The following is a 144,179-nucleotide window of genomic DNA, read 5'->3' as shown; positions in this document are numbered from 1 at the left end:
AATGTAGAGAGAGCTTAGCGCAGATGAAGATAGGGAAGGTGACTTGGCTATGGTGACTTGATGGTTCGGTTGATACCGGTTGTGAGTGTACCATTTGTTCGTGGGCAATAGCTGACCCTTTGGTCTTCATCATGCCTTGTCAACTCAGAAACTCGTATATAATTCTGATAGTCGTATGATAGCTGTAATGAGAGCGGTAATGATAGCGGTGATAGCCATGATCAGAGTGGTATGATAGCGGTGATAGTCATGATAGAGCGGTAATAATAGCGGTGATAGCTGTGATCAGAGCGGTAATAATAGCGGTGAGCAGTGGCAAGCCTCTTTAGCAGTCCTAGCCTTGAGAAGAAAAGGGTATACCCTCACCTTTCAAGGTGGGTAGGCCTTGACCCTGATAATTTTCCACATATTGAAATAGGAGTACCACCTCTATAAAAATGAGGAGATGGCCACAATATTTTCTCTCAATATTGGTATCTTTTCCCTTGAAAAGAAAAAAGATCAACATTTTTTGTGGCCATACTAGGGAAAGATTTATTTTCAATAGATTTAACTTTCTTGAGAAATTGGAAGTTGTCTAGTTCAAGTTCTAACAATTGAAGATGAAGCAGGTTTTTCTATCAGATAGCCTTCAAGATTTTGTATTTGGAATTTTGGGTAGAGGTCAGTAATTGTGATTCGAGACTCTTAAGAATGGTTAGAGAAAGAAGATGAGTTTGAAATACCACCTAGAGTCTCAGGGTCCTAAGGGAAGGAAGGTGTCAAAATTTTAAGCCCTAACGGATTGGGGAAGAATCACTTTGAGAATCTTTTTGGTGCATTAGTCGAAGCCACAATTGTAGAAGCAATCCAAACAACACAATTCTTCAATTTCTGCAAATCTATAGGCCACGATGAGTGCCACTGTCGAAGCTATGAGTTGATGATGGAAAGAACCCCTACTTACCATATGTAAGAAGAGACTCGACCTAGAGATCAAGGCACCGAAGGAGCACACAAAGATTTTCAGGGCTGAGGACGGGGCCAAGGAGGAGGACCTCATGTACATTAATTTCAAAGTAATTAGATTATTAGTGTTCATTGATTTCAGTGTAAGCATGAATATTGATGTTGTGCGTTGATTTTTGTGTTACAATAAGTAAGCAATAAATAAAATACTTGATTTTTCATCTTAAATAACATGTTCACTTACTTGAAATGTTTGCTTCTTGAAACCATATACAATTTATAATTGAATACATTCTTATTATTCCCATTTTCCATCATTCAACATTGTTAGTCACTTTGCATTTAAATGACGTATTAGAAAACAAATACCATTAAAAGTAATTTGGGGTTTAACACCATAAGTCATAATGATTAAATTTCAAGAAAGCTACTGTTAATATTGGAGAGCAAGAGAGACAAGGTATGGCATTTACTACAATAGTTCAAGTTAAAGATTTGAATAGTCTACAATTTCAAATTCCCTTTTCATATGATCGATATGAAAAGATGGAAAAACTAGTAGATGTGACAATAAGAACAATAGAGGACAATAGTTTGAGATTGATCACATTAAATACTATTTGTAATTGGCTACATTCTTATTATTCATATTTTCAATCATTCAAGACTAGTAAATTGTCACTTTACATTCAAAAATTTTATTTCAACATTTTTCGTCATTTAAGTTATTAACAATCTCTATTATCTTGCCAGGACAAGCTATGGAGAAAACAATGTTGTTAGGGTTTGTTATGACTGGTTAGGGTCATAGGTAGTGCCAAAGATGCAAACTATTTTTCCCTTCTAGAAGTCACAAGAAATAGGTTCTTAGTAGAATCATTTGTCATCTCTAATAAGGAGGTTTTCCAAGGCTTTAGTATTTCTGCATTTAGAATTAATTTTATCCTCTAGTTGGAAGGTGGTCGGAACATGCTAGGTCTGAGGAAGGAAGTTTTCAATTGTCAGTCACTAGCCAAGGGAACAACATGGAGTATGAGGATTTAGTTGATTATGAACTAGAAGAAGGTGGTTTTTTCCAAATTTGGGCAAACCCCCTAAGCCATCTCTCTGAGAAAGAGGGTGATAGATATTATGTGAGGATAGTTGTGGAACCCCCGAATGAACCTATACTATCATGAAATATAGACACTCAACAAGCATCTAAAGGTTTGGTGGGAATAAAGTCTTTGACATTTGCATCGGTGGAGGTTTTTCAGAGTTTGACTCAGTGTGGGTTCAAAGAATCAAAGCCAAGGCTCTCCAGGAGTCCGATGCGAATCACTAAAATTTATGCCCCCAATGTTGTTAGAGCTCTTCCTAGCAACCTAAAGGCTAGTTTCTAAGATGTTACAACCATATACAAAGTTTTTTAAAGGGTTTGGAACAAGAAAAGGTTTTTTCTGCACATATGCTTTTCCAATCAATTTTCCTCCCTAGGCCTTCTTTACTCATCTTTGCCTGAGTGACTTTTCAAAGGATCTACTAGTGCCAATGGAAGGAGGAGGTAAAACTGCCATTGGAATTGAAGAAAGGGTTTTATGGAAGGAGCCAACCTTAGTTGTTGGGGGTAATCTAATCCAAAAGATAAAATAGGAAAATGTTGACAACAAAATAAAATATGGTTTAGAAAGATGGAAAAGAAAGAATAACTATATATGGTGTTGGGGGCAGATTTTGCATTATAAAAAACACAAGAAATGGTGTGTAACACCCTCCTACCACATTTAACCAAGTTAAATGGTCTGTTGGGGTAAACATGTGACGAGAGGCTACTACAATTTGATTCAACCTCCTAGGTCACCTTAAGGAAATGGAACTGACACAACACAACTAATTTGACATTCTGCACATACCAGAAAACCTACAGGAGTGAATCAACCCTTCCAAGTGATAAACCCTTGCAAAAACTTGAAACTTCATTGCCCTAGAGCCTCAATTTCTCCCATGGCATGGGCATGCATGTGACTGGTGCCCTCTAGGCGCTCTCACAACATGGGCATGCAAGCAATTGGGGCCTTTTTCAGTTAGTTCTGAACCTATGACCCTAGATTCTGTGCTACTTTTTTAGGGCCATGTCTTAGGCCACTGCCCAGAACTCCATGAAACTTTCAAGAATGAAAAGTAACATCGAAAAAATGATATAAATGCAAATACTTGAACAAAGACTTGACTGGACCCCTACTAGCCATGATAAGCATTTTGACAAACATGTCACAAATATGCATTCTATAGGTCATAACAACATATATGAGCATAAAGGTCTCATACTTATTTAAGAATCGTTACGAAGCATTGATGCCTCACATTAGATGCATTATCATCTACTAGGTCATATATTCATTGTACATTCATTCACAAATCAAAACATGATGAGAGCCATACATCATCACTTCCATAAATAATACACATAACCAACATATAACTAACAAAAATATCAAGGATACATCATCCATAAATGTCTCATATAAACTAGTACATGTGCTCATAAAATATCAAGGAGAAATAGTTCTTATTAATGAATGCAAAATCCAACCCGGTATGGGACCTTTTTGTTGCCCACAATACATCATCCTAAGTCACCAGCAGATTACAAAAAGACAGATTATGAGATTCATGCCAAAGATGTTTATCCTATAGACCAAATATAATTTCATAAGCAAGCTGGAGAAATGCTATACTCAACTATGACTGACAAAGCTATGAGTGTACAAAAACTACAGAATTCTCTAGAGAATATCAAAGCACAGTTAAAACTAGAGAAGGCATCCTCACAAGCAAAGGATAACAGAATTAATTCCCTTGAATATTTGGTTATTGAAGTGGGATATCATCCAAAGAATGTCAAAGGTGCAGAAGAACTCATTAAGAAAAAGAGTGCATACATTGTTGCATTGAAGAAGCAACTAAAATTTCCTCCTACTAAACATCCACAGACCAAGGATGTGAGCTTTAAGTTTTGTTCCATTGGAGTGGTTAGAGGATTGCACTCAGCCATGCCAATCTATTCAACAAATCTCCAATGTACTTGTTTTGAGAAAGGAATATAGACTTCGGATATTGAGTTACTTCAATACCAAGATTGTAATGAACATAGCCCAAATCAGTCATTTCAAAACCTTTCCTCAATTCCCTCTTTATGGATGCAATGTAGCTTTCATTGTTCCCTATCATCAAAAGATCATCTACATATACCACAAGATATACAATTGTTTTGCCAAATTTCTTGACAAACAAAGTTGCATCATCAAGATTGTAATGTTTGAAATTGAGTTTCAGAAGGTGCTCAGTTAACTTCCCATACCAGGCTTAGGGTGCTTGCTTGAGGCCATACAAGGATTTCACAAGTTTTCATATTTTATGTTCCTATCCTTTCACAACAAATCCTTCACGCTGAGACAGAAAAACATTCTCTTTTAGATCTCCATTCAAGAAAGCAGATTTTACATCCATTTGATGGACTTTCCAAGCATTCTGAGCTGCTAGGGCAAAGTGTATCTGGTTGGTAGCCCATTTTGTTGTGGGAGAAAAAGTTTCCTCATATGTCATTTGCTTTGGTTTATTAATTCCTCGTCCAAAATTTGTGCACTCATTTAATATTTCTATCAGCCAGTGTAAAAAAGGAAACCATGTCCAAGTAAAGGTACATTTTTTATACCAACCTATTGGATTTTTGATGCTTCAAATTGTTCATAGCGAGAATGGAAACAATCAAATAGGATTTGAAATCAACATCTACACTAGAATCAATGAATCTAGTGAAATAATTCAAATAGGATTAGAAATCAACATCTACACTGAAAGCAGTGCATCTAGTGCAAGCAATCAAATAGGAATAGGAATCAACATCTACACTGAAATCAATGCATCTAGTGCAAACAATCATATAATATAAGAAATCAATAACTACATTGAAATTGACGTGTATGGTGGAATCAATCAAATAGGATTAGGAATCAACATCTACACTGAAATCAATGCATCTATTTCAGTGAAAACCCAAAATATTCATGGCTTTCTAAATCCACACTTGTCAGTTGCTCATGTTGCTTCTAGTTGACACCATCCACCTTATATGTTGTAGTTCTCTGAGTGTCAGTCTTTCCAGCCTTCCTCCAATGATCAAACATTCTCTTACAAAGTGATTTTAAGGTGTTAAGGTCAAATTTTGTCATTTCAGTAAGTCTTCAAGCAAAATTTGGTCACTAGGTATTAGGTCTAGGGTTTGATTTTACTCCTTCCAAAGATGTCCAAATGTCAGTCCATGTCACTATTCAGCTAAGTGTACCATCATTCAGAGGATTGGCCTCATCGTGTCAAGTTCCAATGGGTCATTTTACACCTTGTTCATGCTTTAGTTGTGCCTAGTTAAAGTTCATTTCCCACTCCTAGGGTTTTGAAGGCAATTTCTCTTGGATGGTAAAATCATTAACAAAACTTGTGTCTTGATGTTCATACACCTTCCCCTATCCTTAATGTACCTTTTTAAACACTTCCCATCACTGAGATCCCCCAAATTCCTCATTTTCGCAAAAACCCTAGTTTCTTGCTACAACTTGGCAATTTTCTAGACTAGGCATGTGTTTTTCCCTTCTGGACCCCTTCCCCTCACTCAATCTTTGAAATTCCACATTCCCCTGCTTCCTAACAACCCTCCCCACTTCCAAAAATTTTCTCAAGAATTTAGAAGCCCCTTATCACCTTCATTTCGCTTCATTTCGAAAAATCCCCTATTCCACACATCGGGATAGGTTTTATTCCAATGATGTTTATGAGCAAGGAAAGATGAATTTGGGAAAAATGAGAGAGGTTTTTGTCCATAATATGCCAAGGAAGAAAAAAATCTTTCACTTTTTACACAGGTGTCATGGTTTTAGAGAAAATTCAAAAATACAATCGCCTCGGGAGAATTGGTGCACCTCTGGAGTGACCTTGGGGAAATCAAGTTTTCTCCTAGCTTGGTTGGCCAAATGACTTGCTTGATGAGTCAAATGATAACTAGACACAAATTTATTTCCAATGAGCTATCATGAGCTCAATTTGGATTTGAGGAACACCTTCAAAAGTTGACTGCAATAGAACTATGCCTTTAGGCAGCCTCATTTGGCACATTTTGAACAGTCTTGGGAGATTTAAATTTTGACAACGAAAATGAACTCCAAATTAAAAAATTACAATTGAGTTGGAAAGTAGACTCAAATAACTTTCCAAATAGCTATCTTGTGCATAATTTGAACACCGATAAGTCCTCCAAAAGTCTCATGAAAGATGCGCTACACATAGGGGTTGGTGGCGCGACGCATTGTGCTGGTGCACAACGCACATAGGCCGCACGACGCATTGGGCAATTTTCGGTAGTGTAAAAATATACTGGTGCGACGCACATGGTGTGCGCGGAACGTTGGTTTGGTGCATCGCACACAGGGCTGGAACGTTAAAATTTTTTCTACCTAACTCAAACATCAAATGGAACGGTCTCCTCTGCTCCAAGTAAGGCCAAGTCGTCTTGCAATCGCCTTTGATCAGTGTTTGGTGTGGTTTTCTGACTAATTATGAGAATTTGAATATCAAACTTTAAGCCATAATATATTATTAAAGATTGCTATTTGACGTTTTGTGTTGAAGTTTTGAAACATTTTTGGTGCCACTCCCCGCCTTGTTTTCACATCTCATGATCCCATTACTACAGTTTATTTCCTTATATCCCCTTATACACTTATTCCTAAGTTACATTTTCCTATCCCTAAGTAACTTTATCCCTTATAATTCCTATTTCTTATTTCATTTGTATAAAAATTCCCAAAATCCCAAGTTACTCCAATATTCAGTGGTTGTCCCCTCCTCCAAAGTTTTTCAAATCCTCAAAGGGCAAACTACCACTTGGCAAGACTTCATTGTTCCCACTGCCCCATTTTTACCACAGTCCCTCATTTCCCTTTGGCACACATTTGGCATTTAAAAAAGAAACCAAGTTCTCATTTCTCATTCTCAACAAACCAAACATACACTTGGCATAGGCTTTCAACACCATGGAGGTGGACGCCGATACATTATATGACCAAGACAGTGACTTTACAACTGAAACTACATGCACCAGGAGGGCATTGAAACGTCAAAAATGTAGAAATTTCATGAATAATATGACACATATTCACAAAGATTATCTCGATTATACACTATTTTGGAATACATGGATAATACATAACCTCCTCTACGTTGATCATCAATTTACAGAATCAGAAACAATAACATGCGCACATAGAAGCATCAATCACACATATCAACACAATGTTTTCCCGGGGAAAGCATCTCGCTAAAAACCCCAACTATCTGTATATTATATTGATTGAGAACATGTAAAAAACATAGTACAATACTCCTCACAAGTACTCAGTACTATCTCCACCTGTTACACACAATACAACTCAGATCTGATCTCCAAATCTCCCCCGCTGCTTTGCCTGCCTCCACTGCACAATCTTGCAAGAGAATTGAATAAGAATGGCTGATCCAAACTCCTATTTACCTTGTGAAAATCATCCACACTATAAATGACGTGACAAAAAGCTATATTTCACTTGGTATTGGCCCACACTACGCAGAGATCATTGGCATAACTCAATCCCATCCATGTGCACAATCTCATGCACAACTGATAGCAATCTCAACCTCTAACACCTGTCTCCACTGAAATGTACATGCACTAAGTTAACTGATGTATTCTTCAGTTGTATTATGAGTTAATAATTAGTGAATTAATTAATAACTAATTCACACAACTCATCACTTAGTCTATTGATCAGTTAGACTAAATACAACTAGTTCAACTAAGTCAAACTGAACACAACTCCATTAACTGCTCATCTAACTCCACATAACTCAACCACATGAATTCTAACTGATGTCCTGCATGAAATAGCTCAACTAACACAGAAGAAAAGCGTATTTCCTTCTGTCAGCTGCATGTGCCACATCTGTAACTCAAACTGAAGTGCTCCAAGAGAATAAGATAAAGTTTATAGACCAAATATTATTATGAGACAATAATATTTGACTTTTCTATTTTTGACTAGCAGTCTAAAAATAGACTCTGATCACTCATGCTGTGATCACTCTTGCTGTGATCTAAAAATAGACTTTGCGCCATAATTTTCCTATGGGCCCACTTAGTGAAGGCGACTCCTTTCCACTAATCTCCATCATCTTGTTGCATTCTCAACAAGCATTTCTTGTTGCACACTTTTCAACACTCCCTCTCAACAAGAAAGGCTTCCTCTCAAACCCGATCCTGTAACTCTGGAATGTTCTACATGCAACACATCTGCCCGGTCCACTTTGCTCCAACAACACTTGGAACAAAAACACTCCCAACTGACCACTCTGTTGGGCTAGGAACATACTATGATGCTGAAGCTCTACCTGCTACTGACAAGTGCTCCCTCTCTGACATCTACGCTACTGCAACATCTCCATGCATCTCGCACCATTGCACACCTCTCTGTGCCACCTAGCACCGTGAAAAGCACTTGTGCCTCTCGCATTGTTGCAGCCTGCATGTTATGCGCTATCTTAGGATTCCCTACACTGTCGCTCTCTCTGCCGCTCCATCCGCATATGTCTCTACCGAATCAGTCAGTTCCTACTACTACACATCGAGGCTCCCGTAGCAAGGTCTCATCCAAGAGGTTGGGTACCTCAAGGATCTTGCCTCTTCTCCTTGGGATGATCAATCCACATCACCCCACCTCCTACCTGGAGGTGTCACATGGAATAAGTCGATCTTGCGGACAAGATAAACCTTCCTAGAATCTAAAGAAGACCTAATGACAAGCAAACCAACCAGACACTATCTTTCTCTAGATATGCTTTAATAAACAATGGCAAACAAGTGTTTTTAGGGCCTACCTTAGGTCCAACGAAAGTTTGTGGATGCCCTCGCTCCTTTGATCCAAATGAGCTCCTTTGTCACGAATCTGCAAACACAAACAAGGCAAACAAATTAAATAGCACCTGAAAATCCAATTGCATAAAACATATTTAACATGAAAGTCAAGGAGTCCATGAAACAAATAACATGAGATACTTGTTGAGAAAAATGAGTTTGATTGTATTAATTCAAAAGAAGAAGAACTTTACAACCTTTGCCTTGACGCTGTACAAGCTCCTCCCAGGGTCCAGCAAGAAGTATCCTCTACTTTGACAAGTTTCACTCACTCCCCAATGAAGCCAAAAAGGTATGTGATCTCTCCTCTTAAGCTCAACTAGGAAGTCTTGATTTCACCAGCATTTACCCTAAAAAATGTTCAGCTTCTAACCTCCCCAGCAACCAGCCCAATGCCTGTAACAATGTAAACTTTGAAACGGGAACTGATACTGTTACCCGTTTTGTAGAGGTGGCAAAAAAATGACCCGATTTTCAAAAGTGTTGATGCAGAATACACATGTTTTTTTAAGAACATGTTTTTTGGAACTTTATTTTTTTTCATGTGCATTAAGTGGGTGAGGCTCGGTGAATGGTAGTGATTTTCATCCTGATTTTAAAAAGTGTGTATTCTGCATCACACCCTTTTTTTAAAAGACCTATTTTTTGACTTTAAATTTTCTAGTGTGTGAAATGTAAAAAATTATTTTCTAAATTTGATAGTTTTTGAAGTCGTCATTGTATTCATATTTTCTTGTTCTCTATCTTAATTTTTTTTTTTTTTAGTGGGCTTTTTATTGTTTTGCGTTTTTAAATTATAAAGTCGATAGTTTGAATTTTAGATAATCTACATATTTAGACATCTTTTCAACCCCCTTAATTAATTTTTCAATCGACATGAAATAATTGTTTCTAAAAAACAACATTTTTTAACAATGGACATAAAAAATAACCATTTTTAACATAAATATAACAAAAAAACTAAACGTTTTGATAATTTTTTGCTAGAATTAACATGTCAAAATCACAAATTTTATACAAAAATATTAACTAAAAATGGTCAAATAATAGTTTTTTTTATGAATTTCATGTCAAAAGGATAATAATAACTACTTTTAAAAAAAAAAAAATGATTAACTTAAAAATCAATGCAAAAATCACATATTACCAATATTGAACGTATAACAACCCTAATTGAGTGTTTATTCTTCTCATAAAATGTCAAAGTCAAAACATTGCAAAGCTTGAGTTACAAGCACAACTTAAATTTAATCAAGAATGTCACGTAATCCAAACTCTTCGTCCTCTAGAGTTTCATCATTGTCCTCTTCCACAATATTTTCTGTTTCATTTTGCTCATTTTGCTCATTTTCCTCTTCTAATGGGTCTTTCATGTCTGCAAATCCCCCAATATGTGTCTTTCCATACATTCCATGTAATGGTGGTTGGGGTTCCTTTGCCTTTTTTGCCACACGTGATTCACTAAAGTCCCCTTTCTTCAACCCAATTTCTTGCATTGCATCTGGAAGAAATTGGAGAGCATTAATTCTTTGCTGAATGAAATTGCATTGTAATGGATCTTTCTCAATTGCAATGCAATTTCTTCCTTTTTGAAGGCAGCATGCTAGTGTTGTACCTAATTATCAAGCACAAAAAAATAATGAAGTAAATTAGTACAATGACATATTAATTAAAAAAAAGAACATATTGAAATTCAATTCCATGTGGCAAAACGTACCTGAGCCAGAAAATAAATCCAGAACCCAATCTCCTTCATTTGAACATATGTCTATAAGATAGTTAATCAATAATTGTGGTTTCTGATAAATGTTAACTATCTCTCCTTTCATTTCTTTGTCTTCATATGTTAGTTTTCTCACAACAGCATCATAAGACAGTATTTGGCTATGACTCTTTTTGTCCACCCGATTAAAAATCATAGACATATGGCTATCATCTTTTGCCCAACTATCAATATGAATGAACTCACAGTCATTTATAAATTGTTGATCTTCATTGTCAAGAAGATTTGACTTTTGCCTGTAACATAAAATAGTAAAATTTCAATTAACTTGTACATAAATTAATTTTTCAACATTAATCAAATATACCTTTAAACATCTTACCATGTAAGCTGCATCCTTGAATTTGTTTTCCCCTTGAAGCTTGACAATAACATTGCCAACTGTGTGTCTGAATGAAATGTCACAAATCTCCATAATGGTGATGACGTCACTTCCTTAAATCCCGCCACCACTTTATTAAAAGCTTGATAAGTATAAGGGTCATTATCATAGCAAATGTTTGGAATATTGAAACCATGGGGAATATCTGCAATAACGAGGGCATAATCCCTTTTTGGTATGAGTTTCGCAATGTCTTCACAGTCGCTTTGTATTACTTGATATTGAATAGTGTCTAGCCCATTCCAAATGAAATGATTAAGAGTTGGATCAAGTTCAACATTCTTAATACGTTGCTTTCTCAGTCTTTCAATCTTTATTTTTTCAATAAAAGTCTTGAAACTGTCTGGTGCTCCATTATCTTCTTTCTTCATCTTTTACCAAACAAACAAATGTATGTGTAAGTTTTAATTTAAATTAAAAATAGTACACAGATGATTAAAACTGAATGTATAAATCAAGTTACCTTTTTAAATGCAAGATAAAAAGCTTTCAATGTTGATGTAGAACTTGAATCTGGATAGTTGCGTACAACATCATCCCAACTATCTTCATTCAACAATTTAACCATTTGTTCCTGAATTTTCATGTAAACTTTGTGACTGCATAGATAAAGAAAAAGTTAATATACTGATATGTATAACAAATACTACCAATAACAACATGTTTTAGTTAAAAGATAACTATAATCCTGGAAATAAGTAAAAATAATTCAGCAAACTTACTTTTGAAATTCTTCAGACATTTCTTCCAATGATAATTCCCCCGACTTCACACGAGATAATATTGTTTTGACAATTTTTTCATCTTTCACTCCTTGCATCGCCCTCCAAGGCGTGATGGTCATATCGTCTGGAAGTTGCTTCAGTTCAGGCGCTGATTTATTGTTGCTACATATCAATGGCTTAGACTTTCTGACCTTCTGGTTTTTAATGCCAATGTCTTCCCACATGCTAAAAATGTCATCAATCAAATTCCAAATATCTCCAGTTCTAAATGCCAATTGGAAAATGTTATCAACACCTCTGAATAAATCGCTAGATCTGTTGTCTTTTCCATTTTTTGAATTGCCTTTATCTTCAATTTGATAGCCTATTTCCATACAACATTCCTTTCGGAAATCTGTAGTAATATTGATCTTATCCCCACCACATTTTTCTAGGAATTCACTATGAATAAATCTAACCTTTTGGACCAAAGTCATAGACATCCTATATTCATTATCTGAATTATGATCCCATGCCACTAGCTTTGCTTCTGTTTCATTTAAACCAGCATAAATGATACATTTCATCGTTTCAAAACGTGGGTTATTAGGATATTCCTCCATCAATTGTCTTTGAGCTTCAACAGAATGGTTCTCCCCAAGCACATAATAATTGTATTAAAAACATTTTGACTTATCAAATGCTTCTTTGTTGGGAACTTGAAGTGGATCAACAAGAAGCACATAACTAACCACATGAGCATATGGATTGTACCTCATCAATGTCTTCAAGTTGTGAACATGCAGATGGTGCGGCTTTCTGACTTGATATTGGCATTGTCCTTCACTTGCCTTATAGGTTTGTGTCACATTTAACTGAAATGTACGACCACCATCAACTAGGTTTCTCTTTGTCAAATTCTGTCGAATGGCATTTTGTTTTGTTTTGATAATGCCATCACCTAAATCAGCTCCTGGTGTAATGATTTCTCTGCTTTCTTTTGAAGTTTCACTAGGTTCTTGACTGCTGGTAATGACTACTTCAAGATCTTCAACTCTACTTTTTTTCGTCTTAACATTCTGAAGAGATCTATTCTTGGCCATTGTTACTTTTGGTCTTTTACGACCTTCCACAATTTCAATGTCATCTTCAGTAATGGCAACATATGCTTCATTGTCAACTTCATCGTCTTCAAAAGTAACTTGTTTACCCTTGCTAGATTTATCCACCAGAGGCCTTTTTTTCTGATTCTTTGGATGTAGTTTTGTAGCATCATCAATTACTACATTTTCCATGTTTTGCATATCTTCCTCTGACACTGAGTAAAAATGGCTGACAACGTTCATGATATCATTCTCTATGTAATGAATGCCTCCCACCATAATTGAACAGCTTTCAACAAAATTCTACCAAACAAAATATCATATGTTAATATAATCAAAGTTAAAAAATATAGCGAGACATTTTCAAAACGCAAAATAAAAATACAAATAACAATACTTACCGTGTTTTGTGTCATATCATTTACGATTTGTTTACACAACTTTGTAGATACCTCTCTCCTATCATATAATGAATATGATAGTCGGTATTTAATCCTTTCATGTGACTTGGCAGTTTTTGTAAGTACGTAAACAACTTCAGTGTTTGGTACCGAACACATATCCATGACTTTTCCCATCACCTCCAAATTTTCAGTATTATTGCGTGTATCAATGTATAGATATATATTCACAGTTGTGCACTCTCTTTCTTTCACATACCAGGCTCTTGATGGAAATTTCACCTCTTTTGAACTTTTCCAATCTGATATTAGCTTCTTATCACTTAAAACAGTTGTCATATTTGTAGGTATGAGCTCAGGTGGAGTTCGTTCACCAACGTTTTTTGTAGGTATGAGCTCAGGTGGAGTTCGTTCACCAACGCTTTTTGAAGATACACCTTTAAGACTCCTTGCTCCAGAAAGATTCACATAAATTTTTCTTGATGCCATTTTCCTGAAAAAAAAACACATAAATCAGTAAAAAAAAAAATTGCTAGGCGGGGCTGGGCGGCGTGGGCTGGGCGGGGTGGGCCGGGTGGGCGGCCCGGGGGTGGCCCTGTGCGGCCGGGTGGGCCGGGTGGGCGGGCCGGGCAGGCCGGGTGGGCGGGCCGGGTGGGCGGGCCGGGTGGGCTGGCGGGCCGGGTGGGCCGGTCGGGTGAGCCGGGTGGGCCGGGTGGGCGGGCTGGGTGGGCCGGGTGGGCGGGCCGGGTGGGCTGGGTGGGTGGGCCGGGTGAGCCGGGTGGGCGGGCCGGGCGGGCCGGGTGGGCCGGGTGGGGGGGGCCGGGTGGGTGGGCCGGGTGGGCGGGCCGGGCGGGCCGGGTGGGCCGGGTGGGCGGGCCGGGTGGGGGGGCCGGGCGGGCCGGGTGGGGGGGCCGGGTGGGCCGGGTGGGCGGGGCGGGCTGGGCCGGGGGGGTGGGCGGGCGGGTGGGATGGGCGGGCGGGCCGGGCGGGGGGGATGGGCGGGCGGGGCGGGGTGGGATGGGCGGGGGGGATGGGCGGGGTGGGCGGGTGGGGCGGGCGGGGTGGTCGAGACCACCCCGCCCGCCCCGCCCAGCCCACCCGCCCAGCCCGCCCATCCCCCCCGCCCGCACATCCCCCCCCGCCCGCCCCGCCCGCCCATCCCCCCCCCGCCCATCCCACCCGGCCCGCCCGCCCATCCCACCCCCCCCGCCCGCCCATCCCCCCCCCGCCCATCCCACCCGGCCCGCCCGCCCATCCCACCCGCCCGCCCGCCCCGCCCCGCCCACCCGGCCCGCCCGGCCCCCCCACCCGGCCCACCTGGCCCACCCCCCCCACCCGGCCCGCCCGGCCCGCCCACCCGGCCCACCCACCCGGCCCACCCGGCCCGCCCACCCGGCTCACCCGGCCCACCCGGCCCGCCCACCCGGCCCACCCGGCCCCCCCACCCGGCCCACCCGCCCGGCCCGCCCACCCGGCCCACCCGGCCCGCCCGGCCCACCCACCCGGCCCGCCCGCCGGCCCACCCGGCCCGCCCGGCCCGCCCACCCGGCCCACCCGGCCCGCCCGGCCCACCCACCCGGCCCGCCCACCCGGCCCACCCGGCCCGCCCGGCCCGCCCACCCGGCCCACCCGGCCCGCCCGGCCCACCCGGCCCACCCACCCGGCCCGCCCACCTGGCCCGCCCGGCCCGCCCGCCCGCACAGGGCCACCCCCGGGCCGCCCCGCCCCGCCTGAGGGTGGAGCGTCGATTCCCGGAATCGACGCTCCGCCCTCGGGCGGGGCGGGGCGGCCCGGGGGTGGCGCTGCGCCGGCGGGGCGGGGCGGCCCGGGGGTGGTGCTGCGCGGGCGGCGCCGCCCGCATAGCGCCACCCCCGGGCCGCCCCGCCCTGCCCGAGGGCGGAGCGTCGATTCCCGGAATCGACGCTCCGCCCTCGGGCGGGGCGGGGTGGCCCGGGGGTGGCCCTGTGCGGGCGGGCCGGGCGGGCGGGCGGGGCGGGTGGGCGGGGCGGGTGGGCCGGGTGGGCGGGCCGGGCGGGCCGGGTGGGCGGGCCGGGTGTGCCGGGTGGGCAGGCCGGGTGGGCCGGGCGGGCCGGGTGTGGGCCGGGTGGGCGGGCCGGGTGTGCCGGGTGGGCCGGGTGGGCGGGCCGGGTGGGCGGGCCGGGTGGGTGGGCCGGGCGGGCCGGGTGGGTGGGTCGGGTGGGCGGGCCGGGTGGGCCGGGTGGGCGGGCCGGGCGTGCCGGGTGGGCGGGCCGGGCGGGTGGGCCGGGTGGGGGGCCGGGTGGGCCGGGCGGGTGGGCCGGGTGGGCCGGGCGGGCCGGGTGGGCGGGCCGGGTGGGTGGGCCGGGTGGCCGGGCCGGGCGGGCCGGGCGGGCGGGCCGGGCGTGCCGGGTGGCCGGGCCGGGTGGGCCGGGCGGGCGGGCCGGGTGGGCCGGGTGGGCGGGCCGGGCGGGCCGGGTGTGCCGGGTGGGCGAGCCGGGTGGGCGGGCCGGGTGGGCGGGGCCGGGTGGGCCGGGCGGGCCGGGGTGGGCGGGCGGGCCGGGTGGGGAGGGCGGGCGGGGGGATGGGCGGGGTGGGCGGGGCGGGGCGGGCGGGTGGGATGGGCGGGGTGGGCGGGTGGGCTGGGCGGGGCGGGCGGGGTGGTCACACCCCGCCCGCCCCGCCCAGCCCACCCGCCCACCCCGCCCATCCCACCCGCCCGCCCCGCCCCGCCCACCCCGCCCATCCCCCCCGCCCGCCCGCCCACCCCGGCCCGCCCTCCCCACCCGGCCCCGCCCACCCACCCCGCCCGGCCCGCCCACCCGGCCCACCCACCCCACCCGGCCCGCCCACCCGCCCCGCCCGGCCCGCCCACCCGGCCCGCCCGGCTCACCCGGCCCGCCCACCCGGGCCCACCCGGCCCGCCCGCCCGGCCCGCCCGGCCCGCCCGCCCGGCCCACCCACCCCACCCGGCCCGCCCACCCGGCCCGCCCGGCCCGCCTACCCGGCCCGCCCGGCCCGCCCACCCGGGCCCACCCGGCACACCCGGCCCGCCCGGCCCGCCCGCCCGGCCCGCCCACCCGGCCCACCCACCCCACCCGGCCCGCCCACCCGGCCCGCCCACCCGCCCGCCCGGCTCACCCGGCTCGCCCACCCGGGCCCACCCGGCACACCCGGCCCGCCCACCCGGCCCGCCCGCCCACCCGGCCCACCCGGCCCGCCCACCCGGCCCGCCCGGCTCACCCGGCCCGCCCACCCGGCCCGCCCGGCCCGCCCACCCGCCCGCCCGGCTCACCCGGCCCGCCCACTCGGGCCCACCCGGCACACCCGGCCCGCCCACCCGGCCCACCCGGCCCGCCCATCCCAGCCCAGCCCACCTGGCCCGCCCGCCCGCCCCACCCAGCCCGATTCACAGTTACCGATTCACCATGTGGTATAAAAAAAAAAATTGGCTTGAAATTTTTTTTAATTTAAACAAAAAATATTTTTCATTAGCGTAATTTAATATGAAAATTTCAAAAAAATAATTGTACTTGCCTTTCAATTGCGACAATTCTTCGTTGTATATATTGTTGATAGCAATATCGCTGCTCCACAAATTCACGAGTCTTTCAAGGAATTTCAGAAAACCTAGATGTGAGGCGAGTAATAGTGATAGCGAAATTTATTATATAAGTGAAATTACGAAGATGTTTTTCCATACGATTAATGTGGGATAATTTGTTTTACATTAGTATAGAGAGAATATTGTAGAGTTGTTTTACAACAAATTGAATGTGGGATTAATATGTTTGAGAATATATTATAAAAATTAGAAAAAAAAGAAATTGTTAAGTAAATATGATATACTTTAACTATTACAATAATTAATGTATAACTGATTGTGATTTACAATTTGAATTTTAGTGATTTATTTCATAAAAATAAATTAGTTTATGTTTTTCAATCAATTGTAGAATAAAATAATAAAGGTAAATAAATCTAACAAACTTTTGGAGGGAAATATTTTCGCGAAAATTTTTGGAGGGAAATATTTTCGCGAAAATTTTTGGAGGGAATAATTTTGGAGGGAATATTTCATTCTTTAAGCTATATAATACGCTCAGGAGACTCCATTTGTGTCATTCAACATTTTCTATTTGAAAGTGATGGATTGCTCTGATGGTGAAGTTTCGGTTTATACACCATCAACATCTTCATCGCGTAACAACTCTATTCATATTGATGAATATAGTGGGAATCCTTCCACTATGAATAGAAAGTCAATTCTTCCACTTAGTCCCGATTCTAAGGACTACGAGAGCAACACTGATGAAAGAGGGGATGGAGAATTTAAAGAGTCACAGATTCCACTTAGTCCAAATTCTAAGGACTATGAAAGCAGCGGTGATGAGGAGCATGATGGTGAAGTTCAAAAGAATGGGGTGTCACAATGTCCACTTAGTCCTAATTCTGAGGACTATGAGAGTAGCAGTTTTGAAGAATGTGATGGTGAAGTTCAAAATAATGGAGGGTCACGATGTCCACTTAGTCCTAATTCTGAAGACTATGAGAGCAGCAGTTTTGAGGTGCATGATGGAAAATTTCAAAATAATGGAGTGTCAAAGTGTCCACTTAGTCCTAATTCTAAGGACTATGAGAGCAGCAGTGATGATGAGCATGATGATGAATTTCAAAAGTATGGATTGTCACAGTGTCCAGTTAGTCCTGATTCTAAGGACTATGAGAGCAGCGGTGATGAAGCACGGGATGATAATTTTCAAAAGATTGGAGTATCACAATGTCCTCTTAGTCCTAATTCTATGGACTATGAGAGCAGCGGTGATGAAGCGCGGGATGATGATTTTCAAAAGATTGGAGTATCACAATGTCCTCTTACTCCTAATTCTAAGGACTATGAGAGCAGCGGTGATGAAGCGCGGGATGATGATTTTCAAAAGATTGGAGTATCACAATGTCCTCTTAGTCCTAATTCTAAGGACTATGAGAGCAGCGGTGATGAAGCACGGGATGATGATTTTCAAAAGATTGGATTATCACAATGTCCTCTTAGTCCTAATTCTAAGGACTATGAGAGCAGCGGTGATGAAGCGCAGGATGATGATTCTCAAAACATTGGAGTATCACAATGTCCTCTTAGTCCTGATTCTAAGGACTATGAGAGCAGCGGTGATGAAGCGCATGATGATGATTCTCAAAACATTGGAGTATCACAATGTCCTCTTAGTCCTGATTCTAAGGACTATGAGAGAAACAGTGATGAAGAACAGGATGATGCAGTTTGTCCTAATTCTAATCAGTATAAAGGTAGCAGTGACAAAGGACAGGATGTAGCATCTTCAATAAGTAAACAGCCACATTTTCAACATAGTCCTAATTCTATGGACTATGAGAGCAGCACTGATAATGTACATGAGGAAGAATATCCATTAAACATCGAGTCAGATTTTCCATTTAGTCTGAATTCTAAGGACTATGATAGTAGCACTGAAGAAGGGGAAGATGAAGGGTATCCTCTCAGTCAAAATTTGAAAATCAGAGCAGATCATAGTGTGGATAACGTTCCTCTTAATGATGAAAGTCCTTATAAAAGTGAAGATCCAATGATGGAGATGTTGCCAAGAAATATTGTATCAAGGAGTAGGAGTAGACCTTTTCGTATCAATGCAAGGTATTCTAGTTATACAAGGGGTAGAGCAGAATATCTGACGAGAAGAAGTTCTATCAGCGCTCTCATTTCAAGTGAATGTTGCCAAAAAAATTGCTTGAAACGTATGGATTTCACATTTGCATTAGAAAGCAGGAAGAGATATTTGTCAATGAATAAAAGCATGCAAAACTCATATTTAGTTGGCTGCATGCAATCTACATTGTCAGGTTATGATTATCATATTAGGAATTTTTTATTGTGTAGAAAAGCTTTCAAAATGTTTCATTCACTTGGGAATTTTCGTCTCTCGAGAATTCAAGAAAATTTGGAAAAGGATCCCACATTTTATTCAGAAGTACGTTATAAAAGACAGTTTGGGCCATTATCAAATACTGCAATGTCATGGATGAAAGATTTCTTTTCAAAGCATGGAGAGTGTATGCCAAATAGAGAGACAATACATATTCCAGATAATTTTTCAAGACGAGAAATCTACAACTTATACAAAGAATATGCAGAAAGTGCTGAGGGACAGGGCCACTTTATTACATATCAATATTTTGTGAAGCTATGGAAGAAAGAATTCAATAATGTTCGTATTCCTAAGAAGACAAGGATGGGGATTTGCAGTACATGTGCTTCTCTTAAATCAAAAAGGGACAAATGTGAAGGCTCAGAAAGAGGTAAGTGTTCATAACTTTTACTTTTAAAATTGTATAGTCATCAACTATGAAAACATATTTCTTAATGAATTTCTTTTATGTTGTGTAGATTTAATTGTCAAAGAACTTCAGGAGCATCGCGAACAACAAACAAATGAAAGGAAGAAGTTGTACAAGCATCGAAAGAAGTGTTATGATAATCCAAATAAATATTTGGGTTTGATAATTGATGGTATGGACCAGAAGAAAACACTTTTACCACATTTTGTTCGCACACCCAAAAATCTACAAGAGGAAAATTTTATTCAGTTTCACTTGGTCGGTTGTATGGTCTTCAATGGGAAAATGTTGCCAAGGGTGTACTTCACAGCTCCAAATATTCATAATGATGCAAATCTGACCATAACCATAATTCATGATGTCATTTCTCATTGGTCTGGTAATCTTCCTGAAGTTTTGTATCTACAATTGGACAACACTTGCCGTGAAAACAAAAATCAGATTGTTTTTGGGTATCTGAACATGCTTGTTGAATTGAGAATTTTTCAAAAGGTAAAGGTTGGTTTCCTTCTTGTTGGGCACACTCATGACCATATTGATCAGATGTTCAGTCGTTTTTCAGTCACATTGAGGAGGAAGGAAGTTGGGAGCTTGCCATCACTAATTCAATGTATTAAGAAATCATACATGCCAGAGCCTGCTTTTAAAGTGTTGGAAGAAACTGTTGACATGCGAAGGTTTATTCTGGGATCATATGGTGAGGGGAAATGCATTGAACAACTTAATGACATTAGCTTCCAACATCAATTTCGTATCAAAAAAATTGATGGGAAAACACTAATATGGGGCAAGAAGTATTCAACTACTACAGAGTGGGCACCGTCATCAGGATTGCAATTTTTGAAGTTCATTCCAGATCATCCAATATTTGCATCAAAAATATTGTCATTACAATCAGTTGGTGAAGTTCAGAATGCACGTAGACAGAACAGGGCTATAAATTATTCTGATTGCCTGGAAGAAATTAAAAAATGTATTAGATATACATATGAGTACTTTGACATTGCTGATTCAGTTTGGTGGGAGTCGTTTTTCAATAATCAAAGTGATCTCATTTCGACAACAATAAATGAAGATATACCTTTGAAAAATCCATTTATTTGGCCACAAAATGTGTCGAATGAACATGAGGAAGTAAACATTGTTGAACAACAACAATCTCAGGGTATTATTAATTCTTCACAGGCAGAGGAAAGAGAGATGTATATAGGTTCCAGAAGATCTCGTGCACAACGTGAAGCCATGGAAGACCTTTATAGGGGTTCAGTACAGGATATTAAGGAGGGTTGCATGATTGCAGTGCTAGCAGATGGAGATCCTAATGGCTATCCATTTTGGGTTGCTAAAGTTTTAAAGGTCTTTACAGAAAATGAGGATGTTACAGGTGTTGAAGTACATTGGTATGCCACAAATACACACCCATTCAATGGTGTGTATAAGCCAGAGATGGTAGTTGACAAAAAAAATGGTGGAAAAAGAAAAAGAAAGGGTACAAATATAAATCGCCGCCGCACAGACATATTACAATTGAAGGATGTTGACATACTTGTTTATGACTTCAATTTAACAAAGAGAGGAACTCTTCGCTTCAAGACGACAGAGATTCTGAAAAGGTTGTTACCAGAAGGAACAGTGTTGACATGGGACTCTGCTGAAACCAGTCGTAGATCTAGAAGACTTTTGAAACCTGGAATCTTGGGCATGCATGTGGACTCAGATGGGGCACTAGTTGATGACAGAGAAGAATATGGAACATCTTCGTCAGCATCCAGTCACTCATCTGAAGATGTGAATTCTGATGGTGTGCAAGAAAATATGAGTGATTTTGAATAATTGTTTAAGACAGTTTATATAACTGATGTATGCATCGTATCTTCAAATAAAATGGATGTTTTCCATATTTTGTTAAATGAGAAGTTATGAAGCATTTTTATGTTGTTGGATTATGTCTTAAGTATGATAAATATTATTGTTTAAATATCTACAATGCAATATCAAATTAGAGATATAATGTCTCTTTTATTCAGTGTACAAATAAAGACTTTTGAATTCATTCAGTGAAATAATTTGTTCATAATGTCATGTTTTTTTAGTTTTGTGGTTGAAAACATGTTAAATTTATACTTAAGAAAGAAAAATGATATTCTACCAGAAACATTAATGTGTTTTTCCTTAAAAGTTAACTTTGTTTGAGACATAAAAAATTGGTTTTATTAGCATTGTTTAAAAAGTATGAAAATTGACCCCTAAAAAAAAAATCATTATTCCAGTATCAACACTTTTTTTCTGAAGCTATATTTTGCAGGAAAATTTCGTAGAAAATTTCGTAGTCGCTGCCATTTTTAAAACAACCGCAAAATTGACACCTAAAAAAAAAAAACATCGTTCCAGAATACACACTTTTCGTTTTGAGCACTGTTTTTGTGGTTTTTTTGGGGTTTTTGGGCCAGAGTTCTCGTTTTGAGTTTATAGTTCCCGTTTCAAAGTTTACATTGTTCTGTATTTATAGTGCAATGGAGGAAGGTTACTAGGTCCTCCTTCAAAGGGATAAAGCCCACCTTCACAGGGATACCTCCTCTCATCAAGGGATTAGCTCCTTCTCTTTTGGGATGCATGAACCACCTCAGAGTGAACAATCCACGTCAAAATTCCTTCTAGAAACCTCTAGAATTAACCTAAAGTGAGTCTTTTAAGATAAAACTTGCGCCTTTTGACTTTCAAAGGGGTCCGCACCTACACCGTTAGGGACAGAGCGGGCAGGTCCACAGTTTTTGTAAACAGAAGGTGCGGGACCGCAGGTGATAGTGAGAGAAAGTGCGGAACCAGAGTTACATTGATTTTTAATGTCTTTCTCTCATTTCCAAAGCTTGACTTGAAGACCTGAGGTCTGAGACTTGGTTAGGAGGATAGTACAAGTGATGATAGACCCATACTGACTGCAAATAATCATGGTGACGATATTTTTGTGCAACAGATTGCCCCCTAAAGTGCAAAGTCTGTAGTAGATGAGGATTTCATTGATCGTTTAGGAAGAGTGAAGTACTTTATCATTTCAAGGATCATCTTGTGGAGAGCCCAGTTGGAACCTGTAAAAACATTCAATGCAAGATATATATATATGATCATATCATCGTTGAGGTAGGCATTCCCATACTCAGATCAAAACTGACTAGAAAAACTAACTACTGCTCTGATATAGGAATGATCTTGTAAAACATCACAAGTATAGACTCAGGTGGACACAGTATGGGCGCAACCATCTGTTTATGAATAGTCCATTATATAATGAATACAAAATTCCTCACAGCCTGGATTGTGGAAACTAGATCCAGGGTCTTCATTTCTACTTCCCGAAACATTACGATTCTATCCATGCGAATGAATTTTTTGATGTCGAACATGGTAGAAACCACTTGATTACCAGTCAATGATGTAAACTGTTAACAAGTGTGAGAGAAACCACCAGTGATGTCAATGGCTCTCAAAGTACCCAGTACAATCCATGAGATGTGAATAAATGTGTTGATGTCAAACATGTCACGGAATCCTTTGATCGAAAGTCAATGATGCAAACTATCGTCAAAGGCGAGAAACCTACCATTGAGGCATGCAGATCTCAAGGTACTAACGATTTCTAGATCGTCTTTCTAGATAATGAGCTGATGTCGATAGAAAGCAATCTGTCGTAGGCAAGACCACAACACGAAATCATAGATCAAGTTGAGGAAATTTAGTTGCAAGGACTGACTCAGGGATGGTCAAGATGGATGACAAATATTTTGCAGATGAATGGCTTATTGGCAGTGACCTCTTGAATACATAACGACACGACAGATGGTTTGGTGACAATTGACCCAAAGTTAATACCTAGAAATCGGCTGAAGACTTTCAATGTGGTTTGATCAACTGTTAGGCAAAGGATTTCCCAACGCAGGTGACTAAAAGTGTCGTGTTCAAGAGTGGTTACAAAGTATGACAAATAGACTCATTTTTCTCTCTTTTCCCCCACCATTTCTGGCAAGTACCTCTTTATTTTTGACAAGCTTGAGGAGGATAACATTTGCTTGATTATAAGCTCATCCTTTGGATGAGTCCAACTTAGTTTAAATTTTAACCCTAAGAAGGAGTGGTTCGTTCCTGTTTGTAATTGAACAGGTCCTTTAATGTGAAATTTTAACGAGTCCAGTATAGGAGAAACTCAGCGCTTTTCAATTTTAGAGAGTTTGAAAAAACTTAAGAAGACTCCAGGGTTGACCTTTTTCGTAAATTTGTGTCTCCCAAGCCCGAAAAGGTATAAAATAATACTTGAGAGAACCGCTTGATCTTTTACGACCAAGGAGTACTTTTCGTCATTAGTGCCTTTGACACGAAAAAGTAAAAAAGCGATCAACGACACGTCGTTTTATAACCAATATCGAATTTGAAATGACAAAAATCCGGCAATCTTTTCATGTTTTTACGGTCGGAAAAGAGCTATAAGTGGACCGTCTTTTAATTCTGTTTTAACGAGCTTAAAAGAAGAACTCGAAAATCTTTTCATGTTTTAGGAGTCAGAAAAGAGCTTAAAGGTGACTCTAAATGTTTTTTCGTCAAAAATGATAGATTTCGCCTGAATAATCCGTTATCCTGCACAAAAGCACAAACACTACTCATACCTGTTTGAAATGGATAAAAATGTCGCAAAAATACCTTTTCAAAGTGAAACATAAACAAATTTGCAATTTATTTACTCAAAAAACTTATAAAAAGGGCCTTCGTCAATTCATTTTTATCGTTTGAGTTTGGGTGAGAAAATAGTGCTTTTGCTCAGAAAACTTCCCGTGAAGATTGCGGAAAATCCAACTGGCGGAATCAAACTCCGTCTTCTCCAGGTAATCCACATCATCCTACTCTTCATTTTTAACCGTTTCATTTTTTGTTTTAGTCATTTATTTTCATTTTTGGGAGGGTTTTTAGGCATAAAACCCGCGCGCGGGGGCCCGCAGGTTTACCACTGCTAGCCTGCGGATCCCGTACCATTGCTAGCTTGCAGATCCCGACTTTTTATCCATTGGGAAAAAACTCGGGGTCCACACCATCCATGTAGACAAAGTGCGGTCCCACGCACTGTGTCTAACCCGGAGGGTACGGTCCCCGTCGCAAGGGTTTTTGACCCAAAAATTCTCAAAAATGGACCAATCAAAATAATTTCTAGCAATTTAATTTATCCTTATACTTGATGCAGAGAGTACATCATGCTAGATTGGTGTGAACGAGAGCATGAGGACGTGGATTACGCCGCATGGAATCATCAGCCTTCACTTGATGCTTTGAGGGCATGCAACTTGTACAAATTCTGGGCCATTCCTGGCATGAGGGCTCAGGTGGATTTCTTATAGTGGTTGGTTGACAAATGGAGCGTACAGGACCAGTGCTTCTTCATTGGCGGCCACTAGCTCGAAATCGAGCTGGCGGACATATATTTCTTGACTGGTTTGCCTAAGAGAGGCAAAGACTTGACTCTGTTTGGGGCTAGGGTAGGTGGCCAGTCAGTTTTGAGAACTATCATTTTTGACCATTTTACGACACTTGGTCCTAAGCTCCTGATCACACCTCCCAAATGAGAAGGCTTTTGGTCCCCAAAAGCTTACTGAATTTCTGAACTGAACTATACAGCACATGAGGAACAACAATATCCTCTTCCGTTCAGCCAAAAGAGCATACTGATGCCAAAATGTCCTGCCTTATCAACTGTCGTCATGGCGAATGTTGTTGCATAAACCAAGTACTCGTCGAATCCCAACCAAGCTTGTTCGCCAGACAAACTGAAAGTTTGCAGAAACCAGCAATGAGACTTTCTGATATATGAGTTGAAATATTCCCCTGAACATGTGGGCTTGCCAGCTGTCACGATGACCATCCATGGCACCTCCGCTCCAGAAGAAGAGCTACCTCCCAAATGAGAAGGCTCTTATAAAGATGAAACACTTCATCCTTTCTCCTCTTTACAATCTTGGAGATCAAATTAACTTTTTCCAAGTCAATATTACATTACATGCATGGTTAAAAACAAAGTAATCAACCCTTCAAGTTAATCACACATACATGTTTAAAATACAAGGAAATCATCATGATCCATGTGCTCATGCATATCATTCTCATGCATGCATTTTATCCTTCAACTTTGTCTTAAGTACAATCATAAGTACAAGATCCTCGATCACATGTACATGTACTTTCAAAGCTGAAATGAATATAACTTTCGCTACAATAGAGTGAATCTCATACTCAACTTTTCCATCCTGCAACTTGCATTCCCTTAACCAAGAAATGCATTCAATCAAAAGACATGAAACTTTAATTGGATAAGAATTCTAACAATTTCTTACCAATCCATTTCAAAGGTGCTTCCTTTAACTGCACATCGATATCAACATGCATATCATCCTGACACATATCAATGATGGAAACTTCCTTCCCATTCTTTCCATACTCTTTCTCCCATTTCTTCAATTTTCGTGGAAGCATTGTTGGATTCAGAGTCCAACACCTTTCAGCAGTATGTCCATGCTTATGGCAATAAGTGCAACACATGTTCATCTTCTTGACAGCATGATTTGCATTGTTCAATGGAACTTTGGCTTCTTGCCTCCTTTCCTTCAAAAGTTTCCTGTATGTTGCCATTCTTTTCCAACATCTATAAACACTATGGTTAAACAAACCACAAAAAGAACATGCAATTCTTTTCCAATGCTTGTGTGGAAATTGTCCATGCTTTACATGATCAAAGGAAATATGATTGAAATCATATTTATACCTTTCCCTTTCACCTTCATTACCTTCATGAGGAGATGAATCAAATGAAGAAGAAGCTCCTTTTGGAACACCATCAATCCCTTCAATGGTTTTAGAGCTTTCATAATTCTCTTGTTCAAGTGCATGCTTATGCACACCTTCTTTTTGCAAGGTATGTTTCAAACTATTGCATTCCCCAAGAATACAATCTTTACAACCTTGAGATAGAGAACCTGAAATGAAACTCTTTCTAGGAACTGTTTCAATTGCCTTCATGGTTGCTTTAGAACTTTCTCCACAAGATTGTCCATAGCCAAGACCCAAATTCTTAGGCCTTACCTCAACCATTATTGGCTCAACTATACCCTGTGCATGTTTGCCCAATCCTTTTCCTTCATATCCCATTTTGGACATCAACTTGGACCCTATACCTCTGGTATGTTTCTTAAAAGAACCAACATAAACATTCTTATCAGAATTTGAAGACAAACTAGAATTGTTTACCTCTTCTTCAAGCTGATACTTGGCTAAGGTTTCTTTGGCAACAAAGAGTTGTGTCTCCAACTCATACATCCTTTCCAGCTTCATGTTTGCAATATGAAGTTGGCCTTCCATTTCCTGCAATTGGTCAGAAAGCAACTGATTCTCTTCCCTCATGGAATTCAACTGCTCTTGAAGTCTAGAGCTCTTTCTTTCATCCTCATACATTTCTCTCACCATATTCATCATGATGAAAAATTCTTGCTTCAAGCCTTCATCAAAGAATCTTGTAAAGGAGGATGATTTTGAGAACTCACTTATGGAAGTTGTCATTATAAAAATGAACAAAAGAGCTTCAACAACTCAAACCACAAGTAGTTTGCAGAATAATAAAGCAGTCAATCTTCAACACTGCTTAAGACACCTTTCAAGCTACACAATCAAGCTAGTGATGTCAGTCAAGAAAATCTAGTGCTCTGATACCATCTGATCTGAAAATGGAATGTACTTGTTTAAGGGTGCAAGGTATCCATTTCCAATAATTTCAACTGTGAGCTAGACACTCCAAATGACCTCTAAAAATGTATAAACTTCTTATTTCTTATACAGAGATAGACTGTAGGGGTATTCACCGGACATGTCACCTCTAAAAAGAGGATGAGTTCCAGAGGCTACCTGGACCTCTACTGGCTCTGCCTAAAGAAATAACAAAGTAAACACTTAGAAGTCTTTGACATACACATACTTGAAGTTTAAGGTCTTGCGAAATAAGACAAGTAACTTTTTGCAGCTAAACAGGTGATTATGTGTGTATGCAAGTTATATTTATTTGCTGTTTAAAACTTTATATCAGTTTTGTTTAGCATCTCATCTTCAGCAAATAAAGACATCAAAATGATAAAGCAATTCACCCCTTCTGGGCTACATCTGCTGGACCAACCCTCTCCAACTAGGCTTGTCCTCTTGTATTAAAATTGCTACAAAGGATAATACAAGAATACGGGTGTCTCAAAGGATAGATCTAACTGTAAATACAGAATCAAAAGATAGGAATTAGCCAAACATGCTCTTTCCCAAACACTAAACAGTGAATTTTGTACCTTATACAGTACTTTCCCCAATTGGCCCTGGTGGTCCTTTAAACTTGCATGGAGAATTTCGAGGTGAAGATGACCTCAATTGGTTCTAAAAACTCTACCATTAGACTTAGAAGGTCGAAAATAGTAGACATAGGCTTTTGAATCACCAAAAATGGATGAATATAGCCCCCAAACAGCTCCAACACTGAAATGGCCCTGGTGGCCCTGAAAGCTTCCATGAAGTTAAATAGTGAGAATAATGCCTCAGAAGGAAAAACGAGCTGTAGAAATGGATTCAAAATGCTGAAAATCTTAAGAAATGACCTTCGTTCCACATTCATTGGCTGCAAAATTCCCAATGCAGTTCCCAAACTGATTTGGCCCTGGTGGCTCCTGGAACTTCCATGAAGCAAAAAACACCTGAAAATGACCTCAAAGGTTGTGAAACCTATGCCAATGGCTTCAGAAGGTCGAAGAGACCCAAAATCAAAAACAAATTCGTCCAAAACCGCCTTTCCTAGCCAAAGTTATGGCCATTTACTCCCAACTGCCAGCTGCCCCTATAAAAACTCCAGCTAACTTTAGTTAAGTCCAGATAGGCCTGCCAATTTTTGGGCTCCTGCCAGAATCTCCACCAACTTAACTGCAGTTTTAATAAATGCATGTGACCAAAAATTCGCGCTAGCTGTTTGCATAGGATTCCCCGCCGGGCGGTTAAGGTTTTAGCCCATGGTTCAAGGCATAAGGTCGTATGGAATGGGGGCTGGCGCTTAGGGGCTGGCCCCCTTCATTTTGCTGCCAAAACAATTTTAACATTTAAATAATATTTTTTCTGCATTCCATTCAAGTTGTGTTGTTGTGGCCCAATGGTAAGGCGCTTGGGTGTTAGGCGAGAGGTCTTGGGATCAAACCTCACCGCCTCCAACAAATTTTAATATGCGCCCAAACAAACCTTTGATGACGTCATCCCTGGGCCACGTGGCACCCTCCGGGCCTGCCACGTGGTAGTTTCTGATTGGTTGTTCAAAAGGAATATTCCCCAGAATATTCCAAGGAATATTCTTTTTTAAATTTTTTTTAAAAATTCAAAAACTAAGGGTTATTGGGCGATTTTGTTTTTGGCATAACTTTTCATACAACGACCGTTTTTCAAACCGTTTTCGGCGACGGAATCCGAAAGACGAGCTCTATCTAGTCATTTAGGTTCCAATCAATTCTGAGCACTTTTAGTTTTGACCATTTTATGACACTTGGTCCTGAGCTCCTGATCATACAGTCCGATGAATAGCCCTGTTTTTTACTATCACTGGAATCTGGAAAGCCATTTGATGAGGCAAAAGCGGTGTACTATTTTCTAGATCGAAAATTATTAGATTCGAGTCCTGAACATCAACAACTCCTATAGCCGACAAAAGTAATTTATGTTGTGATGGACATGATTGCAGCACTTCCAAAACCGACATTGCTGAGGGTGAAACAGCTAAATCCTCAACAATGTTATAATTCTGAGCCACTCTCGCATGTGGATTGAAAGCAGACTTTCAAAGTATACCCTTGGTGGGCGGTTTGATTACCAAGTCTGGATTAGGTTTCTCGATCTGTAGTGGATCGGAACCGAGAGCTGAGGTTGATGGATTAGAATGAGAAGATTCTGCTTCTTTACCATCAACAGGACTTTTACTACCATAATCTTGCGATCGAGTCGCAATCCTAACTTGGGACATCATCAGTATGGGTTCTTCATTGGCACTCGAGGATGAACCTATCATCTTACTGTCTTGAACCGGAAAAGGGTCCTTCAAAACAGCAGGAGTTTGGGAACCCTTGACAATCTTCGCAACCTCTGCACGATGAGGGCAGTCTCTTGTAAAATGTTCATCGTCACAAATGAGACAAGGATAACGAGGTTTGCGCTTTTCATCATTAGATTCCGCCTTTTTAGGTTTCTCCTTTGAACTTTTATCCATTTTATTCTTCTTCTTTCCTTTCTTCTTTCCACCAGATTTTGATTTGGCTGTAGATGACTCTACAACGTGGATATCGGCGGAAATCTCTGTAGAAGAATCTCCTGTTGGGGAATCAGACAAGGTTATGATAGGAGAAGAATTCTTGGAAGATTTCTTCTTACTTTTAGTGTTAATCATGCCAATCATACCATCGGCGGCATGAGATCCCGAAGGAGCTGCAACAATTTGATTTTGCTTGGGAAGATCGGGGATTTTCTCGTGTAACGTACCTAACTAAGTATAGACCAAGTCAAGGTACTATGCTTGAGCAATTACTTGCTCCTTAGTAACCACTCTGATTTTAGCAACATCTTCAGTGATCTTAGGAAACAAAGATTTTACAAATCACTCGGCCAAAATCTGATCCGGAATAAATACCTTCACTAAACGACGTCGACGTCTCCACTCATGAATATGATCTAAAATGTAAGTGGATGTTGATTGTTTTAGCGAAGTTAGCAATTCCGTGCCATTTTCATATCGGACTGGCAACTGAAAATGAGTTAAAAACGAGGTAGCTAACTGACTAAAATTATAAAAAGTGCCTCGCGGTAACTCAATGTACTACTTGGCCACGAGACCAATTAGAGTGCGCTGGAAAAGTCTAAGACGGATTGAATCATCTGAAATGGAGTTAGACGCACACCAGAGGTGGCAAGTCATCACATGGTTCGACAGGTCCTCTCTTGATTTACCTTCGAACTTGGGAATGTCACTGGGCAACTTATTCGGCATTGGCGGCCAAAACGGAAGATAATTAATGGGATCGTTCGTTAGTCGCGACAAGTCAGGCAAGTCCAAAGTTGCGATAAATGGTAACTGCCGATTAGGATCCCTAAAACTCTGGGTCATGAGACCAACCCCAAGAGGAGGATATCCAGGATAACTAGGAATAGGAATTGCGTTTGGGATATTGTATCCTCCCAGAAAACCAGGATTAACCGGACCGTACTGGGGTTGTTGAGGTTGTTGATAAGTGTACCCAGGATACAGTTGATACTGATAGACTGGTTGCTGCACAGCGGGATTGGTACTGTCCCTAGTACAGTTGATAAGTAAATTGTGTTTGACTTGTGACAACCGTACTTGAACCAAGTTGTCCTACAGGCATCTGAACCGAAGTTTGAATCGTAGATCTAGACGGTGGTAAAGATGTCTGAGGAGTAGATACAGGAACAGTAGAAACCGGAGTTGTTGATACTCCAGAAGTAGGTGGGGTAGATTGAACAGATGTTGCGGCAGTTGTAGCAGTCGTTTGAGGTGGAGTACGAGGTGTACTAGGCCCAGGCTGAGAAACTACCGAAGATACAGAAGTTTGAATGTTAGACTAGACTGGTTGCTGGGGTGAACCAGAAACTAAGGGTTGTCCAGTTTGAGATGACATCTGTACACTTGGCTACAACACCTGTTGAGTTTGCGATGGATCCCACACTATATTCATTCCGGGGTACTGACACATTAATTGGTTGAGAATACTAAGGACCATAACCGGGTTGAGGGTAGGATTGATAATTGAAAGGTACATTTCCGTTCCTTGAACATACGTTTGACCGGAGGGTGGTTGGAGACCTTGGTTCGAGTACTGAACTTGGGGTTGATACCCTTGAGGCACATATTGATACTGGGGTTGACCTTGAGGTATAAATTGATACTGAGGTTGACCTTGGGGTACATATTGAGTTTGGGGTTGACCTTGAGGAACGTACTGTCCCGTAGGTATGTACTGTCCATGAGGTTGCCCCCCAGATGCAAATTGTGTACCTTGAGGTTGCCCCCCAAGCATTAATTGAGGCTGCCCCCCAGGCGGTAACTGGCCACCTTGAGGTTGAGTATTGGGAATAGAACCTGACATCATAAGAATGTCTTCTACGCTCAATGGCTTAGTACCATTGCTTCTAGTTAATAACCCTTGCTCAATGGGTTGAGGAGATGCTCCCAAAAAAGTACCAGAAAGTGACTGATACCCAGAGGGAACAGAAGGACCGCCGTACAAAAAGGATTCAGGCGATTGAGTAAACATGGAAAACTGATTCGACATATTTACGGGAGTCTAATAACTTCTAGGTGTTGGGTGATAAGGAGCACGAGGTGGTGAAAAACTTAACCTTGAGTTTTCTAAGAAATTAGTCAAAGAAAGATACCAAGAACTGCTCCTAGGTGGACTGCAAAAAATTGATTCACGCTCCCTTAGCTCAATAATAGGTTGATTTTCAGGGATAGGGATGCCTACTTCTTATTCCAGAGCAAGTTCTTCAATAGCAATAAGTCCAAAAGGAAGATCTTGGGTGATTACTCTTTCTACCCTAGGTGAACCACGACCACTAGAAGTTGGAGAAACAAACCCCGATGTTGGAGTAGCAGAAAATTCACTTTCAGGCTCGGATATTTCGGGTTCTTCACCTATATCACTAGTAGATGAAAAGCTACCAGTAACTTCGGAAATAGACACTGACTATGGATTATAATCTGCCACTAACGGTTGAAAATCAGGATGTACTATCAAAGAAGATTCTCCTTCTTCAGGTGACCCAACTCTACTGTCTCTAGGAGTTACCAGGACTTTCAAGCCTTCAAGCTGGCTCGGTACTTCCTCAGGAGGTTGGCCCCGAAGTCTACGGGACTTCCTCAGTAACTCAGCCACGTTTACAAACTCAAGAGATTGGCCCCGAAGTCTACAGGACTGCCTTGGTAATTCAGCCACAGTTAAAGACTTTTAACTACTTCACACGCAAACAAAGTAAAATCTCAATGAAAACCACCTAAAGTCTCTAAAGAACCAAACAAATTTGAATCACATGCCTAAAGAATCTAGGAGATCAAACACACACAAACAGTAACTTTCTGTACTGAAAACACTAGTTGGTGATGAAATCCAACGTCGCAGAGTTCAATACAGAAATGGCGGTTGGAACAGTTACCCCGGAAACCTGCTTAATGAATAGATTGGCACAAGTTCCTCTACTTAACCGTCTTGAGTGAAGACAACCCCCCAGAAAATCCAAGTGAGTCTAGCCGACGTCTGCTCCAGGTACAGTGGGATCTTCCCACCACTGTCACCTTAGGAAGAGTCCTAAAGAATATGGCCACTAAGGTTACCAACTGAAACAAATATACCTGGGGGAACAGTCTACGATCCAATATGCACGCAAGGGCAGAGTAGCAAGCTCAATCCCCTTGAAGGCTCCTTGACATAATCCAAGGTTTACCAACAAGTGACCCCAGGCTCCTTGACAATGGTTAATCCGAGGTTTACTGTTTTTAATACGTGAATATCTGGCGGCGTTCCCAATGAGGAAGGATTGATTCCCACACTGGTTCGGACACGATCTCGTGCTTCTCCTTTAAGTGGAGCTTTCCCAGAGCATAAATGCAACAATTGGATTTCTTCCCTACCACAAGATACAGCTACTTGTTTGTTTTTACTGTCTTGGAGAGTTAATTACTCTCCTACTCCAAGACACTAGCCTAAGCTAAGTTGGTGTATCAGAGCCCTAGAAATAAAAATGTTACTAGATGAATTTTACTTTAAGCGTTATTTTTTATTGGTTTTTGTTTAAGTCAAAAAGTGCGGAGATGAAACTCGTGGTATGAAGACTCGACTCAAAATCACTAAAAATGCACCAAAGATGATCTAAACAATCTTTTTCTCTTCTATGAACTTCTAAACTAAGAAAGAGTTTGAGAATGCAAATACTTTGTAAACACAAATCTTTCTCAATCAACAAATTAAAAGAAGAGCTTTTGTCCTTTCCAATGCACTCAAAACAAGACAACTAGTTATTTCACAAAAATTTCCCTTTTTCGTTTCAAAGCACTCAACCACTACAAAAAACAAACTTTTTTTCAAAAGAGATTTTTATATTTTTTATAAAACACTCAAAACTATGAAAATGGCTAACTTTGAGATCTATAAATTATAAAAACCTATTTGAAGTCAAAGCCTACTAAATGTCTTTTTTAAGGATGTTTTACTTAGCTAGATGTAAGCTAAGGACTAATTTATGCAGAATCACAAATCAGTCAAGAACAACCAATTTTGTTTTCTTTTTGAAAATGAAAATCCAAACTTTCAAACACAAGCTTTTCGAAGTTTTGTAAAGAGAAAACTCAAAGCGGATTCCTCAATAAGGGGAGATTTCATAAATGGTCAGACTCATAAGAAGGCTGGTAGACACTAAGGTGATCTGAAGTCCCTACAGCTTCTAAGCTCAGAGCCACTACACGACCAAAATGAAAAACAAGCCCAACAAGCTTAACTCCTAGGAAATTCACCTAAAACCCTAACACTAACGAAATCAACCTAAGGAAAGCTTCTGACAAGTTATATGCAGGTCTGGGCAGTGGATAAAAATTTCTAAACAAAAACTAAGCTGACTAACAGAGGAAATCTTAGGTTTTTCAAAATTTTGACAGGGTCCACAGGCCCATAGTTGACACAGGTGCGGTCTCGCTCTGTGCTAAAATCCAAGCTGCGGGTAGGTACGCACTGTGTTAAACGGCTAGGGTGCGGTCCTCTCCAAAGGCTATGAAAAACAAAGAATAACCCTGGATCTACAAACTCTACCCAATTTTACACACAACAAGCCAAAAACAGAAACAAAAACACAGTTTCTCAGGTCAAAGTAAAAACAAGGAAAACAATCAAGTCCCCAGCGGAGTTGCCATTTTGTCACACGGAATAAGTCGATCTTGCAGACAAGATAGACCTTCCTAGAATCTAAAGAAGACCTAATGACAAGCAAACCAACCAGACACTATCTTTCTCTAGATATGCTTTAATAAACAATGGCAAACAAGTGTTTTTAGGGCCTACCTTAGGTCCAACGCAAGTTTGTGGATGCCCTCGCTCCTTTAATCCAAATGAGCTCCTTTATCACAAATTTGAAAACACAAACAAGGCAAACAAATTAAATAGCACCTGAAAAGCCAATTGCATAAAACATATTTAACATGAAAGTCAAGGAGTCCATGAAACAAATAACATGAGATACTTGTTGAGAAAAATGAGTTTGATTGTATTAATTCAAAAGAAGAAGAACTTTACAACCTTTGCCTTGACGTTGTACAAGCTCCTCCCAGGGTCCAGCAAGAAGTCTCCTCTACTTTGACATGTTTCACTCACTCCCCAATGAATCCAAAGAGGTATGTGATCTCTCCTATTAAGCTCAACTAGGAAGTCTTGATTTCACCAGCATTTACCCTCAAAAATGTTCAGCTTCTAACCTCCCCAACAACCAGCCCAATGCCTGTATTTATAGTGCAATGGAGGGAGGTTACTAGGTCCTCCTTCAAAGGGATAAAGCCCTCCTTCAAAGGGATAGCTCCTCTCATCAAGGGATTAGCTCCTTCTCTTTTGGGATGCATGAACCACCTCAGAGCAAACAATCCACGTCAAAATTCCTTCTAGAAACCTCTAGAATTAAACCAAAGTGAGTTTTTTAAGATAAAACTTGCGCCTTTTGACTTTCACAGGGGTCCGCACCTACACCATTAGGGACAGAGCGGGCAGGTCCGCAGTTTTTGTAAACAGAAGGTGCGGGACCGCAGGTGATAGTGAGAGAAAGTGCGGAACCAGAGTTACATTTATTTTTAATGTCTTTCTCTCATTTCCAAAGCTTGACTTGAAGAGCTGAGGTCTGAGACTTGATTAGGAGGACAGTACAAGTGATGATAGACCCATACTAACTGCAAATAATCATGGTGATGATATTTTTGCGTAACAGGAGGTATGGCTGCATGCGATCCTTCAGCCCACTTGGCTCGAAGTTTCCCCCTACTGGAGGTCTCTGCATGAGTAGATGTCTCTACTCGATCTCCTCTCAGCTTCCCTTATTGTGGTTGCTCCACAACCTCTTGAAGCTGCTGCACCAATCATGGCTCCTCCACAATCGTCTGAGACTTCTTCTGGCTCTGCATGTTGAGAGGTAATATACACTCCCTCTCAACCACTAAGTCTCCATCAGTTGCCTTACTGATCAAGGCTTTGCATGCATCTTGATCCTCAAGATCATACAGGTTCTTGACCCGTGAACCAATCTGCTTCACCTGTCTAGTGATGATGTGTCTAAGGAAAACCTTTCCCTTACTGAAGACTACATCATAGCCTCTGTCTTCCAGCATCGCGATCGACACCAAGTTTCTCTTCAGTCCTGGTACATACTTGACATCGGTCAACGTAAGGCGAGCTCCATGCTCCCTCTAAAAAATAACTGTGCCTACACCTGAGACACTATACTTCTCATCATTACCCATCCCTATGAGTATCTGGAGATCTTTCTACTCCAAAGTACTGAACAAACTTTTGTCACCGGTCATGTGGAAAGAAGCTCCAATGTCAAGAAACCAACCACTTCCCACCATGGATGAAACCATGCATGCGAAGAGTGTGAAATCCAACTCAAACTGTGGAGCAAGTGCCTCACCTTCAGATCCTTCCCCGAATCCCTTCTTGGACTTCTTCTTTGGGCAATTAGTAGCATAATGGCCCAACTCATGACAATGAAAGCATCTCACCTTCGACTTGTCAACCTTCTTCCCATCATTGGAAGAACTAGATTCGGAAAGAAAAACCTTCTCCTTCCCCTTCTTCACCTTACTCGCTAAGGCACAGTTCTCCTAATCATGCATAAATGAAGAACTGTCTCTGGTGCTCCGTCTAATCTCCTCCTGCACAAGATCCGACCAAAGTCTCTCCCATCCTGACAGTTTCTCCCTTCCATTCACCGAGTCCTGGTAGCTATGCCAACTCTTAGGAAGGTCAAAGAGTGCTAGACTCACCATCCTCATCCTACAATCACTCCCACACTTCCCAGCTCATCCCTGCATTGGGTGAACTTCGTGAGATACTAGGGCATACTGTCACCATTCTCACACTTAATGTTTGTGAGTTTTATCTCTTTCTTTGGAATTAAATTCGAATTCCACTAGCTCAAAACTCAACCGCCTCTAATCTAGAATTCGTGAGAACAAATTATTTCTCGTACAGAGATTGACTGTATGGGCATTAACCAGATATCTCAGCTTCCAAAAGAAGGATGAATCCAGAGGCTACCTGGCCCGATTACAGACTCTGCCTGAAGAAATAAAATGTAAACACTTTCTGAATAATAGATCTGATGATCAATATAGCACTGATATCATGTAGAACTTCTTCTACAAATCAGCTAGCTTTGATACCATGTAGAAATTCATGAATAATATGACACATATTCACAAAGATTATCCCGATTATACACTATTGTGGAATACATGCATAATACATAACCTCCTCTACATTGATCATCAGTTTACAGAAGCAGAAATAATAACATGCGCACATAGAAGCATCAATCACACATATCAACACAGTATTTTCCCGGGGAAAGCATCTCGCTAAAAACCCCAACTATCTGTATATTATATTGATTGAGAACATGTAAAAAACATAGTACAATAATCCTCACAAGTACTCAGTACTATCTCCACCTATTACACACAATACAGCTCAAATCTGATCTCCAAATCTCCCTCGCTGCTTTGCCTGCCTCCATTGCACAATCCTGCAAGAGAATTGAATAAGAATGGCTGATCCAAACTCCTATTTACCTTGTGAAAATCACCAACACTGTAAATCACGTGAGCACAAGCTATATTTCACTTGGTATTGGCCCACACTACGCAGAGATCATTAGCATAACTCAATCCCATGCATGTGCACAATCTCATGCACAACTGATAGCAATCTCAACCTCTAACACCTGTCTCCACTGAACTGTACATGCACTGAGTTAAATGATGTATTCTTCAGTTGTATTATGAGTTAATAATTAGTGAATTAATTAATAACTAATTCACATGACTCATCACTTAGTCTATTGATCAGTTAGACTAAATACAACTAGTTCAACTAAGTCAAACTGAACACAACTCCATTAACTTCTCATCTAACTCCACAGAACTCAACCACATGAGTTCTAACTGATGTCCTGCATGCAATAGCTCAACTAACACATAAGAAAAGCGTATTTCCTTCTGTCAGCTACATGTGCCACATTTGTAACTCAAACTAAAGTGCTCCAAGAGAATAAGATAAAGTTTATAGTCCAAATATTATTATGAGACAATAATATTTGACTTTTCTATTTTTGACTAGCAAACTAAAAATAGACTCTGATCACTCCTACTGTGATCACTCCTGTTGTGATCCAAAAATAGACTTTGCACCATAATTTTCCTACGGGCCCACTTAGTGAAGGCAACTCCTTTCCACTAAGCTCCATCATCTTGTTGCATTCTCAACAAGCATTTCTTGTTGAACACTTTTCAACAAAAAAAGGGAGGATAGACTCCAAATCTTGACCAAAGTTTCTTTGGCTAAGCATGATACTCAATGATAGACCTTCAGTCCAATTTCAGCGAATTTGGAGAAAATTTTGTCAATTTTGAATTTTTTGGCTTTAAAACAGGCTTTTCTGCCCAACGTGTAGCGCCACTTGGCGCGCGCTTATAATTGGGAGATCTTCTAGAGGAAAACTTTTCATTTACGGATTTGTTATGAAAATTTATGCATGCTCATGGATTACCTAAGGATTTCATCAAGTTCTGGGTTGCCTAAAGGGTCAAAAACACCCTAAAAATGACCTCTCTGCCACCTTTTGCACCCACAGGAAGCAATCTTGGGAGATTGAATCTTTGGAGGGGAAAATGACATCCAAATCTAGAAATTACACTTGGGTTGGAAATTAGACAGGTAGGTATTTCGAATGAGCTATCTTGGGCTCAATTTGGACTTCGGGAAGTGCCTCAAAATTAGCTCCAAAGTGGCATGACTCATAGATAATTTGGGTGCAGTGCATAAAGAATTTTGGCCTGTTTTTCACTATACAGCTCAGAAATTCACCTAGTTTTGCTTTTTGATGTAACTATTGATCCACCATGATGTAATTTCATAACTATGATGTAATTTTGGCACATATTTACTTGTTCTAGAAGATTCATTCACTAAAAAGTGAAAATTTAATGAATGAATCAGTTTCCTAGCATATAGGGGTAAGTTGTTTGACTACCTAGATTTCAGTTCCTTGTTTAGAATTGGTTCAAACAGCTTCTAGAATGATGAGCTCGACACCTATAGGCAAGGGAATGGGTTGGGATAGTCTATATCATGTATTTTCCGAGTGATTTTCAGGGTTGGACACTTGGGATTGCTTGGCACTCTATTGTACATTTTATTTCTGCAATTTTGGCAAAGGAAAGACTAGGGTTTTGCAGCACTTGTTGGGATCCATGTGGCCCTATGTTTTGATGGTGTGTTTCTCTATGCATTTGTAAGTTCACTGATGTTTATGTGTATCATTTTCCATTCTCTTGTCTTCTGCAATTAAATAAATCAGTGATTAAGGTAGAATTCATTGGACTTCTATGCTTTGCCTTGATATTTTGTTTAATTCTACATGTTTTCATCTGTTTGAGGAGGAATCTTGAGACCTTCTTTCCCTCCTTGGCTCCTCACCAGTCTGAACCATCCATTCATTCAAATCCAAAGCATCAAAATTACTGCCTATCTTGCCCCCACCTGAACTCTGCAAAAATCTGGCCTCATCCCCGGACCCAAAATTTGCCTGTCCCTTTTTTTCCAACAAAACCACCAAAACTCAAATCAAAACTTTGCACTTTCATACCTAGCCTAATATCAGTTGTTAAATCAGTCATCTCAAGCCCCATCGATGATCTTTCGCTGAGATTGACCCAAATAGAGCCCTCTCCTATCCTTGTAGGGCTAGCTACGAGGCTGAGCGTGGTTTGATGTGGACTTAGAACCTTGTCTTTTCAGCCTGAGGAAAATCTAGGCTCTAACATAGTGGCGACCATACTAGGGAAGAAAATGGTTTGCTTGTTGATGTCATTTGTTTTATAAGCTACAGACAGAGCCTGAATTTATGCCAGGTAGCCTCAAATTAGTTTATATTTTAGTCATCTCAAGCCCCATAGATCATCTTTCATTGAGATTGACCTGGAGAGAGCCTTCTCCTGTCCTCATAGGGATAGCTATGAGGCTGAGCGTGGTTTGATGTGGACCTAGAACCTTGTCTTTTCAGCCTGAGGCAAATCTAGGCTCTAAGTGGATAATTATCCTCCAATGAAACTTTGTTGAGATTCCTAAAATCAATGCACAAACGAATCTCACCTGTCTTCTTTCGTACGGGCACCAAATTAGATATCCAATCAGAAAATCTGATGGGAACGATGATTCCTGATTTTTACAACCTTTTTACCTCCTTCTCAATTGATGACAACAATTTTGAATTAAGCCTTCTTAACTTCTGTCTGAAAGGTTTCCGATTTGGCTTAATAGGAATTTTGTGTTGAATTATATTGGTATCATATGTCTTCAAGTCAGAATAGTCCCAAGCGAACACATCTGCAAAGGATGACAAAAAACTAATATATTTGGCCTTTACCTTTTGTGGCAATGTTTTGGACAGCTTTACCATCTTCGGATGTTCAGCGGTTCCAATATTCACCTCTTCGACTCCTTTCTCTGTTGGCTGCAATGTTGGTTTGCGGGCTACGTCATCATGATCAAAGAGTTCTTCTAAAGGTATCAAGCCTTTAGGAATCACATTATCCTTGAGCTACAACACTTCCATTTGATTGATCTGCACGTCATCTTTACCATAATCATGTTCTACATCAATTGAGGTATCTTTGAACTTACCTTTGTTTTGCAGAAAATCATCAATCTCCTTATCATCTTGAAAAACTTGCCAATATCTCTGATTGTCTGGGACAGTCGGCCAATGTTTCACATGGATTTCAAATTTATTACTTGAGTTCATAGGAATCTTCGAATTACTCACTGCCTTAGCAAGTGCATCATCGATACTATTTTGAATACGAGGCACACATGTCAAGGTATAATCTAAAAACAACTTCAAAATGTCTAGAATAGCATTTCGGTATGCCCGCATCTGAGGATGATTTGCTTGATATTCGCCTTTAACTTGCTTAATCACCAATTCGGAGTCGCCATATACAACAATCCTCTTAGCATTAAGCTTTCTTAGAATTTTTAGGCCAACAATCAAAGTTTCGTACTCAACCTCATTGTTTGAGCAATCAAAAGCAAGCTTGTAAGAACATACCCGCACATTACTAGGAACTTTGTTCAGAGTAGAAAAAGGACTGCGTACCCAAATACCAATTCCAGCACCATCATTTCCCACTGCTCCATCGAAATCCATGGTCCACAAGCCATCTTCCTCTTCTTCCAAGTGCTGAAACTCTGTTTGCTGTATTTTTTCTACTTGCTGTCCATTATCTTTTCCTGATCACTGAATGGTATTGTCCTGTTCTTGACTTTCTTTTCAAACTTCTCTGAAATTCTCTACTATTTCTGGAATATCATCTGGTGCAACTAACTGACTATCAATCTCATTGAAACTATCTGCATACAAAACAAAAGACTATAAATCTGTATGTACATAATTAATCGGATGATTAATTGGTTTCTCCTTGCTTGTAATCATGTATTTCATTTTTTTCTCCTGATAAAGTTTTCTCATTTGGCCAAACACATGAATCGTTGCATAGGAGAAATCAAGTTGCATTGTTTCTTTAATCTTTGCTCCCCAAGATCTGGAAAGAAGCATGCCAAATCTAGGAGGTATATCCGCCACCACCACATCCATCAACACATTTTTAGCCGGAATTTGATCCAAACTGACCACCAAGTCTTTAATGAGCCCAATACATCTCACCCTATTAGAATCAAATGAATAAAGATCATGGTATTTCCTAGTGATGTCCACACCCAACTTCCCCAGGATAGCCTTCGGCATAAGATTGTGGGAAGCGCTGGAATCAAACATAACATTATGCAACACAAACTCATGCACTCTCAAACTGATATAAAAAGGAGGCACATCACTTTCTGGAGACTCACCATTCAATGCTGGTCCAAAAATCAGTTCAAGTTGATCATCTTCCACACTCACCATATTAGACATTGGATCAAAATTCAAGATTTTGGAGACCTGACCTCTATAATTGTTGTTCCTCATTAGTTCAGTCAAGGGAATGGATACCTTTAATTTAGAAATTTCATTTTCTAAACTAAAAGTAGAATTCTTTTCTACTTCTTTGGCTGGAACATCTTTCTTTTCAGCTTTATCTTTTGATACAATTGGCTGATTGACTCTTTCATTTGCTGGTGGAGATTTGCTAGGAGTAGGATTAGAAACTTCTTTTCCTTTATTTGGTACAACAGGCAGCTCATTCTTAGATGCTGGAACTTCCTTCTTCTTCTGGATTGGATTGATGGGGACATTTCTGTTTCTTAGTGAATACTGATGTTGCTGGGCGGACAAGGCATGCATATAACTCCTCTGATACTCATCCGACTCCTCTTCAAGAGCTATGTCATTTGCCAAGATAAAATCTGCATCCTGCTGTACAGCTGAACTTTTTGCATACTCATCATCTTCGGTGATAAAGGTGGGCATATCATCAGGAGTAAAGAAATGATTTTCTTCTCCTATTACATTGTCTTCATCATCAGATTTGAGACCAACAAAATTCCGTTGAAGAGGCGTCTTTACTTGTTGCTGTTGTGATGCCGGTTCTTGTGCTCGCTGCCCACGCTGTTTGATCCTCAATTGAGGTTGCTGTTATCCACGGAAATTAGGATTTCGGATCTGCGGTTCAGGCTTATCAAGTGTTAACCTTTCAATCATCCTCTCTACCTTGCGGAGCACTTGATCTGAGGTAGAAGCTTCTTCCTTTATTGAGACTCTCTTCTCAGCTTTCAATCTAGCTCTCTTGTCATTCAAATTTGCCTCAACAATAATGGCAATTTTCTCTATTTATTCTAAGGTAGCTGGATCTCTCTCTTAATTGATAAGCCATGTTCGAGTCAAAACCATCCGGGAACTTAAGCAAAGCTGACTTTCTATATGGCCTCAAATCATCAGGAATTACATTATAAACTGCATTAAATCTAATACAATAGTCTTGCACAGACTCACCAGCATTCTGCTTGATCTTTGTATATTCAGAAGTGATTTGAAGAGGATCTTTCTTAACTTCCCAACGATCCAAGAAATGTCTTTGAAGCTCTTCTAATGTGGGAATACTTCTAGCTGTCAAAGCTTTGAACCATTTTCTTACCTCACCTACGAAATTCTGCACGAATAATCTCATAGTCACGTTTTTTGCATCAATCTCATGAAGCTCGAAGAAATTCGTCATTTTGTCCACATGTTGCTGAGCCGTGGTACCTTGAGGAGTGCCATCAAATAAAGGAATTTTACTCTGATAATCTGCGGGCATGTCACCTAAAACTTGAGGCAGTGCGAGAGGTGCAAACCGAGCAGCCATTGCTCTTGGTAGATTTGCAATCGGTCTTGGTGAAGTTGGAGGAGTGGGTGCAACTGATGTGTGAGGTGTGTGAGGAGGTGTATGCGGAGGTGAAGCGATTTTGGATGTAGAGGGAGTAGATGGAGGTGAATTTACAGCAGACTTTTGATCAGGGATAATAGGCTGCACAGGGATGGTGGGAATGAAGGGCGGTTTGGTAGGAATTTTTGAGGTGGATGCTATTACAGAAGATCTGAGGGATGCAAATGCAGCTTCTAGGAAATCTAGGTGCCACATTTTAGCAAGAAATGTATATGGCTTTCGCAAATGTGAAGGATGTCTTCTTGGTTGTGTACCTTGATGATTTGACGGTGTTTTCTAATTCAGATGAAGAACACATGTATCATTTGAAAAATGTCTTTCAAAAGTGCGGAAAATATGGTGTGTCACTGAATCCGAAGAAGAGCTTGTTTTCCATGGATGAAGGCACTTGTCTGCTCTCCCAAAGATCTGTTGTTCTTGGCACCTCTAAGGAGCTACCATCCCCATTGGAGCCAATGTTAGTTTCAGCCTTTCCAGCCTTCCTCTAGTGATCAAACATGCTCTTACAAAGTGATTTTAAGGTGTTAAGATCAAATTTTGTCATTTCAGTGAGTCTTCAAGCAAAATTTGGTCACTAGGTATTACGTCTAGGGTTTGCTTTTACTCCTTCCAAAGTTTTCCAAATCTCAGTCCATGTCACCATTCAGCTGAGTGTACCATCATTTAGAGGATTTGCCTCATCATGTCAAGTTCCAATGGGTCATTTTACACCTTGTTCATGGTTCAGTTGTGCCTAGATAAAGTTCATTTCCCTCTCCTAGGGTTTTGAAGGAAATTTCTCTTGGCTGGTCAAATCATTAGCAAAACTTCTGTCCTAATGTTCATAAACCTTCCCCTATCCTTAATGTACCTTTTTAAACACTTCACATCACTGAGACCCCCCAAATTCCTCATTTTCGCACAAACCCTAGTTTCTTGCTACAACTTGGCAATTTTCTAGACTAGGCCTGTGTTTTGCCCTTTTGGACCCCTTCCCCTCACTCAATCTTTGAAATTCTACTTTCCCCTACTTCCTAACATCCCTACCCACTTCTAATAATTTTCTCAAGAATATAGAATCCCCTTATCACCTTCATTTCGCTTCATTTCGACAAATTCCCTGTTCCACACATCGAGATAGGTTTTATTCCAATGATGTTTCTGAGCAAGGAAAGACGAATTTGGGAAACCTGAGAGAGGTGTTTGTCTACAATAGGCCAAGAAAGAAAAACCTCCTTCACATTTTACATAGGTGTCATGGTTTTAGAGAAAATTCAAAAATACAGTCGCCTCGGGAGAATTGATGCACCTCTGGAGTGACCTTGGGGAAATCAAGTTTTCTCCTAGCTTGGTTGGCCAAATGAATTGCTTGATGAGTCAAATGATAACTAGACACAAATATATTTCCAATGAGCTATCATGATCTCAATATGGAGTTGAGGAACACCTTCAAAAGTTGATTGCAACATCACTCTGCCTTTAGGCAGCCTCATTTGGCACATTTTGACCAGTCTTGGGAGATTTGATTTTTGACAGGGAAAATGAACTCCAAATTGAAAAATTCTAGTTGGGCTGGAAAGTAAACTCAAAGAAATTTCTAATGAGCTATCCTGAACCTAATTTGAACACTGGGAAGGCCTCCAAAAATCTCTTGAAAGATGCGCTACACATAGGGTTTGGTGGCGTGGCGCATTGGGCTGGTGCGCGGCGCACATAGGCCGCACAGCGCATTGGGCAATTTTCAGTAGTGTAAAAATACACTGGCGCGACACACATGGCATGTGTGGCTCGTTGGGCTATTGCATGGTACACAGGGCTGGAATTTTAAAAAATTTTCTACCTAACTCAAACATCAAATGGAACGGTCTCCTCTGCTCCAAGTAAGGTCAAGTCGTCTTGCAATCGCCTTTGATCAGTGTTTGGTGTGGTTTTATGAATAATTATGAGAATTTGAATATCAAAATTTAAGCCATAATCTCTTATTAAAGATTACTATTTGAAGTTTTGTGTTGAATTTTTGAAACATTTTTGGTGCCACTCCTCGCCTTGTTTTCACATCTCATGATCTCATTACTACAGTTTATTTCCTTATATCCCCTTATACACTTATTCCTAAGTTCCATTTTCCTATCCCTAAGTAACTTTATCCCTTATCATTCCTATTTCTTATTTCATTTGTATAAAAATTCACAAAATCCCAAGTTACTCCAATATTCAGTGGTTGTCCCCTCCTCCAAAGTTTGTCAAATCCTCAAAGGGTAAACTACCACTCGGCAAGACTTCGTTGTTCCCACTGCCCCATTTTTACCACAGTCCCTCATTTCCCTTTGGCACACATTTGGCATTGAAACAAGACACCAAGTTCTCATTTATCATTCTCAACAAACCAAACATGCACTTGGCATAGACTTTCAACACCATGGAGGTGGACGCCGATGCATTATATGACCAAGACAGTGACTTTACAACTGAAACTGCATGCACCAGGAGGGCACTGAAACGTCAAAAAAGGGAGGATAGACTCCAAATATTGGCTGAAGCTTCTTTGGATGAGCATGATGCTCAATGATAAACCTTTAGTCTAAATTTCAGTGGATTTGGAGAAAATTTTGTCAATTTTGAATTTTTTGGCTTTAAAACAGGTTTTTCTGCCCAACGCGTAGCGCCACTTGGCACGCGCTTATAATTGGGAGATTCTATGGAGGAAAAATTTGCATTTCTGGATTTTTTATGAAAATTTATGCATGCTCATGGATTACCTAAGGATTTCATCAAGTTATGGGTTGCCTAAAGGTTCAAAAACACCCTAAAAATGACCTTTTTGCCACCTTTTGCACCCACAGGAAGCAGTCTTGGGAGATTGAAGTTTTGGATGGGCAAATGACACCCAAATCCAGAAATTCCACTTGGGTTAGAAATTAGACAGGAAGGGATTTCCAACGAGCTATCTTGGGCTAAGTGCCTCAAAATTAGCTCCAAAGTGGCGTAACGCATAGAGAATTTGGGCGCGGCGCATAGAGAATTTTGGCCTGTTTTTCACTATACAGCTCACAAATTCACTCAGTTTTGCTTTTTGATGTAAATCTTGCTCCACCATGATGTAATTTCATAACTATGATGTAATTTTGGCACATATTTACTTGTTCTAGAAGATTCATTCACTAAAAAGTGAAAATTTAATGAATGAATCAGTTTCCTAGCATATAGGGGTAAGTTGTTTGACTACCTAGATTTTAGTTCCTTGTTTAGAATTGGTTCAAACAGCTCCTAGAATGATGAGCTCAACCCCTAGAGACAAGGGAATGGGTTGGGCTAGTCTATATCATGTATTTTCTAAGTCATTTTCAGGGTTGGACACTTGGGATTGCTTGGCACTCTATTGTACATTTTATTTCTGCAATTTTGGCAAAGGAAAGACCAGGGTTTTGCAGCACTTGTTGGGATCTATGTGGCTCTATGTTTTGATGGTTTGTTTCTCTATGTATTTGTGAGTTCACTGATGTTTATGTGTATCATTTTCCATTCTCTTGTCTTCTTCAATTAAACAAATGAGTGATTGAGGTAGACTTCATTGGACTGCTATGCTCTACCTTGATATTTTGTTTAATTCTACATGTTTTCATCTGTTTGAGGAGGAATCTTGAGACCTTCTTGCCCTCCTTGGCTCCTCACCAGTTTGATCCACCCATTCATTCAAATCCAAAGCATCAAAACTACTTCTTATCTTTCCCCTACCTGAACTCTGCAAAAATCTGGCCTCATCCCCGTACCCAAAATTTGTCTGTCCCTTTTTTTCCAACAAAACCCCCAAAAACTCAAATCAAAACTTTGCACTTTCATACCTAGCCTAATATCAGTTTTTAAATCAGTCATCTCAAGCCCCATCGATTATCTTTCGTTGAGATTGACCCGGAGAGAGCCCTCTCTTGTCCTCGTAGGGCTAGCTACGAGGCTGAGCGTGGTTTGATGTGGACCTAGAACCTTGTCTTTTCAGCCTGAGGCAAATCTAGGCTCTAACAAGTTCTTCACAGTGACATCTTATATGCTAGCATCCGAGTTGTGATGTAGTATCATTTTATTCCATCATGTTCATTTGGTACTACTGGGATCAATTTTTGATATCAGTGATCAGCTTCATCCTTCAACATCATTGATCGTCTTCTTATATGTGATATTCAGACATGTACTTTTTCGATCACGATCAGATGATCCATGATGTAATTTTATTTCCTCTATACTAGTATACATATTGGATCCGCATGTACTTGATATGCAAATATGCTTTACTTTCTCTGAGCATGGGTATGCCCACCTTAGGCAACAATTTCTTTCTGATCTCTTTTGATGGCTTGGCAGGCTGAATCCGGTGAATTCCTTATCAGTCTCGGCATGATTCTTTCCATACACTTAATACATTTTGGCCATCATGTACCCCTTATGACCTCATATATTAGGGGGCATCTATTATAGAACCATTTACCACTCTTGGTATCTTTTATTCTTTGTTTATGCACAAACTTATAACATTGTGTTGATTAAGTGAATATAAGATAAAGTATCTGTTTACGCGAAGTCAATTAACAGTTATAAGAAGATAAGTAAGATTCGCGGTGTAACTTAGGGAAATAGCGCAAATCGCTGCCATAGCACTGTGAAAGCACCTCAGCCCCTGGTGAGGGCTACGCGAAGGCAATTATAACAAATTGAGAAGGCCTCACAGGTTAGGACAGTGCGCGAAGTGACCTTCGCGAAGGTATTCACAGTTGGACTAAATCAACCCCTCATAAATCTCAAGGGTGCGAATACTTGGTTCCAGCATCCCCCCATACTGCTTCGGGTGAGACTTTAGCCCGCACTCCGCGGGTTGATGCCGAAAGGGCCAGTAGTGTAGGGATTTGTTTGGCTAATTAACTCCGAGCCTGGGTCAGGCATCCTCAAGCCAAAAAATGGTTCCATTGCTGGGACCAGAATATGCATAGAGATGTTTGATTTCGTAACATTAGAATCCAACTAAGAAGGAAATTGAAGGTTGGTTGGACAGGAGAATTCACGAGTTCACAGCGCAGGAGAACAGGAATCCATAACTGACAAAATGAGAGTGGTTAGATTGCTACCTATACACAAATATCCATGAATATTTTTCGCATATTTCCCTACTGATTTGTACGAGTGGATCGCAAAGTTAGCATATAGCCAAGGAAGGTGGAAGCTCGATGGTCCTATTGTGTCAACCCTAGAGTTGGTGCACAGATTGGAAGAATCAGAAGATAATATCGTGTGCATTGTTGGTCACTGGCTCGATCGGATTATATGAGGATTCATCACTGAGTTCGCTGTAGATTATTCAGTTAGCTACAGCGAGGCAAAGCGACACTTTCTCAAAGGACTGCAAGGTAAGTACGTAAAGTCCCTAAATACTTAGATTAAAATGCTATTGTGTGAAAAGAGGGTTATGCAATTACCTTAATGTTTAGAGCTACGCGAAGCGGAAAAACCTACAGAAACGAAGGAAGTAAGGGGCCAGAGAATAGCCCTTTTATTTCACCTTTGTGAGGGGACGAGGAAGAGCTCACGAAGGTCTCGTCACGAATTGCGATCCATTTGATAAGGCAGAGGATTCCGCACATACCACCCCCACCCACACTGCCACTAGCTTCATCGCCTTCACCTCCATCTTCACCCATACCACCTTCGCCACCACCATGAGTCAATATGGCAAGCACGATAAAGTTGCATGTGTTCAAGGGAGTAGGAAATGAAGATCTAGACTAGTATTGGTTCATGATATGAGCTGTATGGGAAACACAGGGAGTTACAGATGAAAATATAAAGAAAGCGACATTGGTTAGCGCCCTATGGGACTGTGCATTGACCTGGTATATTAAACATTCTAATGAAAATCCGAATACAGGAATCACGGATATCCAAATTGCACTAAATAAGGAGTTTAGTAGGCCGAAATCTAAAGCACAGTTGATCATTGGGTTAAAATAAATCACGATTCTACATGGTGAAACTCCTTGGGAGTTGGATAAGAGGTTGAAGTGTACAATTCATGATCTAATTGTGCATTCCATACTTCAATGTCTATGAGCACAATTTTACTAGCCAATTGTACTGGAAGACATTGGTATAGGCCTACGGGAACATAAGGGCACCCGTCATACACTATAAGAGTGATGTCATATAGTTTGAGTTTGGGAGATCCAATTTTTTTCCAAACTGTTTTGGACATAATACATGTGGATTCCCCCTCATCGACTATGCAAAGGTGGATGGTGATATTCTAGACTGAGATTGGAATTTGAAAAGCGACGATTAATGAAAGACGTGGGGTGGCTTTGTCCAAGTCAAAGATCATTAATCAAGAATTGGTAGGATTAATTTATCCTAATTCAGAAAGTAAGGTTTTTTTTGGGTTAGGCTTGATTGAAAAACTTCCAATGCTGACATTGTTAAAGGAGTTTAGGAAAAGTTAGTGTTTTATTCCCTGTATGCTACTTTTCCCTGAGCTAAAAGCATGTACACGCGGGTCAACCAATACCCAACTCGCGTATATGTATTAAAACACTTAAAAAAAATAAATTTCCTTAATTATGGGCGGATTTCACAGGTTTTACTTGTTTATTACCTCCTATTGCCCATGGCCTAACTATTTCCCAACTAAAAAACTAATTGGGAGAGGTATAAATAAACCTCTATGGGAAGGCCTTAAGGAGGAGAAGAGATAGAGTTATTATACTGAGATTATCCCTGACTGAGTCCAATGAATCCCTTTGCCTCATGCAATTCCCCAAGCTTCAGGAAACCCTTGTTTCCTTTATTATAGATATCCTTCCTTTTGCTTGAGATATCACGGTGTTGGTGATGGAAGAAGATTGTGAAGGCTAGGATAGGATGAATCTGGAGGACGGTTCCGCTTGGAGCTAGAGAAAGACTCGAGTGAATTCTCTCCATGTTATTTTTAGCTTACTGCAATAAAAGAAATGTTGTCTTGTTTCCAAAATTAACTACGTTTATGCATCAAATTATGTTTTAATTTATATATGAATGTCGTTTTGATGTATGCTCAATCATTTGTCTATATGATATAAAGTCAATTTCATGAATATGCTTTACTTCTATACTGCTATGTATGTTCAAATTGAATGATTTTTCAGGTTTGAAGAACATTGGGAGTTGCAGAGGGTCTGAACCCTGCGGGACCTACTCGAATGAAGGAAATCCGGGTACGATCACTCTTACGTAGTTTGATAATATAAGAATCTTGCCTGAGTTGTATGAGTATTTCTTGTTGTAGTTTGCTTCTGCTCTATTGGGGTTCTAACCCAAAGACCTACGGTGCTTTCACCTGAAACAGGGAAAAACTGAGATTTTTCTCGGTTTCAATTCATCTTCAAGTATGATGATGAAGATGAGAAACAACTAGCTCCAAAGTGGAGTCATTGTCTAGCAAATGAAGCAGCAGTGGAGTGGCTATAATTAGTCTCCAAGTGGGAGATTGTTGGATGTGGAGCCTGATTATCTTCTTTATTCAAAGGTATCGCCACATTGGACCCCAATTCGTAATGGAACAACAACATCAACCGTTATTTGCGCTGCAAGGGGGGTCCAGGGGGGGTGGCGTAAAATTTCCTTGTAAAATGTGGTAATTTCATAGTTAATATGGGTAATTCATTAGGCGGAAATCTGACGGTAGAAGTTATGTTTAATTTAGGTTTTTTTCCCTAGAAGGAAACCCCTCGCTATATATGAGGGAATTGTTTTGCGGCTATGTAGGTGTGTATTCTGAGCAATGAAGAGAGAGGAGATTGTGTGAGAGCGAAGAGGTAATTGCAGCGGATCTGTTGTAGGTTGTATCCCTTCATTTTGTTGGATAATATAAAAGGAAGCACTGGTTGTTTCTCTGTGGACGTAGCCCAAATTGGCTGAACCACGTATATCTGTGTCTCTCTTGTTTTATACATTTTCTGTGTTTATATTTCTACAATATTTTTATGTGTTCCATTGCTCTATAATATATAATTTTCTAACAACAACCTTAATGCTATTCGCACACCACCAATTTCTTCATTTACATCGAACAAATCCCAGATTTTTTTTTTTTGTTTATTTAAAAAAATATTTCTTGCTCAAAATTAAATGCTAAAAATGATACCTCAAAATCAATAAATATAGTAATACAAAATGTTTGTGTTTTCTTTGGTTTTGTTGGTGCTCATTTATAGTAATGTGTGTGTGCAACACCATTCTCTATTCACAAATCAATGCTTGGTTTCTATTATTCGATCAACAAATCCAGCCCGACACCACTTACAAAATAAATGATATTATTGCTATAATAAGTATGCTCGAACAACCATACACCATAGGTTGACTATTTGAATTCTGAATGTGAGAAAATATGTGAGACCAGATTTAAAAAAAATAGATAACTGCATCTATGTTCAAAGTAGTGATCCTTGATGAGAGGTTGTCCTTCTCCATTTAAATTTTCTTTTTTTATCACAATCATAAATTTATATTGCATTTAAATAGATTCACTAGAAATTAAAAATGGCCCTCCAACAATAATATCCCACACAATCTGAATATTGTGCCTTATGAAATTAGGAATCACTTAAATTGAATATAAAAGATAAGAGAAATTATTATTCTTATGAAAGCATTGAAAACCTCATAACACAACGATCAACTCAAAAAATTTACATTTGATAGATTCTTTCATCAATTTGTGGTTCATTCACCAACCTAATTCAGCCTTGTCATTAGAATTGAATCACCAAAATGAGGGTCCCATAGTTAAATACTATGAAAAACGATTCATAACTGTTCAAGATATTTGGCTCCCACTCTCACAACGATTTCTTCGCAACTTCACTTGGAACCTCTCCATACTCCTCAAACTAATGCTCTAGATACTAGTGGGACAATTCAATCAACAGGGTGGATAAATAACCCGCTCTGATACCACTGTAAAACACACGATATTGGAAACCAAACTCAAACTTATATTATTTGATCTCAATAAATGATGTACAATGTGTACATATTAATACATACATGAAACCATTGAATTAGTTTCTGGGTATTCTTGGACTCCAATAACTATTCAAACTAACCCAATCTTTAACCCGTAGCATTAGTTATCTAACATCTATTCCTACTGATCGATTTAAATATCAGATTTTGTGCGATAAATACTATGTTTAATAACTTGATCCACTTCAATGTGAATTGCATATTATTCATTATTTTCCAGAGAAGAAATTTCATAGCTATTGAACCAGTGGTTTGGAGAGCAGTCAGGGGGCATCAAGTATGGAACAGAGAGATGAGAGATCAACATAGAAGAGGCAAACACAGAGCCAGAGGAAGCCACACAAAGGTAGCAGAGACTACATAGAGCTAGAAGGACCTGTGTCATCCATGCAAAGGCTCCAGGAGTGACGCAGAAGCCCAGAGAGGTTGCACAGAGCCTCAGTAGGCTGAAACAAAGGGTTTTGGGCTGAGACAGAGGGTTTCAGGTTGTAGCATAGGTCAGTAGGGCCTACGCTGGGTTTAGAAAAGTGCTGGAAGTTTGTCTATCTATCAATAATCTAGTTTGGCACCCCGTTGTACAAGAACATTGATAAGAAAATCCTCCCTTGCTACACCGGTTTTCCCACATTGGGTTTTCCGGGGATAGAATTTTCACATGGTATTAGAGGAAGTAATCAGAGACAGAAAGGGAAACTTAGTTGTGGGTCGAGACCATGATGTAGAGGCATCCACCTCAGGGGACTCACGCATATTTTTAGAAGATTACAAAAGAGAGAGAGAGATTTCGATTTCTCTATGTTGGCTTCCAGGTTGGAAGAAAAAGTGGCGTGCATGACTAGTGCTGCATCATCAAAAGTAAATAATAGAAAAATCTCCTAATTTTATGAAATTGATAGCTATATAAGGGAATTAGATCCACAGAAATTTCAGTCCCATTTCCTCCTTCATCAAAATTTTGTATCTTTTCACCTCAAATTCACGAGACAAAATGACAGGGGGGTTTAATAGAAGAGAGCACATTAACACTGTAAGGATTCACCAACACCCTCATATGCTAGAAATATTCACAAGGCATAATTGGATGGGGTACTTTGAGAAATTGAGGGGGGTATGATGATGAAGTAGCCATATATTTTTCTCTTTCCCTCATTCCACTGACCATGACCCATGCAACTGTTGTGGTGAGAGGCCTCTCCATAGAGCTCACCCCTGAACTCATAAGAAAAATTACCATACTTCCCTTAGGAGTGTCTTGGAGAAAGGAAGACAAGGGACTTAGCCAAACTGCAAAGAAGAGATTCTTTCTAGAGGGAGAAGAGCCCATTGAAGACAAAAATGGAGTGAGGAGAGAAAGCCTACCATACCCCTGGAATGAGGTAAGCTACCATCTTATAAAATACATATCATACAAAGGTAGGTATAGTGTGGTATATGGATATCACTTTAGGCTTCTTGAAGAATTGAGGTTTGGAGCAGAAACACCTCCTCAACACACGCTCAACATATCATACTTCTTTTTGAAATCACTGATAGATACAAACATGAAGGTGAAGGAAGGAAATTACCAACAAATAGCCCACCATGGGTTAATTAGAATCATCATAGAAGAGGCCCTCTAAAACCTTAGAATTCCTATCACTTGGGAAATTTTCAAAGACATGCCAACATAGGTGGATATCAAGGCACTCACATATAATAGAAGCCCTACAGTTAGTGAAAAGGATGAAGAAGAGACTGAAACAGATGAAGAAGAAGTAGAGAGGGATGAAGAGGAAATAGATGAGGAGGAAGAGTAAGAGAAAGAGAAGGGGAGTGATGAAGAAACAAAGGAAGATGTGAAGGAGGAAAATGATAAACAAGATAGGGATCTAGAGAGAGAAGAAGAGGAGAAGGAAAAAGGTGAAAAGGGTGATGGAAAAGAGGATGCAAAGGACAAGGAGGAGTCACCTAGGGTGTCTCAAAAACCCACCGAGAAAGAGGTAGCAGCTTCCCTCACTGCTCTTAGCACCCCTATCAAACAAAAATGAAAGAGACAGGGGCAAACCCCCTTATACTCCTGAAGAAGCAAAAGTACAAAGATAAGGCAGGGAAAACCTCAAACTCCAACCAAGGTTCCCATTATTATTGAGGACTCACCTAAACAGTAGGAGAATATGGCTCCTCTTACAAAAACTTAAGGAGAAGGATCCTCAGCACAAACCTCCCCTAAGTAGAATGGGTTTTTTTGAGAGAAAGAATAAGAACATAATGGAGGAAGCAAAGGAAATGATAAGAAATTGCCATATGTTTTTGTGGGTGGAGACCTGCAATAGAACTATATATGTGCAAAAAAGGAGTCCTCACAGGATATTGGAGAACGTGACTTGATAGGGTCCACTAGTGAGGATAGTCAAATATGTATAAACCGTTGATGAAGACAAGTGGAAAACAAGGAGCTAAACAATGATGATAATATGCTACTAATAGGTGCTCCAATTGACATATTTTCAACACCCTTCCAATATAGTTTTTCATACCTTTCAACCCATTTCCATCTCTTCTTAATACAATTTTCATCCACAATGATGCATTCTTAGGAGATTACCAAGTGATGTACAGGAAACAAGGTTGCATAGGTACCTTATAAGCGCAAGTGTTGCAACTCTCTCAATAGTTGATGCAACTCTCTATCAGGACACAAGTGCTACAACTCTAAGCTACTACCACTCATGTTGCAACTTTGGGTTATTTTCATTGTCTCTACAACTCCCTATTGATGCAATTCTCAACTCTCCATTGCTACAAATCTCACCTCACCATTGATGTGACTTGCACCACATGGATATTGTTACATGTTACTCCATACAATTGTTACACTCTAGGGAAGGGTGTTGTACCACACCAATTGTAACAATATATTGGTTAACTGAATAATTGTCTTTAGTACATCAACTAGGCAGTTAAACAACCAATCTCCTCATGTAGGAAAATTACAAAGGAGAGTGCGCACTCAGAAAATAATGAATGGCTAAGCCGCCACTCTTCATATAGATGTGTTGACAGTGCTGGATACCACCAACATATAGGGGATCTCCCTAATATAAGGTCCCAACTAGAACTCATATTGTTTGGTGTAGGAGTCCCATTTGGAGTATGAATCAAATTCTATTTACTTAAAGATATGCCTTGGCTTTAGCTTTCAGCATGAGAGAGAAGCACAATGGTCCTTTTGAATGAGCAAGATAGTATGCCTTGTGTGTTGAAGAAAAGTGTAACTAGGTTCGGTATTTGTCAATATAGTTTTGATCTTTGTACTTGTCAAGAAAAAATTATTATTTTTATAAATTATATAAATGAGTTTCTTTTTCATTCCATAGATCTAGGAAATTCAAAGAGTCAAAATTATGTTGAAGATCTCTTCTTGAGCATTTATGTAATGTATATGGGTCAACCTAGTGTCAAGTAGCCCTCCAAGACAAGCACCATCCTTCAAAGAAGAAGACTATAAGAAAAACAATGAAGAGAACATCATATCGGCCTCAAAATATGTATATTAATGTAATGTCATCTCATATAAAAGACACAACTATTCACCTGGACATCGACTAATTATGGAGGATGAACTACTAAAATACCCAGCTAGGGTATCTAAAAAAATACACAACATAATTTTTGACATCTATGAATTTCGTATGGGGTGAATATTTGTAATTTCGGAAGGGTGCAAGACTAAATTTCGGATGGGTACAATGGTGCAGGAAGAACATAATTTCATATGGGTACAATGGTGCAAGAAGAAAATAATTTTGGATGGGTACAGTGGTGCCGGAAGAACAAAATTTCAGACAAGGTACAATGGCGTAGGAAGAAAAAAAAATTGGACAAGTTACAGTGGTGTAGAAAATTCGGATCACTGTGATTTTCAAATAGGCATTAAAGTGTTACACTTTCTTAGCATAACTGTGATCTCAGTGAAAGGATAATACAATTACAGTCTCAATGGAGCATGCTACTAAATGTTGTCACAAGTCTTGATGGAGTGCAACAGTAGAAAGAACTCGTTGACATGGTGAAGCAAGAAATGGTGCAACAAGTAAGGACCTCTATGGTACTATGATAATGATCTCAATGAAGGTGCAGAGATGATCTCAGTAAAGGCACAGTGGTGATCTCAAGTAGTAGTCATGGTGCAACAATGATGATCTCGGTGAAGCAGTAATGATGATCTCAATAGTTAGAAGAGGATTGGTGTCTTGGTCTTGGAGTGGCTTGATAGGTCAAGGGTCATGGTCTTGGTGTTCGTCAATTGGAATCTATATAAGAAGAATTATGTGTGGGTTTTCCTCTCCAAGAAGGAGAGGTTTTGGCCCTGGAAAAATGCCAACATCTTGTGTTCTCATCTCTTTATTTTTGGTAGACGTTTGATGAAGTAAACACACACACTAATAATAAGAAGAAGATCAAGCTAAGATAAATTGTAAAATCACTTCACAATTTTTATCAAGTCTAGAAGAATCTTACTGATGCTAACTACCCTAGATTCTTCAACATCGTGAATGTTCAATTGCCGATGTATTAAGGTTCTTCTACTTGCGAGGGAAAACTTAAGTGAGCTTCTAAGAGAGAAGTAATAATACTACCCTAATGGAGACACACGTGAAAGAGAAAGGTTCATCTAACATCAAGCGAAATAGTTCACAAGGATGCGATGATCATTATAAACATAACAACACATTTCCAACAAGGAGCACTGAAGTAACCAAAATAGTTCAACTAATCCAGTACTAATGAAAGAAAACATGAACCATAAACATTCAAAGAATAGTCTTAGAAACATTCAAAATCCATGTGTGAAAACGTGTTGGTATGCAAGGCTTCAATATTAAGAAAAGGCCCCAAGATACATAAATGTAATGGACACCACTAGCTCTAATAGTCGAGTGTTAAAGCCGCTACTTGCACCCCAAAAATACTAACACTTTCTCCCTAATTCCTTGTGGGAGAAGCCAAGGTTAAAATCCATTTACATGAGAAATGAGGATCTATTTATAACTTGAAGAATGACCTTTCACATCCTCATGACTCTTGACTTTCTAACTTCTTGAGAACTTTGGATTTCTACAACCTTTGGAATTCCAAATGACTTTTGGAATTACATATAACTTTTGATATTACATCTCTTTTGGAATTCAATGATTCTTTTATTCATACATGACCCCTGTATTTCCATTTATTTGTATTTTACAGTGATTACAATAATACATCATAACTTCCACATCATCATGCGTGAGACTTGACATGTCACTATTTTGATGACTAAGACTAATAGTGACAAATGACATGGAATTTCTTCAGTGGTGACATGGCTGCTAGTTGTGTCTTCATTCTTTATTGTTCTTCTGATAATGGGACTTTCACACTCTAAAGGGTATTTAATCTTGGAGTATTTAGAGTGCTTCGATCTTTAATATTTAAGTGTGTTCTTAATTATTTCCATGCTTCCTTTGCTTTTTCTCCTTGCCCAATCATCCTTGTGTGTGCTTGCTAGGGTGTTTTTGGAATACCTATTTCTGCAACCACTCATGACGAGCAAATATTAGCCTGAAAATATCCTTTTCTACCATGATCCATTCATATTTTCTATTCAATCCTTTTGGGTGCACTCAAAGAGGGTCAAAGGGGATACAAGGCACAAGGGCACACTTTTAAATGCTAAAGGGCTAAAGAGGATAGGCTCTGGGGCTTCGACATGCTCATTCGCCAAAAAGAAGAAAATAGTTAAGGCAGGGTGCAAGGCACAAGTCTGAAGGACGAAGGGGAAGGCTTCAAGCTTCCTAAGTGTGTTTTACACTCAAAGGGGAGAGGGAGGGCATAGGGTGCACTCCCAAAGGCTGAAGTCTAAGATTTTGTGCTTTTGAGGTGCACTTATGCACTCAAGAGGCGTTAGGAAGGGTGCATGTAACATTCTTGAAGGCTGAAGGCTGGAGCTTCGTGCCTTCAAAGTGCTAGTGTGCTCAAGAAGCTCAAGAGGGCACATGGAACAATTGGGAAGGTTGAAGGATTGAGTTTTGGGTCTTTAGGGTGTGCTAGTACACTCAAGGATGGTGCACTTATTTGAGTTGAATGAGTACTCTCAAGGAATACTTAATCATTTTTATAGGGCGTAGTTTGAAACAAGGAAGGGGAATTAGGCTTGAGGAGTGCATAGGATGCACTTACGAACAACAAAGGATCCCCCATCAAGGCTTCAGAGTGCACTCATGTGCTTTTGGCCTTAATGGGTTCACTTTGAAACCAAAATTTTTCTATGTTTGGATGATAGGGAAAGGGGTGAACAAGATGAGTTTTAGACATAAAACTATGTGCAACACATACCAAATCATCGAGTAAAATTAGAAAATCTTGATCAACAATGATTATATATATCAAAATTCCACTTTATACACATCCCCTAGGTATTATGAGTGAAGTGTGTGCAATTGTGACCTAAAAGTGTTGTTTTATGACAACAAAGATGTTACGACCATGAGATGCACCAAAATATGTTCTAGTCAATATGACGACACTTGAGACCATTCAAGAACACTTAAACAGATAGAGAAACATGAAAGGACACTTGAAGATCAAGGTAACACTTGATACTATAACAAAGTAGGATCTAAATTCGAATGTAGTGAAAATTTGGAGGGTTTTGTAGAAACAACAACACTTGGTGACACACTGGGCGGATTTAAGCTTCTTTGAACAAGAATAGTTTTCGAATGAGGGTCAGACCTTTAGGAAGTATTTATTCCCCAAGTCTCCCCTTTTGAATCATCTTTATACATAGCATATTATGTTTCTCTAATTGGTTGAAACACATACAAAAGATACTCTATATCACAATTGTTTTGATATAGGAAAGATAATGTGCATGACGAGATTATGATTTTTAGAGTATTCAATTTTCATCTCTGGTGTTGCTCCACTGCTAGCAAGTCTTAATAATACCTCGATAGATTCACTTCAGAAGCATAAACATTTCTTAGTTTCCATCGGGCGTCAACAGTATTTTGGCGAAGTCACTTGCTTCAGCTCCTTGCGCAGGAAGCCTTTCTCTTCTTTCATCCTTTATTTATTTATTTTAGTAGAACTGTGCATTGACACTTATTATTTTCAACAGGTGGAAGAGTGATACTGACTTATTGAGAGAAGAAGGGGGTTCCCCTTAAAATAAGTATTTTTAGACCTTTAATATTGGTTTTCTCGCTTTAGATTTTCCCCTTATCCCTTCTCTATTAATTGGACAAGCATTAACACACAAGAAGGTTAGCACCAAGTTGAGAAATTTAAATACTATAATAGGCATAGATCTTATAGGTTCCCTCAAGGTTCTCCTATTGGATGAATTGTATTTTCCATCTGGACTTATCTCAACCTATGAAATTTTCCAAAACAAAGAAGGGGAACAATAGAAAGCCACGCTGTTATTGTCACACTCCTATGTAATTACACCACAGAACCTTTTGAGCCATGCATTTTTACACAAGGGTATTATTTATGTACATTGATCAACTAACAATACATAACAAGACATGACTACATAACAGACAAACCATTGACGCAAATGAAAGAAAATCAAAGAAAAGAAAAGACTCAAAACAATATGTACAGGAAGTGCAACTTGTAATTGCTACTAAAAATAATGCTTCAAATCTCGACAATTTACAAGAAGGGGGTTAATCCTCCCGTCTAAATATTTTAACTTAAAGGAATTATGGTCAATATTATCTTCAATAATTGATGGTACAATCCACAAATGCTGGAACTTTGAGTGTTTACATTTGTCTTCATGTGGGTTATCCCATTTTAGAACTAGGTCACCCACATCATAGCTCTTTGCCCCTACAGATTTTTTGTCAAACCAACACTTTATATAGTTTTTATGTACAATAAAACATTCTTTGGCCTTGATTATTTCTTCCTCAAGTTTAAGTAATGTGTCTATCCTACTCTGAACTAGGAGGAAAGGTCCACCTTGTGACTCTTGAGAGAGTTACAAGGCTGGTAGGTACAAGTTCAGAGGCAAGATAGCTTATTTATTGTAAACTAGGAAATAGAGCAAGGTTTTCAAGGAAGGTTTCAGGGTAACAGGGTCAACCCAAGGAGAATTGGTCAAAGCCCTATGCCAGTTCCTTCATTAAGAGAAAATGGTCTTCTTGATTAGATAGATAAGATTGTTATTTTTTGACTCAGCGAGACCATTTCCCTAGAGATAATAATTAGATGCATGCTTAGTAAGAGTCTAATTATCTTGGGTCGTAGTAGTAGGAAGAGGCTCTGCAGCTAAGTACATAGAGGCCGAGTAGAGTCCGCAACTGAGTGTGCGGACCCCTGCAGCTGAGTGCACAAGGTAGGGTTGAATCTATAACAGAAGGTGATATGTTTATTTGTTATCCAATGCTGCATAAATACAAGGACTGATTTGACCAACACCCCCAACAATTTGTGCCTCCTGCACACTGAGGCCTACCACCTTGATTCTATGGAAAATATCTCTTAAGATGCTCCTTACCGTTTGTTCAACACTCCAACAGACTAATACCCTCACCTCTATGTTGTTGTTCTTGTGACCCATGTCTTTGTCTAGCTGCATTGAACCTATTTTACGGTGCCACATTTTCTTTCTCATCTGCATTATGAGGCCTTGTTCTTTTCGACTTCCATCTACCTTTACCTTTGTCCTTCCCTTTCCAACCTTGCTGAGATTCATTCTTACGCTTTGACTATTCATACCAATGCTTCAATTTCCCAATAACTTCCTCAAGTGACCGAGGCTTATCATACTCAATCCGATCTCTAAATTCTAATGTAAATCCAATAAAAAATCATTGAACTTTAGCCTTCTCATCTTTAAGATATGGTATTTTTTTAGTGGCTACAACCACCCTCTAAAAATTTTCCTTTGCTTCATTTTGGAGGCTCCCTCCTAAAATCTTAAAAGCTTGTCTTGCACTTCTCAAGTACTTGTGCTTTAATTTGAATTTATCTTTCACTTTACATCTTGTGTCCACTTACTTGCTTTGTTGTCTAACCACAAGCTCACCCCCCATGACTTGGTTGCATTTGGTTCTTGCACTGCCTTGGAAAATTGTGCAGTCCTAGAGGGCAGCCAACCTTGCTCTCGGGAATTACACAGAGCAACCTAGTAGTGAGTCTTACTCTCAAGAATTATGTAGATCATCCTAGCGGTAAGATTTGACTCTAGAACTACGCAGACCCAACTGACAACTGTGAAGTTGCGTGGAGCATGAGAGGTAGCCAAAGCCACTTAGCCCAGGAATTGCGTAGAATCACACGGTAAAGCCTGAATGTGCAAAACCTCAATTTAGCCTAGGAATCCCTTGATTGATAATGGTGAGATACATGATAAATCTCAATGGTGAGTACCCTTGATTGGGCCTAGGAATCCTAGGATGGGATAAACGATAAAGCCCAGAGGTTGGATACCTCCTAGGCCTAGGAATCCCTCTACCAATAATGGCTTGATACACGGTAAAGCCGAGAGGTTGGGATGAACAAATTCCTCACATTGTATGTGGAGAGATCTAGTGGCATTAATGCTTCTTTTTGGGATAGTGATATGGTGAGGATTGCAGTAAATCCTAGTATTGTATGTTCATTGTTTATGGCCTCCTGATCTGGTGGGGATTGCGATAAAGCCTAGTTCTATTGTTGGGAGTGAGGTGGTGTAACCTCAAGAAACCCTGGTTGATTTTGGTGATAAGTTCCACATTCATGCTTAGAATATGGCATGGGGGTGATTGGCTGAAGAGAGACTTGGATCAGTCAATCTATGGCTGGGTGGAACGTGGTAGTCCCATATCGAGTTGGATTTTGAATTCATTAATAATAACTATTTCTTCTTAGTATTTTATGAGCACATGTTTTGGTTCATATGAGACATTTATGGTTGATGTATCCTTGATATTTATGTTGGTTATATGTTGATTATGTGCATGATTTATGACAATGATGATGTATCACTCTCATCATGTTTTGATTTATAAATGAATGTACAACGAATATATGACCTAATAGATGATAATGCTAGGATATTCCGACACATAGGATATAGTTAAGTTCAACTTGGTCTAGTATAGAGTTAGGTTAGAGTTAGGTAAAGTTTGTTTCTTTACCGTTGTACATTTTGTAACTTACAATCCGACGGTCACGATATGTAGTGATCCGACGGTTCACTCTCACCTCGGTATTACCGACACTTGATCCGTGGCTTGACACCCGATTGGTCCATGAGTTCTATTTAAAGCGCATGGAGGGTCATTGTTCGGGTAATCCGTGCATGAGAGAAACTTATGTAAATTTTCATTCTTTGATTAATAAATTGCCTGTAGTACCCACGTTGGGACAGGCCGTGGACTGTTTTCCTCCTTGCACTCTGAGGGTTTTAACCACGTCAAAAATACTGGTGTATTGATTTGAGATCTGGTTGTGAGCGGCGTCCTTTTGGTATTCTTTCTGTGGAACTTACCTTGTAAATTCCTACATGGTATCAGAGCTATTTGAGGGCCGCATCCGTTGGTGATCCAAATTTGAAGCCGGTAGAACTGCATGCGGCTGTCGTTTCCTAGATCTGCTGTTTCTGACTGCTTTCGGGCCGAGAGGACTGCTCTGTTGCGTTCGGAGCATCTGTTCCAGTGAGGAACCCCTTTCGTTTCACGCGAAAAGGTTTCCGGTAGCCCTAGCTGCGTCATTTTTTCAGATCGGGAGGTATACAGTGTTTTTTTGCAGTTTACTGTTAATTTCTCTCTGCTTATTTCGGTCTCAGTTTATTTAGCCTTTTTTTTTAACCGGATCTATACCTTTCATTTCTGCGTATGCTCTTTGCCCTGCGACTCTGTGCGATCTGGGCAAATCAGAAACACAAAGGAAGGATTTTTCTCATGCGTATGCTCTTTTCCCTGCACCTTAGTGTGATCTCGGAAAATCAGAAACATTGAGAAAAATATTTAGTTTTTCGGCTAAAGCTAACCTTGAGATTTTTTTTTTTTTAATTTCTAGTTTTTTGGCTAAAGCTAACTTCGAGCCGCAAGGTTCGTTTTTCTTTGCATATTCGTGTTGGGTTTTGTGTTTTGTGTTTTGTAGGGAAAAAGAGCTTTCTCAAGGCAAGCACGCAAACCAAGGCCCCCCCCCTCTCTCTCTCTCTCTCAAATTTTTTGTATAGATCAATTGGTTCAAAGCTATTTTAAGAGAGTAGAGGTCTTGGGTTCAAGTCTCCATTTTGTGGGGGCGGATTTTTTCATTCCCGCACATTCGCGCACTTTGCCGGCAACGTCAACAATTTGTTTTCAAAAAGCCATAACTTCTTCATCCGGAAGCCTTTTTCAGAGCCGTTTTTTTTAAAACCACCTATTTTTTCGAGATCTATCCATTGGTACACTTACTTTCAGCATCTTCAGCTTCAGTTTAAAAAAAAAAAAAAATGGAAAGTCCATGCCAAGTCATTCTTGACAGCACTAACTACTTCCAATGGGTAGAATACATGGAAGATTTACTTAGAAGTAAAGGTCTCTTCAGAATAGCCACAAACCAAGAGAAGAAACCAAAAGATGAAGACAAGGTGGCAAAATGGGAAAATAGACAAGATCAAGCATGTGGTTTGATAGGGATGTCTATTTCTCCTGATCTTAGATTCCACATTGCAGGACTTGAGACTCCTCATGAAGCATTAGAAAAACTTGCTAAAGTTTTTGGGATTAAAAATGAAATTAGAGCCCATCAACTTGAAAATGAGCTGCTTACTTTGGATCCTAATAATTTTTCTTGCATTGAAGATTTCTTGTCCAAATTCAAGACCATTAGATATCTCTTAGAAGGTGTTAAAGTTAAGAAAGAAGATGGTAACCTTATTTATTCCATCCTTACTAAGTTGGGACCAGCCTACTCTGTATTTGTCTCCACTTTCCATTTTATAAGGGAAGCTTTCATTTGTCAAGGACAAGACTACAAGGCCCCTTCCTTTGACTCCTTTTGTGATTCCTTAATAAGAGAACAAGAAAAACTCTTACACCTTGGTCTTCTTAATCTTGGAAACTCTTCCACGAAAGCGTTAGCCGCCCAGCAGCAACCAAATTCAAAGAATCCTAAGAAGTCATATCCTCAAAAGAATGGTCCTAAACCATCTCAGCCTCAAAATGAAAGATCATTTCAGCAAAATGATAAGACCAATAAAAACAAATGGAAGAAGACTGATAGACATTGTAACTTTTGTAATCGAGATGGCCACTTAGAATCTAAATGCTTTAAGAAGATGGAAGCCTTGGAATCCGCAATGAAGAAACATAACATCCATGTGGAGCCTACTTCAACTTCAACTTCCGGAATGGCACTTTCTGCATGTCATTATCAATCATCTCAGTCTGGTTATGCATTAAATGTATCTTCTTCTTCTTCTCATTCTCATGAGTGGCTCATTGATTCTGGAGCCTCTTGTCACATGGCCAAAAACCAAGCCATGTTTTCTTCTTTAAATGATTGTAACACCAAAAAATATATATATTGGTGATGATAGGTCTCTTAATGTTGTAGGGACTGGAACTGTTCATCTAGACAATGGTCAGTTTAATGATGTATTATGTGTTCCAACCTTATCCTGCAACCTTCTATCTGTCTATCAGATAACTCATTCAGGTGAAGGTAAAATTGTTGAATTTTCACCTCATGATGTTGTAATCAAGGATCTAAAAGATCCTAAACATATTCTAGCTACTGGTCTTGCTGATGATTCCAAAAGGTTGTATAAGTTTCACAACTTTGGGTCATCCAATCTTCTCTCAGTATTTGTTGCTCATAATGATGAAGTGAGCAAACTTTTGCATGAGCGATTTGGTCACTTAAACTATCGCTCCCTTCAGCATCTATGTAAAGAAAATATGGTGACAGGTCTTCCTATGGTATCTTGCAGAGATGGTGTTTGTTCCGGATGTGTACTCGGAAAACATCATCGCGACAGTTTTGACAAACGTGCCTCTTGGCACGCCTCAGCCCCTTTACAGCTTGTGCACAATGATTTATGTGGTCCTCTTCCTGTTGCTTCATTCTCTCTCTGCAAGTACTTCTTAAGTTTCATTGATGATTTCTCTAGACGCACTTGGGTATACTTCTTAAAACTCAAGAGCGAAGTATTTACCACTTTTTTGACCTTCAAAGCATTTGTTGAAAAACAATCTGGACATCAAATCCTTAAGCTAAGAACTGATAATGGTGGAGAATATGTTAAAAACACATTCATCAACTTTTGCACCGAAAATGGAATTCAAATGCAACATACTGTTCCATACACTCCACAACAAAATGGTGTAGCTGAAAGGAAAAATCACACCTTAAAGGAAATGGCTAATTGTATGCTGCAATCTAAAGGACTCAGTCTTAGTTTTTGGGCCGAAGCAATTAATTGTGCAAATTATATAATCAATCGCACTCCTACTAAGGTTCTAGAGAATATCACTCCAGAAGAAGCTTGGAGTTCCATTAAACCAGATGTAAGTCACTTTCGTGTGTTTGGAAGTGAAGCATGGGCCCATATTCCAGATGAAAAGCATAAAGCTTTAGAACCTAAGAGTGAGAAATGTACTTTTGTTGGATATTCTGAAGATGTAAAAGGTTATAGACTTATTCCTTTTAAGTCCAAAAATGTTATCATTAGAAGAGATGTAAAATTTGATGAAAATAAATCGGCCTGCGAGCCTAGTCCGGCAGATGTGTCACCTCTTCCTATCTCTTCTATCTTTGAAAACATTTCTTCTTCAGATGATGAAAGCGAGGATGATAATCCTCCGCCACCTTCTCAGGATCCTCAACTTCCAAGATGGGTCCGTGCCACTCGGGATGCAGCAGGTGATCTTGCCGGTGATGCTACAGATCAGCGACGTACACGTTCTCAGTTTGAAAGAGCCTCTTCTTTACTGGCTCAAGCTCCAGTGAATCATGATCCTGACACTTTTGCAGAAGCTTCAGGCCATCCACATTGGGAAGCAGCTATGAATGAAGAATATCATTCATTGATGACAAATGATACATGGGATCTTGTTCCTCTACCAAAGGGACGCAAACTTGTTAGATGTAAATGGGTTTACAGAACCAAGTATGGACCAGATGGGAAAGTTGATAAACATAAAGCTCGTCTCGTTGCTAAGGGCTTTTCACAGGTTGAAGGCATTGACTACACTGAAACCTTTTCCCCTGTTGCCAAAATGAACTCCATCCGCCTTGTTCTTTCCCTTGCTGCCTCTTTAAAATGGGAAGTCCATCAGATGGATGTTAAATCTGCCTTCTTGCATCGGGACTTGCAGGAAGAAATCTATATGGAACAACCCATTGGCTTCATACAAACAGACTCCAACCTTGTTTGTCGACTTAAGAAATCCCTTTATGGCCTCAAGCAAGCTCCTCGGGCTTGGTATGCCAAAATGGATAGCTTTCTTTTAGAATCTGGCTTTTCTAGGTGTCATTCTGACAATACTGTCTACACCAAGAAAGTGGGCAACTCTCTTATCATCCTTGTTCTTTATGTTGATGATCTTATTCTTACTGGTAGTGATCCCAACCTTATAAACCATGTGAAGTCCAGCCTTAAAAAGAAATTTGAAATGACAGACTTAGGACATTTACACTATTTTCTCGGTCTTCAAGTCTTGCAATCCCAAGAGGGTATTTTCCTTTCCCAGTCCAAGTATGCTTGTGATATTCTTCGTCATTTTCACATGGAAGACTGTAAGCCAACCCCTTCTCCCTTTCAGTCTGGAGTCAAACTTTCAGTCTCTTGTACTTCTCCTGAATTTGATGCTACCTTATACCGTCAACTTGTCGGAAAACTCCTGTATTTAACCCATACTCGTCCTGATCTTTCCTTTGTTGTTGGCCTTGTTGCTCGTTTTATGTAAAACCCCCATGAAAGTCATTGGAAAGCAGCTAAAAGAATACTTCGTTATGTTCGAGGTACAGTACAGTTTGGGATTCATTACAGTGCCAAAGCAGCTCCTCTGTTAGTTGGTTTCACTGATTCTGATTGGGCTGGTGACCCTGATGATCGGAAGTCTATTGCCGGTTATGTCTTCACTCTTGGTTCAGGACCTATTACATGGGCTTGTAAGAAACAGGCTGCCATTTCTCTTTCGTCAGTAGAAGCAGAGTATCGTGGTGCCGTGGAAGCTAGTAAGGAAGGCTTGTGGCTTCGTCAGATCCTATCAGAGTTTGGCTTTGAGCAGCAGCATCCAACCACACTTTGGTGTGATAATCAAAGTGCCATTCAGCTATGCAAAGATCCAGTCCAGCATCAGCGCAGCAAACACATTGAACTACACATGCACTTCATCAGAAAGCTCATTAATGACCATGTTCTTGAAGTGCAATATTGTCCAACAGATGATCAGGTTGCAGACATCTTCACAAAGGCTCTCACAGAGGCGAAGTTCACTAAACTTCGATATATGCTTGGATTTCAGGAAGTTGTCACTAAGGGGGGATAGGCTCTAGTGCCTCCTTCCTTCTCCTATTGTGTCATATTTGTAAATCCTTCAATCCTATCCCAAGTTGTTCTTAAGGGGGGATGTTAGGATATTCCGACACATAGGATATAGTTAAGTTCAACTTGGTCTAGTATAGAGTTAGGTTAGAGTTAGGTAAAGTGTGTTTCTTTACCGTTGTACATTTTGTAACTTACAATCCGACGGTCACGATATGTAGTGATCCGACGGTTCACTCTCACCTCGGTATTACCGACACTTGATCCGTGGCTTGACACCCGATTGGTCCATGAGTTCTATTTAAAGCGCATGGAGGGTCATTGTTCGGGTAATTCGTGCATGAGAGAAGCTTATGTAAATTTTCATTATTTGATTAATAAATTGCCTGTAGTACCCACGTTGGGATAGGCCGTGGGCTGTTTCCCTCCTTGCACTCTGAGGGTTTTAACCACGTCAAAAATACTGGTGTATTGATTTGAGATCTGGTTGTGAGCGGTGTCCTTTTGGTATTCTTTCTGTGGAACTTACCCTGTAAATTCCTACAGATAATGCGTCTAATGTGATAAGGCATCAATGCTTCTTAGCGATTCTCAGATAAGTATGAGACCATTATGCTCAGATTTGTTGTTATGTCCTATAGAATGCATATTTGTGACATGTTTGACAAAATTTCTGTCATGGCTAGTAGGGTTCTAGTCAAGTATTTTTCAAGTATTTGCATTTGTATCATTGTTTCGATGTTACTTTAAATTCCTGAAAGTTTCATGGAGTTCTGGGCAGTGACATGAGTCCTGGCCTTGAAAAAGTGGCACAGAATCTGGGGTTGCAGGCTTAGAACTAGATGAAAAAGGCCCTAGTCGCTTGCATGCCCATGTTGTGAGAGAGACTAGAGGACCCCAGTCGCATGCATGCCCATGTCATGGGAGTGACTGAGGTTCTAGTGTAGTGAAGTGTCAAGTTGTTGCATGGGTTTATCACCTGGAATGGTTGGTTGGCTCTTGTAGGTTTTTTGGTATGTGAATAAGGTTAGATTGGTTTTGTTATGTCATTTCCACTTCCTTAAGGTGACCTAGGAGGTTGAATCATATTGTAGTAGCCTCTCGTCACATGTTTACCCCAGCAAACTGGTTAACTTGGGTAAATGTGGGAGGAGGGTGTTACAGAGTGGTATCAAAGTATGGTTCACCCCTTGGACTAGATGGGTGGTGTGTGTTGGTCATCAATTCATGTCAGTTGCATATGTATTACTTATACTTTTGGTCCATGTGCTTGTTGGATATGCATGGGGTTGTTCATGGTTGTAGTGATGTCACCATGTGAAAGTGGATGGTGTGTTGTTGGGTGTGTTTTCCATAAGTATATGTCAGTTATGCACTGGTTATGCATGTCAGTGTTTATATGTATCGTGTATGCATGCATGTCATCCATATGTTGATTATGCATACATTGACATGGGTGTAGTTTTCATGCATGAGGTCATGATGTGTGGTTGATATGGTCATGCATTGATGACTAGACTATGGTTAGGATGATATCTATATGTTTTTATGATTATGTTTATACAAGTATTTTTCTAATCTAGTGGATATTGGAGATGAGATATCCTCCCCAAACTATACAAAGGTATGTTGATTATGTTCACATTTTGGTTTAGCTGACATGGTATTCTTTGCAGGAAAGAGATCAAGATGACTAGCAAGATGGTAGACTACTGTAGGAATTTACAGGGTAAGTTCCTCAGAAAGAATACCAAAAGGACACCGCTCACAACCAGATCACAAATCAATACACCAGTATTTTTGACATGGTTAAAACCCTCAAAGAGGGAAACAGTCCACGGCCTGTCCCAACATGGGTACTACAGGCAATTTATTAATCAAAGAATGAAAATTTACATAAGCTTCTCTCATGCACGGATTACCCGAACAATGACCCTCCATGCGCTTTAAATAGAACTCATGGACCAATCGGGTGTCAAGCCACGGATCAAGTGTCGGTAATACCAAGGTGAGAGTGAACCGTCGGATCACTACATATCGTGACCGTCGGATTGTAAGTTACAAAATGTACAACGGTAAAGAAACACACTTTACCTAACTCTATACCTAACGCTATACTAGACCAAGTTGAACTTAACTATATCCTATGTGTCGGAATATCCTAACATCCCCCCTTAATAACAACTTGGGATAGGATTGAAGGATTTACAAATATGACACAATAGGAGAAGGAAGGAGGCACTAGAGCCTATCCCCCCTTAGTGACAACTTCCTGAACTCCAAGCATATATCGAAGTTTAGTGAACTTCGCCTCTGTGAGAGCCTTTGTGAAGATGTCTGCAACCTGATCATCTGTTGGACAATATTGCACTTCAAGAACATGGTCATGAATGAGCTTTCTGATGAAGTGCATGTGTAGTTCAATGTGTTTGCTGCGCTGATGCTGGACTGGATCTTTGCATAGCTGAATGGCACTTTGATTATCACACCAAAGTGTGGTTGGATGCTGCTGCTCAAAGCCAAACTCTGATAGGATCTGACGAAGCCACAAGGCTTCCTTACTAGCTTCCACGGCACCACGATACTCTGCTTCTGTGGATGAAAGAGAAATGGCAGCCTGTTTCTTACAAGCCCACGTAATAGGTCCTGAACCAAGAGTGAAGACATAACCGGCAGTAGACTTCCGATCATCAGGGTCACCAACCCAATCAGAATCAGTGAAACCAACTAACAGAGGAGCTGCTTTGGCACTGTAATGAATCCCAAACTGTACTGTACCTCGAACATAACGAAGTATTCTTTTAGCTGCTTTCCAATGACTTTCACGGGGGTTTTGCATAAAACGAGAAACAAGGCCAACAGCAAAGGAAAGATCAGGACGAGTATGGGTTAAATACAAGAGTTTTCCTACAAGTTGATGGTATAAGGTAGCATCAACTTCAGGAGAAGTACAAGAGACTGAAAGTTTAACTCCAGACTGAAAGGGAGAAGGGGCTGTCTTACAGTCTTCCATGTAAAAATGACGAAGAATATCACAAGCATACTTGGACTGGGAAAGGAAAATACCCTCCTTGGATTGCAAGACTTGAAGACCGAGAAAATAGTGTAAGTGTCTTAAGTCTGTCATTTCAAATTTATTTTTAAGGCTGGACTTCACATGGTTTATAAGGTTTGGATCACTACCAGTAAGAATAAGATCATCAACATAAAGAACAAGGATGATAAGAGAGTTGCCCACTTTCTTGGTGTAGACAGTATTGTCAGAATGACACCTAGAAAAGCCAGATTCTAAAAGAAAGCTATACATTTTAGCATACCAAGCCCGAGGAACTTATTTGAGGCCATAAAGGGATTTCTTAAGTCGACAAACAAGGATGGAGTCTGTTTGTATGAAGCCAATGGGTTGTTCCATATAGATTTCTTCCTGCAAGTCCCGATGCAAGAAGGCAGATTTAACATCCATCTGATGGACTTCCCATTTTAAAGAGGCAGCAAGGGAAAGAACAAGGCGGATAGAGTTCATTTTGGAAACAGGGGAGAAGGTTTCAGTGTAGTCAATGCCTTCAACCTGTGAAAAGCCCTTAGCAACGAGACGAGCTTTATGTTTATCAACTTTCCCATCTGGTCCATACTTGGTTCTGTAAACCCATTTACATCTAACAAGTTTGCGTCCCTTTGGTAGAGGAACAAGATCCCATGTATTATTTGTCATCAATGAATGATATTCTTCATTCATAGCTGCTTCCCAATGTGGATGGCCTGAAGCTTCTGCAAAAGTGTCAGGATCATGATTTACTGGAGCTTGAGCCAGTAAAGAAGAGGCTCTTTCAAACTGAGAACGTGTACGTCGCTGATCTGTAGGATCACTGGCAAGATCACCTGCTGCATCCCGAGTAGAACGGACCCATCTTTTAAAGTTGAGGATCCTGAGAAGGTGGGGGAGGATTATCATCCTCGCTTTCATCATCTGAAGAAGAAATGTTTTCAAAAGTAGAAGAGATAGGAAGAGGTGGCACATCCGCCGGACTAGGCTCGCAGGCCGATTTATTTTCATCAAATTTTACATCTCTTCTAATGATAACATTTTTGGAATTAAATGGAATAAGTCTATAACCTTTTACATCTTCAGAATATCCAACAAAAGTACATTTCTCACTCTTAGGTTCTAAAGCTTTATGCTTTTCATCTGGAATATGGGCCCATGCTTCACTTCCAAACACACGAAAGTGACTTACATCTGGTTTAATGGAACTCCAAGCTTCTTCTGGAGTGATATTCTCTAGAACCTTAGTAGGAGTGCGATTGATTATATAATTTGCACAATTAATTGCTTCGGCCCAAAAACTAAGACTGAGTCCTTCAGATTGCAGCATACAATTAGCCATTTCCTTTAAGGTGCGATTTTTCCTTTCAGCTACACCATTTTGTTGTGGAGTGTATGGAACAGTATGTTGCATTTGAATTCCATTTTCGATGCAAAAGTTGATGAATGTGTTTTTAACATATTCTCCACCATTATCAGTTCTTAGCTTAAGAATTTGATGTCCAGATTGTTTTTCAACAAAGGCTTTGAAGGCCAAAAATGTGTTAAATACTTCGCTCTTGAGTTTTAAGAAGTATACCCAAGTGCGTCTGGAGAAATCATCAATGAAAGTTAAGAAGTACTTGCAGCCAGAGAATGAAGCAACAGGAAGAGGACCACATAAATCACTGTGCACAAGCTGTAAAGGGGCTGAGGCGTGCCAAGAGGCACGTTTGTCAAAACTGTCCCGATGATGTTTTCCGAGTACACATCCAGAACAAACACCATCTCTGCAAGATACCATAGGAAGACCTGTCACCATATTTTCTTTACATAGATGCTGAAGGGAGCGATAGTTTAAGTGACCAAATCGCTCATGCCAAAGTTTGCTCACTTCATCATTATGAGCAAAAAATACTGAGGGAAGATTTGATGACCCAAAGTTGTGAAACTTATACAACCTTGTGGAATCATCAGCAAGACCAGTAGCTAGAATCTGTTTAGGATCTTTTAGATCCTTGATTACAACATCATGAGGTGGAAATTCAACAATTTTACCTTCACCTGAATGAGTTATCTGATAGACAGATAGAAGGTTGCAGGATAAGGTTGGAACACATAATACATCATTAAACTGACCATTGTCTAGATGAACAGTTCCAGTCCCTACAACATTAAGGGATCTATCATCACCAACATATATATTTTTGGTGTTACAATCATTTAAAGAAGAAAACATGGCTTGTTTTTTGGCCATGTGATAAGAGGCTCCAGAATCAATGAGCCACTCATGAGAATGAGAAGAAGAAGATACATTTAATGCATAACCAGACTGAGATGATTGACAATGACATGCAAAAAGTGCCATTCCGGAAGTTGAAGTTGAAGTAGGCTCCACATGGATGTTATGTTTCTTCATTGCGGCTTCCAAGGCTTCCATCTTCTTAAAGCATTTAGATTCTAAGTGGCCATATCGATTACAAAAGTTACAATGTATATCAGTCTTCTTCCATTTGTTTTTATTGGTCTTATCATTTTGCTGAAATGATCCTTCATTTTGAGGCTGAGTTGGTTTAGGACCATTCTTTTGAGGATATGACTTCTTAGGATTCTTTGAATTTGGTTGCTGCTGGGCAGCTAACGCTTTCGTGGAAGAGTTTATAAGATTAAGAAGACCAAGGTGTAAGAGTTTTTCTTGTTCTCTTATTAAGGAATCACAAAAGGAGTCAAAGGAAGGGGCCTTGTAGTCTTTTCCTTGACAAATGAAAGCTTCCCTTGTAGAATGGAAAGTGGAAACAAATACAAAGTAGGCTGGTCCCAACTTAGTAAGGATGGAATAAATAAGGTTACCATCTTCTTTCTTAACTTTAACACCTTCCAAGAGATATCTAAGGGTCTTGAATTTGGACAAGAAATCTTCAATGCAAGAAAAATTATTAGGATCCAAAGTAAGCAACTCATTTTCAAGTTGATGGGCTCTAATTTCAATTTTAATCCCAAAAACTTTAGCGAGTTTTTCTAATGCTTCATGAGGAGTCTCAAGTTCTGCAATGTGGAATCTAAGATCAGGAGAAATAGACATCCCTATCAAACCACGTGCTTGATCTTGTCTATTTTCCCATTTTGCAGCCTTGTCTTCATATTTTGGTTTCTTCTCTTGGTCTGTGGCTATTCTGAAGAGACCTTTACTTCTAAGTAAATCTTCCATGTAGGCTACCCATTGGAAGTAGTTAGTGCTGTCAAGAATGCCTTGGCATGGACTTTCCATTTTTAAAAAAACTGAAGCTGAAAAGGCTAAAAGTAAGTGTTCCAATGGATAGATCTCGAAAAAATAGGCGGTTTTAAAAAAAACGGCTCTGAAAAAGGCTTCCGGATGAAGAAGTTATGGCTTTTTGAAGAAAAATTGTTGACGTTGCCGGCAAAGTGCGCGAATGTGCGGGAATGAAAAAATCTGCCCCCACAAAATGGAGACTTGAACCCAAGACCTCTACTCTCTTAAAATAGCTTTGAACCAATTGATCTATACAAAAAATTTGAGAGAGAGAGAGAGAGAGAGAGAGAGGGGGGGAGGGGGGGGGGGCTTGGTTTGCGTGCTTGCCTTGAGAAAGCTCTTTTTCCCTACAAAACACAAAACACAAAACCCAACACGAATATGCAAAGAAAAATGAACCTTGCGGCTCAAAGTTAGTTTTAGCCAAAAAACTAGAATTTAAAAAAAAATCTCAAAGTTAGCTTTAGCCGAAAAACTAAATATTTTTCTCAATGTTTCTGATTTTCCGAGATCACACTAAGGTGCAGGGAAAAGAGCATACGCATGAGAAAAATCCTTCCTTTCTGTTTCTGATTTGCCCAGATCGCACAGAGTCGCAGGGAAAAGAGCATACGCGAAATGAAAGGTATAGATCTGGTAAAAAAAGGGCTAAATAAACCGAAACCGAAATAAGCAGAGAGAAAAATAACAGTAAACTGCAAAAAACACTGTATACCTCCCGATCTGAAAAATGACGCAGCTAGGGCTACCGGAAACCTTTTCGCGTGAAACGAAAGGGGTTCCTCACTGGAACAGGTTCTCCGAATGCAACAGAGCAGTCCTCTCGGTCCGAAAGCAGTCAGAAACAACAGATCTAGGAAATGACAGCCGCATGCAGTTCTACCGGCTTCAATTTTGGATCACCAACGGACGTGGCCCTCAAATAGCTCTGATACCATGTAGGAATTTACAGGGTAAGTTCCCCAGAAAGAATACCAAAAAGAAACTGCTCACAACCAGATCACAAATCAATACACCAGTATTTTTGATGTGGTTAAAACCCTCAAAGAGGGAAACAGTCCACGGCCTGTCCCAACGTGGGTACTACAGGCAATTTATTAATCAAAGAATGAAAATTTGCGCTTTAAATAGAACTCATGGACCAATCGGGTGTCAAGCGACGGATCAAGTGTCGGTAATACCGAGGTGAGAGTGAACCGTCGGATCACTACATATCGTGACCGTCGGATTGTAAGTTACAAAATGTACAACGGTAAAGAAACACACTTTACCTAACTCTATACTAGACCAAGTTGAACTTAACTATATCCTATGTGTTGGAATATCCTAACAACTACAGTTCATGAGACTCTCCCTATGGATTAGATGAGCAGCATGATGTTGGGCACTCTTTTGATTTAGTAGACACATTGAGGAGTTTGAAGGAAGAAATAAGGAGTTGTAAAGAAGATAATGACATAATCATGTAGGCACAAGAGAAACAAGCAAAAGTCAATGCAGTAATCCTTCAGATTTTGTCATACTTGCAGAGACAGGGACCACTTCGGATCAGCCATGGACAAGAAAATAAGACTAATGGGGCATATGGCAGTAGATCTCATAGTGGGCATAGATCAGATAGGGATGACATGGTTAGAGATGGCAGGTTCTTGGATACTCTAAATCAGAGAGGTGATGGACATAGGTATTATTCTAGTTCTGGTTCTGACAGGAACTATGATCGTCATTGTTATCATCCTTATAGGAGGAGTGACAGGGGATAATTTTCGAATGAGCTCAAGAAAGCTAAGCCACCTACCTTTGATGGATATTTGAAGAAGTTGGATGATGCAGGGGCTTGGTTACTTGGGATGATGTGAAGCAGGTCAGAGACATCAAGACAGAGGATTTGAGTTGGCATGAATTCAAGAGCCTTTTCAGAAAGAAGTACTTATCAGAGAGGTACTATGATAGCAAGGCCAAGGAATTCTATGAGCTAAAAATGGGATTGATGACAGATGAGGAGTATATGAGTATGTTCTTGGAGATATTGAGGTATGTACCATGTCTTAAAGATTAAAAGGCTAAAGTTCAGAGATTTTTCAATGGTTTTCCATTAACATTTAGAGATATGATTGAGTATGATGAACCTCGGTCATTGGAGGAAGTTTTTTGGAAACTAAAGCATTGTTATGTACATATTCAAAACATAAGACAAAATCTCAACAAGGTTGGAAAGGAAAAGACAAAGATAAAGGTAAATGGTAGCCAAAAAGAACAAGGCCTTAGAATGCAGAAGAGAAAGAGAATGTTGCACCATAGAAGAAGTTCAACGTAGCTAGACAAGGACATGAGTCACAACTACATAATAGAGGTGATGGTATTGGACGGTTGGAGTGTTGGATATGTGGTAAAGAGAATCTCAATAGATATTTTTTGCAACATCAGGGTGGTAGGCCTCATATTTATAGTGCACAGTAGGCGTAAACTATTGAGGATATTGGGCAGAGCATTCCTTGTATCTATGCAGTGTTGGATAGCAAGCAGGCAGATCATCAGGCATCTATCATTGAGATGGATGGTAAGATTTGTGATCAATTTTTTTGTATTTTGATTGACCGTGTATCTAATTATAGTTATGTTAACCCTGACTTAGTGGATAATTGTGGTTTGAATAAAGAAGTGCATGCAAAATCTTGGATAATACAATTGACTGCAAGTACAAAGAAGAGAGTTCATCATTGGGTAAGAGCCCGTGCATTTGAACTGAATGGTATGCCTACATCAACACATTTGAATGTATTATTGTTGTGATCATACAATATTTTTTGGGTATGGACTGGTTGTATCAGCATAGGACCAAGGTAGATTGTTATGAAAAATCTATTGATTGTTTGGATGATAATGGAGAGCAGAGAATCTTACAAGGTAAGAAGAAAGAAACATCAGTTAGGATGGTGACAAATATGCAGGAAAAACGCAATCACGGGAAATGGTGTGTGTTGTTTGCAGTGCATATTTATAGTGACAAAGGTAAGGAAGTTGAGGATGTGGATGCCTTGAGTAGATACCCAATTTTACAATAGTTTTAGTATGTATTTCCTGCACATATTTCATAGTTTCCACCTCACAAATAAGTAGAATTTTCTATTGAGTTGGTACAATGGGAAGCACTAGCATCAAAGGCACCTTACTGGATGAGCATTCCAGAGTTAGTAGAGTTGAAGTAGTTGAAGTAAATGCTTGACAAGGGATACATTAGGCCAAGTGTATCGCCTTGGGGTGCACCGGTATTATTTGTGAAGAAGAAGGATGGTCCTCTCAGGTTATGCATTGATTACAGGCAGTTTAATAAGGTGACCATCAAGAATTGGTATCCATTGTCGAGGATTGATTACTTTTTCAATGTTCTTAGGAGAGCAGTGGTGTCCTCTCAGATTGACTTGAGATCTGAATATCATTAGGTATGCATTAAAGAAGAGGACATCTACAAGACAACTTTTTGGACCAGGTATGGGCATTATGAGTTTGTTGTAGTTCCATTTGGTTTGACTAATGTTCTAGCTACCTTTATGTGCTTAATGAATAGTGTGTTGTTTCCTTATATTGACAAGTTTGTTATTGTATTAATTGATGACATCTTGATATATCCTAAGAATGAGGAAGGGCATGCTGAGAATTTAGAAGAAATATTTAGATTATTGAGAAAGCATCAATTATATGTTAAGATCATAAAATGCATTTTCTTTTAAACATAGGTGCATTAATTGGGACATGTTGTTTCCAAGGAAGGCATAACAATGGATCCAGAGAAGATAAGAGTTATCATGGAGTGGGAAGCTCCTAGAAATGTGGAATAGGTGAGATCATTTATGGGGTTAGCAGTTTATTATAGGAGGTTCATCAAGAACTTCTCCTGGATCGCATGTCCTATTAGGTCACTGCAAAGGTAAGGTAAGAAATTTGAATGGACAAAGGAATGTGCAACAAGTTTTGAGTAGTTAAAGAAGTTATTGAAAAATGCTCCAATGTTAAAGATTGCATATCCGAACAAATAATTTGTGGTATGTACAGATTCTTGCAAGAGAGGACGTGTTGGAGTCCTTATACGGGAGGGGCAGGTAGTATGTTATGAGTTGCAGAAACTAGATGAGCATGAGAAGAACTACCCAACACATGATCTTGAGTTAGCAGCGGTCATTCATGTGTTGAAGATGTGGAGGCACTATCTTCTGGGTAGGAGGTTTGTACTCATGAGCTATCACAATGGGTTGAGATATTTTTTTGACCAATTGAAATTGAATTCCATGCAAGCTAGATGGTTGGCCACGATTAGCGAGTTTGACTTTGAGATCAAGTGCATCAAGGATAAAGAGAACATGGTTGCATATGATCTTAGAATATGGGTACAAGTAAATCACATTGAAACTATGAGTTCTTATGGGACAGACTTACAGGATCTAATTTTATAGGCATGTCAATGGGATGACAGGTATAGATATCTTATGCACAAGTTACAACAGAATATAGGTATAGGTATAGGTGCACAAGATGTGCACTATCATCTCTCAGTAGATGGCTTGATCAAATTCATGGATAGGATATATGTGTCAGACATTAGTGATATCAAGAAGATTATCTTGAGGGAGTTTCATGCGAAACCATATTTAGGACACCTAGGATATTAGAAGACATTAACCACAGTGAAGAAGTTCTATTATTGGTTAAATATGAAGAAGGATGTAGCAGAGTTTGTGGCTATGTGCTTGGATTGTCAGAGGTGAAGGCATATTGTAAGCATCTAGGTGGACTATTACAGTTGATTCTACTTCCAGTGTGGAAATGTGAGGTCATTTCTATGGACTTCATCACAAGTTCTCCGAGGACATCTAGACATCATGATTCTATCATGGTTGTGGTGGACAGGTTGAAAAAGGTAGCACACTTCATTCCAGTGAAGTCTACTTATTAATATAGTGATGTAGCACAGGTATTCATCATAAATGTCGTCAAATTGCATGGTGTTCTAAAGAATATCATGTTAGACAGGGATGTGAATTTCACTTCCAAGTTTTGGAAGGAGTTGTTTATGGGTTTAGGTACAGAGTTGGCCTTCATTACTTATCATCTACAGACAGATGGAAAGACACATAGGATCAACGGGATATTGGAGGACATATTGAGGATGTATGTGATGCACCAACAAAGGAGATGGGAGGAGTATCTTTCATTGTCAACCTTTCCAAAACAACCATGATGGAATCATGTTGTCTCACTATCCTCGGCAACCCTGTGATAAAATCCATGGAAATGACCTCCCATTTCCACTCTGGAATCACAATCAGCTATAGCAGTCCACCTGGATGCTTACACTCTCCCTTCACATGATGGAAATTGAAACACCTAGCCACAAATTCTGCTACATCCTTCTTCAGATTCGACCAATAATAAAATTTCTTAACTGCAGTCAACTTTTTCTGGTATCCTGGGTGACCTAAATATGGTTTCACATGAAACTCCCTCAAGATCACCTTCTTGAGCTCACTATTGTCTTGCACATATATCATGTCTTTGAATCTAACCAATCCACTACCTGTACCTATACCTCTACATGTACATGTACATGTACCTGTACTTTGTTGCAACTTGTGCACAATCTCCATATACCTGACATCCTGTTGACCTACCTGCAAGATCCTATCATGTAAGTCTGTCCCATAGGATCTCATAGCTGCTAAGTGATTTACATGTACCCATCTGCTAAGAGCATTTTCCACCATGTTCTCCTTTCCTTTGATGTACCTGATCTCGAAGTCAAACTCACTGATCGTGTCCAACCATTTAGCTTACCTAGAATTCAGATTCGGCTAGTCAAACAAATATCTCAAACTAATATGATTACTCATCAGTACAAACCTCATACCAAGAAGATAGTGCATCCACATCTTCAATCCATGTATCATCGTTGCTAACTCAAGATCAACGATCTTTGTGTTCTACCCAGCTCATCATAAAATACCTTTAACCATCTTTTAGATGGGCTTAGTGGTGTATCGAGGGATTGTCAGAGGTGCTATTGGTGTTGAAAAATTATAGGTGGAAGGGTTGGATTCTGGTGGATTTTCGTACTCTCGGTTGTGCATCTGCAAGATAACATCTTCCCCCACCATGTAAATGTCACGGTTTGCAACACATCCCACACTAGGATATTCTTCTCCATTATGCACCACATGAAGAGTTTATCCTTATTCAAACATTTGTATTTCCACACTGCTTTCCACCACCATTTTGGCTCAGCTAATGCTCTATCTTCTGACGGGAAAGTGTACCTGATTTTGGGAGTATAATTTATTAAAAGAGAGATGATCCACACTAACTCATCCTCTTGATATGTCAACCAAATGTGTCCAGTGGGCAAGGAATTCAGAAATCCATTACAAGCACCATGAAATCCTGTCTCTAATTCCAACACTTCCGTTGTTCTCCAACCCTATCTCCATGTGTTTTTGATATCAGGACACGCTATGTGGGAAATTTTGGAGAAACATCTATCTCTCAAATGATTAATGAAGGGTTGAGGGAGTACATGCCCAAGACAACTTCCATGCCAAGGGTCAAACCCTATTCTCACCCTAACCCCCTTGTCTACTTCCATGTCAAGACATTACTGATGATTTCAAAGGAGTTTATGACTTCCCTCCATATCACTGATATATTCATATGTGGCTTATCAACCCTTCTTATCTAATCTTCCAGCGAACTTGATTTGATGTATTTTTGCATGACTATCATCATCGAGAGGCATGGATATAAATTAATCACCATCCACATTTCACTACAAGATCCTTTGAGAACAGGAAGACGTTCTTAAGGCCCCAGCCTCCCATAATCTTTGGAATTTCTAATTTGTCCCACCTTACCCAAGGCAAAACCCCTTTTTCTAGCTTTCCAACCCAGAACGCTTGGGACCTAAGGAAGAAATCTGACAGGATGATCTTAGGCTCTAAGAACTTATGAAAGAAAGGGTGCGATTAAGAGAGAAAAGTGCTCTGGTGGAAGCAGAAGTCAAGAAGCTTGAGGATGAAAAAAAGAAATATTTTATCGATAAGAAAACTAGGGTGATAAAACAAGGTGCGCACAATCACGTTGACGAATTTGGTGACTACCACCAAGAGTTGATTAGTCTGATGCCTTGGATTGGACTACATATTACTAAACGGATCACCCATGGTAGCGCACTATAGATGACAAAGTGTGCAACACAGCCAGTAATAATCGAAGGTAGATGTGTTCCAAGAAAATAATGGATGACTAGTTGAAGCCCTATACAGGTGGCATGACTACCTGATTAGCCATGGGAAGTACAATATTAGTGCTCTAGGTAGTTGAAAGGAGGCACGGGACTATAAAATACTCTGCCCAGGAGCTGTGTGATGTCAAGGCTGCGCATAGGAGCAAAGTGTCACAAGGTCCACAATTGCGCAAGGTGGGTTGCGCTGCCATGCGGATTGGCTGGAAAGTGATCATTGTAGTCACTATTCATGATGTGATGCTCGACTTGAGACTAAATGGAGTGGGAAACACGCATTTAAGATGCACTTTATGGGTAATATTTGGGAAAATCTATCGCTAAGGGAGCATTAATGAACTAGATTTGGGGGGAATGGTCGAATTCAAATTCAAAAGGCATTAATGGGGGTCAGCTTAGGTGCAGTACATGTGGTATTATTTGGGGCTACTTGACCCGTCCAGTGCTCGCTACTTGTAATTGAATGCCAAGAATATAAAGACTCAAATGCTCACATCAGGAAAAGGTACTTTAGTGACCAAAATCTAGGGCATCCATCCTTATAGGTGGAGGTGTGTGTAGCACCAAAGCCTCATCTATTACCTTGGTTGATTCTTTGACTACTAGAAGGTGTCACCAGTTGTTTTAGGACTTTGCCCCAGTACCCATCAGAATATATCTTTTCAAGGCCCAGCCTTACTTTGAGAGTGGCAAGGATGAATAGGTCTTCATAGGATCCTTTAGCATATACAAAAACAAACGAAAACCATTTTTTTATTTGATTGATGAGATAGTATAAATTTAAAGGGAAAGTAATCATTTTTTTTTTTACATATGTGACATATTTTCTTTGAGAATCATCTCCTACCCTCAATCACACAAAGTATCTTACACTCTACTTAACATCCTATGGGACCCCATGGCTCCCTGTCAATCTAGACATTTTTAAAAATCTCCTTCCACTACCAGGAGGAGTGCTAGGTCACGGAAGACACCATACAACTACCGTTATATGATATTCACATTGGCTTGTTGGGGCCTAACCCAGGTTCAGAGGTGATTTAGCCAAACAAATTCCGGTACTACTGGCCCTTTCGGCAACAGTCCGTTGAGCGTGGATGGAGGTCTCACTTGAAGTAGTATGGGAGGGTGCTAGAACTAGGTTTCTGCACCCTGGAGATGTCTGATGGTTTCAAGTGGTCCGTAGTTCAACCCGCCACGCCTTGGGACAAAATTGAGCAGGAAAGAAATCAACCTAAAGGTAAAACTAATGACAAAGGGAAAGGTAAAGCACCTGAATCCTCTCACTATGTTGTGGCACATTATAATATTGGAGTAAATGAAGACTTATTTAATGCTTCACTTGCTTCTTGGAAAAATGATTGGTTGCTTGATTTAGGATCAGCTTGCCACATGAATTTTAGAAGATACTTTTTTGAAGAATTTAATGACAATTTTGATGGAGCAATATACTTTGTAGACAAATCAAAACTCAAGCCATCAAGGCTTGGCACAATTAGGCTTAAATTGCCTGGTCTTCCAGACTTTCTTCTGCATGATGTTTTATATCTCCCACAACTGAGGAGAAAATTTTTGTCCTTGGTCCACATCTACCAGCAAGGACACTCCATTCATATGTTTGATGGCAAGGTTGAGGTGAGAAAAGCATCAGATCACTCACTTGCCATGACGGGGATAAAAGAAGAAAGGCTTTTCAACCTGCAAGGTACCTCTTCCTGTGCACAAAATTTCTCATACAATTCTCATTATGATGAAGGTACATTTCCATAAATCTTATTATGGCATGCTATATTTGGACACGTGAACTATGACAACCTCCACTTGTTGAAGAAAAATGGTGTTACTGGTTGGCCTACGGTTCCTAGGAAAATTAAGCAATGTGATGCTTGTATTCCAGGAAAGCATAGCAAACAGTATTTTCATGATTCACATTCTAGAGCACATATAAAACTTGAACTCATTCATTCAGATTTATGTGGTCCAATTCCTGTTCCTTCTGCAAATGGAAATAAATATATGATGACATTTATTGATGACTACACCAGAATGTGTTGGGTTTATTTATAGAAGAACAAATATGATGCTTTTCAAACATTCAAGAACTTTCATACATGGATTGAAAATGATGCAAGCTGAATTGTTGCAAAGGAAGAAAAGGCACATAAGCCTTATGATTTTTATTTTAACAATTGTTTTATGATTACAGGTTTTGTTGCGGACAAGGAGTAGAAACTAGATGTTGCATACGCCTTCAAATATGTATCGTGCAAGGCCTATATCAAATCATGGAAATTCTACAAACTCATCATGGGATGCATTTGGGCTAATTCTTGGAATGCCTAATAGTGGTCCAGAGCAGATGCATACACTACAAATTTTAAATTACAAGAAAACTGGCACATAAACAAATGATTGAAAAACAAAAATATAACAAACATGAACATCAACAAAACATGATCACAAAAACACATAATGAAGGAGTTCACGCCACTTGGGATATATCTCCTTGGTCCAACTTCCAATGGCTTGACCCTCTCTATTATGCTAAAAAGTGTGAATATATCATTTTACAATGCTCAAACAGCTCTGGAACCTATTCCAATAGCTCAAGAATGCCCAAAAATGTTTGTCTAGCCTCTTTCTGCTCCTGATTTGGTCAAAAAGTGATGAAATTATGGCTTCCCCAAGTATTTTTGCTAATCGCACCTCAATTTCCTGAAAATGCAGCACCATCCTACAATTTGGCCTCCAATTCCGCTAACTCAGTGCCGATTTCACCTAATTTTGGGTGAATTTTTTGGATGGATTAAATGCCCAATGAGGCCTTAATCCCGAAAATTAGGTCACATGGGGGGCCACGTGTTAGGGCTAAAGTCAACAGCCTACCACCGCTGGCTGGGTTCCCTCTTTGCTCTTCCTATGGTCGTGTTGGGTGGCACATGCCCAAGGGTTGGCCCCTTTCCTGAATGGCGCCAAACCTAAATTTTAAATACAAGTCACATGCCATTATATAACAAGCAATAAAATATGGAGTGTTGGTTAGACTTGGCGCTTGGAGTTTAGAGGTTGCGAGTTTGACCCTCACTACTATTGCTTGGACCTTAACCCAATTTTGGTGGCCCTCGGGCTACCACAAGGCAGCCCCTGGCTAGGCCACATGGCAGCCTGTGGGTGGCCAACAGCCAACCAATGAAATTCGTCCAAAACTCCACCAATGAAATCGTGCCATTTGGCACCATCTAATTCGCCAAAGGAAAATAACCATATGCACAATCACCTTGCCACATCGGCATGCCTAATCAACACCATGTCAGTAGTATGGACTATTGATTGGGTTGCCTGCATATTTTTTTTTTTAAATTCGCCTGTTTGGGAAAACGAACAGAATATGTTTCTGGGAGCATATAGAGTTTGTTTCGCATGAAATGAGTTGTGCTAGATTCGGGATGATGAGTACTACGTGGTCATTTAGGTTCCAAACCGATTCGAAAACTTTGAATTTTGAGCACCTACTTGATCAGAACTTCAAACGAGAGGCCTTTAACATTATAACCAACTCCATGCATAAGAGTAGTTCTGTAACAAACTAATTATTTCTCAATGCCATTAGTGTGTTGTAGTTGTGTTATTCAACGATATGATTGAAAATGAGACAGAGTATGAAGAAGTAGATAAGAAACTAACTCTATTGCTTACTTGGAAGAATACTGAAAAAAGAACTACCCCCGACCTACCCAAATCATTGTATTGCAGAAGAAAAAAGTCTTAAAATCCTGAAAGTGTCATCTATATAGTTTGAGAAAAATAATTAAAATTTCACAAAAAAGTTGTTCCCCATTGATGCAATCTATAATACAGGTGATCAAAGATACATAGTTAGAATTATAGGTATAGGAAGACAAGAAACCAGAGGCTAGTTCATTGAGAAAGAAGATGTAGGAATGCAGATAGGAGCAATTGCCAATGAGATTATATTCAACACATTCCAAGAATTAACCTAGATTCCATTTGAAGTTTTTTGGTCAAACCTCAAAGTTACTTTCTTATGACGAAATTAGTCACCAAAATAATTGTACAAGAACTTCTAGTCATAGAAGCACATGTCTTCAAGTGCCATGTCAATATCCAACTTGAACCCCCAACAAAACGCACACAACTCTTAGATATTTACTCTTGGTGGAAATCATCCAATGAATCCTCTTTGGGCATTACTCCAACATGTTAAAGACTTATTTTATCTTTAAATCAAAACAAACTTTTACTTTCCTATTTTTTTCCTTGTAAGGTGTTAAGTCCAAGAAACTTGGAAGATATATTTATCCCTCATTTTGTAATATTATTGAAACAATAGTTCAACCCTCATTGAATGGGTTCTAAATTTTACTAAGAAGGTAGCTATCCACTATTGTAAAGTTCATATTTTCTTAATATATTTTTGGACCACTGTGATTTCAAGCTTTTATGAGATTAAAAATTATGGTAATGTTACTTTAATATGCTTATTCATTTATATTTTAAATCAATATAAATATTTCTCCTTGTTGTTTTGATAATGAATAATTTAAATTACTCATTATTCATTAATTACTTTTATCAGTATTAAGACATTAGAGTCATAATTTGTGTGTGAACATTGTGAATGAACAAAGTTCATTTAACTATTTAAATTAATTATTTCTTTATTTAGAGTTAATCTCTTACAATCAATATACATGTAGATCTGTATCTCATGTTTGTTGTTATTTTTTCTATTTCACATACTTCAGATAAGACACTTGAGATATATTTATATATTAGTTTAGCAAGATAGAAATAGTGTTAGTTTAATTCTATTTATATCATTTTCATAAGGTTGTAACTATAGGTTCATTTTATATTATTTCCTTTAAACAAGTTTAATTCTTTATCCATTTGTAAATAAGAATCCATTAATTGGAGCAAGTTTCTTTAGTGGCAAACAATCCCATATTCCAGTTGAAATTGCTATCCAAAACAAAAAAGGGTCTAATTGGAATCTTGTCTGAGCAATTTCTCAAACGTTGATGTGGTTAATTTTGGTCATCAACACAACCATATTAAGGCATGAAGAATCATTCCATCTCATGAGGGTGTCTTAGAATGCTATGGTTGATGATAATAACCTTGCAAGATTGTTGCCATAGTTTGAATATGAGTTTGGTTTAGAACAAACTCAAAAGGGCCTTTCATCTTTGTTGTAGGTTAATGTTATCAAAAAGAATTTTCTAGCACAATGCTCCAAGCAATCCTAGTACCATTGCATTTTTCTTTGGCTATTGTAGGTGACCATTTAGTATGAAGAAGGGTACATGAAATGCTTCAAATCTTCCCTCAAATCCTTGGTTTATGAATTTTTATCAATCAACAAACTTTTGTGCATGCCATGGCTAAAAAATTAAACCCTTCAATCATTAGGATAGTTAATAAAAATACTTTTCGAGAGAAATCACATATCAAAATTTTTCTTTGACGTGTTTCAAATCACTTACTATGGTTCATCATCAAGGCACAGATGGATAGCTTGAACCAACGAATTATGGTTCTCTTGTTCAAAGTATTCATCTATGTCTTAATGATGAACCACAATAAGTGGTTTGAAACACGTCAATGAAAAAGTTTCATATGTGATTTCTCTGAAAAAGTATTTTTATAAATAATGAATCACAAAAGCCTGTATTATGATACATTAGGATAGTTACTAAGATCCACTACACCCACTACACAATTTTTGTTTAATAAATGAAATTTGTGCACTACTGAGTGGAGGGATAACAATATCCTTCTTCCCCAATGTACTTAGGGATGTTGTCATTTGCTTGAAAGCTTCCAAATTTTACAAAAACCCTCATGATCTTAGTAACCAGAAGGCCCAACCAAGCAAGTTTAATTTCCTTCATCACAAATTTTTGAGGGGTCACCATTTTTGTTGACAACACATCTTCTAGGTGTCTTTGGGAATATTCAGACAATAGTCCATATTTTGGGACCGTGGTACAATTTTTTGAATGGAATTGTGGTCATATTTATTTTGTGAGATTAGAAAGAAAGAGACTAGTAGCCCCTAGCATCCAAATCAAAGTCAATATATCATGATTTGAAGGTGTTTATACTATAAGAATCCTAACAACATTTATGTGATACTTACAACGTTAATGGTTATGGTTGTCCATGAAGAATGTTTTCTTATGACTGGAAGGAAAATGGGTAGCTTAAAAAAAGGATTGAAAATTGAGTTATGGACAACAAATAAAAGAGGGTTTTATGGCACTCCATAAAACTTTGCATGTCTTCATTATATTACAGCCCTAAGATTAAAGTTAACACAAATTTTAAATCATTTTTAGACTAAAAGTATACCTTACTCTAATCCTTTCTACGATGACCTCTTGATGAGCCATGGTTATGATTAAGGAGTGATTGACAGATAATTTCTTAAGTTATCCAAATCAATCAAAAATTGATAGCTAATATCTTATTTTGTACGCACATTTTAACAATTAGACTAACGTAGCACTCTTGATACGCACCAATCTCTTGTAGAATGAAAGCGTAGCACTCTATTTCTCAACTCAACCATATAATTCATATTTGCAATGAGTTTATTGTGTTTTATTTTCAAAAGAGAGATGTGAATGGGTTGACCAACATCTCATTATTTGTCTGGGTTTAAAACTATTACTCTGAGTGACAAAAACTGAGATGAGATTCCTTGTCTCCTTAGCATGAGGAGAGAAAATGGAGATCTGAAAGTGTCTTGCATAAATATAGGTTCAATTATTGATGGAATTTTTTCTATCTCATTTCAAGAAGAAATTCGACCAGGGATGGTGTCATAACCAGATTTAGACACTAGGATTTTCCTTTTAATTTTAAACAGTAGTTAGGTTGAATTGGAATTGAACATGTATATAAACCCTTTTTGTATGAAGTCTTTGTCATTAGAAGTTAAATTCCTTCAAACTAATCCATTAGTTTAACATTAACCTATGCGCTAGTGCTTGTATTATTACACTCTAGAAACTAGCATTCGAAATATATTTCAATGTGATCGAACAATCAATATATTAAATATGATTCTCATCATTTCTACTAGATAGCTACTCACACTCAAATTGAACGAAACACGCCAACACAATGAGATCATATGGTTGGAAATGACTAAATTTGATGAATAATATCCCTATCAGATTCAGACATGCATGTGCGTTAAACAAAGCATTGCAACCCAACAAAATACGACGGTGTACATCGTAATAATCCAACGATTGTTAGTTACATTGGGGCATGCACATTGTTTAAGGGAAATGTTGTAACCCAATGTGATTCAATGATCACAAATCACCGCATATGATGGTTATCATTCACATCAGCTAGGAACATGTGCCCAAGTTAATGTACCCTTTCCTACCTGGTGTGATCCAATGGTCCAGCCTTGAGGAGATCAACAGTTGGAGTATCACATGACACATGAAACTACATGGAGGTTAAGCCATAAAGGCTATCCAACATATCAAATGGATAACCTTGCTTTCATCCAACGATCTATATTAAAATAAAAAACTTTAATATTGATTATATATCAAACCTAATAACTAGGAGTTAATGACATGTACTATTGCAGTAATATGTATTACATTGAGCTTTATTAGGTTAAATTAAACCATTTTAACCTAATTTTGAATTTTACATTCAACTTTTATGGTGAAAGAATCACATTCTTGTTCCCATGTAAGCTTGAACGAGCACAAAGACTCATCAATTCAACCTTTAAAGGAACATATAAGCTCTTAAGTCTCATTGTTTTATACGTTAATAGTAATCTATTGAATTTTCAATGTCTAGAATGGCCATTTAACAAGAACAATGTCTTTACAAATACCTATTGTCATTGCGACAAACACCTACCAAAATTTTTCTTACACTTGAATTTTGGATCCAACTAAGGATCTTGCGATCTGTTCATAGTTTTCTAATGTTTTTCAAAGTATTAAGTCTTATTCTAAGTTTCAAAGTCACTTTCTCACACATTTTTTTCTTTGATGAATTCACAAACATGCTTCTTTCTATGCAAGCTTAGATAGGCATTGCACATCTCTTGAAGGTAAAGCTTGTGCAATCACTAGTGACGGTGAATGCGCAATCCATAAGCACAATGCATTGCACGACACATGATGACAATTAGTGAACAATCTCCATTGACAATCTTCCTCACTTTGATTGCAATTGTACTTCTATTTTGGTGAGTTTTCTCAGTTGTCGCTTTGGAAAACCTTTGTTTTCGCAAGCATCACTTTCACATTTATGACTATCATTTTTGCTCTTTTTTCACTCTAATAATTATCATTTTCATGTTATATTCGTTCTAGAATGTATCACTTTCATTTTCTTTAGGCCTTTTCAAGTGTCGTTTGCACTTTTCTCTTAAGTTCGTAAGTGTCGTCTTATGGTTGGGGAAGTGTTGCATCTAGTCAAAGGGAGTCATTTGTACATTTTTGAAGGGAAATTTTGATGCATTCTCCTGAACTACTATGTTCCATCTATCATAATGACATGCACTAGACACATTTCCCAAGTTTTATGAATTATTGCATTGGTGTCGTCACTATTGGCACAAAGTGTATCCTAAGTGTCGCACTTGGAGGAGGATGTTGTTGTGTCGTCACATTAAGTGGATCATGTTGATTATGAGTGTTCAATGTTGTGATGTCGATTGTTTTGAGTGTGTGATCATGTTCAATTCCTAACTTGGTTTCACCTCTTCCTCACGGGTCCCACACTTAGTCAAATTCTGAAATATTTTCTGCCTGACCAACCTAGATCCTCTCAGTTCCTCTGAACTACGCATTGCGAAGTTGTAAGCTCCAGTCATGCATCCCTGCTTCTTGGAACTATCCAATGCACAATCAATGCCTCCAAGGACTGCGCATTGCACAATCACAATGCTCAATTTTTGCCTCTTTCCTCTCAAAATTGCACAATCTTTCCTTCCAGTTAGTCTTTCTCTACGCACTGTGGAATTTCAATCAGCAATTTGTCTCTCTATCTCTCTGAATTGCACAACTCGCAATCGAATGGCTCATTCTCTCCTTTGAATTGTGCATTATGTAATCTCAGTGGGCAAGCCCTTCCTATATACCTATTTGACTTGCTCAATTGTGCAATATTGAGTCATTGGCATCCATGCACTATGAATTTCATAATCGCAATGAGCAAGACTTCCTCATTGTATCACTGAGTTTCCCAACTATGTATTCCTATGCCTATATCTCTTAGAATTGTGCATTGTGCAGTTTCAGTGAGCAATCCCTCACTAATGTCTTCCTGACTCCCTCAATTGTGTAATCTTCCTTCTCTAACCACTAGATGCTACATATTGCACAATCACAGCCACTGGAACCTCACTCTTGCTTCTTTGAATTGCACATTGTGTAATCCCTTAGCCTCCTCCTCAGCCCAGTACCTTGTTCCATATCATCAAGTGCATTTCATAAATATAGTTAGACTAGGAGATCTTTAGACTAATGTAGTCCTTTTATGAGTGAATTTAATCTACAAGTACTATATCTTAACATGACAAGATGATGTTCAAGGAGGATGCAAAGGAAAACATACGAGAAGATCCTTGTGAAGTGGAAACCATGAAGGAGTCATCAAACAAGATTATAAAGGGACATTGGCTTACGACAAAATATTAAAGAAAGATTGTGTGAAGACTCCTTACTGATTCAAGACCCTTTGGAGGATGAAGATGAAGAAAAAAGAAAATCTTTCATGAAGATGAAGTACTAGACAAATCTCTTTTGAATATTGAAGAAAAAGCAGCAAGATGAACAACTTGGCATTGCCATGTCATCATTATCATGTTGCGACTTGTACCAGTATCATCACGATGACATGTTTTTCCATGTGTCTTGCCACATCATTTGTGGATGTAATGATGCAATTACCAAAAGGAAAGGACAAAATGTTATGTGTGAAAGTAAAAGAGTCATATGTGGAATATGAAAAGTCACATAGTCATATATGGACCAAGGAGTCCTTTGGAAAAATCCAAAAGTCATGTAGAATTTCAAAGTCACATTAGAAGTGCAAGAGTCATGAGGGTAACTCAAGAGTCACAGGGGATATGAAAGGTCATTCCTCTTGTTATAAAAGAAACCTCATAACTCAAGCAAAGTTATTTTGGAGGCTTAGCCTTTGGGGATCTACCCTTGGCTTCTCTAGCTTAACATAGGAGAGAAGATCATTCTTTGGAGTAACAAGGAGTGAATTAATGTTCCACTATTGGATCTAGTGGCTCGTTATTGTAACCATGTACTTGGATCTTTCACCTAATAATCAAAATCTCTATGAGAAAACACATTTTCATGCATTTATCATGAATGTAATATGACTATTCTTTATATGTTTTTAGTATGTGTTTTGTTCGCATGTACTAAGGAAATTGAACTATTTTGATGGCTTTGGTACTTATCTTGTTGAATGCATGTTGTTTTGCTTTAATAGTCGTTGGGTCTATGTGAACTACTTTTCTAGACCACTAATTCATCTTTTCATGCTCTCATGTGTCTCTCTTAGGTTAATTCTATTACTTCCTTCCAGAGACTCATTCTTCTCTCTCCCTCTACGAAATTCTCCTTTTACACATTGTATTTGGTGTTTCATAGTGTCAACTTTCTTGCTGATTTCAAAGGTTACATGCATACTCTCTTATGTTATTCATTGCAATTGAGGCAAACCTCTATGTTATGGTGGCCAGGCTAATACTCTAGATGGGGATCCTACTCCAAATGGTGTGAGGTATAATTGAGACTTCACATCAGGGAGCCCCCCTTTAGTTGATGGATTTCCAACACCGTCAACAATACCTTGGCTTAAATTCACAACACTTAGGTGCAAAATTTTGACATATACACTCTTTGAAATAAGTTAGATTCAAAAGATGAATTGAACAACTCATATACATACTTATTAAACACTAATTTACTTAGATCTGTGTTACCACATGTACATTTCGGCCCCGATGTAATTCTTCTCTTAGCCAATCATTATGACTCTTCCACTCAAATTATTGTTCATCCTACAAATTGATGCACTTTATTAGAAGTATTCGAAGAAATTATAGCCAAAAAAATGTTGAAATTACCTATGACATGGAAGAGTATTAATGATAAATAATTAAGTGATGATTTTATAACTTGGGTTGAAGATGAAAAATTAATGTTTCTACAAAGTCTGGTTGAAATCCTTGGTCAAGTATTAAAGGTTGAATTACCACTTTCTAGTAAGTTATTGAAACCTAATTTTTGGGTCATGGTCCCATTACTGTCTGCTATTTTTGGATATCCCAATGACTCTGTGATGGATTAAGTTACCCTTATTCACTTAAGGGAAATAATTATGAATCCTAAGGAAATTAGAGATAATTTCCGAGGATATCTAGCTTAGAGTATACATTTGCATCTTAGTACTATTCCGGCCTTTGATTTATTCAGACTTGTTACATATTTGATACATTTAGTCCTGTGTTGCTACCCATATTATTTCATTAGCAATGGAATATTTTCAGAAGTTATAGATATATAGGTAAAGGAAAAAGAAATTGATAGATGATAAGAAATAACATTTCCAAGGAAGATACCAAGAGGTTATGTCAAATTTACAGATTGTTTCTTATATCACCTCCAAGCAAAACTGCTTGATAAAATCCATAAAATAATGCATAAGGATTTTAGAAAAATTCTGCAATTGATGAAGGAAACCAATGTGGGAGATTGGTATATGTTTTAGGATTACACTATTATCAGAATTTATGGTTTTGAAGGTCAATCTTACTGTCTGCCCAAATTAATTACTCACTAAAAACACATACAACTTTACTAGGATTTCAAAGTAGGGAAACCTCTTCACTAAGGTAAGTGGCTCACCGGGAGCTATATTCAACAAAAAATTTCTCATATGATGATGAAACTTTATGCAATTGAGACCACTACCTCCTAAGGAGGGAGGAATTATGAAGGTAGATATTTATGGCTACCCACCTCTTCCACTAACTTGACAATGGTTGTAAACACACCCCCTTACCCTTGGGGATGTGTTCACTATGTGAACCCAACTTCCCTAGTACAATTAGAGAAATGGGGTATTTTTTTGTTTTGACTTTATTCTGAGCTTCAAAAACTCAATTTAGATATCCTCATCAATTTGTATCAATGAGACTGTTCCAGTGATATAATTTTTGTCCAATTTGTTCTCAAGGATTGCAAATTAAAGTCTCATTAAATTCAAAGTTTTTACCTCTCTTTTCCTACCACGTGGCACCCACATGGTACCCATGTGGCATGTGTCAATACTTGATTCTCTATTTTACTTCCCACCATTATTATGGGTGCACCATTTGTATAATTATAAATATATATTTAGTGGTATCAGCATGTAAAACATTACACACACACACACACACACACATACTACTCTCTTCCATCAAAGACCCACATTAAACCATCTAACCGATGACCATAGTTCAATAGCACAACCCCTTCCCCTTGCTGACATCAAGGGGGGGGGGGGTGTGTTGGTCCGCTGTCCTGGTTCCATTTCTTAGTTCCAAGGTTACAATACAACTGTCCCACTCATTTTCCTTATTTGATGGCTCATGCATAATACCACACCCACCTCCCCTCTTTTATGTCACATGGGGGGTCCACTATCTTTGTTCCACTTCACAGTTCCAGAGTTGTGATCTGATAACCCACCATCAATCTACCCATTCGTCAGTTTGTGTGGCCTCACTTTCCCCTCGCTAACGTCACACAGAAGAGGCCCCGTTGGCTTCCTGATCATCGATCTCCCTCGACTCCATCAACAGCTATGATCGAGGTGAGATTCCCCCCTCCCCTCACTGACGTCACAAGGGGGAGGGGGTTCCTCCTATTACTCCTCAATATCTCTTGTAAATAAATATTTGTCATCCGTTGTGAGCCTAGGATTATACCTTTGGCCATGGTGCATGGTTATATGGTCCATGGCCCAACCCTTAGGGTTAAGGCCTCCCATTGGGTGCATACACCTACACAGGGATAAGCCCTGACCTAGCCACACACGAGCTCAACCTTGAGCTCCTTAACACACACACACACACACACACATATACATATACATATACATATTTTCACACTTCTACAATTTTTATGTGCATTTCTCCCTCGAACACACAACCATTAGTATAAAACTCCCTGTATTATTAAGTTCATGGAAATGGGGTCCATACCCTTAGAATACCAATCATGTTGATGAATTTAATAGTGTTGGAAGGATGGCACAAGTCTCCCTAAACAATCCCATTGTGGTTTTTATTCATCATGGTTTCAATTCAAAAGTTGACCTCAATATTTAATCAATTTGACATAGTTTACTATTCCTTTGCCCCGTGTTTACCCACACCCACAACACAAGTGTAACCACTCTGTGCATACAACACTAATGTAGATATATATAAATATATACATATCTTCTTCCACGTATAAAGAATGTTAGTGCATAACCATTGACACAAGGAATCACTTATTAGAACCTCATTCTTTTAATCATAGGAGAACCATGCACTATTCATGTAATCAATATAATGATTACTTAACAATATAAACATATATTTCATGGAGCTTGTTACATATGAAGAAACTTATCTTGGATTGAAGCTAGAGTTGGGCAACTGATTCTGGGACAATCACCTTTCCACCCAACCATAGACAAGCTACAACTAATCCTCACTTGCAACTGTCACCCGTGAGCTAGATTCTAAAGAATAAGGTTTTTCTTGCTCAAGGGTTTAAACTCTAACTATTAGTTGAGATAGGTATTCTAGATTCTAAAGACTAAGGTTTTTCTTGCTCAAGGGTTTAAACTCTAACTATTAGTTGAAAATCCAACAAGTAGCATGATATTTTTCCTTCTCATGTTCCTTTAGTTGGTGGGATAAAAGTTACAGAGAGCCCAAAGTGCGTTTCTTCCATGGATGGTATCTTCCTCTTCGATCTCGAGAACTAGGAAATATATATGAGGCGGGATGTAATTTTCAAACAATGCCAAATTCCACATTGTCATCAAAGGTTGTGGTGAGACATCCTCTTCCCTTTCTTCGATTGACTCGACACCCTTTACCCCTCTCATTGCTCATGGAGATGCAACAATATGTTGAGGATGGTAAATATGGTGCAAAAGGGATAGAGGGAGTTGAAGCGGGGTTGGTGAGCAACATGTTCCAGGCTCTGAGCATAAAACTAGAGGGAGATGGAAGGTGATGTCCATGGAGCAATGTAATAAACACAAAGATAAGGTAGGTGAGACATTAAGTTATGCATGTGATATCAGGTCCCAGAGATCTGATTGGACATATTTAAAACTTATGGTGCCCAGTTGTGATATTGGGGGAGTGACGGTCACAAAGTGGAGGGCATCTTTGTTCTTTAGTCGAGCATGTGGTGGAGGTTGGTCGAGCACCTAGATCCAGGGATTTTTGATCAAATATTTACATTGTATACATTAATGTAAAATAATCGCAGTTTTCACAAACCCCTCCTCATTGGGGGAACATCGTCCTAAATGTTCTTTGTCCATATACATTATAAAATACATGCTTAAAAATCAACATACTGTTTATGGAGCTTTATATACATATATTTAACGAGCAAACAAGAAAGGATATGTTTTCTGCATTGTATCGTCATTTTCCAAGTGGCTTCCTTAGGCCCAAAGTGTCTCCATTACACTTTGATTTTCTCTATTTCTCAGTTCTAGAGCATGAGGCTCCTTCGATCTAGGATGAATAGTGGATCTGGCTAAAACTCTCCCTCTAGTTCCACCTTTAGCATAGACCAATCAATCGCATTATTAGAGTCTTGTAAACATCTTTTAAGCAAAGAAACATGGAAAAAATCATGGAATTTTACTAATGGAGGTAAGGCCAACCTATAGACCATTGGCCCTATTGTTTCAAGTGTCTCAAAAGGCCCAAAAATATGTGGTGCCAATTTGGCACATGACCTAATCTTCAAGGAACTTTTCTTGGGTCTAACTTTCAAGTAAACATGTTCCCCAACATGGAAATACTTATACACCCTATCTTGATTCATGTAAATTTTCTTCTTGTCTTGTGCCACATTTAAATTCTACCTGATGATCTACATTTTCCGCTCCATCTCTTTTAGCATATCAGGTCCAATAAAGACCCTGTTAACTATATCACTCGATCTAATAGGAGTTTTGCAACTCCTTCCATAAAATTCCTCGAACAAGCGCATATTTAGACCCATTGTTGTATGTAAACTCTACAAGTGGAATATACCCTTTCCACTTCTTTGGCAAGTGCATCACATTCATCTTTAACATGTCTTTGAGGATTCTATTTGTCCTTCTATTTTCCCACCCGTTTGTGGATAATAAGCTATGATGAAGGCCAATTTTGTCCCTAAGCCAACAAATAGTTCCTTCCAAAGATTTGAAGTGAACTTGGCATCTCTACTTAAAATTATCTTCTAGGGAACTCCATGCAACCTCACAATTTCCTTTATGAAAATTTGAGCCACCTCACTAGCAGTGGTGAATTTGACTACTACAAAATGAGCCATCTTGCTCAACTTATCAATTACCACCATAATGAAATCGTGTTGTCTAGACTTTCTAGTAAACTGGTAATGAAATGCATGGAGATCACTTCCCACTACCATTTAGGAATGGGAGTGGGTTGTAATAAACTTGTTGGGTGTTTATATTTGACCTTCAATTATTGGAACTACATGCATTTAGCAACAGAATAAATTATTCCCTTTTTCAAATTAGGTCAATTGGAAAAAAAAATTATGGCCATGTGGGTCTTTTGGTATCCCGGGTGGCCAAAATATGGCCTAGCATGAAAATCTCTTATTATGAACCTCTTAAATTCATCATTATTTATCACATAGATTCTATTATTGAATTTAATTAGAACATCAGCCATGAGATGATATTCTTAATCCTTTCCACCCTCACCATCTTGATGTAGTTTTTCCTTTATTTGTTGATACTTCTCATCATGCCACCCTACATGTTTGACCCATTCTCTTAGGTCCAATCCATAAGATCTTACAGTTTCCATGTGATTTACTTGAACCCTTCTATTGAGTACATCAACAACACTATTTTATTTTCCATTGATGTACTTGATTTCAAAGTCAAACTCGCTAGGTATGGCCAACCATCTAGCTCATCTTGCATTCAACTTAGGTTGATCAAGTAAATACTTGAGTCCCCCCATGACATTTCATGAGCGTAAATCTTCTATCGAGGAGGTAATGCCTCCACATTTTTAATGCATGGATAATGGCAGCTAACTCCAAATCATGAATTACATAATTTTATTCATGTTCATTTAGCTTCCATGAATCACATAAAACTACTTGTCCTTCTTGCATCAAGACTCCATTGAGCCCCTCCTTGTAGGCATTTGTACAAACCATGAAATTTTTGTCTAGATCTGCAATCCTTAACACTAATGCATTAGTGAGAAACTATTTCAATTGTTCAAAGCTTGTTGCATATTCAATTGTCCACCCTATTTCTTTCCTTTCTTCTACAAAGAATTGATTGGGTGGCCTATCTTGGAGAAGCTTTTGATAAACCTTATATATTAGCCTTCCTTTCCCATGAATGATCTAATCTCATTCACATTTTTCAGTGTTGGCCACTCCATTATGGCCTTGATCTTTTTTGGATCAACTGATATCCCCTCCTTGGAGATGATGTGTCCCAAATAATGTATTTGTGATTGGAAGAAATCACATTTAATAATATTTTCATAAATCTTGAGTTCCCTTAACAACTGTAGCACTACAAATAGATTCTTTTCAAGCCTTCTTCAATCCTTGAATATAAAAATATATCATCAATGAAGAGAATACAAAATTTATCCAAGGATGAAACGCACTATTCATTAAACACATGAAGGTGGCAGGGGCATTAGTAATCCCAAAGGGTACCACCACAAATTCATAATTCCCATATATTGTCACAAATGTAGTCTTATGGATATCTTCTTCCTTGATGCGTACTTGGTGATATCATGGCCTTAAATCAATCTTGGAGAAAAATATTTCTCCTCTCAGTTGGTCAAATAAGTCATTAATGCATGGAAATATACACTAGTTCTTGATGGTCACCTTATTTAATTCCATATAATCAATGCAGAGTTTGAGTGTACCATTATTTTTCTTCACAAACAAAACTAGAGCTCCCCATGGTGACACACTTGACCTTATATAGCCCTTATCCAACATCTCTTTAAGTTGTAATTTTAATTCAACAAAATCAGGGGTACTCATCTTGTATGGTGCCTTGGATTTTGGTGTTTCTCCAGGCATCAAATCAATAGGGAAATATACCTCTCTATGAGGAGGTAATCTCAAAACATATGCTAGAAGCACATCTTCATACTACTGCAAAATAATATATCTTCTTAGCATCTCACTCTCCTCTTTCTCAACACTGTTTTTGGATTTTTCATTGCTGGAAATTTGTACAAAGAACAAATCGTAGCCTCACCGAAGTGGGAATTCACTTTCCTTGTGTTATCACTCAAAAGTCTTCCCTAGAAGTTATAAAAAGAAGGAATAATCCGAGGTAACCACAAACCTAATCTTTTAGACTTGGGTTCTAGCTAACCTAAGTCCAGAGAGGTCTCTCTCTTTATAATTTAACTTTGTTTTGGTGGGATTTTAGGCTAGTTCTTAGTGCTCATAAGGTTTTGAATTTGGTTGGGTGGTTGAATTCTAGGAACAGATGGACAGAGCAAGGGTTTCAATCCATTGGGCTATGCAGTCAATCAAAGGATGGCTTAACTAGATTGGATAAATCACTAAAGGAAGAGTTCATAGGGCAGGCTAGCAAAGCAAAAGGCAAATCTTCAGGTTCCAATGGATGAGGTAGTCCTAACCAGGGTGAAAGGGCAACGAAGAATCGTTAGATCGGGATCAAGATGAAGAGCAGGAAGTGATCATGAGCAAAGGGCAACTAAGAATGCTTTACTATAGACCTAGGGGGGGACTACGGAAGTAAGGGAGCAATAAGGAATTCCCAGACTAAGATAGTTTAGCAAAAAACATTAAGAATGTAAACAGTCAAGACATAGAGCATTTAAGCCAATTCTGAAATATCATTACTAGTTTAACATTCAGATTTCATAGAGACACATATGATTATTAATCAGCATAAAGAGAAACACTAATACACATGTGAGAGAGAATACTTATATGATTTCCGCTTTACACAAGAATCCTATGAAATGTCTTTACTTTATTCCTTGATCCAGCAAGCCAATCCAGTCTTGATACAATAACACTTTACCTTGAGAGGAAAATGTCTATAGAAATGTCTTTGAATCCACCCCAAACACTTCTAAAGGTGAATTATTTATAGAAAAAATATTTACAAAATATCTCATAATAGTTTGAGAATTAATATAGGAAATCAAAATATCTTCAAGCATGGAGATAGAGACAGATGGAAAACAACATCATGTTGTCCCTTTTATTGTGATTGTGCTGGTTGTTGCAGTTGAACTTGAGCTCTTTAAGCTAGCTGATATTTGTATGCTGGAATCACCTTTGTCTTTAATATTTTACTGATACTCTTTAACCTGTTACTATTTGACCCTGTTTATCTGTCCTTTCACCTGCCTTCAGATTCATTGTGGTAACTTATAGTAAAATTGTCATTGTTACCCACCATTCATTTTCAAGCAACTTAACCTTGAGCATCATTCTATATATCTCATCCACCTCAGTGTATTTGGAAAAATTTGGCTTGGTGACGAAGAGATGCTTCACCTCATGCTCTAGGAAGAATAGATTTTCTAAAGTATCGTATAATACTTTCCCTGTTGGCAATGCTTTGACTCTTGAAGTGCTTGCCTATTCCTTGGACAATTTCTCTAATCTGTCAACATAGTCCGATTGGGTCATAAGTTTTTCATTGATTACCATGGGATTGGGAAGGCCTTTACTTATCAAAATTTGAAGTTTTTCCATGAATCTGTCAATACCAACCTGCAAGTCATGGCATTTTTTCTCTAAGTTAAGCATAAGGTTTCTTTTAGAGAGAACCTTTTTTATTTTAATGATGGTTTCTGTTCTATCCTCCACACCAAGCTCATCTAGTTCATGCCTGTTCTTGCTATTCAAGAAATGGATGAGTCAATTAGCTTCCTCAGGCTGGTCTCCGAAGTCTTCCTTTACCTTTTGTATTACTATGGTGGTCACTTTCACTAGTTCTGTTTGCTTGAATATTACTTGAATTGATGGCCAAACATCATTGACAGAGTCAATGATATTGGCCTAGAGCATCTCCTTAATTTGTCCTAGTGGATTTTACAAAGTTAAATCTTTTTCAAGGAACTTTATCCTCTCACCCATCCTTAGGGCTTTCTGTGCTTCTTCTTTCTGTTGCATTTGGGCAAGCTGACATTCAGTTTCTAAGCTTGTCACTTTCTCTTTAAGCTTTTTTAGCTTTGTAGCCTGGATGGACATTTCCTCCATGGATTTCACTAACTCTGTTGTCTTTTTTGTTGATTTACCTGCAATTGTAGATGCGGTTGTGATTGGCAGTGATGTAGCAGGTGGAGTTGTCGGTGCTAAAGAGGCTGCCAATGTTGAGGGAACTGTAGTAGAGACTGTGGGAATAACAGTCTATGGAGTGGTTGCCAACTCACTCTGTTTAGACTGAATCATTGTATCCAACTCTTTCTCATTTTCTTTAAGCTGATCATTTAGCTTAAGGACCAAGTCCATAAGCTCTTCTTGTTCCTTCCGAGTCTCTAATACTTCTGTTGTTTGTGGATGATGAAGATGTGGAATTTTGAGCTACTTTTTCAAAGCAGCTATGTCATCATTCTTCTTTTTATTTAACCTTTCTATAGCTTTCACATCTTTGGGATCATGTCCCAGATCTATTATTAAGTCCTCCAAGGACTTGATTCTGGTATCCTTGGCCTGTGAGGAGGCCTTTTCTAGTTGAAACTACACAAATATATTATTCAGCGAACTATGTAACTGATGGGCTGCAATGGCTTTGCTTGTCAAAATGGAATATACCATCTCTCTTGTCTGTTTATGCAATTCAATCTGGTCAATAGGGTGTATGTCCTTTGCCAGCACTTCAAAATCTGTCTTCTGGTAGTCAGATGCTGATCTGGGTGGTGGGCTTCAGGAAAGTCATCTGCATTTTTCCTTCTTTCACATCAAAGGCTGACATAAGCCTTGTTTGGTTGGTGGGAGCCATTTTGAGGCACTGAGCATAGCTTTGGGATTTTAACATTTCATTCATGGCCTTTATTTCTCTGATATCCTGGTCTTGGTCAGCTGGAATCCTTAATGAGGACACTTCCATACTTTTCTATTTTTCCAACATCTGAGCATGCGATGTCGAAGGTTCTTGTGTTCCTCCAGAGGGAGTAGCATGCCTGCTCCCTTCTCTTTCTATGCTTGTCGCTCCAATTGTTTCTTCTGTGAATTCTTGTTCGAAGAAAGGATTTAACCTTTGCCTTTTGACATATGTTTGTGAAACATCTCTACCTGAAGGAGTGGCCTCCTCCCTATCTCTTTTGAGGTTTCTCTCCTCATTGAGAGGAGTTTGCATGATAGGGGGAGCACTCATGATGGGCTCTGGCAGTCTTGTTTGGTCAATTCTTCTGATAAGTCTGTTTGTGAGAGATTTTTCGGCATAAATCACAATAAATTTCATTTGTCGACGCGTTTCAAACCAATTAGTATGGTTCATCGTTAGGACAAGCCGAAGAGTCAGATTTAGATAACAAGTTAAATAGTTAGAGCAGAACATCCAATGGTAACTAACTAACAGCTATAGTCAAATATAGTCGTTAGTTAGTTACCATTGGATGTTATGCCCTGACTATTTAACTTGTAATCTAGATTTGACTCTTCAACTTGTCCTGGCAATGAACCCACTAGTTGGTTCGAAACACGTCGAAAAATGAAATTTCTTGTGATTTACGCCAAAAAATCTCTCGTAAACTTGATACGGATCACAGAAGCCTCAATTCAACAAGTCTGGTTGTTCTGAATCTTCTTGCACCTGGGGTATTTCTTCTGATTGTTGTTCACTGTGTGCCTGTGATTCCCTTTGTGCTTGAGATTCTCCTGGCACCTGTATGAATGAACCTTCATCAATCCTCCTCTCTAAATTAATTAATTCATTTTTAGCAGAAACTTCAGTGCTATCTCTGTCCACTAGAGTATTTTCCACCCATTCCAATTGTTTTGCATATTTTTCTATCTCAGGGATTCTGTGGTGGATATAGGGAGACAACTTGTTTTTTCTGTCTTCTATTGTAGATGAAATCAAAGGGGTCTTATCCCCATATGAAGCTTTGTTTCAGTTTGATCCTTTGAAATATTTCATCTGCTTCTCTTCCAGCTTCTCAACTATTGCACACAAAGGGGCCTAGTTGATCTTTGATTATGAGTTGAGCCTTATTTTTGGATTTCACAAAATGTACCTCATATGAATTGATTATCTTTCTGTAGTACTCCAGAGAAAATAACCTCGTTGCGAGGTATCTGGGTAACTTGTATGGTGCTAACTCACAGCCATAGATCCTAATTTCAATGTGATTTTGGTGCAAGTACCAATCTCCCACTTTGTGTTGTTTTGAAAGCTCTAGGATCCTCCTGATATCTAAACTGATCCTTGGAGGAGGACTTCCTAGCAACATGGTCACTATAGGATATACAAAAAGATATATGAAGTCTGTGTATGGATATGGTGATTCATATTTGTGGATCAAAGGAGTCCAAAAGACTATTGACCTAGGGTGGCCTCTGGTATCAAGCTTTTGAAGAGTAAATGGGAATTTATCAGCTTGATAATATAAGAAAAGGTGGTACAAAACTAAGGAATACTTGAATACTCTTTCATTGTTCATTCTTAAGAATTGATCATGCATTTTATCTGCTATGAACTTGGCATAATCATATATGATGGCAGGGGGTTGTCCTGGAGTGAAGATGGACATGAAGGCTAGAATGATTTCATCAATATACTCACTGGTAGTATGGCCTAAGACACTAGATATCATTGACACAATGTCCTGGCCAAGTTTAGAAAATATGGTCCACATGTATGGGGGAGGATCCTTTGGAATATTTTTCTCTTCCACAATTAAGGTTTGGAATATTTCAGCAAGTCTAGCAGTGGTAAGCTTGGGAAATTGATCTAGCAGGTCTCCAATGGAAATAGGGTCCAGATTTTGTCCTGGTTCCAATTGAAGAATTTCATTAATGGATTTAGCAGTGATGGTAAAGAGTACATCCTGGTTTGGAGACATCACTGCTCTTTGACTGGGGTTGTAATTGGTATGGCAATAATGAACAATTTCAGGGAAGATATGCACCTCTGGGAACTGGTACTTGGGAAAATTGGATTCCCAAAGCCCAATTTTGTCAGCTTGGTTTAGGTATTGGTCCTTGTATCGACAATATAGTTTAATAGGGGATTCACAGATAGTAGTGTCCTTGATTTGGAAATATTTATCCGCCAAAGGGAGATGGTCTAAATCCAGATGGGGAGTGGTAATTGGTCAAACATCCATTGCAATTGGAGCGGCCATTCTTAGTTCTTGTGGATTTAAGAATGTGGAAAAGGGTTTTCAGTCAAATTAGGGAAATTTGGTTCAATTACAAAGTAGTTTGGGGTTGTTGTGGATTTATTTTACTTAATTACTTAATAATTTCAAGCAATTGGGTAACAGGTTTAGGAATGAGACAGGGTTTCTTGGTGTATTTGGATAAATACTTGGAATTTTTGGCTCTGATGGGTTGACGAGCAACTGTGCACGGTTGCAAGAGGTCTATTTGAACTGGAGGGTTGACTGGAAGTTCAGTGGATTTTGAAGGTTGGTGGTTGGACGTGGGTTGGCAGTTGAATGTAGTCGGTCGCGTGCATGGAGGTCTAGAGCGCTCTTTCATGATAAAACAAAAAATAATGAGTTTTTTAGTTTTATTCGCAAAGTCAACCTTTGGCGGGCACATGGGAAAAAGGTACATTTGGCTTTTAGCGGGAGATGTGACTTTTTGTCGTCTAGTAGGAGGCAGTAAGTGGGTTTGATCGCACCACTTTTGTGGCTGGAGTAGTTTCGAGGGGAGGTTGCTCGACCCCACTCATTGGGCACCACATAGCATTGGGGCCCAAAGGAAAACATCCCATATCGGGCGGGTAAAGGTCGGGGGTTGGAGGCCGCCTGATATGCTTAACAACGGTTGGATTAAAGGGGAAGTGATCACACGATGATTGGGGTGGGGATTTTGTACAAAGGGAAATGGAGGGGCCCGACCAAAATTTAAGTGTGGCGAGTTTAATAAAATGGTGGTTTAAGGCGGGTATAGGGTGTTCAAGGGTGATTTGATTGGTGGAGGGTTAGATTATTAATTAACCGCAGATCGGTTAATTAACTCTTTTATCGAGGTCGGGTTTTATAAAGTTTATGTTTCAAACCTTTTGGGGGTGGGGTATTAATACATAGGGATTTATTTTATAACTATATGGGGAAAGGGTTTATTGCTCTTTTTAGGATTTAATACATATAAAGGTTAGAAGTTAATATGATAATGAAAAATTGCTAAAGTGTAGTGTATTTCATTCATTTGCCATTGTTGTAAACACATTATACTTAGGCTTAAAGTATTTTTGGGTTTTTTGAGAAAAGGGGTCTTTTTCATGGGGGCGATCACTTTTCCTAGGATAACAAGGTTTTATCCTTAGAAAAAGGGGTTTATTAGGGGAAAATGACTTTTCCTTAGGAAAATGATGTTTTTTCTTAGGAAAAGGGATTTGTTTGGGAATATGAGTGAATTGAAGGGGGTGAATGTTTATGAGGGGGTTTTTAGTACTTAGGACCTGTAAATCATTGGGCCGAGGGTCCAGTCCCTCCAGAAGTCAGAGAAATGCTCTGAGCCCCTTTGACTTAATATTTTGGGTACTTAAGACTTTTTATTGGAAATTAGTTAAGTGAAAGGTGTAATGAGTGAGGGAAGTTAATCAATTTGACTTTGTGGACTTGATGCATGCCCAATTTTCATCCATACTTAGAACTTTGATGATGAAGGTGATCAATATGCTTTTATCTAACAATCATCACAATTCTACAACCTTTCTTCTACTTACCCACCTACTCATCCTACCATTTTTACTTCTCTTTATTAGGGTGCACTTAAGCTGGAAAAACCTTATCAAAGCATTTTCTTTTCTTTTACAATAGTCATCTAACTAAGTCTAACCTTATTACATCCAAGGGCTCAGATTAAACAGCTGAGCTCCTTTTATTTACTCTACCTAATCTAATTATCTGCCAAGATTAAACAGTTTGGTTAGATTTTATTCTCTATCTATAAGCATAAAATTGAAAACATGAAGTAGTCAAGTTTAAACATTTTGACTATCATGGATTGTGGCAAAGGTAACAAGCTACCCACAATCATTTATTCTGCATCAAAAGTAACTAGAAGTGGCATTTTCACTTGCACACTTTCATGGTCTTTTCTTTTCTTGGGGTTCATTATTTCATCTTTTTTGACCCTTTTTTATTCTTTTTGTCCTTTGATTTTTCTTTTAGGACATACCTTCTTTACATTTTTTAATTTTTTGAATATGGAAAACTTTTGCAGAAAGCAAAGGTATGTACATATTACAGGTTTAATCTTAGCCATTCAAAAATTATGACTCCTATTGGTATAGGAACCTAACACCTTGTAATATTATTCTCTCTCCAACTTCATCCAGGAATTCAATGACCTTCTCATAATAATCAACTTTTGTACTATGCGCATATAGCTAATCCATGCCCAACAAAATGTTATATGCACCCAAAGGAACAAAATTAAGGTTTGTTGATGTTGGCATACCATTAAGTTCAAATGCACATGATTTCACCCACTAACTCACCCTTCTTTTTTTCCCTATTGCTAATTGGACCAACCACAGTTCTGCATGCAATTCTTTGGCTAGATGGCATCTTTCCCCAAGCTCAAAACTGATATAGATATAATTTGATCAAGGTCTAATCAAAATAGAAACAACTTGATCTCAAATCTTACCTTCCATTTCAATTATGGATGCTTATTGGTCTGCTTTCTAATTTTCCAAAACTACATATATTTTGTGTATGATCTACGCTATATCTCCCATAGTACGAGCCTCCTGTGCATTATGTATTCGTGGTCATGTGTTTTTCTCATGTGGGAAATATTTCTTGCGATGATTCTCTCCATATGTCCAACATCACAAGGGATCCTTAGACTCAAAACCATGCTTCTCTCCCATAGGTTGGTGTGCACAACCTTTATTAGTTGAGTTGAAGTTTTGCTATGATCGACTTGCATTGGCTGTGTTCGTACTTTCTTTTTTATCTTCAATTTTATTGTGTCATTTCTTTTGATCTTTCATATTGTTCTTTGATTTCCAATAACCCCTAAACACTTGCCTATTTTTTGATTGTTCATATAACTACTTCAACTTTTTAATGGCATCTTCTAATGTCTGACGTTCACATAATTCAATTTGATCTCTGAATGATAGGGGCAACCCACTAATGAACCTTTGAATTTTTTTTTCTTCTCATCCTTAAGATATGGCACGTATCTTAGGAATTAAAAAATATGCTAATTTATTCTTAATCCAACATTTGTCCCATTCTGAGCTCATAAAATTCTGTTGCTTTATTTTCATGGTATCTGTATAATAAATATTTATTTTTGAAGAGCCTTTAAATTCATTCCAAGTCAACACCTGTTCAGTTATGCCTCTCACATTCTTCAAATATTCCCACCATATGTTTGCTTTCCCTTTCAAACTATAGATGACTACCTTTTCCTTCATTTTCTTAGAATAACTATGGATTCTAAAGAATTTCTTAATTCCAAGCAACCAAGCTTCTGCATCTCTATATTTCTTCATTTCTCCGTCAAATGTAGGTGGCTTGGCCTTCTTAAATTCCTTTAGCATATAGTCCCTTTATCTCTTTCTTTAAGGACGATGATGATGCCTCCTGGTAGTATAACTACAAGGTATACCAGAGTGATGCATGAACACTTGACTAATTATGGGTGTTTATACATGAACAAATCAACTTCCCATGTTGCCTCTTCCACTAGGAGTTTTTTCCATCTGATGTGTTACTCAATAACTGCTTGATTTCTCAACTGCTTAATCCTCGTTTCTAGGATTGTTTATGGTTCTTTGATGATTTTACCTTCTTCATTAATCACTAATAAAATGGTTTAGACTAGGATCTTGTCATTTGTTACCTTCTTTAAACAAGAAACTTTTAGCACTGGATGTTCATGTGAAGGTGGAGGAAAATCCAATTTGTTAGTCATAATTCTAATCCACAAAACATTATAGGGGCCATAATTCCTTAGTGCTAATTTATCTATTTATATGGTTGAAGTATAAAAAATACTCAATCCCCCACTTCAAATTCTTGTTCATTGCAATATTGATATGCTCGTCATTTCATACTATTTTGTGCTATAGCCAAGTTGCCCTTAAATAGTTTGAGAACTCCTTGTACACCTATGTGGTCCTCCATTTCTTGAGCCTTTACAACCCCTTTCAAGGGTAGCGTGGTGAATAGGGGATGATATACATAAAGTTCCATATATGGGACATGTTTAGGATGTGTTATACTACCATTATGCCAAGAGAAACTACTTGACCCATTATGTATGTTTATCACATACACACGCACACACACACAAACGCCACACACACACACACATATGTATATGTATTTTCACACTTCTACAATTTATGTGAATTTTCTCCCCCCTGCACACAACCATTAGTATAACATTCCATGTATTATTAAGTTCATGGCAATGGGGTCCACACCCTTAGAGCACAAATCATGCCGATGAAATATGGCACAGATCTCCTTGTACAAAGCCATAGTGGTTTTGAATCAACATGGTTTCAGCTTAAAAGTTGACCTCAACATCTAATCTATTTGACATAATTTACTATTCCTTCGCCCCATGTTTACACACACCCACAACATAGTTGTAACCACTTTGTGCATACAACACTAGTGTGGATATACATAGGTATATACATATCTCCTTCCCCACATAAATAATGTTAGTGCAAAACCATTAGTACAAGGAACCACATATCATAACCCCATTCTTTTAATCATGGGAGAACCATGCGCTATTCATGTAATCAATATAACAATTACTTAAATTATAAACATATATTTCATGGAACTTATTACATATGAAGAAAATTATCTTAGATTGAAACTAGAGTTGGGAAATTGAGTTTAGGACAATAACTCTCCACCCAACCATATACAAGTTACAACTAGTACTCACTAGCAGTTTCCACCCTCGGGCCAAATTCTAAAGAGCAAGGTGATTCTTTCTCAAGGGATTAAACTCCAACTGCTAGTTGAGACAAGGATTCCATAGGTTCTCCCATCTCCACCCAACAACTATTTATCATTCAACCAAAATCATAGGGAGTCTAGAGGTCTATTTCCTTCACCCTTCAATTGTTCAACAAGCAATAAATTCCAAGGAATCCAAAGATTTATTCTCCACCCTTCCAACAATAGCACAAGGGTTCCACCCACCTCGAGAATCCATAATCCAATGTAAAACAATCACAATAGGAAAAATCCTTTATAAATCTCTTCTTCAAGAATCCAAGGGGTGATCCTCCACCCCAACCATCAAGGGACTCCAGAGAAAACAATATCCACCCTCTGGATAACAAGGAATCAAGAGGCCACCGTTCCTCACATGAGAGTGATTTCTTTGTGCCTTACTGTAAAGCGAACTGATATCCCAGTTGTTCCCCCTTTGCTATAAAACTTCAGGATGTTCTCCCCATTTTCGACCCTTCAAGGATTATTTTATTTTGTTCCAGCAAAAACCACAGAGATCCCTCTCATTTGTCAACGCATAGGCTATGCATAAAAGTTACCAACCAACACTAGAATCTCAAGAATTTTCTTCTATGTCCCCCATTCACCCAACTCACTTTCTTTCTTGCTAATATCGTTGTTTGTCTTCCCTCTTGCATGCTTTTTCCTTCCCCCAAATCAAAACAACTGTCATCCTGCATTCATTTTTTTCCTTTATTCATTGTCAATTTTTTTTTCGAAATAAAGCATGGCCCTCATCCTTCTTCTTTAGATCAAATGAATTAGAAAAATAATCCATTTAATGCAAACCAACCAATCTTTAATGGTTGTCAAAAAAAGTATAGATTTCCTGTTGTAAGGAGACCTTAAAACATCCCAAGCAAGTAACCTCCTCATCTCTGGAATCCATGTCGCATGACTCAAGCCATTTTTTTAATTATCAAATATTTACATTCCATACCTAAATGTAAAATAATAAAGGCTATCACATCGTTTCTCTATCTTCTTGGCAAATTTTCTATGTTTTTTGGGTCTCAAACTTTTGGGGCTATTTTGTGGCCCTAAATGATATTTTTAGCAATTCAGGGAGGCAAGAGTTTCCATGTTATCACCTTGCCTTGATTGAAATTTTTGTTCCTTGAGTAGTTCTTTCCAACATGCTATTGTACAACCTAAATGGATATTGTATGCAAAAATTGTGCCCTTAACAATTTGATGTACCGACTAACCACCTTCGAGCTTGCAAATCTTTTGGAACTTCATCGTGTAGGGTTCGGGTTTTAGACCTATAGGGTTCTTTAATTATGTTAAGAATCCATTCTTTTGTCCTCTTGTAATATATTTCAGAAATCGATGTAGTTTCCATCTAACTCTCTTCATAGATAGCTACCACCATTCTAGCCAATTTATGTTCTACAATGTTTTGTTATTTCATTTCTTAATAGAAGTTGGGTTTCAAAATTGTGCTTTCTATCATATTTATTTTGTGTATGTTTCATTTACTTTCCTTCCTTTCATTTCATTCCTTGCACAACACGAGTCATAATTATCAAAATATAGTAATTAACACTTGTGCTTGAATCATTGCGTGAAAATGTAGATTCTATTAATAAGTGAACTTTATATTCTTAATATTCAAATATATAATTAACGATTTTTATATAAAAAAATAATAAAGATTTATTGGACCATGCCACTTGATTATTGAAAGAGTCTATCCAAAAAGGACTTGGCACTATAATTATTATCATAATGCTATGAATATGTGAGATTTAATCCATCCACCATCATAGTAATATAGTTATTTTCCCTCAATCTCAAGTAGAATGTGGTTGCAGGTATCCATTTTGTGGGGATTATATCATAGTGATATCACTTAACTTGCCAATGATAATTGTGTTCATGAAAAAGAGCCTTTTCATCCTCTTTTTATCATTGTCGAATCCAATATCATGTGGATCAAAAGCCTATTTTCTAACATTCTTTTAAAGCATAAACTATTCACTGAAGGTAAGAATTTGTAAGATATTGGGAAATGATGTGGCAAACAATTATTATTTAAATGGGTGGTAATTCACTACATTGCACTACCAAGCCTTTCAAATGAAAATGATTTACAAAAGTAGATATTCAAGAGTAGATACATGAATTTGGTCGTTTAAATTCATTGTTCAGGTTACATGGACTTGACAAAAACCAAGAAACATAGGAAAAACATGGTTCACAAATAGAAAATCATTCTATAGGGATAACTTGAGACAACTACCTACTTCACTCCTATAACCAAGCACAAAGATCATAGATCAAACCCTCTTGATGATTTTATTTGAAATCAAAACCAACACTCAAACCTCAAATAATAGTGGTCCATTAATCTCCACATAAATGGAAACATTTTTCTGGAAGAGATGTATTTGAAAGTAGTGAATAAGAAGTGAAGAAGTTGGGGAGAGAGAGGAAGCCACTAAGTTTAGTATAAAACAAAGAGGTAAATTTTATCATGGTTTTTAGTGTATTTTACATAGACTATGTAACCCTAGCTAAGATTGAGACCCATAGGCATAGATTAGTACATTAAGTGCAAGGTTTGAGAACTTATTCATAGTTCCAATTTTGAATGCTTATTGAGACCTTTGACTTTGAGATTCAATGAAATTATAGTGAATTTAACATTTATTTACTTCATTCAATTGTAGCCTGGTTTGCATACTTCATTTGTTTCCATCCTTTTTTATAGAGAAACGTTATTTGGAAATATTGACATGGTATCATGACAATGCTTGACAAAAACTCATTAGATAGTGAAGCATGTTTTATTTCGAACCCATTTTGAGTTTACATCATTGGAAATTGAACCATATTTGGTTGGTGTTTATTGTTCAAATTCAATGTCAAAAATATGTTTTGGAAATTGAGGAAAAAGTAGCTCTGAGTGATGATTCATAGCAATAAAAAAGTAAGGTTTATTGATATCCTCTTGCAATATTCAAGGCGTTGGGAAACTGCTACTACATCTCGTTTTCTTTTGTGTTTCTATGTGCATGTGTGTGTGCTCTTGGTTCTTTCAGCCCATGTTGGATAGTGAATTCTTTCTTATTGACGATTACTTTTTTCTCTTAACAAGGATTACAAGTCATATGCAGAATATATATGGGTTCTATTACAACAAAGTCTAGAATCTAGTGTAAAGCCTCACTAGGTGACTTAGAAAATGTGCGACACAGGAGTGCCGCCACTATCACCTCATCAACTACTCTCTTCTCTTTAGTGAAGAAAACAATCTAATGCAAGGGAGGATTCCTTGGTAGGGATTAGGGATCAAATAACCTAAATATATTAAGCTAAATGTCACCTAAGGATCCTATAGTATAAATATACTAGATGAAAGTATCACAAACTAGGATTTGAGGTTGATGAAGGAGTAAATTATAGATTTGGATGCAAGAGATCTATGGGTTAATCTAAAGGCTAGGGTTGGCCTAAAAAATCTTAATTAAGTTACACAAACACACCAAATCAGGAGAAACTCAAGGTTACTATAAACTCTGACTTGAACCAACAAATAACAGTAGAACAATAGTTTGTAACAACGTCACATTTAGCCATGAAAATAGTGATTAAACTATGGGAAATAAAAGCTAAATTAGAGAGTACACTAAGGATACAATTACAAATTTTTTTGCAGTTAATAAGGCATAAAAGAACAAATAAAATTTGAAGTTAACCTGAGAAAAGGTCTGAAAAATGCATGAAAATCTTAAAATTGTATTTGATTGGATTTATTAATAGTTTCATTTATTTTTTTAATAATTTCATATGTTGTAAATTATATAAATATCTAGAATACGTTTACAAGTCAAAGGCTATAATAAAAATAAAATCATAAAAATTCATTCTAGATGCTAGGATTTTGTTAATCTTTTTTAGTTGAGGATTTTGTTAACGATGAGTTTCCATATTAATGATTTTTAATTAATTTAGGAAAAAAAAAATATAGTACTAAATAAAGGACTGAGTTGGAAAAAAACTTTCATTTATATTCTTCTTATTAATTCATTTATTTTTTATTCTTCTTATTAATGATTTAAAAGAAGAAAAGAAAATTTGGAAAAATAAGAAACCTATAACCATATGATAGTTTAAAAAGATATTATTTTTTATTTAATAAGACTTTTCATGAAAGAATATGGAAGGATGAATAGAAAAAGGAAATCAAGTGCAACCAAAGAAGAGAAGGAAGAATAGTTATTAAAAAAAATACCTTCTCTATATAGAAGGGGTTGCAAACCTTGTAATCAAAACTTGGTATTTTTATCAATCTAAATAATTTTGAAGACTAGTTTGGAAAATCCAAACTTGTGACTTGTTTATTTTTATCAAGGTTAAGGGATGGATGTAAGACTTGAGAGCTAAGAAAATATGCAATTATAACTTGTATACTATTATCAAGTTTAACAAAATATTTGAAGGCTAAAAGGCTTTTTTTTGTACTACAAACATAGGAATTTCTTCTAAAGAATGAATGCATGAAAAATATAGTTCATGGTCAATTTAGGAAATTGTGCATTTCTTTCAATTGTTTATGTTCTGCAGATTCTTACAATTTGTCTTTTCTATTAATTGTTTTTCGGGGAGAGTTATTATGAATAGATTATGGATTTGATTATAGGCCATAATCAATATCATTTCTATGTGAATTATTTACTATGTATGATAATTGAATATGTTGGTCTCATTTACCATGAGGATAATGAATTCCCTCTTGTTTTCAGTAGTTAATTTATGCTTGCAATCAACCTTTTATGACTATTAGATTAGGATTAGAATAAAAATACATTTTTGTAATAAAATAGGATTTAACTTAGTATTCTGTTAAGTTTCAAGAAAAATATCCTTTTGAGGAGCATTCTATTCAGTGGCAATTAGGCCCACATGCCACCAAACAAGAGCAAGTCTAATTTGGATGTGCCATTGGGTGGTTTTCTCTTTGTTAGTGGAGGGATTTTCTAGCTATCAACAAGGCATTGCTCATGCTAGAAGTAGGTGCAAGGTTCAAATATATCTATCCAGATTAAAGTATATTTATATTGTGTTAATGTGGCTTCATTCAAGGGAAGGTTCCCCTAATTCATTTGTAGATGGAAGTTGTGGCTCCTTTCATCTTCCAACTAAATTTTAGCTGTTTTTTGTGAGTTTCATAGATGATGTCGAGGTATACAAGTATCTCATGAGCCTTATGAATTTTGCTCCTCTTCTAAACTTGAAATCTACATTTGAGTTTTGTTGGGTGTGTTATTTCCTAGATTAACATCTTTAGTAAGGTCTAGTTAAGACACTAAGTTGTAAATACAGAGGAAATGCATCCACTATTAACTCAACGTAATATCCTCTCACTTTAGGCCAACTCCTACAATGACACAAGGGTATCCCAATATACACACACTTCACTAATAAGTCTAAAAAACGAGTGCCTAGAAACAATAATTATGATGAAGGTTAGGGTGTTAATTATAACTAGATATATGAATGATGACTGCAAAAAATACAAACAATCATACAAAGCTCACTCAAAATACACAATAGATTGTTACCTTTTATAGGGTATATACATCAAGTGAGATGACTTGTTCTTGATTCCCACTTCATTTGTAACCTAATTTGGATAAACTTACTATTGTCGTACACTTTCGAATCTGCAAAACAACTAGAAAATGTAGAAATACTATATTTGAAGTGTCTTTGAAGCAACCCAAAAGTGTGGAAACAAACTATGATGATATATCCTTGGGTGATTGAGTTTGAGCTTTGAAATAAGAGTGAAAATAGAGCCCAAAAAAATGTAAGGAAATGGTAAGCTACAAACATTTTATCCAAACTTGCATGAAAAGAGGGGTGTAATCCCCCTAGGGTCAAAATTGGAAAATGCCCCAATCAAGATAAAACCTTTTGCAACACTTCCGATAGCTGAAACACTTCCAAATATTGATAATAGTTGGTTAAAATATTTTGGAAGTGAAACTAGCACTTTAAAGGATTTGAAATAACCTTTCTCACAAAACCTAATAGGCAAAGATCCTTAACAATCCTTAAGAAGATACTATTGTAACCAAATTTCATAATTGCGAAGACACCTTCAAAACCCTCAAAATGACTATATATGAACCTTGAAAGCATAGAAAAGAGGGAAATTTCTCTTGGGGCTTATAGATCATCAATATGGCACAAATCCCAGGAAAATTGTCTAGATAAAAAATCTAATACATTGATTATCTTCTAGATAATAAATAAAATATTTACAATGGTTTACTTCCTATTTTTGATAATTATATTTTTTTTATATTTTTTTCATTTATCAGTTTTTATAGATTTTAATTACAATATAAACAAAAAGGTAATAACTTGAATTTTGTAGAAAATGGTTGGTTGTTGGATTAGAGATTAAGTGCCTTATCTCCACTAGGGAAATTAGGTAAAGATGAAAGTCCTTCTTAATATGGTAGAACCTTATAAGATAAATTACCTCATTTTCTATTCAAGAAAATTTATGAAGCCAAGCCCTGCTAAAAGGGATCCCTCTTAGGGGAAAGCCTTCAATCAAAATATCAACTATGGAATGAAATAAAATCAAAGCACTTGTTGAGGAACCTCTAGGATACGTCCCAAGAAGGAGAATTAATTCTTACCTTGAACCAAAAAAGGAGAAGTGAGAGATTTACCTTAGATGTCTCCAAAGTTTCCCTTTAAATGGATAGATCTTGATAGCCTTGTATTAGTCTTGAATTAACATAAAATTTTCTTCAAAAAACATGTAGAGTATCCAAGAAAAAGAGACTTCAATGTTGAAACTAAAGCTTCATGTAAATAATTACATTATGTAAAAATGATCTCAACATTTCTCAACGATTTGGGAGGAGAGTGAACTCTCTATTTATCAATGAGGCTCTCAACATCTCCCTTCCTTTTGCTCCTTAGAAAACGTCTACAAAATCTTAAAAATGACTTGAATTGTCATCCGCAGTTGACTTGGATAATAAGCCATTACAAAAATTTTATTTACATTCCTCAAAAACCTCCTAAAGAGTTGATGTCCCTAAGAGAGAGGATTTCTTTTCTTAGAAAGGAGGATAATTTGTACCAAAATTTCCACTTGATTTTTTTTTAATTGACTCGGAGTAAAGTTAGAAATGCAAGGAAGGCTCAACAGTCTCCTTAAGGTGCTCAACGTTGCCTAAATTTGATCTTTGACCTACCAGTGGGTAGGAAAAAGTGAAAAACTCCTTGCTTTTGGTAAAATGCTTACCTTTTTTTTAGTGATTTAAGGCTTGACTTTCTTACTTGTGCTTGGATCTTGGTCTACTGGATTGACCTTTTCTTGATATGGCCTTAAATTTACTCAAAATAAATGTTAGGTTGCCTCATCTAACCCTCATATCCCCTAAAAGAAGTTCCACACCACCCACCCCCCCCCCCACCCCACCCCACCCCACCCCATCCCACCCCATCCCCCACCCAAGTGATGAAAATATACTTGAAAATATGCTTTGAGAAGGACATTTTTAGTGCTTTGAGTTGGAGTTGATTTGGTTCACCCTGGAGAGTGCAATGGACCTTCCTCCTTACCTTGGGGAACATGAAATGATGCCTTGTGGAGCACAAAAATCATTGTGAATTGTGATACTAATATGAAGAATGACGATTATCACCTAAGATGTGTGCATACATAAGAGAAATGGTCCATGAAAGGAATAAAATATAGGTGTATTAGAATAATAATAAGATGGGTGTTTCCACCCTTACATAGAGAAATCATATCATTTACAAGGCTAATACAAAAAGATTTCCTTTAAGCTATGTGTCTTAATAGATCCACCTCCATGATGTCCAAATATCAACTGAGGACATAATAATTTCCATCAAGGTAGTGAGTTACCACCCACTATAGGGGAGTTAGCAAAGCCATAAAACCAAGCACCATGAAGATGAACTAAGAAGACATGTCATGACCATCATCCCAGGGATATCTAGGATACACTTTTATAATTCATCCCACATGGCCTATAGGGGCATAGATTGCATACATTTGGGATTACAAATTGAATGGTTCTTTGCCAAAAAAATTGTGGTGCCCCTATTGAAATAGGGGTTACAAGGCCCTTGTGAGTCTCAATGATGAAATATGCAGTTCCTTTAATCTTTCAAGTGTATCTTATGTAATGTTACATTGGGTTTCTCAGATGGGGGAACGTGGGAATGAGGAGACACAAATGGGGGATGTGTGGGAGCACCCCCAATATTTAAGGAAATCCAAGGGGGTTAAAGGGATGTCAATGCCCCTAGCTTGAGGAATTACATATCTAAAATTATAAAAATAAAAATAATCATTGAATCCCAACAATAAAAAATCATCCCATGCAAAGTCATCATTTTACAATCCAATGGTAACACTATAAAGTCCCAAGGGTTAGCTTAGTTGGCTGAGTCCCGGTCAGTAAAAGCACCTCTATTATAGAGAGGTCACGGGTTCAATTATCTCAACACTCTTGGGGCGAGTCTTCATGGTTGAGCCAACAAGAAGTAATCATTTCGGGTATATCTTCCTGCTACAAATATTTCATAGATATAGCGGTCACTGATATTCGGGGATCATGAACTACAGAAAAAATAAATAAAAAAATGGAAACACTAAAACTTGCCAATCATAAAATATTGAAAACTATTAAGTTTTTTGAATTCTGAATGGGATATAAATTGTACCTTACCTTTTATGTTCCTTTACTTTAATAATTTAATATTACGATTAATTAATAAGCCACAAATCCCCAATGCTCTATCCTTATCTTTATGTCATCTTGAAGGGTTTCTAGACAAAAAAATTGATGTGGGGGACATTTCCCCATACATTTCCCCTAAAAGGTTTGATATACTAGTTTAGTGAATTACATGGGGCGAGATAAACAAATAACTATAACCAAAGGGTGGGTTTCTCCATCTCTCGATCACATTCAAAATGGTGAAAATAAACCTGTACATATTCCATTTTTGAAAATAAGCATTTGTTCCTAACGTCCGTTGTTCCCGCGTCATATACAATGATGCTAATGTCCCTTGTTCCGCGTCATATAAATAGGAATGGCACTAATCTAAATTTTATAAAGAGGAATGACACTAATCTAAATTTACCTAACCTATATAATAGGTGAGGTTGGAGTGGAAAATAGTAGAAATAAAATGTTGGGTGGAAAACCCCTCTTTTGATATGGAGATTGAGCTATAAGATTTGATTTCATAAGTTACAAAAAGGGTTAGTAATGGAAAGAAGTTAAAAAATCACCTTTGATAAGGATTAACATAGCATATGCTTTTCTTAATAAGTGAGAGTAACCCTACCTACGTTATAATGTATAATTTCATACACAAAATAAATAGTTGCACCCCTTTGACATGAGAAAACTTTGGCTAGCCATAACACTTGTTAGCTGTCAAAATAAAGTTTTTCTTGCCATGGGGAATAGTCCTCATTGCTTCCTAAACCCATTGGCAATATAGGGAATATAGTTACAATTCATATCGAGAATCTTTATAATGTATTAAAAATAAAATGGGGAAAAAATGGAATTGGTGAAGATAACTCCAATAACTATATGAAAGATGGAACTTTGCTTGTAGGGAGAGATAAGTGTTAGTAAACTAAGATCTTGACAATAGCTAAGATAATTTCATTGGTGGGATATCCTATCCATTTTTCCATTGTTCTATTTCACATTATTAATTGCCATATTTTCTTTCTGTACTTAATGTATTTATAGTTTTTTGGATAAGAAGGAAGACTCCCAATAGTTCTCTTGTCACACTCCTTGTTTCCTTTCCTTTCATTAAGAAACATTGATATTTCCAACTCTAACCAAATTCCAAGCTTTTTCTTTGGCCAAAGTTATAGCTTTTAAGTGGGAGAGGGTACAAACCTATTGGATGTAGACATAAAATAAATGGTTTCTTATGAGGCTTCCCTTATTATTATTATTATTTGCAGTGGAGGTTATTGGGATACATTTCAAATAAATAATAACAAAGATGGGTTATTGAAAATGGAATAATTTTGGAATCTATTTAAGCTATTACTAGGATGGGTGTTGTAATATTTTTATAAATGCCACTTTAGTCGATTTTCAGAGAAAATAAAAGTTTTATTTATTTTATTGTTTAAAATGTCGCTAGTGCATATCCATTGCACATGTTCCAAGAGTCGGATATTACTTCGTCGTGATCAAAAACCAAAATCCATTGTGGGACCCCCCTTAATCCAGACATTTAATGTGGGGGGGGGAGGGTAGGTTCACGGCAGCGCCTAACTAGCCATATATAGGGTATTCAATGCCCTGGGAGATGCACGGGACATAACCCCCTAACACGCAAATTGTGAAATTCGTCACTAAATAAAAAAGACAATTCGTGTGTTAGCGGGCTATGTCCCGTGCATCTTCCAGGGCATTGAATACCCTATATATGGCTAGTTAGGCGCTGCCTAGGTTCACAATCCTATTTTGAGGAAATCGTCAAGGGTGACACGTTGCACACTTGTTCATTACACACCCCCCTCTATCAAAATTGTTTACTACTGCACCCCCCGCAAACTGCCTCCATTTAACCATTGCTTCTGATACCAGTCCTGCCATTTTATCCTCTCCGCTAGCTAACTGCCAAATTAGCCATGACTATTTTCTACAATATTTTAATGATATAACTGTTGATTCATTAAATTCATTCCCGCCAATGTTCCAATAACCATTTTCGATGCGCCAACCATTAAATTCGTTAACGGACATTCAAAACCATTTGCTAAATGAAATTATCCTCAATCAAACTTATCATTTTCCTTTATTCAAGCAATGTTTGAAGAGGTGGCCATCGACAGAAAGGTTCCAAATTTTTCATTCGACCACATCAAACAACCCAAGAAATCACTGGGTATGGATAATTTCCTATTCTCCTCTTAATCTAGAATGAGTAGCCAGAAGGGAAAGAGTAAAATATTTGTTGAGAACCCATTGTTTCCCTCGGTCCTGAATAGATGAATTCCTATTTATTTCAAAATTATAGAGACCAAATGTGAATTTGACCTATATTAATTAAACAATTGGGCCTTCCAAAAGTTTGAATATTACAGTGACAAGTTCAATTTTTGGGAATCCATGTTATCCCAATTTGTTTTCCCTCAAAACCATCAATTTCATAAATTTGTTTCTTGGTGTGAAAATGATTATTCTCCCATCGAGAGAGAAATAGTAGCGAGAAATGGTGAATCCTTGTTCTCCATAACCCCAGAATCGATTTGCTAGGCTTTGAAAATTAATCCTTCAAGCTCCCTTCACACTTTTTTAGTTGATTCACTAATGGAAATCTATCAGACACTTACCTTTCATCTTTGAGTCTTTTATGCCAGAAGGTTCTGAATTACCTCGTCATAATCCACCATATTCCTCAGCAACATTTTCTGAAATGTCCAAAAAAGTAATTTCTATGGCTTGTTGTATTTTAGGCAATCACAGTGATGAATGGGTTGATGAGGTCATCCTAGGGTTCATGTTAGTCTTTTCATCTAGGAAAAAGCACTCTGTTCTGTTCAATTTTGGCTAGTTTATTTCAAATATCATTCATGAAAAATTCTTGAAATTCAGTGCAGAGAGAGCTTTTAAACATCAATATGTATTAGTGTATTTGCTCTTATATCATTAGTCTGAGAGATTCAAAATTCCACTTCAAAATTTAGACTCACATGGAAGGCCACAACATGTCATTCATTTGACTTCATTAGTTGGAAGGAATTCATAAGATTACTCTTTTAGTGACTTCATATATCAATTTCTATATTTTTCATTATGTCTCCTTAGTAGTGATGCAATCCCGAGAATATTAAAAAAAATTAAGAGAATTATGCATCCGAGTGAGCAGTCAAAAGTGGGAGACTGGTATTTGTATCATAATTGTACAAAGATCAGAGTTTATGGTTGTGAGTTGCAACCCTACAAGTTGCCATTTTTTGTTCCTAAGAGAATTTTTGCTTTGGAATTTATAAGGCAAAGCATGAATATGGATGAAATTCACTTCGTTTTAAGAAAGGGAAAAACTCAATTCAAATTGAAAGCTCAAGTTGGTCCATTCATAATAAATACCAGAGTAGATGATAAGGATGTGGAGAGATTTTTAAGTCAAATGAAGTTTAAATTAAGTTTTAGCTAGACTTATGATCCTTTGGGAGTAATTTCATGTCTTAGAGTTGAGAAAAAGTTTGCTCCGTATACTCACTTCTCCAAGCCATAGATTGAACAATATGATAACCAGGATGTTTGGGAGGAGAATACTTTACAAGAGATTGAAGAGCAGGTTTCTAGTCAAATAACCTTGGAAACTCCTAGACCAAGTGACAAATTTTTTCCTACTAATTCAGGTTCTAAATCAATAGAATTCACAGTTTTCAAAAGAAGGAATACGAAGAATATAGAAGAGGAATCATCAAAAGACAGAAATGTGGATGTGTCTACTATAGTAAAGTTATCAAGCAAGCATGTTTTCACTTTACAACAAATTGAAGAAACAATCCCTGATACATATGTTTCTCCTTCTTCTAGTGGACAAAGTATCTTTGTTAAATTCAGAGAAATGAAGAAGAAGAAGAACGAATTACTTAAGAATGCTACATATTCTGAGTTCTAGGAACAAACTTATACTATCTAGAACATGTTATTTTATGTATTAGACCCTGATAGAGGACAATTTCAATTGGCATTTCTTGAGCCAAAAGTCCTTGTTCCAAAACATGCAGAGGATTACAAGACTTAAGTGTTCTCTTTTGATATGAAATAGATTCATAGCATAGATTAGATTGATCTACATAAACAAGTTGGTAAAATGATATATTATTCTCTAAAATTTTTTGTTATGGCAACTTCAAAACTACAAGATTATTTAAATAATATTCATTCTTAGCTAAAGTTAGAAAATATGTCATAATTAGAAAAGGATACAAGGATAAAAGATTTAGAAGAAATTGTTATCAAATTAGGATTGGATCCTAATAATGTCAATGCAGCTTAAGAAATTATCAATAATATAAATGCAGACATTCAAGCATTACGTAGATAATTAAAATTTCCAACAACAGAGAATCCTCAAGCTCAGGAAGTAGGGAAGTTAGAAAAGGAAAACATAAAATATTTTTCATATGATTGTTGAAAAAAGCATTAGAAACAAAAAATGGAGTCAAACATGGAAAAAAATTTGAAGGAGAAAGAACAAAAAACTAGTGCAAGAACTTCAACATTGGAAATAGGATCAACCAACCAAGATTCAACAGAACAATTGTCTAAAGTAATGGGGGATCTATCCTTAAGAAATATGGAAATTGAGAAATTAAAAGCATCATTGGAAAGTGGTGGGCTCCAGTATTGCAACAATAATGCTGCAACTCCTAGGGCTTCCTTCTTTACTTTTATCAACCCAGTAGTTCGTAATAAACTTGGAAGTGACGGTGCTGTATGCACAAGTACTAGCTCTTACTGCAGGCTGTCACTTGATCAGCTGGTGCAAGTTCGCTAGGAGATTAAGCCAACTTCTATGAGTTCTTAGAAGAATCTTTTAACTGTGATGGAAGAAAGCTAACTCTACAAAGGCTATCCTATTTGCAGAAAGAGAATGAAAACTGAAATGAAACGCAAACCCTAGCAAACCCTAGTTTACCCACTAACCCTACTTTTGCAAGAAAAGAGATGGAAACTAATGAAATGAGTGCCATTGACTACTATAAAGGTAAATTTCATTTATTCAAGATACTTCTGAAAAGAAATGAGAAGAAACCATCTTTTTGTACTTTTGAATGTTTTTATGTGGAATGATTACGCTTGTGATTTATCTGGTTGTGATTGTGCAGAGGTTTGGTGGCAAAGGAAGATGGATTTGGCTTTTGCAGAGGGTGAAGAAGGTGTGGAGAGGTCCTAAGAAGCCCCTAGTACCCTTCTGAAGACTTCCATTGCGATCAGACTTTGAAAAATCACTCACAGGAAATTCTACAGGAGGTTGTAGGGGATCTACAAGAGGTTCTATAGGAGGATCTACAGGAGGAGGCCGAAAGCTATTTTTGGAGTTTTGAAGGTGGGAAAATGATGGGAAAAGGGAAATTAAGGCTGGATGAAGGTGTTGGGGTGTCTAGAACTTGTCAGGGAAGATCAGGGACAAATGTGATGGTCGGACTTGTTCGAATGGCAAGAAAACATCTTTATGGAAAAAACGTAGAACTTAGGGCAGATTAGCGAAATGTTGTGAATGAGTTGGGAAATCTATGAGAAGTGAGTTGGTGCTAGCTATTTTATGGAGGGATGGTGAGCTGAGATGTCTTGCAAGAGATCTGCACATTTACTTATCAAAACTGAACAAAGAAAGAATTAAAAATAGAATTTTGTTTAGCTTGACCTAATTTCTGACCTAAAACAGAAAATGTTGAACAGTAACCTATGATTAGAAAAGCATGCAAGAGAAATATGGAAAAAGAATAGGAAATGATCTAATCAAGTGAATCTGAACCAATATCAACTTTCCCAAATCAAGTTATCACACTAGCAGTTTCATGGAAGAGCAAAAACTGTGTTTTTGGTGGTAGCAGTAGTGCCTTGACCTCAAATCATGGTCCCAGGAAGGGAGAAAGGAGATCAGGGCCTGTTGTTGGCCTTTTTGAATCTTTTTCTGTCACTGTAGCAACCTACTTGAGAAACTGAAACAAAACAACTATACTAACCATCAAAAGCAACCTAATCTTATCAAAGAAAAATGAATCTATGCAACAAAAATTAACTCATGAAGGGAAGAAAAAACATATAAGTACACAAAAGGAGGTGTTGGGTAGATTGGGTTGGGCCCTAACCTAAGAGCTTCAACCCTCTAAAAGAGATCAGTGCTGGATCAAAAATAGTTTCATCTTCATTATCAAAAATAGCAGTTACATTACATAAACTGTTCTCCAAAAAGAAATCGAATGAGTTGAACACAATACTGCACAAAAGTGAGAAAATCTACTAATAACTGGCTAACCTACTGAGGCTCGAAGCCTTCTTATTTATACAAATGGGGACTTCCAAAAGTCCTCCTAAAATCAAGGAACTCGGCTTCCTAGAACTGAAGATAAACAACAGTCCTACTTGACTTGCTCAGCTGCCCCTTGGAATCATCAATGTGGGCCTTTGTGCTCTGAGTTGCTGATGGAGGATTCGAGGAAAGGGGTCATTAATGAAGGAGACACCCCCCCTACAAGTCCTCTTTCCTGTTTTCCTCGGATTTTGGCTGCCATTTTCTCATAAATTCCTTGTCTTTGTCTAAAATTGTCCAAAAAATCTACATAAAACACTCATAGACTACATGGAAAAGTGACTAACCCAATTCACTCTATTAGCATAAATATATTCAAAAACATGTAACAAACTAATGAGAATGGTGGATTAAGTCGAAATAAGAGGCAGAATGAGCCCATATAGTTACCCATTTCTGGGGCTCATCATCACCCCCCTGTTGAATGGGTTGCTCATTCTCTGAGAAACTAATATAATTCTTCATCTTTAATGGCTCTGACAGATTCCATGACATCCCAAGCCTCTGATGTGATGTCTTCCTCCTTATCATGGAAACCTGCTTTCCTATCCACTTCTTCCCATTGTTTCTGTTCTTCCTCCTCCTTGACTCCTCCCAACAGTCCTAGCAACAGTGGAGGACTAAATTTAAGACCAATCCAATTGGCTTTCAAATTTTGCATTGAGTGCTTATACAGGGGCACTCTCCTCATGGCTTCCCTCATCCTATTTGTGGAGGGATACTCCCTAATCCTTAGGCTATGTGGCAATGTATTCCACCTTCTCATGCAGGCATGAAGGCAGTCATCACCAAACAATCTCTCCATATCCTCAAAATGAGAAATAGCTTGTGCTTGCTTGTCAACATAGTCAGGGAGAACTTGAGGATTAGATGCAAGGTGTTGGTGGGCATAGATGAGAGCCAAGGGTTCTGCTCTAATCATTAGGGGCTCACTTAGCTCTTTTGCCATTATTTTCTGAATTTCCACTGCTCTCTTTTCTTCATGGCTCATCCACGATGCCATAGCCATTAGCTGCAAGTCTCCCAATGCAGCATTTGGATCCCATAAATTCATGTCAGTAAGTGCCATGTTGTGTAGGTAAAATTCTGCTAGCTTTGCTTTATCCTCAGCTGAGCTGTGATCACATAAATGCATAAATTGGCCATAATCTTGAAATGGTATTGTGCCCCTCTGGGCCAGTGTCTTAATCTGGAATTGGAGCCACTAATCTTTGAGGTACAGTGCATATGATTTGGCTAGCTACCTGCACTGCAATGCTTCCATTTCCTAGTTAGCCATGCAGGCTAACTAGGCTTCCTTTTCCCGTAGCTGCCTTTTCAAAATCAACAATTCAGTTTCTACCTGGGATTCTTTTTCTTGTTGCTGTTTCATCAGTGTCTCACTATCTGTTTGGGGTTCCTCTTCTTGTTGTTGTTTCTTTGCTGCCTCACTATCTACTTTGGATCCCTCTTTCTGTTGTTGTCCTTTCAAGATTGACAGCTCATTTCCTCCTTGAGGTTCCCTTCCTTGTAGCTGCTTTTTCAACAATTCATTTTCTTCCTGCGGTCGAGCTCTTCTGATGCTCTCTGTATGCCTTACCATGATCAATTATCTTCTCATGTCTCTCAACTTGTTTTCCATGTGCCCTATGTCTTCGACCCATTTGGATTTTGCAATCTGCATCCAGGTGTGGGTCCTGACTCTTTCCTTTTCCAACTCGAAGAAAAGAGGCACTACAAATTTTTGTGGGATGATCTTCCCACCTTCCAGAAGGTTGTAGTAGGAGCCTAAGTTAGGCTGAGGTCCAAGCTCTGGTATCTCCTTTTCCTTATCTTCCTCTTGGAATTGTTCTTCTGCCTTCTTTTCCAGTTTCTCAATTTCTTTGAGCTTTGCCAATGTCTCCTGTAGAGAGGTTTGTTCCTCCTATAGGACTGCTTTAGAGTCCATTAGTTTGATCCTTTCCTTCCAAGTGGAGGTCTTAGGACTCCCTCTCTCGTAAGTGATGGAGATTTTGGAGGGAGATTCCTCCTATGTTATAGTAGGTGCATCCTCAATGATAATGGGTTCTTTCGAAGGTGGTTGGGGCTTGCCCACCTTGATTCTGGTGCTCCTCTAAGCTTTGAAATACATAGATGTTTTTCTTTTTCTTTTCCCTTTTTTCTTAGTTGGAGTGCTAAGTACATCAAGAACAACTATTGCTTCTCTTTCTAGTGTCTCAGGAGACACTTCTTGCTGTTTTTCTTCTTCATCCTCTGCAGTTTTGCCTCTGTCTGTTGTCCATGGTGTTGTTTTCTCCTCTTCTTGCTAAGTTTCTGCCTTTCCTATGGTAGTCTTTTTCTGAGCTGTCTTGGGCTTCTTCTTTTCAGTTCTTGCCCTCTTCCTTTTCTCTGCTTTTGACGTTATTTTCTTCTCTACTTTAGGTTCAGCTGTGGTTGTGTCATGTTTCTCCTCCTCTCTCTATTTTTCTTCTTTTTCTTCTTTTGATTGAATATTTTGTGTCTCGTCATGCGTTTCCTTCTCAAGTTCCGCTTTCTGCTCCTCCTCTTCACTGCCATATGGACTAAGGTCATCAGTGAGAGTTTTTATATCATCTTCTCTAGTCATGTTCCTGAAAATTTTCCAGGCTATAGGGATTGTGTATGTGTGGAGGGCATCCTCTACCAACAATTTAATGAGCCCATGATGGACTAGTTGGTCTGGAACCCCTACATTCTGTTAGGTTCCTATACCAATAGGTTTCATTTTTCATGATTGACTGTAGAAGAGCCAAATATGTTCATCCTTGCATGCTACAAAGGTTCCATATTTTGTGAACAAAGCAAGAAAATTAAAAAATGAAAAGAGAGTATGCCCTAAAAGAAAAATCGAAGGGCAAAAAGAGTAAATTGGTGAGAAAAAATGATGAAAATGAACCCCAAACCAAAAGACCAAGAAAGTGTGCCAGTTTAAATTCCACTACTGTTCCATTGTTGCAGAATTTCATTGTGTAGAGGTGGTTGATTCTGCATATAGTTGATGAATAGCCAGACAGTCCAATCCGGGCTAGGTCATGTTTGAATTTACTTGTCTTTAGAATAGAGAATAAAGATCTCTCCAAACAGTTCAATCTTGGCAGATGAGTAAATAGGTAGAGAAACAAAGAGCCCAACTACTTAATATGGGCCCTTGGAAGAGATAAGGGTAGATTTAGATAGGAGGGCATTCAAAAGAAAAGAGGAAAATCAGGGTTTTCTAGTCCAAATGCACCCAATCGAAAGGAAGAAAAAATGCTAGGTGTTTTTAGGCTGGGTAGGTAGTTTGAGGTTGCAGAAGTAAGTTTGTGATCATTTTTGTCTTATCAAGAAAGACTCATCTCATCAATGACACAAATACCATGGCAAAGTGACTGCAAGATAGTGGAAGCATGACTAATTTCCCCTATCATTCCCCCAGAAATCATTTGCTAACATCCCCTCAAGGACCTTGGGATCTGCCCAATAGTCCTATTTCACTTCATTTTATGAGAAATGCTAAGTTGAACTCTGAGTTTACTTAGTGAAAAGAAGCCACATTTCTTGTGTAAAAGATCTTACCATTTTTTCATTTCCCTTAAAACCTAAGTTATTACCTTATCAACTTAGCGTTTCCTATCCATAAAATCATATTGACACTAACCCTATTATTTAGCTCCCTTATAATTCCCCATCCCTATTTTATAAAAGCTATATAAAAAACCCAAAAACATCTAAATATCCTTTCCCTTGGCAACTATAGCCATATAACACAAGTTTGGGGATTATTGGTCCATTTGAGACCTTAATAATAACCCTCCCACCTAAACCATATGTTAAAATCCACGCACTCATGTATGTATTTGGGGTTAGTTTGACATTTGGTTAAACTAATAACCATACACGCCCATATAAACCACATAACATACCATAACCCAAAGTTTAAACCCTGAAGAAACATTATTAAACATTTAAAATAATGCGCGGGTTCCGTGTCATAACCACCTGCCACCTACCTCACCCGTCGACCGTCCGATCCTGCACCATAGATCCAACGGCTGGTGGCAATATCGGAGCCCCTGATCTACCGAGAGTTAGCATCCGGGGGATGGGCGGTATTGCTACCGTACCCCTACCATGCGTCGGCTTCCCGGCATGATCAGAGCCCCCTCCTGCAAAACCACCATGGCCCAAAGGCGGTGCGGGGAAAACTGCTTACCGCCTACCGCCCGACGTCATCCCCACATGACCTGATGACGTTGCATCCATGTCGCCAGCCATTGCTCTGCACCAGCGCCATGTCATCTGCTGACATCACCACCCTATGTCATCCGCCACATTATCCCACACGTCAGCTGCCACGTCATCCTCCGTACCCGCTACACGACAAAAATGCGTCACGATGACTTCATCGCAAAAAAGCACCAAAAAGCGCTAAAATGCCCAAATTTTGTTAAAAGTCGTGAAAACGATGGTTTTACGTTCATTTTTATTTTTGCGCTAGTGGATACCGTGCATGCATCTTACGAGCAATACGCCTCTAGAACTCCAATTTGCCGCCCAGACGAGTTCATCCGGAAAACTCGGCCCCCCCAGCTTAGTGTTGTACCTGCAATTTGTACCAGTCAGCTCTGAAACAGGTATTTACCCATTGCTCACCCATAAACCTTGTTTTTTGAAATTTCTCCATTTGAAATCGACTAAGGGACTAGAATTCGAAGTAAAATGCACTCTTGCCTATCAATCACCACCTTTTAATTCATTATGTGAGCCATTATTCAAAAGAAAACCTGCAAACTTTGCCCTCCTCTGCAAATTTTCCATTAAACCAAACTTCGACCCCATTTCCGCCGACAGAGTCTCCAAAACTGCCCATGCATTGAGTTAATTTGTCAAAACCTCCTGCAAAAGAGCACCATGTCCTCTGTTTCATCCAGCCTCCCAATTTAACTGTGCAGAATTTGTCCTTCCTGTGAAATTTACCCAGTAAAGCAGTTTTTTGTATAAAGTTTGGTCTGCAAATTCCCTGACAAAAACCTCAGAGGTGGTTTTCAGTGTTCAGTTGTTGTACAAACCCAAATTCCAAATTACAAACACAGAGAATTTAAAGATGGCCACTCCAACGCCCTTGAATATCACTCCTCCCAATGCACCCCACAAGGAATTAGAAGCACTACCTTTGGCTGATAGGGACTACTTAATTCAAGACTTGGTTGGTGATAGAAACCACCTGCAAACATTTTGTGAGTTGAGGAACAGTTATTTGAACAACAGTGACATTTATGGCATATGGGAATCAAATTTTCCCATATACTTCCTCCCTTCTGTCAATATCTTCCCATAAATAATTCGCCTCTGCTGTGAAAACTATGAGCCAACTCAAAGGGCAGTCAAGTCTCCATCTGGGAGCATCCTCTTTCATATAACTCCTGACTCCATCAATCGAATGCTAAACTTCAAGCAAACTCAGCTTCTGGTCCATCTTTCTATGAAATTCCTGCTTAATGAAGGTCCCAAACCCTCCAGCTTAGAGATAGCTCGAATTGCCCAAGTATTCATGAGGGCAGATCGCCAGCCTACAGGTCCACCTCCTTTTCTCCATGTACATTTCAATGAAGTGGGTAAATTACTAGTTGATATTATATCTTATGTTCTGGGTTTCAAGACAAGTGAACATATTGATGAGGCTATACTGGTATTGTTGTCTGCATTTAGCCCGGGACAACCCCCTGTTGTCAAATACAATTATGCCAAATTCATTTCCAATAAGATACATGACCAACTACTGAAACTGGATAGGGAGGGAGTATTCAAATACTCATCCTACATCTATCATCTATTCCTGTATTATCAGCCAGACTGTTTCCAATGCCCCATCAAAGGATTGGACTCCAAAGGAGAAAAGAGGTCTATAATTTTTTGGACCTCAGTCTTTCATGAAGTCCGCTGCTCTCCCTACTCTTACTGTGAGTTCATTGACCTGTTTTTCTATCCAGTCTCTTCTCTCCTGATGAGAACTCCTCCTGCTAGGCTATCCTATGACATGCAGAAAATATTGCAGCTTTCAAAAAACTACAAAATAGGTGACTGGTACTTTTACCAGAATCACACTGTCATCAGGATATATGGCTGTGAGCTCTGTCCCTACAGGCTGCCAAGATATGTGCCAATGAGACTATTTGCCTTGGAATATTACAGGCAATTTATCAACTCAGATTTAACTCATTTTCATAGCACCAAGAAAAAGGCTCAGTTGAAATTCAAAGACCAACTAGGCCCCTTTGTCATGAACAAAAAAGAAGGATGGCAAGATGCTGATCAAATATTGGGGGAAAAAATCAGGTTAAAAAGAAGTTTTTGGTGGGTACCTTATGACCTGAATGGTTTTATCAATGCCAGAAAAATAAAATATAGGCTGTCAGCCTATGAACATTGCAAAATCCCACAGATAGAACAATTTTCCAACCAAGATGAGTGGGTGGAAGGGACACTAGTTGAAGAATTCACCTAAGAAGAAATAATGGAGCAAAATGTGAAAGATTTGGAAAAGACTCTTGACTTGGATTCTTTTGAGCAGGTGACATTCAAACTGCCACAGCAAGTTGGAGAAGGCACATCAACTGCTGCAACTTCACAAGCTACCCAAGAAAAGACTACACCAGCAGCAGGTACAACAAAAGGCAAGGAGGTAGTTGATGCAGAGCAAGAAACATTGACAGAACAGCTAACTACTTCAAAGGAACAGAGTCAAGGGCAAACCCCTCCACTGTAGATAAAGGCTCCACAGGTACCAGCTTTACAGACTCCTCTAAACGAGGAAAGAGGCAAGAAACGGGACAGGGAAGAAACCACACCTGCTAGTGGGTCATCACAACATCCAGAGGCCAAAAGGCGGAGAATAGATCCTCAAATTGAAGAGGAAGTTAGTGAAGAAGTCATAGAGAGCCCAAGGAGGGAGAGGGAAACCTGCCAGCAAACATCCATCAGCTCTCACAGACAAGAAACAAAGAGGCAACATGGTATGGAGGTATCCTCCTCAAGGCAGCAAGGTGCACAACCATCTGGTATTAAAGGAACTATCATGGAAATCAAGGCCCAAAATGAGTTATTGAGAATACAACTCTATGATCAATTTCTCAAGACAACACCCTCCAAACAACAGAGATTAATGGCAGCTTATGACATTAAAGAGGAGAAAATGATCTTAAGCCACTTCAAGCCTAAGGTACCACAGCCACAGACAGCTGCAGACTACATAAAGACAAACTTAGAGGTCCTCGCCAAGGACATACACCCGATGGACCAAATTGAGCTACACAAGCAAACAGGTGAAATGGTCTATGCTACTTTAGCAGACAAGGCAATGCTGGCCCACCAATTGAAGGAATCATTGAGAAATACATCTACTCAATTAGATTTGGAAGAATGTCTTCCTTGGCCAAAGACAACAGAATAAAAACATTGGAGGAAACTATTATGGAACTAGGGCATGATCCTAAGGATGCCAAGGGCATCAAAGCCCTCATAAGAAAAAAGGAAGAAGATATTGATGCACCTAGAAAGAAGCTAAGGCTGCCTGCAACCATGCACCCACAAACTACAGAACTTGCAGAAGAGAAGGCAGAAGGAGATACAATGTATTTGTTTATGAGGATGAACCAAAGAATAATTCAAATGGAGCAAGAACTAGAGAAGGCATTGCAAGCCAAGCAGGGAGAGTCGACCTCCCAGCCACCTGTAACAACTCCAACAGTCCCCACTGCCCCTCCCACAGCAGTAGCAACAATTCCTCCTATCATTCCATCATCAACAACAGGTACATCAACTACAGATGCTTTAGCAGCAGCAGCAACAACACCAGGATCTAGCATGAGTATGGAAGAAATGATGAAAGCATTCAAAGAGCTAGAAGTTCAAATGACATAGCTGAAAGAGGCCAAAGAGAAGTTGGCCAAGCTAGAAGTAAGCTATGACAAGTCCAAGATAACAGTGGCTGAGAAAACAAGGGAAATAAAGGCATTGGACAATAAAATAAAGTCCTTAGAAAAAGAGCTTACTCTAGATAAAACTCTAGATGAAATCAAGAAAATCTTGTGGGCCAAAATTGGCCAATCTATCACTGACCAATGGCAATCAATTCAGACTATACATGATCAAATAGAATTTATAGGCTTAGCTTAATTTGAGACTCAAAAGGCTAGAGCATCATTGGGAAATATGCCTAAGCAAGCCAATAGAATGATCCAATTTTTGAACACTCATACCAAAGAGCAGTTGGAAGCTCTAGATATCAGGAACAGGACAGATACCATTTTGATAGTAAAAAAGGTGCTAACCCTGAGAAATTTTGTACAGACTTTAGAAAGGAAGTGCCAAGAAATGCAGGCAGAAATAAATGCCTTCAAACAAAAGTTTGCAACATTGCAGAGCAAAGGATTACCGAGCTTGTTAACCAGCAGTGAAAGACTGCTAACACATGAACAGTATCCCAACAGGGTAAATAATTATGTCTCCAATCAAATTACAGCATCCTCAAGAAGCTCAGAAGAAACAGGGCCTCCCTCTGGACATAGTCTTTATGATAAATTAGAAAATCTGTTTTACATTGAACATGAGATAAATCACCTTTTTGAAGTTCAACCCAACTTTTATAGATATACTAAGGCTGATGAAACATTGATAAAAATACAAAGACATCAGTTGCCTACAAAAGACTGGTGGCAAGGAATGCTGGAGGTTTTACTCAGCTAATTTTGTTTCTATTTCCTTTTTGGTCAGCTACAAGTTAGCAAACTCAAAGGCACGGGCCACCTGTCAAAGAGTGAAAACAACAGAAAGAAGAAGTCAAATTGTGACTACAACTCATTAATGAACAACCAAGCACTAATGACAAGGCCGGGATAGCAACACAGCAAGACATCAAGGTAGCAAGCGCAGGAAACGCAGAGTAAAGACACAGCTACCAGCCGACTTACTTTGTCTAAAAGTCAAATATCTCTGGCAAATTAGACAACCAGCACACCAACATTTACTGCGACATTTATTTCTCTCATTTACTTCTTCTGAAGAGTTGGTGAAGGAAGTTATTACTTGAGAACTTATCTACATGATACTTTGTATCTCCTTGTGTGTATAAATACCTCCCCATAAGATGTATTTGGGGTTGGTGATTTTCTCTCTGGACTGCGCTGTAATTTTGAGACTCCCTAATACAAAGGTTGTTGAAGTTCACTGTTGCTGGACCGTCTGAATGTGGATTTGATGATTCTGAGACCTGCTACAGAATTCCTGTGTCTTTCTATGGATCAATAAGTTTTTCTAAACTATCTTTTGTGTCTTCTGTGTTTGAAAATTTCATATATGTTTCATAATCTTGGTAACAGAGAAAAAGAATAGCCTAGAATTTGTTTAAATACACTCTGTGTTCAATCTCTGGTATTAATTATGTTTTCTTCAGAATTAGTCATAAACAGGAATTCTTAGTTGCTCATGTTTCCACTGATTCTTTCACGTTGAACATTACCTAGGAATTCTTCGCTACTCCTTGATAATATTCATGCCCCTTCCCTCTGCCAGCATGATGAAGGATTCTTCACTTCCCTTCATCCACTGGCTTACATCCCATTAACTTCCAGATCTCAAAATTGTTCCAAGACTGATTATCTTGCTTTGTAGCAATTGCCCTCTATCAAAGAAAACACTCTCAGCAATTCATCTTCATTGACCCCATTTGCCCAATGGTATACACTATTTCAAACTTGCATCCCAGCTCTATTTGAGATCACCATCCAACAAATTTAAAATCAAACTCTGTGCATCATAACTAACCTAAAATATTTCAAAACAAAGCTAAATTACAAAGAGAGAGCCCTCTCTGGTTGCAGATTGGCTAGAATTTACAGCTAAAATATTGGTTAGTGGTTACCTCGGCCATATTCCCCCATTATAGCTTTCCTGGGGAACAACCTGAGTGATAACATCATTGGCGACTCCACTGGGGACCTGAATGACTGTTTGTTATTGCTGTCTATTTTCTAAAGCTACAGATGGAGCTTGAAGTTAGCCAGCTAGCCTTGAAACTGTTTTTGCTGTGCATTTACAAGAGTAAATAAACGTTGCTTCAGTCAATCTCCATTCTAGTTTTAGGCCTTAGACAGCTATCCCAAAGATTTGATTAGTCTCTCTGTATCAACATATTCAAAGGAAAGCCCAAAGCCTCCTATATTTCAAAAAACTTCCTGTAGAATATTGTCAGAGACTGTGATCTTTAAAACATTTCCAAGAAAAAAAAATAAAAAAAAATAAAAATTAGAAGCTGGCTCTAAAGAAGAAAACTCGTTACACCAGGTCAAATCCTGACCCAGATCCCCCATCTATTTTTGAAAATCCTAACTTGATCTCTAAGACCCTTAGAAAACAAGAAAAACTAGAAAAATCTACTGATATAGACCTTGATATACTTCAGCAAAACCCTACTAAATCTGAGCTCACCCCTGGGAGAGCAGCAGTCCTTTCTACAATCTCTCCTAGTTCCTCATCTATACCTCAAAGTATTCTCTCCACTCCCCCATCCACTGCACATATTTCCACTCCTGTCCCTACTGTTCCAGAGGTCTTATTTCTTCCTGTTGTCCCATTTATCCCTGTAAATATGGCAAACTGTTATGCTCCTCTACAATTGCCTGGAAATCCAGGGGCTATGCCTCAGGATTATCAGAGAAAAATCACATATTTTGATGGTACTGGCTCCTATACAGCCTAGCAACACACTAAGAAAATGCAAGATTATTTTGAGAATTATGAAATTGATGATGATTATGTGAGGATGAAGATCTTTGTCCAAAGTCTAACTGGTGATGTAAGGATTTGGTTTAGAGCACTTGCTGTAAATTCTATAGCCGATTCAGAAGCTCTTTATCAATCCTTTTTAAACAAATGGGAAAAGAAGAAAGACCCTTTACACATTTTAACAGAATATGACAATTTGAAAAGAGGCCCACAAGAAACTGTCCAAGACTATTGTGCTAGATTCAACAATGTCTATAATGTTATTCCTCAAAACCTTAGACCTCCACCTGATTTGGCCTTGATCAAATTCCCTGATGGATTTGATTCTGACATGGCAGATCAACTGAGGGAAAGAGCCCCTCCAAGCTTAGCAGACATGTAGAATATAGCTGTTAGTGTGGAGGCAAACCTGATTGCTAAACGAAATCGGGCAAGAGCTGAAAGAAGAACAACTTTCAAAGAAGAGCCTTCAACATTTGAACAAAAACTGGATGTAATCATCAAAGGTATGGACAGACTTGGAGATAGAGTGGAAACTATTGAAAGGAAATCATCTTGGGAAGGTCAACCAAGTAACACTGCAAGAAACCAAAACTTTAGAAAAAATCAAAATCCAAATGTTGGAAGGGCTGGCCCTGACTAGAACATTAGACCTCCATTTCAAGAGAACTATGCCGAAGCCTCAACATCTAGTGAACCAACAGAGGACACCCAAATCAATCTAATGGGGTTAAACAGTGAGCAACAAATCTTCCTAACCCAAGATGACCAAGAAGCTCATAATTTTAATCAATTTCAAACCAAATCTAGAGAGTCATTTGATTTCAGAGAAGGCTATGATGCAACGGTCTATGAGGTTCATAAACAGTACAAATTAAGAAGCAGAACCATAGATGTGCCTGAACCTACCAAGATGAAGGATACCAAGCAGCCAAAGAAAACAAAGGATAAAGTTGTCCTGACAGAAATCCCTGCTAGAATAGATCCCAACCTAAAGGAAGCCACTGTTGAGGACATATCAGAGGTACAACCCTCAAAAAATCAGCCATACACACCCTCTCCTCCAAAAGAAAATGTAACCAGCCCTCCTGAAAATAATTTCAAAACAGATTTAGTTCGGAACAACACTCATGATCAAGAGAAGGTCACTGAAAATTCAACTGAAAAGGAAAAGTTTTTTGTCCACAATACAAAAATTCAAATGGAAAAGCCTTTTAACTTAGAAACAGAAATAGGCATACTGAAAATAGCCATTCCTTTGTCTGAATTAGCTAAACATGAAGTGTATAGGGAACAAATCAACAGGTCACTCCAAATACTAGAGAATAGGGATGCAGTCAATGTTTTAGATGACCAACCAGAACTGATTTTTGGTCCTGAAGTCAATGGTAAAATAGTAGATGGAGGGGTTCCTCCATTCTATTTGAGCTTAAACATTCATGAAAAAGTGCTGAATAATGCAATGTTTGATTCGGGAGCTTCCCATAACCTAATGCCTAAGTCGGTGATGGAAATACTAGACCTAGATATTACAAGGCCATACAAAGACTTGTTCTCATTTGATTCCAGCCAGGTCAAGTGTCTAGGCATAATTAAAGATCTTTGTGTATCCTTAGTCGAATATCCAACCAAAAAAATCTTGATGGATGTGGTGGTAGCTGATATTCCACCTAAGTATGGTGTGCTTTTGTCCAGATCTTGGGGTGCAAAACTCCAAGGGTCTTTGCAACTAGACATGTCCTATGCCATTATTTCAGTCTTTGGCCAGCCAAAGATATTGTACCGGGAAACATTAAATAAATATGTGGTTAGTAGTCAAGAGAAAACCCAAAACTTCCCCATCTATTCTATGCATTCCGATATGGATTCATTCATTTTATATAATGCTAAGATGTGTCTCAAAACTGAGGTCAAACTCCTAGAAACAGCACAAACAAAAAGCATGAATGAACAGTCTAGTGCCCAAGATAAAAAAATTATTGATGTGTTTGATGCCACAAATGAACAAGACATAGAATATGAGCTACAAAATCCAAATCTGCCCACTAAGCAAGTCTCCAAAACTCCTAAGGCTAGTCATAACCAAGAGATCTTATGGTACTTAGAATTTGATGGGTCAGTGAACAAATTAGGAGCAGGGGCAGGGGTTTGGATACACAACATGCAAAACAACCACGCTCAAGGGCATGCATATAGGCTAAATTTCAGATGTACAAACAATATGGCCAAGTATGAGGCCCTTCAGCTGGCTCTCAAACTGATCAAAAGTCTTGGGGCAGCTAGGATTTCAATTCTAGGGGACTCAGATTTGATCATACAGCAGATGAAGGGAAACTTTGTTACCAATGATCTTAGGTTGAGAGCTTATAGAGGGGCAGCCATTGAAATACTTAACACCTTCTCAGAATCTCAGCTCACCAAAATTCCAAGAAAGCACAATTTACATGCACATAGCTTGGCAACTTTTGCCAGCACTTGCAAGCTACCATTTGAGCCCAACCACCACTTCACTGCTGAAATCAAACACAGACCTACTGTCCCAGATAATTTCAAAAATTGGTAGGTCTTTGAAAATGATACACAAATAAATACTTTCCTGACTTTGAAAGAGGAATTCTCAAGTATAAACATTGACACAAGCGCCATTGATGATCAATAGCAAATAGACAAAAGTGAGCAAAGTATATCAGCTGAAATAGCAAATTTAATTTTACATCCAACAACCTTTGATTGTAAAAATTTACAAGAGCTGAAGCAAATAGACCTTGATGAAATGGCTGAGGGAGAATCTGAAGTAATTGAACTAAAGGATAATTTCTTGCCTACAGGCTTAACTCCTTTGGAAGACTTATTTGATTCAAATGATATTCCAAGAAAGCCAAAAATGTAACCACTGAATGCAAAAATTGAGGACTGCAATATTGGAACCACAGAAAATCCCAAAATGGTAAAACTGTCCAAAACATTGCATCCTGATCAAAAGTTGAAATACATTGAGTTGTTTAAAGAGTTCCAAGATGTCTTTGCATGGAGCTATGAGGACCTCAAGTCCTATGATACCTCTGTCATTCAACATACTATACCTTTGAAAGAGAATCAAAAACCTTTTAAACAAAAGCTTAGAAGGGTGAATCCTGTCCTCCTTCCCCTAATTGAAAAGAAAGTTAAACAAATGTATGAAGCTGGAATAATTGCACCAATCAGGTTCTCAGAGTGGATTTCAAATCTAGTGCCTACTAGAAAGAAAACGAGAGAGATAAGGCTATGTGTTGACTTAAGAAATTTGAATAAAGTCTCTCTCAAAGACCACTACCCCTTACCAAAAATGGATCATATCCTACAAAGGGTAGTGGGGGCTTCTAGGATCTCATTGTTAGATGGATTCTCAGGATTCAATCAGATCCTAGTCCACCCAGATGATCAAGACAAAACTGCCTTTACAACACCTTGGGGAACCTTCAAATATGTGAAAATGCCTTTTGGACTCAAAAATGCAGGGGCCACATTTCAAAGAGCAATGGACATAGCCTTTGCAAAGGAGATCCATGATTTCTTAGTCACATACCTTGATTATCTCACTGCTTTTTCAAAATCAAACCAAGAACATTTAGAGCATTTAAGACAAGTGTTCCTAATTTGCAGAAAATATGGCATATCATTGAACCCAAAGAAATCACTGTTTGGCCTAGAAGAAGGCAAACCCTTAGGCCACATAATTTCAAAAGATGGCATTAGAATTGACCCGGATAGAATACAAGCTATCCTCCAAGTGCCTCACCCAAGAAACATCAAAGAACTGCAAGCTTTTTTAGGAAAGATCAACTTCCTAAGGAGATTCATTCCCAATTTGCCCGAGTTAATAAGACTATTGAATAATATGCTGAAGAAAGATTCTAAAGTCAAATGGACAATGGAAGCTAAACAAGCCTTTGAGGACATCAAAATAGCTTTAATAAGAACACCAGTCCTCACAAGCCCCAAGTTTGATAGAGACTTCATGATTTTTTCCTTTGCATCTGATCATACTATTGCTGCTGTCCTATTGCAAAAAGATGACCAAGGGTGTGAGAAACCCATTGCTTTTTTCAACAAAGCACTTAGATATGCACCTTTAAAATATCAGATCATGGAAAAAAAAGCTTATGCCCTTGTAAAAGCTATCAACGATTACATATTTTATATCTTGTATTCTCATGTGATAGCTTATGTCCCTAATGCCGTGGTCAAAGACATTCTGACTCAAGAAGCAATTGAAGGTAAAAGGGGCAAATGGATAGCTAACGTTTTAGGATATGACATTGAAATTAAGCCAACCAAACTGATAAAAGGACAAGGACTAGCCAAGCTGATGACTAAAACCAATTTTCAAGCCCTTGACATCAATGAACTGGATAACGAACAGGAGATGGCGACTCCACAGATCAATCAAGCCTTTTTACAATCACATTGGTATGTTGACATATGTTTTGTATTATTAAACCTACAATCTCCTCCAGGGTTATCTAGGACTAAAAATAGATTCTTGAAAATGAAGGCATCAAAGTTTTGTATTATAGACAATGTTTTATTTTGGAAAAACCATGAAGGTATTTTGCTAAATTGCCTAACATTGGATGAAAATAACAAAATACTCAAGGAATTTCATGCAGGAGACTGCAGAGGACACTTGTATTGAAAGTCAACAGCTGATAAAATTCTAAGAGCTGGTTTTTATTGGCCCACCCTCTTTGCTGATGCAAAGAAATATGTAACTTCTTGCCACAAATGCCAAATCTTTGAAGGTAGGAAAAAGCTGTTGCCTCTGCCCCTCAAACCCATTTCAACTGAAATGCCATTTCAACAATGGGGTTTAGACTTCATAGGGGACATCCACCCTTAATCCTCTGGCCAACATAAGTGGATTTTGACAGCCATAGACTATTTTACCAAGTGGATAGAGGCTATCCCTTGTAGGTGTTAGAGTCGGTCTAGTAGCCCTCCATCAGTGATCAAAACTCTTTGCATTTCATTAGTAGGTGTCTCATCAATGTCCTCTTATTGCATTCCATTAGGCATGCCATAACCCTAATGGAGGAGCTTGTGTCTTTTATTCCCCTCTTGGCACTGCTGGATTAAGCTTGTTTCGGTCAATAAAATTCTTTACAGGGTCATTGGTCTTGTTATGAAGTCAAGGTCCTAAGTCTAGGGTTTAGTCCAATTTGTCTTTAAGGTCATGTTTTTAAGGTCAATAAATGCCCAGCAGGCCAGAGGGATGTCTATCAAAGCATCACTTCAAAGGATTTCATATTGTACAACTAATTTTTACCTTGAATTCAAAAACCCTATTTTTGAAGACAAAGTCATTTTCTCATTTTTTGTAAAATTGGTAAAAATTAAAACTCTTCGGAAGTCAGCATGCGGCCCTAGTCCCCTTTGCCAAGACTCCTTAGAAGCTACCTCTGCAAAAATTTTCAAGAAAAATCATCATTTCAACCAATTTCATGACAAAAAGGAAACCATAAGTCAGCAGCATTTAAATTTTGAAAACTGTCATGTTATAAACATTAGAAAGTGGGTTTGAGGGGAAATTAATTCAAATCAAGTTTATAAAAGCCCCCCTCCCTTCATTTTATCATTATTTGCCTCCAAGACTCCAAGAGCAAGTGTGAAAGTCGATTTAGTGAAAAAACTGGGCGAAATTATTGTGAGAGCCCGCGCGCTACGCATCAGGACCTGCGCGTTACGCGTTGGGCAGGCGCTACGCGTCGGGGCAGTCATCGCAGTGGGAAAAAGACACAGGCGCTAGGCGTTGGGCGCGCGCTACGCGTCAGGACCCACGCGCTACGCGTTGGGGTTTACACACAGAAAAATTGCCTTCAAACCTCAAATCGACCGCAAATCTCTTCAAGGTTGCAGGTAGGCCTCCAAATATCAAAGTATATTGATTTCTAAAGCTTGAATGAGCATTTAAATGTCATCATTTTGAAATGAGAAGTTCATGTGTATTTTGCTTACAAATGTCAAAGTGCAAGTAAGGCTAGGGTTTTGCTTTTGCTGCTCAAGGTCATCCCTTTTCACCCCCATTTTTTTCCCCACATCCCATTACCATCTCCCTTGTCATTTCAACAGTTAAAACAACAGGTTTTTGAGCAGAAACAGCAGCACATTTCAGCCACTTTGCTCTTGAAACCATGTCAGAAACCGAAATCGACTATGAGCAAAGTGATGACCGTGAGTCAACACCAGAGGTTGAGGTACAAAGGAGGCCTCACAGGGGTGGTAAGGGTGGTCACCATGTGAGAGAGGAGCCCACCTCTTTGACCTATTTACAGGCTTGTCCACTTGCAGTCACATGTTTCTGCCATCAATCATGTTATGAATTTTGCGAGAGGATTTCTCAAATTCAGCACCATAGGGAATTGGTCCGCTTGTTTGTTTTGCATTTGCATGACGGGCATGTGAATCTTGCAGGGGTGGATTTTACATTGTCACCTGAGATTGTTGCTCAAGCAACAGGGATACCCAATGTTGGAGAAGAGTGGAACAAGCGCAAATTGTTGGACAGATTTCAGTATGAGCCCTACATTAAACCTATGTACATGAGGCACATGACTGGTGTATTTCCTTTCAGATTTTTGAGGGATGAGTATGCTCCCTTGATGAGGCTCATCATTCGCTATTTCACCTGTGAGGGCAAATTTTCACATTTGTATTCGTACCATATCCGTTTGTTGATGCATTTCACACGGTACGGATGATGAACATACCATTTTTCATGTGCCGGAATATTGAGAGGATGGTGCCCTTGATGCAGAGAAAGAGCCCAGCACAGCAACACAGGAGCATCTATCATTATGGTTTGATCAAGCTTGTGGTCATACATTAGTTGGCCCAGTAGGGTATCCCATGGGAGGATTTAATCTCTCGAGATTTCTTCACAGCACCACCACCCCCTGAGGTTGTTCATGAGGAGGGAAGACCATCACAGCAGTATGACATCCCTGAGCCCAGACATGTCAGCTCCCCTCCATTGGTCACATATCAGAGAGGCCACAAGGCCTTATTTGCATCAGCTCAGTGAGTATTTTCTCCACACCAGGTGGAAGGGGTCTCGCCATCTTCATCAGCACCGCGAGTGTTATCTCCACATCAGGTGGAAGGGGCCTCGCTTCCGACAGCAGCACAGGTATCAGAGAGGGGCAAGTAGCCCATGATTGAGGAGGGATTGTCAGGTGATCCAGATATCGACATTATTGATCTTTACCCCCATTCTCCTAGCACGGAGCTTCACAAGATAATTCAACAAAAGGAGGCTGAAAATTGCTTGTTGCAAGAAAAATTAGAGATGGCACAATGGATGATTACATATTTGGAGCAGCGCAACAAGCAATTAGAAGATGAGCACACTCTTGATGAGTTGCGGAGGATCCATGAAGACCGCAACTTGGCTCGTAAGAGACCCGGTGATTTGGTACCCATTGAGTGAGAGGCTATGCTTCTCTGGGTCAATTCTCATTTGGAGAGGTTGCTGGCCAAGGCCAACAAATATAAGGACCTGCTCCGGAACATGAAGAACCACTATTGGGCCCGAATGCACGTATGCAAGGCGAGAATGAAGGTGCTCCAAGGACGGTTGGCCAAAGCACTAAAACGAAGAAAAAGGCCTGATCCCCTCCACATCTTGGCTAATGCTTCCTTGAAGGAGCATGATGCTAAATGACTCAACTCCAGCACAAATTTCAGAAAATTTTGAGCATTTTTGGTCACTTGTGAATTTTTTGGGTTAAAAACAGGTTTTCTTCACCAACGCGTAGCGCGCCGCGCACGACCCTTAAGATGGGAAACTCCATTTCAGGAAAACTCAGAATTTTTGGATTTTGCATGCAAAAATACACTTGCTCAGCAATTTCCAAGAAATTTCACCAAGTTTTGAGCCTCCAGAAGGTCAAAAAACATGCAAAAAATGACTTTCTACCACTTTTTTGACACACAAGAAGCAGTCTTGGGAGATTGTAATTTTGGAGGGGTAAATGGACACCAAATTCAGAAATTCCACTTGGGTTGGAAAGTAGACATCCAGAACTTTCCAACAAGCCCACTTTTTCCTCATTTGGACACCTGGAAGTGCCTCAAAAGTTGCTCCAAAGGCGCGCTACACGTTCAGAATCAGGGCGCTACGCGTTGGGCAATTTTCACAGAAATGCACCTACAGCTCAGCAAAACGCAGTTTTGACTGGATTTGACTTTTGGGAGTGGATTTTGATCCTCCTTGTTGTAAATGATATAATTTTATGATATTTTGACACTCATTTATCTCTTCTAGAAGATTCATTCGTGAGATAGGCAAAGATTTAATGAATGAATTGGTTTCCTAGCTTATAGAGGCAAGTTGTTTTGACTGCCTAGTTTTCAGTGCTCAGTTTAGAATTGGTTGAAACAGCTCCTAGGATAGTGAGATAAACCCCTAGAGGCAAGGAAATATGTTAGATTGCCTATATTATGTACTTTCTTGGTCATTTTCAGGGTTGGACTCTTGAGGGAGAAGCTTCTATTGTATTACTCATTGCATCTCTGCAATTTTGGCAAAGGAAGAAAGACCAGGGTTTTGCAGTCCTTTTTAGGATTCCTGTGGTTACATGTATTGATGGTGTGTTCTCTTTGTACTTTTAAGTTTGTTATGTGAATCATATTCTTACTTTTCTTTCTGCAAATTAGGCAAATGAAGTGTTAAAGTAGAATTCATGATTGCCATGCTCTGCTTTTAAGTTTGCTTAATATCAATGTTTTCATCTGTTTAAGGAGAAATCAAGGTGTTTACTTGCTCTCCTTAGCTCCTAACCAGTCATTCTTGCCCATATGACTCTTTCAAAGGCATCAATACAGTCTCCTACCTTGCCCCAAAGAACCCCCTGTGAAAACTGTGTCCAATCCCCGCACCCAAAATTGCCTTTCCCCGATTTTCCACCAAAATCCTAAAAAATCTCAAATCAAACCTTTTATCAGTTTACTAGCCTAAAATCAGTGTTCTTTATTGGTTATCTCCGCCCTTAGAAGATCTTTGCCGAGATATACCGGAGAGAGCCCTCTCCTGCCCCGTAGGGCTAGCTACGAGGCTAAGTGGTTTGATGTTGCCTTGGAGTTTGCCTTTCTCAGCCTGAGGTGAAATTTCAAGCGCTAACGGTAGGCAAGACAATGACTCAATCATCATGCAATTCTTAGAAACCAACATCTTGTCTAGATTTGGCTGTCCGGAGAAGATTATTACTGACAATGTTGTTGCCTTTAGATCCAAAAGAATG

Source organism: Pinus tabuliformis, chromosome 6, assembly GCF_031772625.1.
Source record: "Pinus tabuliformis cultivar Carrire ecotype Pingquan chromosome 6, CPIR1, whole genome shotgun sequence".
Lineage (NCBI taxonomy): Eukaryota > Viridiplantae > Streptophyta > Pinopsida > Pinales > Pinaceae > Pinus > Pinus tabuliformis.
Note: the sequence above shows the minus strand (reverse complement) of the source record.